This window comes from Ictidomys tridecemlineatus, chromosome 1 (assembly GCF_052094955.1).
Source record: "Ictidomys tridecemlineatus isolate mIctTri1 chromosome 1, mIctTri1.hap1, whole genome shotgun sequence".
In the NCBI taxonomy this organism is placed as follows: domain Eukaryota; kingdom Metazoa; phylum Chordata; class Mammalia; order Rodentia; family Sciuridae; genus Ictidomys; species Ictidomys tridecemlineatus.
In genome coordinates this window covers 7,509,379-7,651,515 of record NC_135477.1, presented here as the reverse complement: position 1 = coordinate 7,651,515, position 142,137 = coordinate 7,509,379, and positions in this window count along the sequence as shown.

Genomic DNA, 142,137 nt, shown 5'->3' with positions numbered 1-142,137 from the left:
TCCCTATAAATGAGACACTGGGAGTTCAGAGAGGCTCAGAACCTTGCCAAAGTCACACGGCTCCTAAATGTGAAGCCAGAATTCGATCCTGGCAGTCTGGCTCTGAAGCTGGTATTTGGCACTGAATACGACACATCTCTGTACTGGAACAGCTTCGCTTCTCCGGTGAGCCTGCCTGAGTGGCGTCTAGAATGTCCAGGAGTGGGCAGTCAGCTCCAGCTGGGCTGGTGTGCACCTCCCTGGGTATTTGGATGGCTTTGAGATGGTGTCTCTGCCGTGGAAGTAAAATATTGGGTATTTCATGGGCACATTCCCAACTCTCTGGGGCAAACAGACCTCTAAGGCCAGAGCGGCCGACATGGTCCTCACGTAGAGAAGAGAGGAGGAGGGTCTGGGAACGCTCGGTCACCTGTGTCCGGCCTGTCCCTGAGGCCTGGCTGCTCTTCTACGTCTGATGTCACCTTGGATTCCAGAGCTGACGTCTGCTCTGGGGTGGGTCAGTAAGGCCCACTGGGTCTCTGTGTGTCACTCTAATGTCCCCTGCACGGAGCTGGTTCAGCAGGAAGCTCAGGGTCCAGGTTTCCTCTAAGACGTGAGTGAGAGGTTCACCTAACAGACCATCTGGGTCGACTTCAGGCCCCCCGGCTCTTCCCCCACCTCCAGGCTGGGTAAGGCTATCAGAGTCCCGGACGCCGCCCAGTCACAGACGGAAGGTCACCACCAAAGTGAACGCAGCTCCACGGAGACCCTGACTTTGGCAAAAGAACACAAACAGAAGGGCAGGGTGAAGCCGAGCCTGGTGTCACCAGAAGGTGGGCACAGGGTCTGGTCATCTGCAGGGCCAATCAGTGGCTTCCCCACAGGGACTCAGCTGCACTGGCCAGGCACCTATGTCTCCTGACATGACTACTTTGCCCCAAAAGGGATGTTAGCCATCAATTAAAACACCTGAGCCTGCGGCAGGGACTGGGGTCCAAGCTACGTGGGGAACGCTGGGCTAGAGTTTCACTCCAGAGAACAGAAACAGAGACGGGGCGAGGCGGACAGCAGCGGCCATGGAGGGGCAGGAGCCACAGGCAGGCAGAATCCTGGGTGAGGAGAGAGAACCTCGCAGGACAGAGAGCTGCGGAGCTGCCCACCTGGTAGAGCCCAGAGTCGGGGGGTAGACTGCGCAAAACCAAAGTCAAGCTTAAAGACGTCCCGGGAGACCTTCCCTCCCCAGGCTGTGCACGTCTGCCGAGGCTGGTCGGTGCCATTGCTCTGCTCACAGTCCCCGGCCGGGCCACTCTCTTCCCTGAAGAGCTAAGCCGACAAAGAAGACGGGGTTGGCCAGGTGGTGGAGAAGCTCAATGCCTGCCCTTGGTCCTTGTAGGAAAGCAAAATGGCCAGTGCCTGTGGGGAAAAGAGGAGGCCCAGGAGGTTAAAAGTAGAACCACCCTGTGGTGGGGAAGGCTCTTCTGGATATTTGAACTGAAATCAGAAGCTTTAAGAGACATTCGCAGTTCAGAGACCTTGGCAGCCCTCTCAAAAGCCCCCAAATACGGAAACCCCGGGACGGAGGGATGGAGGGAGAGCAAGTGGCAGATACCCCAGGGGACTACCTTCTGGCCTTCAGATGGAAGCCACTCCTGACAACGTCACACTATGGGGGACCCAGGAAGCAGTCACAGAGGACAATCGGATTCCACTTGTGTGACAAGGCTGAAGTCACATCAGAGAATCACGCAGCAGAGTGGCCTGACCAGGGGCTGCAGGTCGGGGGGAATGGGGAGCTGCTGATCGGTGGCACAAAGTCTCGATTCTGCAAAGCTGACCCAGGAGTCACGCGCACACTCACACGCCAACACTTGAGTGTGCTCCACTGTACACTTAAAAATGTGTTCAAAGGACAGATCTCACGTTCCATGGCTTACAATAGCAAAATAATAATAATAATAATAATAATAATAATAATCATAATAAATGTTTTTAAAGTGCTAAACCAACAAAGAGAAGAGAGCGGGGCCTCAGGCACAGGTGTCAGCCGGGAGGCCCAAAAGGCAAGGAAAGCCCCTGGGCCTTCCACACTCGGAGCTGGCCGAGCCTGCTTTGGTGGTACAGTTCTCATCCTGAGAGTGACCACCAGGTGGACCTGCCCATCAGCCTTAATCTCTTCTAGGTAACAACCACACACACTGATGAAGCTTTAAACGATATTTTGAGGTGAAATTTCTCTAACACGAGATGAACCACTTTAATGTGAGCAATCCAGGGGCCTTCTAGAACTTTCACTGTGTCCTACAGCCACTGCCTCTGTCCAGTTCCAAGACATTTTCTTCACCCCTAAACACAGCCCTGTGCCCCTCAAGCTACTCTCCAGGCCCACTCCCCAGGGCTCGGCTCTTCCCCAGCACCTCCCTGGTTTCTGTCTCTACTGCTCGATGTACTGTGAGTGGAATCATGCCTGGCAGGACTTCTTGTGCCCGCTTCCTTCCCTGGCACCGTGTTTTCAAAGCTCCATGGGTGGCGTATGTCAGCACTACACTCCTTTTTATGACTGAGTAATATTCCGTTGTGTGTATTTATCACATTTTCTTTATTCATCTGTCAGTTGATGGATATTTGAGTTATTTCCACCTTTTGTCCATTGTAAATAGTACTGCAGTGAACACGCTCTGATGATTTTTAGAATCCCCAAAACCACCGAGACAAGCCCAGGGCCAGGTGCTGTGGGCAAGCCAGCCCGTCCTGGCAGCTTCCTAGGCAGGGTTCATGCAGGAAGAGTGCTGTGCTTCCACGGTGACAGGTTTCAATGGCAATGTGCAGGGAGAGAGTCTCTGCAGGCCTCTCTCAAACCCACCTCTTAAAAGCCCACCCTGAGGTTGCTTAAGAAATTACTTGGTAATTGAAGCAATAACTTTCAAGACCAAAATATATATTTTCCTCCTCCATAGAGCACAGTGCCCATAACTCCTGTGATGCTTTTAGCTGTTCTTGGGAATAAGCCGGCACCTCCTCTCCTTCACTCGGCTGCAGGAGGCAGGGGAAGGAAAATAGCCTCCATCCAATGGGAATCATAAACACAAAAGAAAGGAGTGCTCTTTTTATAAGTTCTCAAAATATTTAACCCCAGAAAAGTGCAAATAAAACCCGGCACCCCGCCTCCAGAGCCGGAGCCTGCCCTTCCGAGCACCCCAAGACTGGCTCCCTTGTGCAGGGTTGGATCCTGCGCCGGCCTCATTTGCATTCCAGGGGTGGGGAGAAGGTCGCTTCTTGCAGAAATGTCAGCTCTCTTAATTCTTCCCCCTTTTAAACAGATCCAAATGATTTCCCCCTGATTGGAGTAAAAAGAGTGTAAATATTTTAGCATTTCATAAAACTGGAAGCGTTGGAGGCTACTTTCGCCATCCTGGAATAACAGCGAGCATTTCCCGCACGTCCTAATCAATTAGCTTCCAGCGTGACTTTTCAGGGGAACGGAAGAAGGCTTCCACTGCAGCTGGCCACACCTGTTCTCATTCCTGCCACTTTGGATGTGGGGAACTCACCCATAAAGGGAGAAGGGGACTTCTTTGGCCTTGGGCATAATAAACTGAGTGTGTTTGTGCCAGGGACAAAGTGGTGGTGGAGGAAGTGGCTGGGCTGTGCCCTGTCGGGATCAGGGAGGGACAGAGCTTTCCCAGGCGGTGAGCATCAGGGTTGAAGAGAAAGAACAGGTTGCCGTCTCCCCTGCAGTGGAATGAGCGTTCCCAGTCAGGGTTTCCACGGCCCAAGCAGGTTGTCTAAGCAGGCACTTTGAAATGGAGTGTAATTTCACGTAGCATTAAAAGAGAGAGAGAGAGAAAAGGAAAGAGATGAAACCTTGCCAGGGCACCTTCTACTAAAGGCCATTTGGAAGAACTTGGAAAGCTTAACGAGGCCCTGAAAGGTTGCGGAGGAGAAAAAGTACCAGCATCAGCAGGAGCGGAGAGGACGGCACGTTGCTGGGCGGGGGCTTGGAGGGCCTCGCTGATCTCTGGCAGAAACCTTGGCCCCTGGGGACCCAAGCCCACCTTCCCGGGGGACACACAGACAGTGGCTCTGACGCTGGCTCTCAAAGCATGGCCAGGGCCTGAGGTTGCAAGTTGATGGACATTTGAAGACTTTGATTTTAGGCTCTTGCGAATGAGGGGCGCTGTGGGGCCCCTGGCTGGATGCCGATCTTCTTTGTGGGCACCTGATGGGAGTGCGGGGGGCGGGGGACTGGACAGGCTGCCTGGTAGGAGCTGTTGCAGGCTCGAGAGCTGGTGGGTCGAATCACCCGGTTCACCTGGCCAGGGCCACGGGGCCTCGGAAGGGCCCTCGCCTTGGGAAGGTGTGAAGGCCACCCGGATGTGGAAGCCAGTTAGAGACAGAGAGGCCCGTTGGCCTGGACAGGGAGGAGACAGAGTGTTTCGGGTTGTCCCCGCCCCATGGGGGCTGAAACTTTGCATCTGGAGGAGAGTCGGGACCCAGAACACAGGCTGAAGTCACCCTCATGCTGAGAGAGGTTTCCTCACTGGCCTGAGATGACAAATGTGGACACAGAGCCATAAATATCCTGAGTCGGGAGAAGATGGACAGGGAGAAGTCATTAGCAGTGACAAAGAGGCTCCGTCGTTGAGCATTGCTCGCCTAGAAATGATTGCTAAGGTTAAAGCTGGCGATGAGTGAGGGGAGGGGAGAGGGCTCAGAGCTGCTCCGTCCGAGAGGGCCGAGGTGGAGGTGGCCGTCCCTGTACTCACACCCCGCCAGCCCCGCCAGGAGCCGCAGGGCAGCTGGCAGAACGTTCTCGCGCTGCCCGCGGAGCAAGGTGGTCGGCTCTCACAACCAGTGGTGCTTCTGCACATCAGAAGAGGCTGACAGTTGGAAAAAATCCTGACGTTTTCTTGAGAAATACGGTCTCAATTAACCGTCTTTGTTACTGCGTAGCGTTTCCTTTTATCACAGACTTCCGCTGGCAAACCCTAGCAAACAATTGCACCACGGCAGGCCACATGACGCTCGCTCCGGCTTCTTCCATCTTGCGCTCATTTTGTCATAAAAATAAAAGAAAGCGAGGGAAGCCTTCCGCTCATCACTAGATGGAAAATTTCCCTGCCACTTCCTTGGGAAGAAAGAAAAAAAGGAGGAAATTAAGACAACGTCGGGTGATGCTTGCAACACCTGAAACACGAAAGTACCAACTGGCCGGTTTTTGAAAATTGAAAATAAAATTATGGAGAAAATGCTTTATTTGATTCTCTGTTTATGGGAAATTCATTTTATTTGACTTTTTTATTTCTAATATCAACTACGGAGCAGAGCGCAGTTTTCAAGGTGTTCCCTCCCGGTCTCATTCTTCTGAATTATTAATGCCGTGCTGTTGATGTATTGTCAGCCTTGTACATACATTCTATGAAAATGAGTTTTACAGTAGGTTGGGATTTATAACAAAGCTTGACATATGCAGCTAATTCACCTACACATTCCTGTCAGTTTTAGGTTCATAAATAATTGATACTCAGGGCTTGAAGTTCAGCTACTGTTAGTCCTTCAGCTGTTAAATTCCAGCAGCATAATGGATGAATATTTGTTTATAATTTCTGTACATGGTCCCCATGTCAGCTCCCCTGCTTCATTTGCATAGGTAGATTGAGATGTTGGAAGTGTAATGAGCGCGTGAAGATGACGAATTGTTTGCAGGGATGCCGGTGCGGTTCTGTAAATGTTTGATTAGTTCTGAATGGATTACTGTTAGATTATCTGGTTCAGAGGTTAACGTGAGCAGCTCTTTGCTCCCAGAGCTTTTGTGATCCCTTGCTGACAGGTTTTAAAATTCATACGGCGAGATCGGAGCTGCAAAAGCGAGGGGGGTGTTCTCAGCAACAGATGTGTAGTAATTAAGCATACGGTTTCCCTGTTTGGGAGAGCTGGAGGAATTTCAAATTGGCATGATTTGTTCCGTTGGAGAAACTCGAGTTCTAAAGAAAATATTCTTATTCCCCGCCCGGGTTTTGGTGGCTCAGTTTCCCAGCGACGGTCACTAGAAGAAGAACCGTACAGGGAGAGCTGGCGGGGTGGGGCGGGGGAGGGAAGAGATCCCAAGTCAAGGGAGGGTGGCTTCCGGTGACTTCCGCACTTGGAAAGCCATGAACTTGATCTTTAAACCATCGTTGAAGAAGCGTCTTTGCTAGAGATGGGCTGGTGAACATGGCCAGCCTCTAGCTCGTGCCCTCAGAAGGCAGGGTGGTCTGGAGGCCTTTGGGGGAAGGGGTTTTAGGAGTCTTGGTGAAATGACGCCTGTACAGGGCCTTCCTGCTGGCACAGGCCAGCAAGTGGTCAGAGGAGGAAAGCAGAAGCCCGAAGAGGAATCATACCTTCACACACAGCCCCCCAACACATGTGTGTGCATGTGCGTGTGCGTGTGCGTGTGCATGTGTGGGACCAAAGAAAGGAAGAGCTGGATGAGGGCCAAGAATCTGGTTCTGTTACCCTCCTCCATGAGCCTCTGGGAGGAGGACGGGCCTGGAGCCCTCTGCCAGCGAAGTCGGACATCTTTCAAGGCTGCACAGGCTGCCTGCCTGGCGCCCGCCCCGCCCGGCTCAGCCTCCTCTCACTCCCCTGCCGGCATGTTTGGACTCTCACCCTTCTGCGGCTCTGCTCTTCTCTCTCCCTCCAGCACCAAATCAGAAAATGGAGGCAACGGGCCTTAATGAAAAGATTTAGTGCTTGCAGCTAAACAGAACTGAGTTCCAGAGCTCTCTTGAACTATATTTTTCCAGTCCCGCATCCAGTTCCTCAGCTTGTCTGGCAATCATGTTAGTGATTATATGGGTAATGAAACACGTGCTCTTTTTGTCTGAGCCTCTGATTAATCTGCCTTCTCTTTAGCCTTGATTTATGGCGCTCAACTCTGGAGGTGAACGCTGGCCCATCAGTTCCGTAGCTTATTACAGACGCAGGGGCTGCTAAATGCCTCCGAGGCTTGAATTGTTTCTTGACAGCCAGGCTTCTTGCTACGTCCCCTCCAATCTGTTTTGGTTCCTGGTGTGACCTTTCATACAGTAAAATACATTAGTTGAATAGCACAGTCTCATTAAAAGAGTGAATTAACCGAAGAGTCTTTTTAACTAAATGACAGCCGAAGGACCGAGTGCTAATAGCCACGAGCAGTTGGAAACTTAACTCATGAATCAGCCCTGTTAATACTGCCTCATGCCTGAAGCACCCAGGGTACCGCACTCTGCCGGCTCTCGTAAGAAGAAAAGCTCATTACTTTCCTCCTGATGGGAGAGAAAGAGTGAGCGAGCAATAATAAAGCTTGAATTTTTCAATACTGTTAAAAATGGGGCTGACAGATTGCCGACAATAGGAGCAACGGGCCCAGACTGCGTCCGGAGCCGCTGAATTAGCAATACCATATATCATACAATCTAATTAAATCAACCCGGAGAATGAAATTAGTTTTCTGTGAGTGAAATGGCCTCTGAAAGAGCTCTATTAAATGAACTGGAGAGCATTAATTAAATAATTCACAGTGAGGGATTTTGCATTTATACAAAAATTGTGCACTTAATTGTCCATGCTGTATTACAGATCTGGCCTTATGTTAACAATGTGTCGAAAGCACACTTATTGGAGCATATCAGGAACAGTTTAACACAAACGCGGCTTGGGAAGTTTTATGGGTTGGGCCAAGGAACCTAAGAAAAAGCATCCAGGGTCACCTAGACCCCCTGTGTCACTGGCAAGGTCCTTATTTGCTGCCTGGTGAAGTTTGTTTCCACGGACTTCAGAGGGTTTCCGCGGTGCGGTGCATTGTCACGGTGTCACAGAGGATCCTGGTGCTGGGGCGGGCCGTCTCTCGAGGTGCCCTGGGCTGACCTCTGGGGGTCTTGGTTCATCTGGAACTTGGCAGCTATCTGGCGGATTCCGCTGTCTGTAGCTATTCATCTGGGAGAATCAATTCCTTTTCTATTTTTTTCTTCTCCTGAATGTAGGAGCCGGTTACATGGACGCACTCATGTAAACCCAAGCATATTGGGTGCAATGAAGGAAAAAGTGAATTTAGATACAACATGTCGGAGAAATCAGGTGCCATCCTTCTGAGAGTGGTGGATCTCAGGGGTGAGGAAGACCATTTCGTTCAAACCCTCCCCTCCCAGGGAACGCCTGAATTCCCTCCGTAGCGTTCCGTTCCCGCTTGGCACTTAGAGCCGAGGAGCTGACTGGCTCCAGCAAGCCCAGGCACCACTGGGCAGCTCTGATTCGGGGCAAATGGGCAGCACAGGCGGAGGAGTGGGTCCCTCGTTCAAATGCCAGCTCCCGTCTTACTGGCTGAGAGGTCCTGGCCCAGCGAGGGGACCGCTGGGCCCTAGTGCCTTTGCCCACTCAGATGAGAATGATGGTAATGCCCACCCCGAACGTGAGGAGGATTAATTGAATTCCTACTCGAACAGCACTCAGAAGTGCTGGGTCCCCGAATGTCAGGAGTGTCACCTGGCTGTGACTCAGCCTCTCCTCCCACACTTAATAGTGTGGGCCAACAATAGCTTGATTTTTAAAAAAGCAATTTAAAAATTCTCCTTGTCTTTATTGTTTCTTATTGATCAGAGAATGTGGTGATTGAAAAAAAAATTTTGACTTTTGTTTTAATTGGTTTTGAATTTTAGGCCTTTAAAAGTTCTAAATATTTTCTGGCTTTGGAGCCAGTTTCCTTCATGCACGTGCACATGGCAGGGCTTGTGGTGCTGGGCGCCGCCGTGAACGGGCTGGCCAGGAGTCTCTGCCTCCACGGGATTTCTATTCTCATTTTCCTTTAACATTACTAAATGTATTTCGTGGTTTTTAAAAAGTCCTTTAAATGGTGAAAATTGAAGGAAAAACAAAGAGAAAATAAGTTCTTGTAGAATGTCCGAGTCAAGAGTCATCTCTTGATAATTGGGAGGCTTGGCTCCAGAACAGCACCCTTGACCCCCTCCCCCCACCCCCCTCCCCGGCTGCTCTGTCCCTGCTAGAAAGAGGTGTAGCATTTGCATATGATCTGCACCCATCTTCCCACATATTTACAATCATCTCTAGATTACGTGTAACGTCTAAATGATGCAAATGCCATGTAAATCCCTGTCATACTGCATCATTTGAGAAATGATGACAATAAAAAATGTCGGTATGTGATTGGTACTGACTCGATTTTTTTCCTGAATACTTTCCGTCTGAGGTCGGTTGGGTTTGTGGTGGTAGAGCCTGGGGATATGGAAGGCTGACTGCACTAAAACTGAAAATCATGAGATTGCTTTGCAGATGACTAAACAAACTTGAGAATGACAAAAACATCATCTTAATTCCCCAGGACTGGTGGTCTTGGGTAGCTCCAAATGAATCAAACCAGCCAGGGACAGAGCCGGCAGTGTCTTAGAAAGCTATGCATCAGCGCACAACTTTGGGGACTGCTCTCTAAAATGACAAATCAGTTTGTCTATTTCTAAGACATTTACTTTGAAAATCCTGTTTTTGTTATGTGCTTTTATCAAACTGCTTTAGAGATACTTAGAAATAATCATAGCCTAGTGTTTCATTGAAAGAGTTGAGGTTTTCAACAGGACGGGACTGTGCTGGAGAGTTCCATTACCAGGGACTGCAAACACTGACCTTGTGAGTTCCCCTCATGTTCACAAACTCTGTGCTTCTAGATGAACTAAAATAGGATCCTCCGCTCATCAGTGTTCCCTGCTTAGGGGAAAAAAATCAACCAAAAAGAGATAGAAAGGGAAGAAACCAAGTCAGGACAGCGTGCTAGGGAGACCCTGTAAGCAGTAACGCTGTGACCTTTTTGTGACCTGTAAGGTGTTAACATGGAGAGTAGACTTATTCTGGTTATTGTATTGTGCTTCTTTGTGTCAATTCTGAGACTGAGCTACTTGGATCCCTAAAATTTATTTGGGTTTCAAGCCACATGCATTTGCCATATCAGGCAGGTGAGGAGTCAGATCTGTCCATTCACACACCCACAGGTGATTTCTGTACTCTCACACCACACTCACCTCCGTGTGCTTGGGGCTGCAGGAGCCATGGCCCCAGGGAGTTCGGAGCCTTCCATCGTAGCTGCATAAATGCATATTAAGATGAATGAAGAGATGAGTCCGTGTGGGGTAGAGGAAATAAAGTGGGTTTAGGAGGAACTCTGGAGGGGCGTTGATAATAATGACAGCGATAGCCAATGCTTACTGAGCTCTATCACCTGGGCGGGCACTTCACATGTCCTTGCTCTTTATAGTGTAGGGTGGGAGGGAGTTCAGAAGAGAAGGATGGCTTTCCATTTGGAAGCGTGGAGGCCAGCCAGGAAACCTGAGAGCCATTGATTAATTACCAACATTGGTGCATCACCATGGTAGTGCATGCCATGGTCCCTGACTTTGGCAATCAGGAACGTAAGTCTGATGACCAAGGAAGGTGAGAGCACACATGAGGCTGTCCAGAACAGGTGCCCCCTGAGTGAGGCTGTGCAGATGCCATGTGGGCCCAGAAGGAAGAAGGGGTTAGTTGCCAAGTGTTTGCTAAAGACATGGGACAGGGCTGGAGTGGGTATGCAGGACACAGGTAGACACCAAGGGACACAGGTGACATCCACAGGGCAATGGGATGGAGAGGAGGAAGGTCATCCTGGACAGGGGGCAAGGAGGTCTGACTGACGGTTGGGTGGGAATAATGAGAGCAGGATGCAGGGCGAGGGGCTTTGCGTGCCAGGCTAAGGGTTCTCCTCACATCGGGGTCATAGGGAGCCTCCTTCCTGCCACTAAGGGGAGGGGCAGGAGGACGTCTCTTAGGAAAAGTGCAGTTGTAGCCACACCCAAGATGGCCCCAGGGAGTGAGGCTGGTCAGAGGAGTGCAGGTGACCAGGTGAGAGACCAACGCACACCCTTGAGCCGTGGCCTGGAGGATATGGGGACTGTCAATGCCTTCCACCTTCCTGAAGGGACTCATTCTGATCAATAGCAGCGTTTCATTATGAGATTAGGAAAGGTCTCCGAGAACCACGGCACTCAAATCCAATCTCCAGCTCCAGGGCTTCCGCTGGTGGCCAGTGACAGAAGAGTGGGAAGAAATATGCCTTTCCCTGTCCCTGGGCATTGATTGCTTCTGTGACTCATTGGCTCTGATTCCCTTCGCCTGGAGCAGGAAGGAAGGGGAGGGCAGGCCCCAAGATTCAGGCTCCTGACTGCAGGAAGGTCCTGCCCTCGGGTCAGGTCAGGCCAGGTTAGCAGGCAGGTTTGGGGCAGCCACGGCCTGGCTCTCTTCCAGGAGCAGGGCTGAGGGTGGGTGGGGAGGGCGTGCTGAACATGGTCCAGGCTGGAGCGTCCCCCACCTCCAGGTGGCATCTGATGAGGGCCCGGTTTCTTCAGCAAGGGGTCACCTAGGGCAGGGCCAGAGTGCCATGGCCAGTTTGACCTCTTGCCTGTGACTTGCTACCATCAGCCTGCTAGTGATAGCAGTTTTCTCCATGGGGTGATGGTGGTGAGGCTTGCAGGGGCCATGAGGAGTGAGGTGGGGCAAGCTCCTGCCCTGTGTCACTCTGAGTGTACCTGTACCCGGGACCCGCAGGTCTCGTGGTCACACCTCACACATGTTGGATACAGTACTGACCCAGCCAGGAGGCCCAGGTGCAAGGAACACCTCAAATTGCCAGGGAACCTTTCCAATCTCTCAAGTCCTGGACTGGGCGTGACCCTGCCCGGTGATCAGTCACCTGGGGGCACTGAGCCAAGTCATGAGCGCCTAGGGCAGCCTTGCCAGACTCCTCACTTTGCTTTTCTGCACGCTGGGTTCTTGTTTCCCAGAACTTTGTCCCTGTGCCCTGTGAGAGGCCGTTGGAGGGCGGGGCGTCAGGCTGTCAATCCATGGCACTGTTGCCCTCGGTGCCAGCTGTTTACTCACACAGGCCGGTCTGGTGCGAGAGACCACTGTCTATCATCGGGACAACTGTGTGCAAACTTCCCCCAGAAATGGGTCACCTGTCTTCCTCTCAGGGGATCAGAGAAAACCCAAGTGCTTTACCTTTGCAGGGGTGGGAATGGGGTGGTTCAGACTCTTCCCACAATCCTGGTTTCACCTGGGCTTCAGCATTTCCCTGGACAGCCCCAGAGCCCAGATGGACATCTGTAGTCTCAATAGCTTCCCAGCATGAGGATTTCCTTGGGGTCCTGGGTGGCAAAACCGGGGCTTCCCTGGGGTTGGGGGTTATGGACTCCCCATTTGACAGATGTGGGACTGAGGTCCAGATGGGCTCCAAGGGAAGCACTTGAGACTACTCAGCAGGGCAGTGATGGGCCTGGGACTGAACCTGAGTCCTCATTCAAGGGCCCTTCCCACCGCCTGCCTGGGACTCAGCTCAGCCTGGGGTTAAGACGCTGCCAAGCGCTGGGTGCCTTGGAAGCCACGGTCAGTGCTCCGTGGGTACTGCGTAAGCATCACGGTGACACTGGGAAGAACTCATGTGCCCTTGCTTTCAGACGGCCAGCCTAGCTGAAGCCCAGAGGAAGTGAACGTGCTTGCCGAGGCAGGAGGTGCCATCAGCACGTGGACTCAAGTCCTCCTGGCGTTACAGTCTGAACGCTTGTCCCCAGAATTCACTGGTCCAAGCTAACCTCAGCGTGCTGGTGTTTGGAGACGGGGCCTTAGGGAGGAGATTTGGTGCTGAGGGTGGGCTGCTGCTGCCGTGTCCTGGGGGGTGTGGTAGACTCCATGGGAAGCCCAGTGCTCCCACAGCACTGCCTGGACAAACCGGAACCCAGGGAGACTGGGAGGCCGTGGAGAGCCTGCTCTGACAGACGCTTCCTCTGCCAGCTGACTCTGCAAATGGTGGCCCCTCCCAGAGTGGCCAAGGCCTCTGACCCTCCGAGGGCCCTTGGGTTTGCTTCCGCATCTCCTGCCTCCTTCCCATTTCCCTGCCTCCTCCTCTTTCCTGACCTTACCCTCTCGGGCTCAGTCTTCTCAGATTGGCTGAGGACCCGCCAGAAGAACAAGAATAATTCCCTCTGTCTCAAAGCCCAGTTTCCATGCACGTTGTTCTGTGGCGAAGTTCTGTTTTGAATGTCAGAATCGAAATATAATCTCCTTTCTAGAACAAATTCTCATCTTCCCGCAAGCAAATTGCTGGAGCCAATAGGCCAACCAGAGAGAGGGCCAGACCCTCGGCAAAAGCAAAGGGAAACTCACGTTGATGTTCACATTCACTAAGACGTTTACCCAGCCGCTTGTTTATTTACTTACTCAGGGACTTATTCAGTAAATCGTGTTGATTATTTAAAGACTACAACAGCACTGGCAACTCTAAAGAAGAAAATTAGAATCACTGCTCCTCTCCCAGCCACAGCACCCTGAGAACACTCTGGTGGATGGCTTTCCCTTTTCCTCAGCTCCCTGTAGAGAGCCTGGCTTTCACAGAACGGTATCGTGCTCTACATCCTGATGTAAGGCCCACCTTTTGCACGGAACCATGGGGAACTTCTGGAACTTCCTGCCCCGAGGAGACGTCACCATCCTTAATGGCTGCCGAGGGCTTCATTAAAAGAAAGCCCTCATTTGCTCAATCGGTGTTTAGGATTCGGCCCCACATCCGTGTGCTGTGCTGCTACCGCGGAGGTGTTTGGCTATTGGGGAACCCAGTTTTTCTCCTCCCCTCCTGGGTGGCCAACTCCTGGGCTGCACCAGGCCAAGGCTGGGAGCATCTTCAAGGTCTCTGACACAGTAAGGGAGGTTGAGCGGGCACAGCGAGCACCTGGAAGACAGGTACGGCTTCCTCTACCCAGATGCCCCCTCTATCTGCCCCTCAGGTTCGCTGTCTCGTAGAAGGCGCCCCAGAAACCCCACTCTCCTCTTCCCCATCAACGGCTTGCACTGGGAATTCGCCCTGTTTCTGTTTATTCTTTCACTTCCTGAAATACTGGAGATTCTGGTGCCTCTTCTAATCTTCTCACGGTGTGTTCTGTTGCTTATGATTCCTTCTCTAGAGGAGACTTTAAGTTATAAAGGTTTTTTTCCCTAAAAAAAAAAAAATTTTTTTTGGAGAATCTTTAAAGAGACAAGAGAGTTGGCCCAGGAGCATGTTGATGGATAACTAGCCACCCCAAATGTATGGCCTGAAAGGACCCAACTTCTGATGCCTCCGGACTCTGTGGCTGGCCAGCTGATGAATCTGCTTTGCAGGGTGTCGCAGGAGCCCTGGGACGGCTGGAATGCCCAAGGTGGTGGGCTACTGTGGCCAGGAGTTCAGTGTCGCTGGTTGGGTGGCTTGGCTCTCTCTGTGGCTCTCGGGGGTTCCTTGCAGCATGGTGGTTGGGCTCCGAGAAGAAAGAGGCCAAAAGACAGAGGAGAATGGTAAAGACATTTCATGACATCCCTCTGACGTCGCACAGCATCCCCCACTGATTTTTATTGAAAGTTCATGTCCAGATCCCAGGAGAGGGGAAATAGAAGCCAAGTCTGGATGGGCAGTGTTGGGGGGAATGGCCAGATCGCGAGGCAGAAGACCACCTAGGAGGGGACACGGCTGCCTTGGAGATGTAGTCTCCCTCAGCCTTCCCTGGGGGACAGAAATGCACATCCCTTCCTTATGCAAAACACTCTCCCTTCCTCCCCCAGGGTCTTATGGCCTCCCTCACCAGATCAGGCGAAGCCGGGGGCCATCTCCCTACAGAAGTCAGGTCTGCACTGATGAGGATCTGATGCGGTTCCTCCGTGCAGGTGCTGGTGGACTAGAAGACACACCACATACTCCAGGGAGACTGGGATAGGATAACTACAACACAGGGTCCTGCTCAGAAGCAGGAGGCGCAGACCCTGGGATTGCTCTTGTCCCTGTTAGTCCTTCCGTTAAACGCAAGTGAACAAGAAGGGTCATCTTTGGGTCATGGGCACTGATGTGGTAGATTTGTGCCAACATGAATTTAAGGTGCAAAAGTCATCCCACTTTCTTATATGCACTCAAATGGCTCTCCAATTACTTCTGTGTGGCTGAATCCAACAGGCAATTCCTGGTCTTCATCTTATTGTAATTTAGCAACACACAAGGCTGATAGCCACAGTCAATGGGTCAGTGAGCACCTTTCTATACAAGGAAAAAAAAAAGAAGACACATAAGAAAAAGAACTCCTGCCAGGTATCTATAAAGTAAGAACAGAGGGTTAGCGGGCTCTCCAGGCAGAAGGCTGTGAGAATTGTCTCAGCATCTTCTATAGTAGGAAAGTCCCAATGGCGAGCCTGCCATTTAATGCCAGAATAGGGTGCTCTGTGTCCACAGTACCAGTGTTCTCTATGAAACTGGAATTGAGTGCAGTAGGTGGTCCTAGATTATCTGAAATCACCTCCTTGTTCTGCAGGCAAAGAGATCCAAGGCTCCGCGAGGGCAGACACTTGGTTAAGGTGGCTTCATGGCAGACCAGGGCATTCTCTGGCCCTTCCTACAATCACCCGCTGTCCTGGATAAATGCTCCCTGGGCATCTGCTCTTCCAGATACTGCTTCAGGCACAAGTACCGTAGAGACAAACAACGTCTACTGAGTTCCAGCCTTTAACACTCCCAGAAACTACTTTGGTCCCAACCTTGTAGATGCCAGGCCTCTTGGGAGTTTTTCCCTGTAGGGACCAGCATCTTGGCAGAGGTCAGTACGTGGCTGGCTTGCACAGCTCCATGGAGGTTAGCTGTGCCCAGCAAGCGCAGGGTGGGTGGGGCACGTTCCTGCACATTGACCACGGTCTCTGTAAAGTGAACGAGGGACAATTGCCAAGTAGACCGACATCTGCTTCAGCATCTTGAGAAAGCTGAAAATAAAAATCGATGCGTGTGAAATTAGGCTGTCGAGAGAACCCCAGACCACAAGTAATTGCAATCTGGGTTCAGGCTGCTGTGACTGTCCAGGACAACCCAGACAACAGGCACCTCGAGTGTGTCTGCGTTCTCCGCTCCCTCTTGGTGACAGTTTCTGCCTTATGAAATGACCCTACTGGCCATCGCCAAGAATTTGCTTTCTTATTGCCCCCTCCCCATTCTTTGCTTAACGTAGACCCATTTATGTTCCACTGTTTTAAAGAAGGGTACATATAATCATTGTGTTTTAGAAATTGGAACAAGAAACTAACAGATGCAAGTTTAGTGAATATTGAGTTTTAAACTTGTCTGGCTGTGATTTGTGGCCATGTCACGGCAAATATTTTTCAATGTCACTGCCTTAGCCAGTGCTGTCACTAAGGCAGCCGGCTGGGGAATAGCGGGCCCAGCACTATGATCTCAATATTAATGGGAGCTGTTGAAAGTGGCCAAGGTGATAAAGTATTGTTTAGTTACTGGTGCCATACTTTGGCTGCGGGACATTATTATAAAATGCAGTCTGTTTTTGTCAGATTTCAATCATGGCTTCAATAACACGTTTAGAAACTTGGAATCTAGGAGCCCACATAACAATGACTTCTTTTTTTCTTAAACTAAAGGAGTTTAGATTGAAATCTGAAGATACGGGTAGAAATTTGGGTTTTGCTTATTTTATTTTTTTTCCTCCCAATTATTTGGTGAAGTGACATCTTTGCCCGAATCCCACACAGACAGTTAGATGAGGCTTAAAGGAGTCAAGAAATTGACAGAATGTCTTCCGCTGAGCTCTCGATGGGCAAAGGGTCTGGTAGGGTGTGCTAGGAGCAAACCCAGTGCAGGGGGCAGTCGTGAATCTCCCTCCCCCCCCCACCCCCCCACCCCCGCCTCCCTGGATCAGTCCCGGAAGAGAGAGTTATGCAAAGTGTATAATACTTTAAAAAATAATATCCTGTTTTGCAAAATTGCATTTCATTCAGGAAATAACAGGATTTCTCAGGTTGGGCACGAGCCGGGAGAGGGTGAACCATGCGTTGGTGGAGAATCTGCCCCTGTCGTTTAGAGTGCCTGGGTTTAAACTTATAATTAAAATAACCTTTAAAATTCAATTTTTATAGATGGAGGAGATAACTTGATTTGAAACCCTTCAATGCACACATTTTATGCAGCACTCACCCAAATCCAATGGTACCATAGAAAAACGGGAACATAAAACTAGATGATGAGAGTTTATATAGCTTTTAAATATCAAGCTGTCAGGCTTCCTGCCGGTAGAAATATTGTAATTGGACAAGAGTAAAGACAGAGTTTGTATTAGCATTGAGGGGTTTTGAGTGAATTCAGACCAAGCAGAATATAATGGAAACCCCCTTAAAAGAAAGACGGCAGAAAAACTCGAGGTCCAAGCCGAGTCTGACCTCCCTTTCAGAGGAGATCCGCTTGATAAAACAGACACAACCCCAATAAAACACCAACAATAGAAAAAAGTAAATAGAAATCATATTAAGCAGTGGCGATATTGCCTGAATTGAAACAAAAATTAGGTATAATAGCCTTGGCGGGTTTTAATATGGTCCCCAATCACATCACAATACAGAGCACATCATGGTGTTTCTAAATAATGTTTATCGTCTTGAAATCTCCCTGCCTCGTAGACAACTTGCATTATTTGAGGTTTGTGGGTTTTTTTTTTTAAGAACTCATAAATATTTAATGTCCAGGATGGAGGATGGGGCTGGGGGAGGGGACATGTGTGTGGGAACAGCGATGTTGCCCTGTGTGACAGCCCCTGGTGTCATCTGGAGCTGGGGTTAGCACTTGTGCAAAGCTCTGGGACAGGGCAAGATGAGTCCCACCAGGACCTGAAGCCAGACCCAGACCACCGACTGTTGCTAGGACCCTGGAGAGGGGCTCAGATGGCAGGACGGCCTGGTCCCAGTGTGCCCACCCTGGTTTGCTGCTCCTTGTCAGGGCTGGTCTCAGGTGACATTCCCCATGACAGGGGCCCTGGAGGAAAAACACTGGAAAACTAGGTCCTGTTGGCCAGCACTAAAGCTCTCCTGAATTCCAAGAGTCTGCTGGAAAATGTGGCCACAGAAAGAACAAGTCACCTCGTCCTTCCTGCCGCCTGCCAGCCGTTGAGCGGGAACCAGGTCCCATTTCTCACCGGCCCTCAGGGGTCAGGCCTACTGGCCTTAGATGCTGGTTTCTGTTGCTGGAGAGTCTTTAGGGCAGCACTGGCTGCCTCTCCTTCGGCTTCAGGAACCCATGTGTTCTTCAGGGCCAGTGTTCTCTGACGGTGGACTCTGGCCAGCTGGTGGATCTGGAAGACCCCGCAGCCATGACAGGACCAGTGGGGGCTGGGGAGTGGGGCAGCCAGACAGGCATTTCCCTGAAGCAACTGGACACAGCTGTGGGTGAGGTCCAGTGCCCCTGCACACCTACAGGCACAGGCCACCCAGGACTGTGCCAGGGGCTCACGGAGCCTGTGACCTTTGCCTGAGTTTGAATACTGGCCCTGTCACTAAGTGACCATGACTCAGTGCCCTCTTCTGTGGAATGAGTGCAGTCACCCTGTGAGGGTTCCAGCTCTTGTGTCCACGAGGGCTGGGGGCAGCACTGGGTTCCTGGCCCAAGGCCGGCTGAGGCTGTGCAGTTCGAGCCGAGGGCTGAAGCCCTTTCTCCTCCTTGTTGGGCTAGGCCTGTCCCCCAGGGTCTGAAGGAGCATCCTGGGTTGCCATATCGTGTTGAATCTAGCTGGAAAGAGCGTGGCCTGCTTTCTGTTTCCTGTCCCCTGCCTCCAGGCCCCTTCTGGGCAGATTCTCTTGGGAGGTATGCGCCTGCAGCTGAGCACCCCCCCCCCCTCCCGCTGGCCCTGCAGCTGGAAGGGGGATTCGGCAGGATTTCTGCAGGGAGGGCAAGCAGACGTGGCTGGTTCCTCTGAGAGCTCACACCCTGGAAGCCAGAGCCTTTTCAGGGATTTCGGGCAGTACGGTGTGAACGGGCAGTGTGGAGGCCCGGAGTGGGGACTCGCTGTGGCTCAGGGTCACTGACCATTGACTCCAAAAAGCTGAAGGTGTGAGCAGACACCCATCCAGGCCACCAAGGCCACAGAGAGACCAAGGTGTGGGAGCATCGGCCAAGGCCTGCTGGGTGGGGGCCCAGGGTTCTGCTGCTGTGTGTGACTCAGCCCCTGGGGAGGGGCTGGGGCCAGGAGAAGGGAGGCAGAGGGAGGGGAAGGCTGGAGAGCAAGCAGAGAGAGGGAGAAGAGGAGGGAGAGGGAGAGAGAGAGACAGAGGCTAGGAGAGACAAGGGGAGAGACAGGGAGAGGGAGAGACACAGCAAGAAGAGACAGGGAGAGAAGAGAGTTAAGGAGAGAGCGAGAGACAGGGACAGTGTCCCTGAGGGAGCAGCCACCTCCCGATACCAGGTGCAGGTGGTTAAGGGTCTACACAGGTGGCCCTAACAGCCCAGACAGCCCAGGCCCCAGCAGCCCAGGCCCCAGCAGCCCAGGCCCCAGCACTGGCTGTGACTATGGGGTGAGGGGAAGTTGTGACCTTCCCATCAGGTCACGGGTGTGACCCCCAGGGCCAAGGAAGTGAGGGGTCCACTGACCCAGTGAGGATCAAGTCTGGGGACCTGTGTGCATGGGGCACAGGGCAAGGGGTGGAGAAGGGCCCCACCTGGCCCACCCCAGCTGAGCCTCACCCTCTCCCATTGCCCCCACAGGGAGCATGCCGAGGCCCAGAGACCTCCTGTGGGAACAGAGGCCTGGCCCATCTCCAGGCTCCAGGATTCCTGGCTCCTGAGGTCACAATGACGCTGCCAGAAGCCAGGAAAGGGCCCACAGTGGCCATGTCACAGCGGCCACGTCACAGGACTTCAGAACGCCTGGCCACTCTTCAGGGTCACTATTGCCTGCCTCAGTTTCTTTCTTCCCTGTCATTCCACACCGGCCTTTGAGGTCACAGTCTGGGATCCTGAACTCTCCTTCTAGAAAATTCTCTGGTCTAATCCGCCAACAGGGGCAGAAGCCTCTGGGCCTCCCCCTGCTCTAACTTTCTGCAGCCCTGGGCCTGAAGACTTGGGCAACGAGTTTTGTGGAGAAGGAGGCCAGCGAGCCCTGGGCACTGTTGGGGAGCAGGCACTGTGTCCGTGCCCCTCAGGACTTGTCCCCCGCCTGCCAGAGGCTGTCCCTGGAGACATCACTGGCCTCCCCGAGGAGAGGGCCTGTTTGCATGAGGTCTCCGAGCTGCTGGGAGCACCAGGCTGCGAATGGGTCGGGATCTCTGACTCTGGAGTCTGTACCCGTCCCCCTTTCCACGCTAAAGCCCGGCTCCTGGGCTGTGGCCGTAGCTCAGGGGTGACTCTTTTCCTCGATATCAGTGGCCTGGATCAGTGTCACAGAGGACACTGCACCTGAGCTCTGTGGGCAGGGGCAGTGACAGAGCAGCAGTATTGCTGACCCTCCCACGGCCTCCTGTTACCCTGCAAATATCCGCAAGCCACCACATCCCAGGTGCTGTTTAGGGTGCCATGGTGGTCAGGTGCTGTGTGGCAGGTAAGCCACAGGGACCCTCAGCTGTGTGCTCGGCCGTCCCTCCTGGGTGAACACAGTGGGGATGGCCAAGCATCTCCTGCCACCTTGGCAGCCAGGGTAGGCTCCCAAGGGCAGCTACGGCTGAGGACCCCAGGGGACTGTCAGGGACTTCTGGGTCCTTACTGAGCCTAACTGCCAGAGCACCTCTACTTGACCTGCAGTCCTTCCTGCATCCCAGATGGCCCTGGAGGACGCCGGTGGCAAGATCCTTCACTCTGGCCGGCTGGCACACTGAGCAGGAGCCCAGGACGCGGGACAAGGGCCCGGGAATGAGAACCATGAGCACGGCTGTGGACCCAGGAGGGAAGGACAGGGAGCTCCCTGGCCTCACAGTTCCCCCACCACACGGAGAAGCTGGGCCCCACCCAGGGATCCCTCTCCAATAGGGGAACAGCTGGTCACTGTCACTGACACTATTAAGTCCCAGCAGCAGAGATGGGGTGTGGGGGGCAGAAGGAGGAGTAGGAGGAAAGAAGGAGGGGGAAGAAGAGGAACGGAGGAGAGAGGGAGGAAGAGGGAGAGGAGGAGTGGGATAGGCAGGTGGGAAGTGGGGGCGGAGGAGGAGGGAGGCCGCCTTTGATGCCTTCCCTGCCTGTGGGCAGAACCAGCCTGGGCTTCCTTGAGGCTCCCAGGCTGTTCTCTAATGGATTATTATTCAAGTTCTTCAAGTCCACACTTGGTGCCCATTTTGAGGATGGGCAAGCTGAGGCACAAAGTGGCAGCTCAGGCCACATGGTCAGGAGCTGAATGTGGCGCCCTTGCTCCTGGTGATGTGGGGCACTGAGGGGTCTGATCATCTGATTCATCCCGGGGCTTGATCCGTGGGGCTCACCTCTCACTTCAGACATGGGGGGGGGCGAGGACCTACCTCGGCTCCCAGAGCTGGCCACTGTCACCTTGCCAGAGGAGCCAGCAGCCACCTCCACAGACTGTGCTTTCCTGCCTGCACAGGTGAGTCCCAGGGTCTCCTAATTGCTCCCAGCTTCCCCTCCCCCTTTGGTCCCTACATCGGGACCCAGAAGTCTTCTGGGGGAGGGGGCTGCCTTTTCCAGGTGACAGGCGGGCTTGGAGTTGGACGGGGTGACCCCTAGACCTGTGTTTCAATCAGTTAGCCCTAGAAGACACAGGTGTGTGGTGACGGAGGGACCCTCCTGGCTTGCTTTCTGTCTGCAGCCGTCTGCCTGGGCTGAGTGGACAGCGCCCACACCCTCCTTCTCGCACTGCCCACTTACTGACCACACTCCTGTGCCGTGCATTTCACTGGGCGGTCATGGACATGAGCAAAACATGACCTGGCCTTTAAGCAGCTCCTGTCTCAAGAGAGCTACCGACTTGGGCATCCTATAATAGCAAGTCAAAGGTGGTGGACTGGCAAATCGGGCGCTCAGAGCGGGAGCCGTGAGAGGGAGGATATTCAGGTTGGCAGACAGGCACATAGTTATCTTTGTCTTTTGTTGGGCTAAAAGGGAGAAACAAGACAGGAAGGGAAGAAGATGCCCCAACCTGACCAAGCCGTTCATTTTAAGATGATTTAAGTTGCCAAACATGACGTAACTCAGACCTCACGTTTGGCTAATGCCTCAGTTCATTAGAACACAAAAATACACTATCAAACAGACAATCAAATTTCATGTAAAATAAGCTTCAGCATTAAAACGGTTCCTGGTGTTTTATGTGTGTGACTCGGTGGGCAGATATATTTCTTGCTACTAGAGCAAGACTGATTTGTGTGAAGGCTCCCGTCACCAAATCACTCCGAAGGTTGGGAGATAAAATGTCGCTTAGGATAATGTAATTGGCCTTAAGGTACAGGAGTTGAATTATTTTCAGTGATTTATAATCTGGAAATTAAAGACTCACTCATTTTCTAATTTAATTCCATCTTCAATGGAAAAATGTTCACTCTGATCTAAATTGGCGAGTAATGTTGCTAATTCAAATGCAGATGTAATTTCGATTCTGGTAGCAGTTTGCAGTGATTGACGGGTCTCCAAAGAATCGTTATGATCCTTATCTCCCAATCTCACAAATTCCCTGGCAGTTGTGATAATAACTTCGGCTAAGGAGAAGAGGGAAAAAATAAATTCTCCCCTACCCTGTCCGGTTGGGCCCTGCCTTTTGCAGAAAGTGAATTGTGGTCTCTTCTGCATCTATGGCCTGGGAGGATGGTTCCTTACCAGATTTGGGGGTGGTGCCCTGCAGTCTGGATTGTTTATGGGCCTTTCCTCTAAAATATGAATGAAATGGGCCTGGGATAAACTATCCCCAGCTCATCGTTAATTAGCTGGGATTTTACACCACATTTGGTGCAATTCATTGATAAGCCTCAACCACCCAGGGACAGGCAGACAATGATTAGCCATAATCATGCAGGTCTGCCCTCCCTCTCTCAGCTGTCACACAGCCAGCACAGGGTAATGTGTCTTCATCCAAGTAGACCCTAAGAAGCCGGGATGGAGAAATTATGAGGTCACTCCTGCTGGGTGAGAAATGGCGGGGTCAGAGGCATGATTGCCTGCATCATCCGTTTGCCCCGCAAGCGGCTGGGGGCTGGACCCAGCTAGAGCTTTGGTCCACTGTGCACATTAGCTCTTCTGACCTGGCCAGGTGGTGGTTCTGGCTACTCCTAAGCAGAAGGCAAAAAAAATTGATTTCTTTAGCTAAAGGCTACTGTGAGTGAAGTACGGTCCTCAGACTTTGGAAGTTGGCAGGTTCTATACAGTTTAGACAACCACAAAAAGATCTGGGATGCTGTAAATATATTCTTTCATTTCTAGGGTGGGCAGGGAGAAGGAGTGGGCTGTGTCTGGAGACAGGCTGGCCTCCCTGCCTGCACTAGCCTTCACCTCCTGCAAGCACTTTCTCTGGGTAAGGTTTTATAACAGAATTTATTGATCTGTGTCTTCTATCCAGTCTCCAGGGGCACATGGGTCATGGTTGTGCAACTTTGAGTGCATCTCAGCCAGCTTGAGAAATAAATTGATTTGGAATAGGAATAAAGCAAAAGCTTTTGCAAAGTATTTACTCCTGCCTTATTCTATTTTAAAAGTTTGGTTATTGGGGTATTAAGGTGTGTAGCAGAGACTGCTCAGGCTGAGTGGCATCTGTGTCTTATTTGGGGACACGCTGCTGGGCCACATCTTCCAGGCTCCTGTGGTTGGACGGAGGCTTATGGTCAAGTTCCTGCAGGAAGGACGTGTTCATGCCTCACTTCTGGGTCTGACTCAGGAAAACCTCTGCGTGATCCTGTGTTCTTCCTGCTCATTTAATAAAGGGAGAGGACTCTGAAGAGGCTTCCTTCTGCCTCCAAACCCCCTATGAAACTCCGCTTGATCAGGAAAGATGCTCCCGTGGAGATGTTGGGGTTTTTGTTTTAACGGCTGATGTTACCCCAGTGCAGGCTGCACCGAGCCCAGGAGTGCAGAGAATAGGTTTATTGATTCTCTCAGGCCTCCAGTTAGCCTTTGTGTATCTGTGTCTCACATGTTTCTCCCACTAACCCGGCTTAGGGTGACACCTGCACTGTCCCCAAATTAAGGAGCCGTGCTCACATTTTGTCTTAAGTCACGGTGGCACTTTACATGAGGCTTTTGTGTGGAAATGGTCATTAGTAAGCGGGCAGCAGATTGGCTCTACAAATACAGGGGCAGCTGCAGATTGCATTTGTCAGGACCCAGGGTGGCCAACAAACTTTCACTTCCAGGAAGGACATTTTTACCTGCACAGGAAGACTCGTGAAGACAGGGCACGTGGGGTGACTGTCCTCTTGCTTGTAGACTTGGCCAGTTTCAGCGCTTGTCACCTCCAGTCAATGCCTGAGGGCAGCTGGAAGGCCACCTGTCTTTCCCCGCCTGCTCCTTCACCTCCTGCTCAGCGCCTCACACATAACTGCCAGGTCGGGCATTCGCCCTCCTGTCCATCTGGCCCTAGGGAACTTACCCAGGACCATGGCTTGAACTTCGACCATGGAGGCTCTCCCGCCTGTGGTTGTGACCTGGGTCTCCTGCCTGTCTCTGGCCTTCCATGTTGGTCTTACCTGGAGGCTCTCCTGCCTCCCGTGGTCCTCCACTGTGGGTGCTCCCTGGGGGCTCCTGGCTCCTTCCCACCTCTGGGCTCTGCTCGGGCCACCCGCTCGTCTGGAAGATTGTCCCAGGCTCCTTCCGTGTCTGGACTTCCAGTCCTCTTGGAAGTCGGGGCCAGGCCTCCCTCAGTTGATCCTTGAAGCCCTTTCTTCCTGGCTCCCTCCCACCCAGAGAGAAGCCATCCTCCCTTTTCCACCGGGCTACCCTGCCACAGCCCTAGGACTTGGACCCCTTGGGTTTGTTCACCGTCTGTCTGCCTTTACCCTGAGTTCAGAGATGAGAATGGCGGTGCTCACGTCACTGCCGCGTGTTACTTTATGCATAGAGCCAGGACGCCTCACTCACACTGCACCTGGGGAAGGAGCACCCTGGCCCCTGGCTAGCGTCTGCCTTCAACTCTGGGCACCAGAGTCCTCTCGTTCTGATACCAAGTTCTGCATGTCACCTCCAGGTGTTGCTCTGAAGGGTGGTGGTGGATGGAGATGCTGCTCAGGTTGGTGGCTGTCATCTACTCGTAGCTGTGCAGGGGTCAGCATGTGGGAAGCTCTCCAGATACAGCCATCCCTTGAAGAATCTTGACTCTGAAAATTCGGAAGAAATTCCTCTATCCATTTGCTCAACTCTGCTTCTTGACAATAAAACCAATAGTCCCATTAACAGTGGCCAGTGACGAAGTCCCGACCAGGAGCCAAGTGCTGGAGTAAGAGGCAGGCCTGAGTTTTCTCATCTGACCACCGCAACCAATGCTATGCGGTAGATCCTCCACCTCCATTCTGTATACGGGGAACTGAAGCCCAGAAGGGTCAAATTCAAGGTCACATGACAATGGGCAAGGAAAGCTGGCTCCCACCAGACCCATTCCGTGTCCCCCCTCACTGCCTGGCCTGGCTCCAAGCCTGGAGACTTCCTGAGAGCAGGACAGGGTTTCTGTGTGTCCCCTGGGGAGCATGGCTCATACTGTACCTTGGTCTTTCTGGTGGAACCACCTGGCTGGGGCCTTGGAGGCACCCAGAGCTCTGAACTGTCGGTGAGGAGACTACACTGACAGAGAGCTAGTGGTCTCCAGGACATTCTCCAGAGCACTGTGACAAATCCCCTCCCAGGGATCCAGCGTGCCCAGGGTCCAGCCCTGTCAGTGGAGCTTCCTAATCGGGGCCAACCTCCCTCCAGGAATGGTCTCAGAAGACAGATGCTGCCAAAAGATGGGGTGGGGCAGGGCTGCACACTGAATGAGAACATAAAAGTTTTCCAGTTTACTTATTAGTTCAATACGTAATTGGATAGAAGGAGCAGATTTTAAAAATTTGTCTTACCATAATGACTATAATTTTTTAAAGATTGAAAATGAATCTGACTAGAAAATACCATTAAACTACCAAGTTGCTTAAAATTTAAAGGGTAATTCACATATAATGCTTTTATTTAATAGCCCAATTTACAAAACGTCTAAAATTAATGCAGATCTTTTCAGGACAAAATCAGCCGTAACTGCACCAACTAATTTTTGCTCATTTGAACTGAATTATTAATAAGAGAGAAATATACCATATGTTCCCCATAGAGCTGGATACATTTATTTCAAATAAAAGCACCGTGTTTGGTGGACTATAAGAGGTTTAAATGCTTGCAGAGAAATGGGTTACTTATATACAGATTTAATAGAGTATAAATCAAGCAGCGTAATTAAGGACACAGCTGCTTCTGAACCCAAAGCTGGCAGCTTTGGCTTTTGACATTCCTCTGTCACCTGGTGGCTCTGCAGCAGCCACTCCTCCTCATGGAGCAATACCAGCTCCTCCACGATTTTGCAGTTTGTCCTACGCCGAAAAGGAAGTCGATAGCAGGTGTAGATTAGCTTGGTCGCATCTATGCACTTCATCTATTTCTTCCCTAAAAAATGTCCAGTGAAGACCCACTGTGTGCCCAGCAGCCTCTGGATTTTTCTCTCAGTCTCTTTTCTTCCTTTCATCTTTCCTTCTCTCGCTTACCCTTCCTGCCTCCCTTTCTTCCATGCTTCCCTTCCTCTCTTTTCTTCCTCAGTTCCCTTCAATAATGCTTCATGCAGCCAACTCAGGACCTGGGAGTTCAGGTTCAGTGCAGATGAGCCGCCGGTCCATAGGGTGGGGGTGGGTCGGTGCCCGGGCTCATATGAAAGAAGAGGTGGGCTTTAGTCCTCCCCCTCGCCTCCGCCTCCTCCTTGGGGGACAGGTGGCTGCTCTCAGCTGCTCAACAGCTCCCAGCCTGCAAGGCAGCGGGCTATGGCAGCATAAGCCCCATGAGGGACTTGCGGGGCTGCTGATCCTTAGGTGTCCCCAGCTTTACCACATGTGCTATCACTTTGTATTGGGAAGATCACACTCCCTCTGGAGGTGGCCAGTGTGTGCACAGGTGTGAAGGCTGCATTAGGTGCCTGCTCGACGCCGGGGTTCTGCATGGAGATTCCTGTGCCTCTCATGCCTCTATAGCATGGTGGGCCACCCAGGACACTCCATGGGCACTGCCATTGCTTTGTGCCTCTTACAAAGCAATGCAAGAGGCATAAAGCAATGTGCCTTGCAGGAGCTTGCAGGAAGTCTAGACTTCCTGCAATCTCCCTGTGGGCAGGCACAGTGTGGGTTAGGCAGTGTCTGTCAGAGCGTCCCCCCATGTCACCTGCCTATGCCGACTTTGGAGATAACTTGACGGCAGGTGGAATTTAACTCAGGAGGGTGTGTTTGGCTTCTGGGTGCCCATGGGCAGATGCACTTGGACAGAGTGGGCCCTGAAAATCAGGTGTGTGTTGCAGCAGCCCGAGCAGCCAGTCTGGAACCCAGCGCACTCGCATGCTAAATTGCATCTCGGAGAGAGGTTTTTGTTTTAATGGAAGCAGTTATTCAACTAGCAGCCTTCAGATGGAAATAGCAGCTCTCTCTGTATAATGGGTAAGGGCACTTTAATTAATAGCACTTCTTGGGTTTTAATAACAGTGGCTTTGGTTTCTGGCCGTCTGATGAGTTGGGGAGCTATTGTCTGGGGGATGCGGGGACATGCAGACCTGCTTGAGTCAGCGCGGGCACAATGAGCAGCTCAGAGGTGTAGTAATTTGTGGGCTTTCTGAGCCTCACGCCTGGGTCTCGTTTATGTCTCAGGGCAAGCGCTGTACGGGCGGGGGCGGTGGCGGGCACCCAGCCATTGTCTCTTCTGTTGTGGTGTGAGCTGGGGAGAACTTCCAGCTGCCTGCGGAGCGGCAGTGAGGCTCTTGTGTGTGGACAGATGCTGCTTTGTCACCCCGGGGCTGCGCCCCAGTGGCCGGCTGGCCCTGCTGTGCCCTCGCGGGCTTGGGGCCTTGTGCTCAGTAGCCTCCCCACCTCCCTGATGCTCCCCGTGGACCTGTCAGATGTACCCAGGTCCTTTCTCTAAGGCTTGGCTGATCTGTGACAGCTGGGGAGAAGTAGCCATGGCTGGAGTGGCTGGGGACAGGGCTGTCCCTTAGGAAGTGCTGCTCACATGGTCCCCTGGGTTTTTGTGGAGGGCTGAGGTTATGAAGGTGAGGGACCCTCCGCGGGCCACTTCCTGGGAGCAGGCAGGCACGTAGACACGTGCTGGCATTACAGGCCCTGTGGGGAGGGTAGTTCCAAGGGCCGCAGAGCCCCCGAGGGGGTGGCCTCAGGGAGGGGCAGAGGCCAGCAGAGCAGGAGGAGCTGCAGAGATCTGCTGGCGCTCCTGGTGCCCTCCCCTGGCCTGCCGCTCTGCCTCCTGCTGTGTGTGCAGCTCCCAGTGGGCCTGGAGGGGCCTGGTTGGTGCCAGTGGACACTGATCCCATGGAGAGGGCCTCTCACCCAGCACTTCACAGCAGGGCCCCCCTCCCCAGGCCTGGGGGCCTCTGCCTCCTCCAGCAGGGAGCGCAGGGTACAGGGGTGTGGCGGTATCAGGTCCTCCTGTCCTTCCTCTCGGACAGGCCTGCCTTGGGTTCGGATCCTGTTGAGACCTTGCAGATGCGACTGGGCCCTCCTGGCCCAGCCCCCATGCTCGCCAGGCCTGAGACGCCTCAGCATCTCCCTGAGTGCAGGTGAATCCCAGGAGGGCCTGTCCCCATCGGCTCCTGGCAATGGCCTCCTGGCCTGGCAGCCCTCCCTGCTCTCCCCGGTCTCCCCCTCTCCTGGGCTGTCAGGGGGTTGAGCGATCAGGGGGTTGTGATCAGGGGGTTGAGCGAGCAGGTAACTGAAGAGCATGTGCTCGGTGGGCGGAGTGTCCCACTGGGGGTGAGGACCCAGGCCTTCTGGTGCCCACAGGGCTGCTGGAGGACCAGCTGCGCAGGCACTCTTCCCTCTCCCCGCCCTGTGCCCTCCCAGATGCAAACAGTGGAGCTGACCCAGACAACGGGAAGGAGGTGGGTGCCGATCGGCTCTCAGGTACTCGGGCTTCTCACCTCTAGACAGATCCACGGTTTAAATAATTAATTATCATCTAACTACCTGAAACAGAAGCAGGAGCCTTGGGCTCAAAGGGAGCAGATCCTTTGACCCATGAACTTTGATCTCAGCCCCAAAGGTCGGTCATCAGTCCCTCATCCTGTGGCCTGACCATGCTTAATTACCCAATTAAGCATCCTTTTATAGCCGGGTGGTTTAAGGGGCTGTGTAGGAAGAGGGCGGGATGGGGGCCCAGCCTTTGGTTACTAACACGGGAATTAAATATCTGTCTCTTCTAAAAGTCAGGGCGTGATTTATTGGAAAATTGGTGGAAACAGCCCTTGGGGGGTTGTGCTCCAAAGCTGGTTTAGAAGAGTGGCTGCCGGCGATGACTTTTTGATTTCCTCTATCCTACTGAATGTCATTAGCCCCCTTTCATGTAAAATAAATGTTTGAATCCGGCTCGAGAGGGCTTATTTATTCATCTCGTTCCCTTCCCTGCGCACCATCATTATTCCTCTGTTGACTCTCTTCTCTGGGAGAATGGAAGCTAACCCTTCCCTCAGAGGCACATCCTCGGATTCAGACAACGCGGGGCCCGACCGTGCCTGCTCCCCCAGCCCCCTGGCTCGGAAGCCGTAGGTGATGAATCTCGGTCCTGGTACATCATGTGTGACTGCAGGACGGGGGGCTGGGTGATGTTCTGTGGATGATTTGTGGCTATTTATTTGGGGAAGTGGCCCTTTCCCCCAAAGAAGCACATTATGCAGAAAGACATCCATCTGACAAGCCGGGATGAAGAAAGCCACTGTCACCATTTTCAAATGAGGAGGCCGGTCCATCATAAATCAGACCCTTATTAAAACACGCTAACTCCGTGATGCAGAGGGCTTGGATTTTATCTTCTCCTTGGCCCAACCCTTCCCTGACCTACAGTAGTGGAGAGGTTGGTAAGGAGCTGTTCATTGGCCAGGTGGCGTGGGGACTGGAACCTCGGGAGACGCAGGACGGTGTCCGCAGGATGACTGGGGGAGGTTCCTGGCCTGCAGGGTCATCCAGCTGACTTCCCTGGGGAGAAATGGGATGGCGCAGGCCTTCGAATTACCCCAGGGAACTGGGATCCCTGGACACAGAGGGTCCCCTACCCCGTGCCTCTGGGAGCCCACGACTCATTAGTTCACATTTACGAAGCGTGAAACTTTTCTCAGCGTTCATTCCCCAAAGAGCTGAAAAGTCCAAAAGCCTTGGGGGTCTTTCCTCCTGGCCAGCTGTGGTTGTGGCGGGGGTCCACTCACGGACAGCATCTGCCTCTGCAGAGAACACCACCTCCCACTGCCTGCCACTGTCCTGCGGGCGTCCTGTCTCCCGCTCCCCCCCCCAGCCCCTTCCCTCCCTCCCTCCCTCCCTCTTTCCTTCCTGCTTTCCTTCATCCCCCCGCCCTCTCCACAGCCCTTTCAGAGTTAAGAAAACTAGAGAAGTCAAGGCTCCATCCCAAGGTCACGGTGCTTGCGAGCAGCTGGGCAGCAGGGACTCTGGAACAGCTGACGACGGAGCCTGAGACCAGCTGAGTCTGCAGGATGTACCCTGTACACAGTGGGTGCTCCGTAAATGCCCAACAATTGCAATTTGGTGTTGGGTCACGCTGTCTAACACCTTTGCTTTCCCAGACAAGCAGACGCCCATCTGGTCCAGCACAGGGTCCCCAGGGTGGCGGGATCCCAGGGACTCCTGCACTTGGCTGCTGGTGCAGTGCTTAGAGCTTGCCTCTGGGTCACCCGCAGGCTCCTCCTCTATCACCTGGTGACCACAGTGAGGCCATGCTAGGACCCGAGTCTCTGGATGGTGGGAGGATGAGCTTCGAGACTGCCTGGAGCAAGCTTGGCACAGGGGTCACTGCAGGGGTCACTGTCTCTAGGGGCACCCACTGCTGCTCACCTCTCCCAGCTCTGGCTGGGGCGGGTCTTGGAAAAGTGGTGGAGGGTTTGGTGACAGTCGTGCATTCTCCCGGCCTGGTGAAACCTTTAGGAGGTGCGGCTGACGTGGAATCAGGGGCAGGGATAACTGGTGTTAGGACTGGTGTCGTCTACTGCTAGGTCACCTCCAGGTGAAGCTGGAGGGGTCACCTGTGAGTGAGATGCAGAGGCTTCCTCTCCCCCTCCACGGCGTCTGCCCTGGAACCTGGCCTCCCCACTCCCCCACCCTGCTCGGGTTCTCGGAAGACACAGGGTCATCTGACCTCCACACCCCACGCTGCCCCTCTCCTGCGTCAAACCTTCCCAGGCCACCGTTACTGCTGCAGGCACCGAGTCTTCCTGGCCCCGGCCCTTCTCTGCCACCTCTAGTCAGACTTGTCCTTGCTCTAACATATTTTGGTCACACTGGGCATCTTCTGTCCAGCGGATATCCTTGGTCTTTCCTGCCCAAGGGCCTCTGCCCAGAGCTCGGAAGAGCCTGTAGCCGGCTCTGCGTCTTTTAGCTCTTGGCTTAACAGTGACTTCCTCAGAGAAGTCATTGCTGACAACCTGATGGTGACTCTGACGGTGACTCGCACTGCTCACGCTCACTGTTTAATTGCTGCCCGTCGTTTATTACCCGCCCCCAATGCAGGCTCCTCCAGGGTGAGGTGTCTGTGCCTCTGGGCATCACACCCGGCGCAGGGAATGCAACCCCAGCTTCTGAGGGAGGTGCTTCCGCCTACAGGTTTCTGGAGACCTAATTCCAACTCTGAGGCTGTTTTCTGGATTTTTCTGGCCTAGAGTGCTGAGCAAATGCTCTCTGGATAAGCAAGTTACCAAAACCATAACGGACCAGAGTTTTGTCCTAAGGGAGAGGTAATTGGTTTGGCAGGGGCCACCCACTGTCCCTGGGGGCACGAGTTCTCCGCAGCAGAAGACCCACCCAGCCCACCAACAGCAGCCAGCCATGTAGGAGGTGAGCGCAGGGGAGGGGAGTGGGTCGCGGGAGTGTCTAAGAGAGGCCGGGAGGTGTCCAGCCTTCCTGCCAAGAGGACGTGGCAGGAAGGCACCATCTTGGAAGCAGAGTGAGTCCTCACAGACGCTGCAGCGGCTGGCAGCTTGGTCTGGGACTTCTGGCCTCCACAGCTGGGAGCAATGCATTTCTGTTGTCCAAGATATTTTATTAGGCAGCCCAATGCCGAACCATTTGGGTATTTTTCAAAACACTTTCAAATATAGTAACTTCAGCTTTGCGCACAACTTAAGCTGGATCTTATCATATTAAGGCATATATTTGATGCATTATACACTATTATGAAGATGAAGGAGGGCCATTGTTATGATTTCCCTCTGACAGATGAAAAAGCAAGGAACAGGGACATCGAGACCTTTAGCTAAAGTCACACAGCAAGACAGTAGAAGAGACTGGGCCTAGGATTGCCACTAGCCTCGCTGCCTCCACTTTCAGTCATCCCGAGTCCTGCCTGCTGCGCTCTTCACAGGAGAGAGCAACATGGGTGTGACTTTGCTCTCAAAGTGTGTTTTTCTCTTGAACGCCAGGCTGAACGGTTGGCTTCTGGCTCTCCCACCCCACCCCCAGGTCCCCAGGGGAGTGGTGCATTAATGGGAGAGGACAACCCGCCTCAGTGGAGGGCCAGGGCATGTGGTCATCATGTGTCCCACAGACTCACAGCAGTCCCGTCGGGTGCAGAGTCAGCTCCCTGTTTTTCTGGAAAGGCTGTATCCAAAGTGTCTGACCCAGGGCTTGGCATGTACTGAGTATCTGATCAATACTTAGTGAATGAATGAAGCTCAGAGAGATTAAGTCACTTCCCCAAATTACACAGCCATCAGGGGGAGTGGGTCCCTTCCAAGTCCCAGAAATGTTCCCTGCACGGTGTGGTCGCCAGCCCTCTGTGGGCTCCGTCTGCGTCAGCATCAATGCCCGGCTTGCGCAGAGTGACTGTTCCGGTGGTGCCTGTGGACGAGGGTTGCACCCGGCGCTCACTCAGCGGGGAGGGCCTCTGCAGCAGTGCCGGGCACCCTGAGCATCTACTGGAAGGGGCCATCCCAATCTCCTGGTGGGCACAGGCAGATGGGCCCTGCAGCCACACAGCCCCACAGAGCGCTGTCCTGCAGACCTGGTCAGTGACCCTCAACCAGGAAAGACGCACCTGGCTGACGGCAGCACAGCCCAGCAAGCCGAGAACTCATCCTAATGACCCAGCAGTGAGCAGCCAAGGTGCGCCCGAGCCGCCCGTCAGGCCCGAGGGACCCCCTGGAGGGCGAGCCCAGGGCCCGGAAGGTGTCCCCAGGGGAGTGTCTGAGTCAGAGAAGGCAGCGGCCGCCGAGGCCTGCCCAGCCCATGCACCGTCTGTATCCAAGGCCCCTGCAGCTTGGACAGGTGGACAGTTCCTTCTGCGTTGAAAGAAAAACAGACTGATGACCTCACAGGCCCCAGTGAAAACTGGCCAGGTTTACGGCAAGCAGGTGAGAAGAGGAACAGGACGGCGGGGGGAGTCCCTTGAGACCGAGCACCTGTGAAGCACTTTGTGACGTGGCCGCCCTTTGGTCAGATGGTCAGTTGGCCCCTCCTAAGTACGGGCACATCCCAGGGGCTGGGGCACCCACAAGCAACTCCTGCACTCGGGAGCTCGTGGAAAAGGAGGCGGAATCCATGAGCAACCGGGACCTAAGTGAAAATGTTAGCAAGGGGCCTCTGTGGGCTTCCAGATCCTTCTGTGGGGTGGGAGGCAGGGAGGGCCAAGGAGGCAGAAGGTGAAAATGTAGACTGTGTCGGGAGGGTGGGATGAGGGGGTGGCAAAGGGGGTGTGATGGGCGGGTATTGGGCCGTGAGCCTGTGGCTCCGTATTACTCTCCCCATTTTAAAGTGAACTTGAAGAGACCCAGTAACTTAGCGGCCTGCCCCACCAAGCTGAGCAGTAAGGAAGGTGGGAATTAGAACCCTGCTCCCACGCCAGGCACACTGGCCACGCCTGTAATCCCAGCGACCGGGGGAATCTGGGGCAGGAGGGTCTCAAGTTCCGGGCCAGCCCGAGCAGCTTAGGGAGGCCCCGTTTCAGAATGAAACACAAAGGACGGGGATGCAGCTCAGTGTCAAGGCCCCTGGGTTCAATCCCCCTGGTGGAAGGCTTCTGCTCCCTGGATGGGGGACTGGAGAGAACCTGTGTCCAGGGCTCTTCTGCAGCCACCCCATGCGCTCCAGGAGATACTGTGCCCTGGGTCTGGATCCTCTTGGTTTTGAAGAACTGCTGTACAACTGGAGACCCCGAGGGGGGGGGGTGTCCAGGAAAGCAGTGGTTCACTTGAACTTGACCCTGAAGATAACAGAAAGCCTTTGCAGGTCACGAACCCAGGGAAAGAGTCCTACTTGCCAAGGCTCTTTTTCAAACACTGTCTTTGAATTGTATGTTTCAATCAAAACAGTCCAGATCCGCTACTTGAGAAGTAGGATTTATATCTGCTCTCTCGAAAAGTTGCAAGAGGAAAGAACTAGAGGCAGGATTTATAGCCACACAGTGAAAGACGAGGGCCCAGGGAAGTGACCCCAGGGCTGGACTGAGCGGACGTGGACCTGGGAAGCAGGGAGGCTTGGGAGAAACCAGGCTTCCTGACAGCCCCGATACCCAGTATGTGGGGGTGCGGAGTTGGGGTGACCCCAGGTTTTGGGTGAGGCTGGTTCTGCAGGGGGAGAGGCCGTGCCTGGAGGAACCAACGGAGCCGGGCTGGGAGGGGTAAGAGAGGCAGCTCAAGGCTGGATGACTTTGGTGGGACTGAGATCTGGAGCTGGGGCAGAGAGAGGTCCGCGGAGAGCAATTGAAGCCACACTAGTGCTGCCTTAAAAGCAAAAACAAAAACAAAATAAATCCCCCAAACTAACCACCAACATAAAAGCTAAACCAGCCTGACAACCTGGCTTGACACCAGGTAGGTCTCCCGGAGCCCGCCGCTGATGTCTTTATACCTGGGCCTCGGTGAACGGAGCGGCAGCCCAGAGCCCGCCCTGCCATCCCAGCACCCTCGGCCCAATGCCAGGCGCCGAGGAGGGTACCCCAGTCTCCTTTGGATTTCCTGGGTTTTGTTGGGCCCAGTCACCACGTTAATGTTATTTAAATCTAGGGATTTGAATGGAGCGTTATTAAATGCCCTCCTCGACCACATGATACTTGGGATGGGCCACAGTGAAGGGGGATTAGCAGATAAATTGCTATTGTGATTCTAACATTATCACCAGGTTTGCTGAGGACAATAATTATGGAGCTTACAGTGTTTGGAAATATTGCCTAAATCTCCTCCCCACGTGTTGTTTGTGATGGAAAACAATTAGACAAAAGGTCCTTTTGGTAAGCAGCCTGGGATTCAGATCAGCGGATGAATGGCTTTCTCCCAGACCCGAAGCATTTGTTAGAAGTAAATTATATGTCATTTCCAATCCAAAAGGTCTGCTCGCCATGTTTATTGGGATAAATTAAATCTTCTAAGGAGGGTAAACAGAAGGCCTGATAATTATTTGCTTCTGTATAATTCAAGCTGAAAAGGGTGCTGCCAAGAGGAGGGCCCGCCAGTCCCCTGCATTGTACCCCACGGGGAAGGCACAATAGGGAAATCTAATTTCATACCGCTCTGCGCATCATATCAAGTTGGGACGCACAGCCCTGCCCTTCAAGGCTGTTTTCAAATGCTGCTTTTGAGGTGCAAATTCTAACCCAAATCGTCTCGATTTGCTATTTGAGAATCAACTTTTATCGTTTTGAGGGGCTTCCTTTTGCAGGAGGGATGCTGCTTCTCGGATCAGACAGGCTTCCTGTCTTCACCGGAGCAGGGTGGCCTCCCCTCCAGCCTCGCCTCAGCTCAGACCTGAGCCTCCTCCGTGGGCAGTGGTGGGCTCCAACAGCCTACTGATGCACCCACTCACCCATCCACGAATCTGTCAGTCCATCTGCCCACCATCCACCCCTCCCTCCCACCATCCACCCCTCCCTCCGTCCATTTGTCTGTCCCCCTTCCTCTAGCCATCCATTCACCCACTCACCCACCCATCTACCCATTCACCTGCTCACTCACCCACTTGTTCACCCACCCACCCTCATCTGTATTTCCCCTCTTGGGCCCATTGACTCACGAGGCACAAATACTCACGGGGGCCCTTGCTGGGTGCTGGCTGCCCCAGTGCCACCAACACAGCTGTTGACAAGATCAAGGTGAGTTTATTGCTGAATGTGGCAAGGAAGGGGACGTGTGCCCTGGGAGATTCTGAGTGTGGCTGTGCTGCCCAGATATGCAGCTCTGGGGTTGGCCCTCTACCTTGCCTCCGCCCTACATGCTTGCCAACACTGGTGGCAGTCCCTGAGCACCGTCACTTGGTCACTTGTGCACCACACAGGGAGGAATGGGATGGTGGGGCTGGGGGAGGCCAACAGCCAGCCTGCACTCGCCTCCCCAGCTAGCACCCTGCACTGGGAATAGCTCCCTGCCTTGATGGCGGCTTGGCGCCTGCCCCAGGATGTCATCTGCGGTGCAAGGGGCCAGGCGGGTGTTCAGGCTCAGGTTTCACTGGCTGAGCTGTGATAACATCTGGCTCTTGGGGTCCTAGGCCAGTGACCTCTTAGGCTCCCTGGTGCCTGGCAGTCTGCAGGGAAGGTTTCCTCTGCTTCTAAGCTGACAAGCACCCTTTGCTGATCTCCAGGGATGTGGGTAGCCCAGCTTCCTGCCCCTCCTTCTCCAACACTGCTCCTTCCAGAGTCCTGCAATGTCCTCTCGGAGGCTCTGCCTGGCTCAGCCTGGAAGGGAAAATTTCGCCCAGCATCACCAACCCGTGCCCTCAGCCAGGGCAAGACTGCAAGACCAACCTATGGAATACCAGGTGTTGCCACTCCAGCTTGGTGGTCCTCCTAAGCTGTCGCTGGTTGGAGCCCTCTCTAGGAGGTCACATAGCAGTGCTGCCACGTGCAGACCAGTGTCACTGCCTGACTCACTCCTGCCACCCTCTGCTCCTGCCAAGGGCCCCATATAACAGCAGGCAGACAAGTTTCAGAGGTTAGGTTCATTCCCAAGGGTGTGCCCATGAGGTGGGACTGCATGGTGGTCTTGCCCACTCCCCTGCTGACCGCCCTGAGGGCCTTAGAATCATTGTGTCAAGCCTGGGCTGGAATCCAAGCCTCTGATTCCCACGGACTCCTGAGTAGATGGCACCCCTCCTTGATCCACCAGGAGAAGCCCTCTGTGAACGCCAGGGTGGTCAGATCTGGGAAGTCGGGGCCAGCAGCTCACGTGGGAAATCTGCTGGGTCAGGTGGGGCAGGAGCCCTGCTTCCTTCCCCACATCCTCTTCCTCCTGTCCCCCAGCTCCTCTGCCCAAGCCCCGCTGCCTGCCTCTCGCTGGTCCTCTGCCTGCTGGCCTCTCCTTCCTTTGGAACTCTGTCCACTTGTGGGGGACATGGCCACCCTTTCTGGTTCTCCTTTTGCTGTCTGTTCTTTCCGCCTGGACTTCAGGGAGCTCCTGGCCTTGGGGACCCCTCTTCTCAAAATGTCCCCCAGACCCACCGATTCAGACCGGGAGAGGCCCATGCTCTGCGTGGTCCCTCTGGGAGCCACTGGTTTGTGTTCTCCTGTCTCGGTGGGGGGGGGGGGCTGGCGTTTCCCGAACCTTTCCTGAGTGATCCCACGTTTCTCTCCAGCCTGGACTTGGCCCCATGTGCCAGTGATTCTGCAAAAGGCCCAGGCTTTCTCAGGATGATGAAGGAGGGTAAAGTGGTCACGTGGTGGCCGTGGCTTCTAATCCCAGGGACTCTGGCTCTTCAGCAGGTAGGTCCTTCTCAAAATCATCCACAGGCTTGGGAGATCTGGATGCTCATCTCCTGGGTGTTGGACCAAAAGCAGCACTTCAGAAAAATGCAAGCTCAGAAATCAGCAGGGACAGGGTGCTCTTTGATTCCCACTGGGAGACAGACTTAGCAAATGAGACAGCTGTTCCTCAGCGTGCTGCCCGTGTGAAGGCGCTGACTAGGTACAAGACAGGCACCGTGGCACTTATCTGTAATCCCAGAGGCTGAGGCAGGAGGATCACAAGTTCAAGGCCAGCCTCAGCAATTTACCGAGGCTCCAAGCAACTTAGTGAGACCCTGTTTCAAAATAAAAAAATAAAAAGAGCTGGGGCTGGGGCTCAGTGGCAAAGTGCCTCTGATTTCAATCCCCACTGCCAAACAAACAAGCAAACAAAAAAAGGGCGTTGGACTAGGTACTGCTTAGTCCCGTCCTAGGCACCTGTTAAACATCTCCCAGCTGTCCTGCACTCCATACCCCTGGACCAACAGGCCTCCTCAGAAGGCCAAAGTCCCTGGGAGTCAAGCCGCCTTCCTGGCAGGCCTGCGCTGTGGCCTGCTGTGGCCACAGAATTAGGCATGGGTCAGAGCAGGGGTCACAGGGCAAAGATCAAACGTCAGCCTCTGGGGCTAGCGCCAGGCTCAGGACATAAATGATGTTATTTTCCTAAGTGGCTCATCTTCCAGTCCGGACCCCAAAGGGGAACTGTCTGGGGGCAGCAGGACACGGGTTGGAGGCTGGGTCTGGACCACAGGAAGTCTGCCATCCTGCAGGCACTGGGACCTGCTGTCACTTTCTCCAGGGGTGGGGGCACCCATGAAAGGCCCCAGAGGCAGGCTTGAGCTGAGGGCACTGTGCCTGGGGCTGTGCTTCCTGCCCCTCTATCCTGACTCCTCCTGCACCCAGGGGACAGGCCATGTGGGCATGTTTATCTATTGAAAATGAGCTGAAATTCACATCATCTAAAATCAGCCAGTTTAAAGTGAATCATTTGGTGGCCTTTAGTCCATCACCAAGCACAACCACCTCTTCCATCTAGTTCCAAAATGAAGGTCTCTTATCACCCCCCAATGAAACCTTGACCCGTGTGTTATGCCTCCCCCAGCCCAGGCTCCCCCTGGCCCTTGGCAACCACCCATCTGTCCACAGATTTGCTTACGCTGGACATTTAACAAAGGGAGTCATAGGCCTGGGTCCTTTTGTGTCTGGCCTCTGCCACTCAGCACGATGCCTCCCGGGGTCCTCTGTGTTGTGGCAGGTGTCACCTGCACTCATTTTTATGCCTGAACCGTATTCTCCTATCTGGGGAGACCACACGGTCATCATCTGTTCTTCTGTGGGAGGGCACTGGGTTGTCTCCAGGGGAAGTACTAGTTTTATGGCCATTTCACAGAGAAGGAAATTTGGAGTTTGACATTTTTCCCAAGGTCATCCCCAACCTTAGTGGCAGTACGGGCACGAGGCCCAGGCTTTGAAATCTCCATTCTCCCCTCCCACGTGTGCAGGCAGTGGGTGCTCGCTTGCCAAGGGAGGCCTGGTCCTCTGGCACTCCTGTCCTGACTCTTTGAGGCCAGAGTTTCTTGGCAGGGCTCTTTTAAAATACCACTTTTAAATGATTTTTCCGGTAGGGAAGAAGAGTCATCTCTAATGACTCTAAGAGTCTCACTGTCACAATATTTATTTATTCATTCATTCATTCATTCATTCATTTATAGAAATTAGCTGGGGGAACTGGCACACGTCTATAATCCCCGGTGCTTGGGAGACTGAGGCAGGAGGATGCCAAGCTCCAGGCCAGCCTCAGCAACCTATGAGAGACTCTGTCTCAAAATAAAATAAAAAGGACTGGGGATGCAGCTCAGTGGCAGAGCGCCTCTGGACTCAACCCCTAGTACCTAATTGAGTTATAAATTATCTGTAATAAAGTTCACCGATTCTAAGTGCACAATCTGAGAATTCTGACACCTGCCTACAGCTGTGTAGTCATCTCCACATCCTTCCACCGTTAGCTTACCCCCTCCCCAACACACACCGGTGGGCCGCACCCTGCACCTGTCCCCTGTTGTCTCTTATTTAGGGTAACACTTGGGAAACTGCCCAGGTCTCAGCTCTAGGCATTTAGACCTTTGTACGGTTCCTGATGGAACACGCCACAGCGTTCATCCATCCAGTTGATGGACACGTATGTCGTTCCCCATTTTTGAGAATCATAAAAACTACTGTGAACATTGGGGCTTTATCTGGGCCAGGAGTGGATGGCTGGGCCATGTGTGTGTGGTCATATTTCTGCCCAGAGAGGTGACTTCCTGTGACAGGCTCCCTCTGGGACCCACATGGGACTTGTTGGTGGGCACTAAAATGAAGGCTCCAGTGTGTCCTTCCTGGATGGACTGTGCTTTGCCTGTGGTTTCAGATTCAAGTGTCGGGGTGAACTCTTGGCGCTCAGAGGGGGGCCCTCAGGCCTTGCTGAAGAAGCAGTCAGTTTGGGGACAAGCTTGGATTTGAAAAGCTCTCATCTGGATATTCTGAGCCAATGGTTTGCAGTCTTCCTAAGAACCTTCCTCACAGAGCTGCCACCCAGGGACCCTTGGGTCCCTCTGGTGGCAAATGCCTGTGTTGTCCCTTGCTCTGGGGTAAGTCAGAGCTCCTGCTATTGGAGGGTTTCTGGGTGCTAGGGTGGGGGCTTCCCTGCCTGGTGGGAAGGCAGTTAGGCCCTGGCTCAGCCACCTCCGTCTACCTGCTGGTGGGTGTGAGGACCCTACTTGTTTGAAATGGAAAAGGGAAATGAGTAGGGAAATGTCCAGGCAAATGTCTGTGTGTTTGGAAACAGAGCCCTTCTCAGCCAGGCCTTTCCTGCCAGCCATTTGCATGCCCATCTGATAGCAGGAGCCCAGTCAGGCCCACAGATAACACCCATCTGGGACCTTTGAATGAAAAACAAACATTCACTTCTTTCAGCTTCTGAAGGTCATTTGCATAAAAACCTGCAGGATTTCCAAGGCTGAGGGGGTGGGGTGCAGGAGTGGGAGGTGGGAGAGGAGTTTGCATGATCCTGGGAAAGCAGAACTAAGTGGCTCAGCTTAACCCTTATTGCTTCCTTATAATTTGCAAAGATAGTAGACTGAGAAGTTGGGGTGCGGCCCTGATCCTTGTTCTGGTTCCACTTCTAATTCGCACTTGACCTCTTTGGACCTCAGTTTCTTCTGCTATAAATGAGTGAGTAGGATGCACCTCCAGCTCATTTGTTCTCTCAGGCCTTGGAGCTGCACTGAGCATGCACCGTGTGTTGGACTTTCTGCTGGGAGATGAACTACAACAGCATGCACCAGGTCCCTGCTTTCAAAGAGGGCCCAGCCTAGAGGGGACCTGGTGGCTGACACCAGCCTGTACTGTTGTAATCGTGGTCCACTTTCTGTTTTGGGTGTAGCTCTTGCTGCTCTGCCACAGCAACCTATTTTTTAAATGGACAAGTTTCTTTCTCCTCCTCTCTCCCTGCTCCTCCCTAATGTCTTTGGGGGTGATTTCAGAGGGTCTCAGAAATGACTCTCTCCCAGATTCACAAGTGAATTTCAACTCCAACAGAGGACACGTGGAATGCATGTAGCCTTGGAGTCACCTCTTTAAAAGCCCCCTGTTCCTGCTGATGGGCAGACTCACAGCCTTTGGGACAGGAGTCCCCTGGGTCTCTCCTTTGCTAGTAAAGGAAGAAAACTCCTTTTTCCTTCTTCTCAAAACCGTGTCCTTGTTATTGGCTTGGCATCCAGGACAAGGACAAGCTTTTGGTAACACTTACAGTGGCATTTAAAAAGATCAACCTGGTGTTGGAGGGTGGTCGGATGGAGGAGGAGGAGGAGGAGAAAGGTCCCAGGGGGTGGTGGGAGGGGGAGATAATACTACCTTCCTGTTCTGACCTTGGAATCTGGGAATCTCCAGCCTGCCCTCATGGGGGGGCTCTGGGTTCCAGGTGACCTGGGGTGGGTCATGCCAGGTGATGCCAGCATTCCTCTGATCCCCATGAACCCCTTTGAGAAAGTCCTAAAGAACTACATCTGAGGACCACCTTCTCCTGCCTCTGCCCTCCCTCCCTGGCCTCCACACTTGTCCCCGCTGGGCAGGAGCTGAGCTCATCTGCAGTGGGCTGGATTCACCCTAGCTCCCTCCTGGGGCTTCTGCTGCCTCTGCTCGTACCCAGCTTCTGTGTTTAAGAACAAAGTGAAATTTTATTGTCATTTGTAAGTACATAAGGAGAGAAACACATGTAATTCTGGAAGAAAATATTTAAGTTCCTTAATTTTTTTTTCTGTGCAGAAAGTCTAAAAGTAAAGAATTAAACATTGTAAGAGGTATAACCCTCCCAGCCAGGAGGCACTACCTACAGCAAAAAGAGATCAGGATCAGGCGCCCTGGCTTGGTGCCTCACCTGAGAGGCCTCTGGGATTCAGTTTTCCCATCTGTAAAACTGCAGGGCTGGGCCGGGCGGCTGTAGAAGCTCTGCCTCATGCTGCTCCTTAGTGTGGCTACCTGGAGAAAACCAGATCCAAAGAATCTGGGGAGCAGGCTGTGGCCCAGGCAGAACCCGGGGAGAGGAGGGGACTGGGATTTTTGGTGGATGAGTTAGGTTTTGGCCTCTTGGAAGGATGACATTTTGTGAGACCCTGGAAGTCCAGCTGTTTTGGTGCATGTGACCCTGCCTTCCCTAGATGCTCCTGGGGGCCTCCCCTGTGAGTGCCCATGTCCTCTGAAAGAGTCCTCCCCGTCTCCTTGGCACCGCTGGTGGCTTTATCAAGGAAACAGCGCTGGCAGCCCCGATCCAGCCGACACCTCCTCCCCCAGCCCCCTTCGCCTTTAAGAATTCTTACTGTGACTGACTGCGCTCTTCTCTTCGGGCACAATTAATTAAATCAATGGCCCTCTCATAAATTTAAAAATACATCCCCCATGTCTTTAAATCTCCGAATCCCAGCTGGGAAACTGAGAGGCGTGAAATACACAGTCATCACGTCACAGCCACGGAGATGGGGTCCTGGAGCTGTAATTCCGTGATAAATGTCTCCCAGACACACGCCCAGAGTTTGGTTATGCCCTAGAGGTGACAGGGAGGCTGGGAAGGAGAAGGGGGTGGCCACGGGGCTGCCCGGTACTGCCTTTAGTGACTGGTGTGGACCAGAAGCTCAGAAGACAACGCAGGGCAGGGTCAGAGAGTTCATCATGCAGCTGCCCCCATCCGTAGATTTGGGAGGAAATCCCAGCCAGCACTTGGGAACTGCTGGGCAGCAACACTAGGGCTGGCATTGGGCCGCTCCTCGGAGTGAGGCTAAGCATGGGCATGAGGCCCAAGACCAGGCTCCTAGAACTGGCTTTGCAAACAGGTCTGTGCTGAAGATCACACAGATACCTGGCCCGCTGAGGGTCTAAGGATGGGATGGAGCAGGAAGGATGGCCCCACCCCAACACAGCTGGGCTGGCAGGCTGGGCACCCATGCAGGCTGGCAGAGCCATGCGACCTCAGCGTGGATGCTCCTGGGAGCATCCTGGGACCTGACTCACAAGAAAGGAAAGAACTGATGGGTGGCTGGGACTTTCCCAGGTGAAAGATGAGGATGGAGGGTAGTGTTGGAAGAAGGGCCAGCGTGCCCTGCAGGGTGCAGAGGCAGGAGGCACCTGGAAGTCCCTCAGCGTGGCCCAGGTTGGAGGAGGATGGGCCACAGCAACCTGGCGGGTGCCATCCCAGGAAGCTCAGCAGAGGGGTGGGGTTGCACGACCCAGGGTGTCACAGGGCACCCCCATGCTCAGCGAGGGCCCCTTGGTGTGTTTTGAAAATTCCCTTTACCAACCTGATTTGAAACGGTGTTGAGGGTAAGGCCTTCCGTCCCCTTTGGTTTCAGTGGATTCTATTCACTTGCATTTCATTTCTTATTCAGTTATTTCTAGGTCGATACTGTTCCCGGTTCATTGAGAACTGCATCTTTGAAAGCAGTGTTTTCTGAGCTCCTAGAATTTTCACCACAGCGAGATGCTTTGCTTAGGACAAACCAGAGGAAGCCCCGTGGGTCTCCTGTCTCCCCTGCTAATAAACAGGCAGGGGCTCCTGATCTCTAGGCTGTCGAGGGGAAGATCAGCTGCACCTGGAACCGTGGGAACATACAAGCCAGGCTCCCTCTCACCACCAGCAGGCAGCCCAGAGGCTTGGTGCAGCCTCCATCATTCCCCCCGGATCCTGCAAGGGAGTACAGTTTCCACATCTCACTGGTCTCAGCTGGTGCCCAGAGAGAAAGTAGAAGGAGAATTGCACCCAGGGTCAGAGCTCCCCCGCCAACCCTGCAGATACCCCAGCAGTGGAGAGGGCTTGGGTAGGTTTAGCAACAATCACCCAGGCTGGCCCTCTGCATTGCCAGTGAAACTCAGGCTCCTGTGTGCGCACAGAGTGTGGGGGCCTAGGAGGCACCCTCTGGTTCCTGCTGTGAGGGACGCTTGGTGCAGAAAGGCCTGGTGGGAGTACTGACCGCCTCTTTTTGAGGGCCCACCCCAGGGCCCAAGTGTTCCGGAAAGCACCTGGTTATTCACAAGGACTGTTACTTTCAAACTTGTGTTTTTAACAGTAGAATTTTAAGGTCAATTTAAGAACATTAAAAGCATATCTAGCCAGGTGCAGTGGCTGGTACCCGTAATCCTAGTGACTTGGGAGACTGCGACAGAAGGGTTGTGGGTTTGAGGCCAACCTCAGCAGTTTTGTGAGGTCCTATGTAACTTGGTGAGACTATCTCAAATTTAAAAAAAAAAATAATAGTAATAAAAAGGGCTGGGGAAATAGCTCAGTGGTTAATCACCCCTGGGATCAATCTTCAGTACCAAAAAAGAAAAAAAATTCTATACTAACCAATGGGTAGGTGCCATAGGTATAAAATATGGTGTGGGCTACTGACAGGAGAAAAGGAGGCCCCACTGCTGTCCCTCTTGCTCGGCTTCCTCACGGTGCTGCTGTGTCCTTGTCCTCCCCATCCATCTCATCCAGCCCCTGGGTCTGCCTGGGTACCATGGGAAAACCACTGCTTGAAAATATTCTTGAATCTACATCTATTTTCAGCTTGTGCTTGGTTCTCAGCGCTAAGATAAACCCTGGACCTCATTACACACTGAATGAAGCAGAAGCGTTTTTCATTTTTAAAACGGTCTCCTTCAAGCTCCAAAGCCCATTTCCTAGTTTTTGCAGGAAGCCAAGTGATTTCTTTGGAAATTGCTAGTTCTAGAGGCGTGGGGTGAATCCCAGCAGGGCGGGGCCAGGCTCCATGATTGTGGTGCCCTCTGAATGTCCATTCTGTGCCTGTCCACTGCTCAGGGGTCCGTGGGGGTTCAGCTAGACATCATGGATGATGTTTTTCTTCTCCCTTTGCTCTTTCTACCCCCAAGCTGGCTAATGCCGAGGCGCACCCTCTGCTGTTCTGGACTATGCTGATCGTACAAAGCTGGGGCTGAAAGTCGCCTCCCTTAGCTTTTGTTTCTTAAAGATGACCTTCTGTCCAAGTAAACCGTGGCTCAACTTGAACCTGGTTCCTGCAGACCCTGCTCACCTGGGGTCCCTGGCAGGTGGGTGGTGAGCCATTCAGACCTCAGGGTCCCTTCTCCTGGTGTCTGCTCTGGGCGTTCCCCTGTGACGTCCACAGTCAACCCCTCACTACGAACCCCAGGGCTTCCCTTGCAGGACACCACCCCACTTGGACCCCAGCTGAGAGACCCACGTCCTGGACGGGTCCTGGCCACTGGTGCGGGCCTCTCTGTGTCCTTTGATTTTGTCTTTGGCAGAGCCCCAGGAACAGAAGTCCTTGATGGCACCTGGCCCTTTCTAGTCACCGACAAGGGAAACCTGAGAAACCATTCTCAGAAATGGAACTAAATTGTCAGTGAATCTGTCCCCATCTGGAGGAGAGAGGAAGGTTTGGGACGGCAACAAAGGCTCCTTTGATTTCCGTTAATTAACTACTTTGGACTCCAGGGGTCTGGAGGAGCTCTCGATTGACACACAAAGAACCCAGGGCACGGAGGATACCCACGCACAGGGTGTCTGCCCTGGAAAGGGCTCCGTGTATTTACCTGTAGGGCAATTCAATTAAAACCAAAGAAAGGGGTAAACCTATGAGATTAGCTCCAGGAACAATGCTGTCAATTGTGGCCCGTTCAAGCAATCCTGACTAAAGCAGATGTTAAACAAATATTTTGATGGCTCCAATCAGCCCCAGTGTGAATCCCTTATTTTATTTCTTCATTATCTCCGGGGATGGAAATTCTGAAATTCTTCACGGGTAGCCCACTTTGGTGATCGATTCAAACAACCAGATGTAGGGAACTGGGTTGGAAATCTCCCCGGGAAGGGACAGTTGACTAGGATGGAGACTCTCGGGTGGCGCTCCCTTGGGTTTTTCCGCCGCTCTGCCTTGCAAGGTGCCTTAGGCTCCTCAGCGGGGCAGGGGAGAGAGGCCAGCAGACTGGGGCTGGGGCTGCACTGCTGGGAGGACCCTGGAAGGGGGCTTGTTGGGAGAGAAGAGTGCACGAGAGTGAGAAGAAATGATTGGAAAAGGAGCTTCAGAAGGGCCGTCCCGGGCCACGCACCCGTCTCATCACCACAGATGAAGGAATGCGTGTGTCGAGAAGCATCACGTTGAGGTGGCCTCCTGCTTGTCAGCCCATGTGACCACAGTGCCCTCGAAGGCTGGACCCCCAGGACGGGGCCTCACCAGGGTGACCCAGCTTGAAGCCCATCCTGTTTCCGTGGGAGCACTCTGGAAAGGCCACCAGAAGCTAGGTCTGAAATCTGCTCTGGTGGACCAACCTCTGGGGCCAACGCCTGGGGATTGCCCTGACCACGGCTCTTGGCGGGGCTGCATTTCCTGTAGCGTTGGTCAAACCGAGGCCAGTGGTAAGATTCAAGGGGTAGAAGTGGAATCATTTAATTTGAACATTTTTAACGTCCCGTTTTTCAAATGGCCCTTGGCTTTGTACAGACACAGCGTCTGGGCCAAGTGAGAGAGTTATGACCTTTGGCCAACTTTACTGAACAAGGCAATAAAATAGAGTGGACATATATAATGCCTTTTGATTGGGGCGGAGTAAGAGCGTCATTACAGCATGAGTTACTCCATGTCATTGGCGGGGCAGGAATTACGGCCTTCTGTTGGGTCCTTGGCCCAGCCTGCGGGCCTTGGGAGGGGAAGGGGTGGCTGATGAAGAAAGAGTTGTGCTGGGGCTTTAGGGTCCTGGGGGAGGAATTCCACATCTGCTTTGATGGGTCGCTCAGCCTTTCTGGGCCTCAAACTTCTTCCTGTAGAGCTTGAAGAGCGGGTTACCTCCTCTGACTTCTTGACGTCAGGATTGCTGGGATCAGTCAGGAAGAACACGTGAATGTGCTTCTCAGACTCCAAATCTCCCCACAAATCTCTCTCATGCCACCCTACCCTGGAGGCCTAGAATATGTAACATATATATTGCATATGTTATATGGCCATATGAGGAGATAAATCTTAATATTTGTTTTAGGGGTCAATAATACAGCATTTTGTCAGCTACATAATCATTATTTACCTACAATTGCAGATTACTTGATGAGGATCGTGCCTCTTGGGTAATTGCTTTGTCATCAGGAGATGGCCACACTCTCACAGCCAACCATGTGAATTATAGCTTTTTAATCTCACAATTACAGAGTGGTGTGTGGCTACCAGAGAGGTTGAGATATAATTGCTAATTGCCAAACAGCGCACTGGGACTTTATTTATTTCCTACCATGACAGTTTAACGGCGGATGCACCGTGTCCCCTGGTTTGGGCATGCTTTGCATAGGACAAAGTTGAGAACTCACCGCAGATGGCGCCAGGGGGTAGTTTTAGATGGGGGCAATAGGATGCTTGCACTCCTGCCAGCGAGGACCCGAGGTGGCAGATAGATGACCTCTGTGTTTCCTCTTGTGTGAGGGCCTGCTTCATCCAAGGTCCCCAGTCAGGGGTCAGCACTGAGGTCACACCTTAATGAAGAGCCTTTGGATCAATACAGGAAGGGGGTCATTGACTCGCATTCTAGCCAATAAGTATCGATTCAGCCATTGTTAAGGGGAGGCCAGCACTGGAGTGGGCTCTTTGAATTTGGATCTTGGTTCTGCCATTTGCAAGTCTGGTGACCTGGACCTGCTCCCCTCCCCTCTCTGAGCTTTAGTTTCCCGCTCTGCAAAATGGGAATGATGCTAACAGACCTTCCTTGGGGCTGTCGCGAGCCGGGTTGCATAAGATGATGTGGGTAAATGCCTGACACGCTGCCGTTGTACCCCTGGTGCAACCCGGGCACTGGCCGCCTTCTGCTGGTTGCTGGTTCCCATATCAGCCTTAGGGGCAACCTCACCCATCCCAGGGGTCCTGCTTGTCTGATGTGCACTGAGTGATATTAACATGCTCCATTGGCTTCAGAGGACCCTGCCTTGGCAGGGGCTGGGATGTGGTGCTGGCAAGTCCTTTATTCCCCATGCTGCCCAGCGCCTCCTCTGGCAAGAGCTGGCTGGGCAGCTACGGGGCGAGAGGGGGCTTGGCCTGGGCCACCCTGCTGCTCCAGGGAGGCTCCCAGAAATATCTTTTTTTTTTTTAATATTTATTATTTTTTTTTAGTTTTCGGCGGACACAACATCTTTGTTTGTACGTGGTGCTGAGGATCGAACCCGGGCCACACGCCTGCCAGGTGAGCGCGCTACCGCTTGAGCCACATCCCCAGCCCAGAAATATCTTTTTGTTGTTTTAAGATTGAAGAATGGGGCATGGCTCGCGGGGTTTTGTGTGAAGGTCTTGGTTCTGCACTCGCTCTGCGTGGCACTCCCCTCGGACCCGTCATTGTCACTCTGTCCTTTGGTAAAATGCTCCTTTATTGCCAGAGTTCCGATGAACTCCAGGCTCTGGCGGGGCTGTTTTCCTCCACTTCACCCCCACGTTCACCAGCTGCCCGCCGTCCACGCCGCGGTCTTCACAGGCGTGTTTGCCAGCCCCTCAGCGAGAGCCGCACAGCAGGACCTTGACCCCAGGCTTGGACTTGACCTTCTCAGCCTCTCTTCTGGGCTTCAAGGTCCCAGTGCAGGAAGATAGCTCCTGTCTAGACTCTCCTTCCTAAAATTTTGGATCTGCCTTCCTCCTGGCCAGAGAGAATTTCCATCCCCCTAAGAGAACGTCTCAAAGTACCCCTTAGGGCAGAACAGAGGCTTCTGGATTATTCTCTTAGGAACAGTCCTGGGAAAAGCTCAAGGGAATTGTCACAGAGCTGACACTGACATTAACGTTGAGCTGCCAGGTCCTAGAACAGAGTCCCCAGAGGGCTGGGACCAAAGGAGAATGAGCTGGTTCTAGAGAAGCCATTTCCAGGTGGCAGCCCCAGGCAGGGTGTCTGCTGTGTGTGTGTGTGTGTGTGTGTGTGTGTGGGTGTGTGTGGTACCAAACAGCCAAGGTGCCTACCAGTGAGCCACATCCTCAGCGCTTTTTTATTTTATTTTATTTTGAGACAAGGTCTCACTAAGCTGCCAGGCTGGCCTTGAATGTGGGATCCTCCTGCCTCAGCCTCTCCAGTCACTGGGATCACAGGCATGGTCACTATGCTTGGTGGCTGCTGGGACCCAAGTTCATGGCTGTCAATAGAAGCTCCCTCCCCATCCTGCCCATCTATAGGGCTCGGGAACATCCACACTGGAAGCGAGAGGCTTTGGACAAGTGGAATCAGATGCATTCCCATATTTGTCCTTTTACATGAAGGCATGGTAGGTAGCGGCGGTAGCTCATCTCTCCATGACACCAAGGCCAAGTGCCAGAAAACAAACTATCAATGCAAAAAAAGGACAAAGGGTGTCAGTGCACAGTTCTGAGAGAACGAGCAGTTTCCTTTTTCTGAAGAAGAAGGTGAAAAGCTTTTTATTGCAGATAGGAGTCTTTAACTCTGTTTTCTAAAAAACCTTTGCTTTCCAGGCAAGTCAGACTCACAGCTACACCCAGTCAGACTCACAGCTACACCCAGTCAGGCTCACAGCTACACCCACAGTTCTCGGTGTCGGCCCCTGACCACCCTCTGCCCTCTGGGTCAGCGTGGCTGGGGAGGGGTGGGTAGGAAGCAGCTCTCTTGATCCCAGGCCTGCATCTCTGATTCTCACTTCCACACGACCTGGGGCCAGTTGCTGCTGTTCTCAGCCTCAGTCTGATGACCTCAGGGGCAAATCCTGATTGGTCTAAACAGATGGAGGAGCCCCTTGAGCCGGGCCAGTGGCTGTTGGGTCCGTGAGGGGGGTCCAGTGCTGACCATCGAGGCGGGGGAGGATGCCACAATCATGGCTGTGGTTCTGAATGCTCTTGTGCCCTGCAGGATTCAGGCTGAAGTCCCCAGGGTGACAACAGTAAGCAGTGGGTGGGGCCTTGAAGAGGTGGTGAGGCCGTGAAGGTCGCGCTCCAGGATGGATTGACACCCTTGTGAGAAAGGTCAGTCATCCAGTCATCCCTCTTGTCCGCCCACCTCTCTGCCTTGCAGGGAGCACTCCTGCCCTCCAGAGGACGCGGCTGCAAGCTGCCATCTTGGAAGCAGAGGGCCGCCCTCGGCAGCACCAAACGTGCCGGTGCCTGATCCTGGACCTGCTGTGGCGTCTCCAGAACTGTGAGAAAGAGATTCTCTTGTTTGTAGATTTCCCAGCCTAAGACATTTTGTGAAGCCACAGAAATAGACTAAGACGTTCACTGAAAGGGAGAAACCCTCTTCTTCCATGACAGGTCACCATGCCGTGTGTGATGGCTGGAACCCAGTGGTTTCTCCTCAACCAGCCAAGGGCAGACGTTCAAAGTCACTGACATCTCAGGGGGCTGAGTTTTGGGGGGAAAATTTCATTTGTGATATAGCACATGCCACATAAAATGCGTGATTTTAAAGCATCCCCATTCAGAGGTTGATTTATTTATCGGTATATTCACAAATATTAGGCGATCATCACTTCTATCTCATTCCAGAACATTTCCATCACCCCAAAAGGGAACCCGTGATACCACTAAGTGTTCCCTATTTCCCCCTTTCTCCAGCCCCTGGAACTCAGGAACCTGCTTCTGTCTCTAGGGTTTCACAGACTCTAGACGTTTCATATCAATGGAATTGCACAACACGTGGTCCTTTGTTTCTGGATTCTTTCACTTAGCGTACGTTTTTGTGTTTTCAGTACTGGGGATGGAATCCAGGGGCGCTCTACCACTGAGCCACACCCCCAGCCCTAGCACTAGGTTTCCAAGGTTCATCTACCCTGAAGCTCCCCAGGACCTCCTTCCTCAACACAGTGCGGAGCGTTTCATGACATGGACACGTATTACGCCCCCCCCCCATTTTCTTATCAGTACATCAGTTGATGGACAGTTGAGTCCTTCCTGCTCTTGGTCACTATGGATAACGCGCATCGTGTGTGAGTGCTTCTCTTGGGCTCATACAGCAGGTGGTTCTTTAGCTTCCAGAAATTTGGGGAATATGCCCAGTGGTTTGAGAAGCCTCTGCAGGTTGGCTGCCGAGGGTCCTGGTTCTCGCACTTCCTGGCTAGGGGCCGATGGACAGGTGGCCTCGTGCCTGGGCCTTGGCCCTTCACCTGTCAGACGGCAGTGGCTCCACAGGGATGCTGAGGAGTGAGTTCTCATGGTGGAATGCCAAGGAGCTCTGTGAGGCCCACCCAGGGCCAGGGGCCTTGGCTACTGACACCCTCTGCACCCGCCAGAGGAGCCTGACTCGCTGCTCACCATCGCCACCTGCTGGGAGTCAGCAAGCTGCCTTTGCCACCTGCATGACGCCTGCAGAGGGTCCTCGCGGGATGCACCTGGTCACCCTGAAGGGCACAGTGGCAGGGCCTTCCCCGTTCCTTCACCCTGGCAGCATTCTTGAAGACAAGCTTCTTCATTTCTGTCAGCCCCCTGTGTCAGATCTGCTCCACTGCCGTAGAGCTAACACCACATCAGGGGTCTCCTGGGCCAGACCCTCTTCTCAGAACTCACGCCCTGGAGCCCTCTGGGTGCCGTCTGGCAGCCCCTCTGGCTCAGGGTTGGCATGTTAAACATAGACCAGTCACGGCCGGATTCTCACACTGGGGCTGGAGCGCCTTTAATTCCACGCCAAGACATGGCTTCGCCGAGATATATGAGGCCAAGGGAGGGCCTTGGGGTGGGCGGCAGCCCCCCTCCCCAGCCGTGCCCCGATGTCATAATTAATGTGCTGTAATTATCACCTCGCGCTCTCCAGCCTGAGCAGAGGACCGCGTCCTGATCCCAGGGGGCACATGCATCTCAGCAGAGCTCCCGCTCCCAGGCTGCAGTTCCAGACGGCTCAGTGTCACAGAGCCCTGTGCACAGGCTGAACCCCAAGGCCGAGAGGGGTTTGATTTAGTCCCGCCGGAGCTCAGACCTGGGGAGCCTGTCTCCCCTGGCCTTTGCAGACATCTAGGTCTTAGAGACTCAATGCACATCAACAAGATGACCCCCAAATCCCTTCCCAGTTCCAGGTCCATGTCTGTGAGTCCCTGCTGGCTCTGTCTGGTGGTAGCTAAGAACCTAGTCCTGGAATGGAGATGCAGATCCTGCCTTCATGCTATTAGCTGTGTGATGGAGGGCAAATTCCTGCACCTCTCTGAGCCTCAGGGTTCTTATCTGTGAGCAACACTCCTTTATCTAGTTGCTCTGTGGACTGACAAGACAACACAAAGTGCCTTGGTCGATTCTCCAAAAAGGCCAGCAGCTGTCACGGCCTGGTCCTCCCCTCCAGCCTTGTCTTTAACGAGGCACACCTGGCCTGCCCACCCTCTTGCATCCTTTGAAACCTCCTCTCCTGGTTTACTTTGTTCTGTTCTTTCCCTAAGCAGTGCCAATCTGCTGTCCACAGGAGCTGAGTGTCCCTGACTTGTCCTTGTCCCTCACCAAGCTGGGGACCAGCCTGCTCTCCGGGTTACGCTGCCTCGCCGGGCATCTGTTCCTCCCGCTCCTCTGGCTCTGAGCAGGCCTCCTCCTTTAGCACCGATTCCTGCCTGGATCCCTGTGGGGGGCTCCCACCCACGTCCCTTCCCCAGGCTGCGGATCGTCTTGCCAACCATGGTCCTCCCAGCTTCACGCTTACTGAAAGGGCTCACAGCACCCGGCTCCTCCCCACTGCCCTTCAGCGAGTGACCCAGATGACCACCCAGCTTCAGGCCAGCCTTTGCCACAGGAGGCCACGTAGCTACTCCCGACACACTCATCCCCTCCTGCCCCTCGCCCTCGGTTCTCAGAAGGCCTGGGCTCAGAAGCAGCTCCACGTGGCTTTAGTGACCACTCCTTCCAGTCCTCCTGCCAGCCCTTTGTGACCCTGTTCCTCACCTGGCACCAAATACACCTGTCCCTGCCTCCAAGGCCATCCTGAGGTCCCAGGTGTGTCTCAGAACCCCCCAGGGATCACAGCTCACACCAGGCTGAGAAGCTCGGCCAGTCTGTTTGTTGGGGGATCTATCTATGAACCCAGCTTTTTAAAAGAGATGTTCTGTTGCCGATAGAATGTTCTGGAATGCAGGAATGGCCCATGGAGGGCCAGGACTGAGCCGCAGCCTCTAGGAGGTGTGGAGCTGATGGGAACACATGCGCCACTGAATTTCTCAAACATGGAACCACTTGAGCGTGGTCTGTGGCTGGGAGGAAGGAGTCTTAGCAGAGAGTGGCGCCCTTTGCTGATGAAGAAGAGGCTGGGCCAGAAAGAGGACAAGGGAAGCAGGAAGTAGGAAGAGTTGGCCAAAGGTCTGACCTTTGTGGGGTGAGCTGCCCTGAGCTGCCCTGAGCTCCCACAGGACCTCACGCTGCCCGCTGGTCAGCGCAAGTCTGGCTCAAGGGAAACCGATATCAGGGCTGCCAGCCTGTGGCCCGAGCTCTGGGGTTCAGTGCACGTTATTACACCCGTTTCCATGTCCAGGCCCAGCATGAAGCATCCAGCTGCGACAGCTTCCTACAAATTCCACGGTGTTCTGTTTAAGGGGAAGAAATGCATCCAGATCTTCCTACCTGCTTTCCTTGCTCTGTCAGCCACAAAATAAATTAGATGGGTCAAACGTTGTAGATTTAATCTCACTGTGAACTGAACACACAGTAGCTCTCCTTGCCATCCGAGAATCTGCGAGTGCTCGGTGACCCCCCGGTGAACCAGAGGGGCCGGGGCGGCCGGCAGGTGCAGCTGGAGCCGACTCAATGTGACATTCACCACGATTCTTTGTGCCCTTCTGAGAACTGCTGGGTAGCGTTTGGAACCGAATACTCCAGGGCTTTCCCTCACCGTCTCACAATTACCTGGGCAAAGTAGAAAAAAGGAGAAATTGAGAGAGTGAGGGGCAGGGGAGGAGGGAGGAGGGAGAGCATCGGGGAAGGGGGCAGGTTCCCCAGGGTGCTGGGGAGACCTGGAGGGCCAGCTTCAGGAGAGGGTGGCATGGCAGCCAGCCGGGAGGAAGGGGGTAGGAAGGGCATTGGGCGGAAGCAGGCTGCTTCCCGTTTCCCCGCAGCACCCACAGCTCTGTGCTAGGCCTGCTGGAGGGTGGGGAGAGGGTGCAGATGCCGGAGGCAGGGGTGGCACCAGCCCTGCAGGCAGAGGCCTGCGAGCCTGGTGGCCTGGGCATCTGTACCGGTCAGCGGCTCCCCAGGTGGACTAGCTGCAGCGATCTGGTGGCCTAGCAGGGACAGCCAGACTCGGAGCCCACCCGCTGTGGGCCCTTCCTGTGGGACGAGGCCTGGGCTGGGGACTGAGGGCTCTCTCCTTCCACCCTCGCCAGCCACCCCGCAGAGAGCAAGGGGGGGTGCCCTGCTGTAGGCGCCCCGGGCTTCAGGGGGGCTGGCATTTGGAAAGGTCGCTGGGGAAGTCAGAGTGTGGTGATGAACCAGCCCCCACCTGGGTGTAATCCTGATGGCACTGGGTCATCCCTGGGGCAGGGGACATGGGGGAGGAGGGACCCCTGCTCCACTCCCCAGCACAGACAAGGCCTGGTCTTCAGGGGCTCAGGGCCTGAGGCTACCTCAACTCTCATAGTGGGGTGGAGGCTTGGGGCTGGGAGAGGGGAACGGAGACCCGCAGGGCACACTTAGGGAGGCCGGGCCCCTGTCTCTCTGTCCTGCCGCCCGTTCCTCCATTGACTCGTCAGCAGAGTCAACAGCTGACGCCTCGTCCTGGCTGCCTCTGCAAGGCCACCGTCAGCGGAGACTTGACCGGCAGACAGACAAGGGCTGGCAGCAGGCCTTCTGCCAGTGTCTCCCAGCAGGTGACCTATGGAGTCAGGCCCCAGGCCTCGCCCACGTCACTGCAAAGACAGAGACTCCATCTGTAGAGGGCTCCCAGGAGGGCAACGAGGCAGCCAGCCACCGCCCAGCTCAGAATAGGCTCCACCGTCACACGTGTAATGCCAAGGGAAGGACAGGGAGAGGGTCCAGTCCAGGGTAAGGGCAGAGCCCTTGGGTGGGGCAGGGGGTGAGGCCAGAGTCTCCTTCACCAAAGTCTCTGAGCCTCCCTAAGTGCCAGGTGCTGTGCTGGCTGGAGGGCCCTGCGGCCAGCGAGGCTGCCCAGCCTTACAGGGCCGGCGGGGGGGGGGGGGGGTGGGGGGGTGGGGAGGGGTTTGTTGATAACCTGGGGGGATTTATGGCAAACCCGCTGGGCTACTCCCGGGCCCCTCCCAACCAGAGGCCGGCAGGGAGGCCTGGGTGGGTGGTAACAGCCACCTTATGTGGTCACTCACTCAAGGCCCATCCAGCTGCCGGCCACCAGTAGCCCCAGGGCAGTCACCTGTGGGAAGACCTTGGTCTTGGGGCCCAGCACCACCTTGAGCCATCTGAGCCAGTTTCCACCAGGGCCATGGGCAGAGCCCTCTCTGGGCACCAGCCCTGCATCAGAGTCAGTCTGAAGTTCCGGGGATCCAGGGCTGCCCTGGCAGCCATTCCCCCAGCCCCAAGGCAGCCCGAGGGCGGGCACTGGCTGGCTCTGCCACCTGGGCCCAGACCTCCAGCCTGTCAGTCTGAAATCCAGACAGGGAGGGAGGCCCGAGGCCCCCGCAGGTGTCTCTGGTCCTTGGTACCCAAAGAGCACGGTGAGGACTTGTTTCCCAGGGCCTTCTCCACCTGAGACTCCAACCTGGGAGAAAGGTGGCCACGGGTGGGTGGTCTTATTGGGACCTGAAATGTCCCCAAAGGCCCAAGTGTTGAAGGTTGGGTCCTCAGCCATGGTGCCATTGGGAGGTGGTGGAAGAAAGGCAGGTCACTGGGAGTGCATCCTGGACAAGATTGTGGGACCCCAGCCTCTTCCTCTCTCTCTTTCCTTCCTTCATCTACCACACGCTTCTGCCATGACGTACTGGGTTTCTACAAGCCTAAAGCAAGAGTCAAATGACTATGGATTGAAATCCCTGAAATATGGACCCCAAATAAACCCTCTGTCTTATAAAATCTGATTATGTCAGGCATTTTGTCCTAGTGATGTAAAGCTGACTAGCACACGAATAGAGGGGGACTTTCAGGCAAGGTACTCAATATCTCTGTCCCTCCTGCCCCAGATAGTCTTTGGCAGCTGCCAAGACACACATCTCAGACCCTCTCTGGGCAGAGGGTGAAGGCTTTGTTTCTCCTGATCACTTCTAGAATCTCCGGGATGTACTTTTGCCTGGGTTGGGTTAGGAGCTGCTGCAGCAGCCTTGCCTGCCTTACACGTCAGTCCCCCCAGGGCCTGACATGTAATAGGTGCTCAGTGAACATTTGTTGACTGAAGAATATCCTGACACCTCTTGTCCTCTTTGCTCATCAGATAGCAGGAAAGCAGAGCTTGCTCCTGGCCCAAGGTGGCAGGTTGTTCCCCAGGCCCAGGTAGAGAGCTCACCGTGTCTCACAGGCCCTGGGAGGCCATCATCGTTGTTGGTCTTGTCTTCTTGGCTCTGGCCTCTGAAGCTCTATGCCCTTTCCCCCTAGGTACTGCCTGAGCCAAGGGCAGTTGCTCTTTGAGGACCCACAACCTTCTTTGGAGGTTGACGTGACAGGGATCCCAGGGCCTCATGGCAGAGTTTCCACAGGCAGTATCTTCAGGTCACCACCGTGCCTCTGTACCTTTCTATTATTCAAGAATAGTGAACCCGTTCCTTTGTGAAGTCTGTGGTGTTCATGGCCAGAGGTAAGCCAATGAGGCTCTGGAAGACTTGCTCTGGAGGCCTGGCGATGGGGACAGGGGCTGGTGTCGGCAGCAGGAGGGGTCCTCTGGGGAGACCCTTGCAGGCCGCCGGGGGCAGAGGAAGCAGATGGAAGGCAGGTCGCAGCATGAGGGCAGGTGCACCTGTGGAGCCCCCCCGTTTCCGCTTGGGTGCAGGTTCAGGCGCGGAGAGATGTCCAGTGGCCCTCTTGGTTCAGGCACAGTGACGGGCAGGAAGCAGGCACAGGACGCATGCTGTGGGAAATGGCGATAGAGAGGATGAAACCGGGTCAGGTGCAGATCGCGGGAGGCCTTGATGTCAAGGTCAGAGGTTGGCCTCTCCTAATGCTCTTGGCTGGAGGAAGCCACCTGAGATTTCCGAAGCGGATTTGTGTTCACTTTTAGGAAAATTAATCAAAAACAGATGCTGCCTTTCTGTCCACTTAAAATCGTTTGTGGTGAAAACTTCCTTGAGGTGAATTCTTAGATCCGAGGCTCAGGAAGTCTCCTGCTTTAATGGTAAGTCCGTCCACATCTTGGCATCTAGACTATGTCGTGACCCAACACTGTTCTCCTACCACCCGGTGCAGACCTAAGGCTGGATGGCCCTGGGAGGTGTCTTCAAAGGAAGGGTGTAGACAAGGAGCAGCCAGTTTTTATTTTCTTGCTAAAAAGGAAGATTGAAAATATGGGTGGACGTTGTGGGCCATTCAGTTTCTGCCATTGCAGCTGCAGAACAGCCACAGACCACATGTCAAGGGATTGAGTGTGGCTGTTTTCCAATAAAACTTTATTTATCAAGATAGCTGGCGGTCTGGTTGGCGGACTGCTGGCGTCGGCTAAGGTGATCTGGGACCCAACCCTCTTTTCAGGCCCCCTTGCCTCGTGGCTCCCATGTGGGGCCGCCATTTTGGTGAGGAATTCTGGTCTGGCCGCCTGGATTCAGAGGAGGGGCTGAAGCTGGCTCCTCTGTCCCCAGCAGTGGGGTTAGCCCGACTCGGGGGTCTTGGCAAGCACCCTGGCCTGGGCCAAGCCCACGGGCAGCTGGAGGGTGGAAGGCAGAGCCGAAGCTGCTGAGGACACTGGCTGGGAGGGCGCTCTCCAGGGGGCCTGGGCCTCTGCCGCCCAGCACCTCCTGTCCCCACTGGGACACTTGTCAGACATTCCTCCGCTGGCCACTGTTGACATTGCTGTCACTCTCCGTGGGCGAGTCCCTGTCACTGATATGACGGACAGCTTAAAACGTGCTTAGAAATGCTGTCAGCTCTCCTTCTGAGGACAGCCTGCCAGGACCCGAAGAGGCAGGGCCGGTTGGGAGCCCAGGCCGTCCTGGATGACACGTCCTAAGTGGCAGGTAATCCCTCCCTTAATCTCCTGGCTGCCCTGCGAGGCTTATGGTAACCGATACCCCTGTGAATGGCATGGAGTCCGATTGAGTTACCTGGGGAGGCCGGCTCCTTCCTGCTCCTCTCCTAATGGAATGTGTTCAGATAAAGGCACCTTGAAGTTGGCCAGGGTCTCCCGAGATGCCGCTCTGAAGGGAGAATTTGATTTCCCCCAGGCCGGGCCCAAAACGACTTTTTTATTTTCCCTGAAGCCTTTCACCATAGCTCCCCCATGAGGGGCACTGCACACCTGTCTACAATTATGGCCTGGGGGTGGGCTGGGGAGAGCCCTTGGGGCTTAACTGCTTCCTCTTATGGCCTTGGCCCCCGATTCCAGGGTCAGAGCCACCCTGACTCTTGGGGAATTTCACTCTCCAAATTCTTCCTTTCCCACCATGATTAAGGCCTGTTCTACAGCCTGCATGGACCCAGAGTCTTCATGAATCCATTGGGACTGGAAGGGTGAGTGATTTGATTTGGTCATTTGTAAACTGGTCCTAGGTCCTGGTCCCTCTCACCGGGAACCTGGAAGACAGCCTTGTGGAGCAGAAACCTGGCTGCTAGCCTCTGAATTGCAGACTTACCCTGTGGGTGACCTTGACCACATCTCTGTCCTGGGCCTCTTTGTAAAATGGCTGGGTTAAAAGCTCCTTCGGGCCAGGCACGGTGACAGACACCCGTAATTCCAGCTGTTCGGGAGGCTGAGGCAGAAGGATCACAAACTCAAGGTCATCTTCCAACTTAGTGAGACCTTGCCCCAGAATAAAATAAAAAGGGTTGGAGACGGAGCTGAGTGGTAGGATTACCCTGAGTTCAAACTCCAGAATAAAATAAAATAAATCGCTCAGGTTCAGGGTCGCCAGGTTTAGCAGGTTAGTGTAAGTATGTCCTATGCCACATTTGGGGCACACTCACCCTAAACAATGATCTGTGGTTTATTTGAAATTCAAATGTTAGGGGGTACATCTTACCTGCCGACCTCCTTGTGTGGCTTCTGAATCCTCACTTTGGGATGCCTATTTCGGTTTCCATGTTGGTGAGCAGTGGTCGCCACAGCAGCAGATGTGAAATGCCCAGGTGATTCCGTGGTCATTCTCCCTGATTTGCACTCAGGCCCAAGCCCAGGTCTGTTGAAACACTGGTCATGGCAGCAGCTCCCGGGCCTAATGGAGTCCCTGGCACCCATGTTGGGTGGAGATTGGTTGAAGGGATGGATGAAGGGTCTCCAGCTCAACCTACATCCCACAGCACCTTTCAGCCTTCCTTGGACCTTCGTGTGGTGTAGGCTCCGGCTAATAGGACTGCCCCGCAGCGCCCCATCCTTTCCAGGACACTCTGCCTGTGTTCATGGTGACTCCTCCTCCAGCTCCGCACGTCTGTCACGGTGCAGCATTGAGCCACCTGGCCCGGGGTTGATTCTCCTTGTCCCACGGTGTGTCTTTGGGTACTTTCTTTAACTCTCTGTGCCTCATTTTCTCATCTGTCAGCTGAAGGCAACGGTGGAACCTACTCAGGCTTTTGTGAAGGACGTGCACAGTGTTATTTAGAATAAGGATTCTTATCCTACTCCATCAGCAGACCCTATCCACAGCCCCACAGGTCCCCTCCTCCATAAAGACCTCCAGGATTCCCTTTTCCCTACCCCACAGGGGAAGGCAGTCCCCCGCCAAGGGGTTTGGGATAAAAACAAGAGTGGTCATCTCTCTCCTTTGTGATCTGCCCTGCATTATGTGGAGGAAGGACCAGCTGTCCCCACTTGGGAATTCACTCCTTGCCTGGATTCAGAGGCCCAAGACCCCTCTGAGTGAGTGAAATAAAGTCACGCTCACACACAGATGCCATCAGAAAGAACATCAGGGTGGTATTGTGACCCTGGGGGCATTTTTATCTATAGTTCTCACCAAACATCTGCAGGACCAGTGAAGGTAGAAAGTAGGTACCCACCCAAGCATGAAGGACATTGTTGGTGGGATAGAAAGGGCAGGGGGTCAAAGTTCAGCGGATGCACTTTTCAGTCTGTCCTTTCGGACTAAGGACAGCCAGAACCTTCCATTTCCCTGCACATGAAAGGGGCTCAGGGATGCTGCCTCTTAGCAATGGGTGGACAAAGACCCTCCCGGTAGAGAAAGAGCCATACCTGCAAAGTGCTCCACACCAGGGACACTCTACCAACACCTGTGGTCAGCTCGCCAGGCCGCCGGAGGCCTGGTCACTGAGCTCTGGGCCTGGGGCTACCGGTTCCACAATGGCTCCTGTTTGTGACTGAGCCCAGTCAAAAAGCTGGACATGCAGCCCAGAGCCCTGAGTCCATTGTCCAGAGGGAAGGGGACATGTGAAGCCCTGTCCAACTCCCTGCCGCAAAGAAAATGTCTGCCCAGGGGGACAATGGCGAGCGTTGCCGTCCTAAAGTCCCAGGTGTAGACTGGGAGGGCCGGGAGTGGAGGAGGTGGCCTCGGTCCCTCCCCACCGCCCTTCTCCCATGGCTCGGGGGCTGATAGATGGCGTACACATTCCCTACACCACCAGCTTCTCACCTCAAGAATAAAGGTCATTGTGAGCTTCCGCGGTTTGAGCTAGTAAAGATTTTTATAAAAACTCACTGTCTTGATTTGTGTTCAAGTACTTTAAAGTTCACATATTTCTTGCTTGAACTTTGCGGGCTGCAGTCATTTCATCCGCAATCAGCCTGGATTGGTTCTGCTTATTCAGAGCCCATCAATTACAGAGACCCGACCGCAGCACCCGCCCGCGCCCGTTCGCAGGCTCTGCCTCAGGCTAGCCGATTTATCTGACATTTAATAAGGAGTTTTAGATTTTGCAGCTTATCAGAAGAGCAAGGCTCGAGTGCGGAGAATCCCAAATAAGTGGGCTGCTCGGGGATCCCTTCCCTCCAGCCCACTCCTGGCGGCAGGTCCTTCTCCTGCCCTGGGCTTGGGTTGTGCCTTCTGTCTTTTCCCCAAAGTGTTTAACAGCTGGTGTCTTGAAATCATTCCAATGTTGAGAGACCAACGGGAGCAAGCCGAATCCAGCTTTGTCAGAGAGGAGCGCTGGACTTGCAAACCGGGATTGGGGAGCTCAGTGACTGTGGGTGTGGAGAGGACGAGGTCCCTGCCCCAGTGGCCACACTGGGTGGCGGAAGAGCAGGCGCAGACATGAACACAAGCCCAGAGGCACCCACGGCACATTATGGGAACGCTGGGGCTGGGGAGGCATTAATCTCCTCCTTGGTCTGCACCTTTTAGCTGTGGCTCACACAATGCGTGCACATTCTCCCTCTTTCTTCCACTTATTCATTTTTGCTGGGGTTGAATCCAGGGTCTCGTGCGCGTTAGGCTAGTGCACCCCGGCCGAGCTACAGCCTCAGCCCTCCATTTTGTACCTTTGACTACATAAGAGACTCTGGTGTTTTAGTAACTGGACTTACAATTGCTTTTTAACATGAAGACTCAGTGGATCTCGCCCCTCCTGTAGTAGGCTCCCTTCTCCTGGGCATATTGTATGTTTTACCTGCCCGGCTTGGGCTTCGCAAAGGCTCCTTATTGATAGAAATTTCCTTAAATGTAAGAACGCTGGTTGGTTGAACTGGTCGCGTAGGGTGTCTTGGGAGAAGAGGAGAATTCCTTGCTTTCACCACCTAGTTCCTAGGATTTCCCCCAGGGATTTCCACCCTCATTTTAGACATTTGGACTTATGAGTTCATAGGTGTCCCAACAGCACCCTGTGGTGGGCCCTCAGCAGTGCCAGTGGCTCCTTCCTCCTTCCGAATCTCTCAACTAGAGATCCCTCCAGTGTGGCTGACACCACCTTCTCCTTCTCTGAGGACAGTAGAGTGTCTGCGAGGCCGATTCTCGCATTGTCTCCTGGGAAGATCCTGCTCAGCCCCCTCCCCGAGGTTCTGTGAGTGGTGCCCAGATGGGGCCTGGGGCAGTGCTGGCCGGGGAAGCCCAGGTGCCGCCGCTGCAGGGTGAAGTGTGGGACGGACCTCCGCCTGCGATGGCTCCACAGCTCATCCCACGCCAGGCTGGGGCAGACCCCGAACGGACCTCTCCAGCAGGTCTGTGGGTCCAGCCGCGGCCCACACAGCTGCTTGGACGCAGATGCTCCAAACCCACCCTGTCCTCACCTGGGTTCCCCAGCTGAGTGAACATCATGGTGACAGTCACTTCCTCTTCTTTAGTAGTTCAACCAACTGCTACAGCCTGAGATCCCACCTCAAAACAAACCAACAAACAAAAATCCTCCAACGCATCTGTTTCCCTCCCACCTGGGCGCCGATCCCCTGGAACAGGCCCTGGCCACCTCACGTGGTCTGGCCACCTCACGTGGCGCCCCCGCCCCAGTTCTTGCGTGGCTTCATCGATCCTCTATACCAGTCACTGAGGGATTCTGTCTCCTAAATGGCCAATCCGATGTTGCCATTTGTCAACTCAAAAGCTCCGAGGTGCTCCCCACGGCAGCTTGGAGGAAGCCGTTCCTCTCCTGGTGCTCGGGGCCCGTGCGGCCTGTCCATCTTCTGGATTCCCCTCTCCTGCCCTGGGCTTCTCCTCCCCTTCCTGATCCAGCACCCTGGCACCTTCAGTGACCGACTTCTGCCTGCGTTGGCACCTCCAGCCCCTGCCCAGCAGCACAAGAGCTTCACCCCTGGTTTATCTGCAGAGGTAACCTCCTTACGCATCTCGGCTCCTCTGGGCCCATGCAGCCCGTCCTGCCCTCCAGGCAGCACTGCCGCCTGTATTAAAACCGCCTGCTCAGGGGGCTCTTTCCACGGGACCACTGCACCAGGGCATGGCCCGCCGACTCCGGCACGTAGGTCAAATCCTATGAAAAGAAGCTGCAGGAGTTTTTGTGAGACATGGCTGATTTTTTTTTTTTAGATTTTTTTTTAAGTTGTCAATGGGCCTTTATTATTACTTATTTATGACCGGTGCTGAGGATCGAACCCAGTGCTTCACAGATGCTAGGCAAGCGCTCTACCCCTGAGCCACAACCCCAGCCCTACATTGCTGATTTTTGGTGGACCACCATTTTAATCTACAAAAGTGACCATTTTATCTGACTCAATCTCACACCTTCATTCATAAATATTTGTCCAGCAAGGACGTAAGCTCGCTCTTGGTTTGCATTAGAATGTCTTTGCTTCTCAGTGAGGGAAAAACCCTTCTAAATGGTGTAGAATTTCGACTGTCAATTTCAGCTGGTTGCATGAGACTCGTGAAGTGGGTATTAAAGACCCAAACTGGATTATTTTAAGATCAGAGTGCAACATCACGAAGGAAAAGCCCCATTCCCTGGCTGAAAGCTGCACAACTGCCCACCTGCGCCACACCTGCGTCACACCTGCACCACACCTGCGCCACACCTGCGTCACACCTGCGCCACACCTGCGCCACACCTGCGCCACACCTGCGCCACACCTGCGCCACACCTGCGTCACACCTGCACAGCCTTGAAGAGGCACCTGAAAAGGCTGGTGGGGTGGAATCCTCAAAGAGGACTTGGCTGCTTTCATGGAATTTATAGTAAGGATTAAACATTTAGGTGATGATTTTTTCACAGTTATGTCTGTTTGCAGACTGTTTTCCTCTGGTGAAAATACGATTTGTAAATATGACTTTAGAAACAGACTTTTTATTTTCATGGTCAACATTGCCGATGGCCACATCAGTCTCCAGCAGACGCCTGTGACTTCTGAAGATCACTGTTAATGGCCGAGTTCCAGTTGCCTTTCATGCCCTGTTCTGTCTGCAGAGTGTGGATCCTTGGGAGCATTTTCCTGTGAGATGGTAGTTAGCAAGAGGCTGCCATCTATAGACCCTTGACCCAATTACACACTGCGGTAGCCGGAAACTGCAGCAGCACCCGGGCTCTGAAGGGTTTGAGCGTCCGGGGCTAGATTTTTTTCCTTGACCTGTGTTTATTCTGCACAGGAGCTTGAAGTGCTGACTGTGAGACAGACTCAAGGGTCTTCTTTTAGGATCTTCTCTAGACTGTAGGTAAGGTCTAGTTCCCCAACTTACAGATGGAGAAACCGAGGACTTGGCACCCAGTGTTTCCCAGGACCTCACGGCACAGCTGGGACATTCACCCAGGCTAAATGATTATCCCATTCCCACTCATATTCACCCCATCTTCTTCCTCCCCCTCCTCTTCCTCCTCCTCCTCCTCCTCTGTATGTGGTTCTGGGATTGAATCCGGGGCCTCACTCATGCTAGGCGAGGCTTGCTGGGTCGCCCAGCAGGCCTCGAGCTTTCCATCCTCCTGCCTCAGCCTCCTGAGTAGCTGGGAGGACAGGTGTGCACCACCACACCTAGATACTGCCTACCTCCTTGATTCTGGGAAACCAGGCTCTTGGCAGAGATGTGGAGCGGTAGGGGGTGCAGAGGGGGACAGAGGGGCAGAGGGGGACAGAGGGGCACAGAGGGGTGCAGGGTCAAGAAATCACGCCCAGTCCGAGGCTGAGGCTGCCAAGTCAGATGCTCCCGCCAATGCCGGGGACAGGCTTGCCATTTCAGAACACACCCAGCTGGTCCTTTAGGCAAGAAGAGTGGTAAAGACCATAAAGTGGTAAAGACCACAGCAGTGCCTGTCCAGCAGGCTGTGGAGGGGACACGGACGCAGAGCCACGACTGTCCACATGGAACGCCTCTGTGTCTAGCGACAGAGTGAAAGAGCAGCAAAGCTGTCAGCTGCTAAGGAAGGAGACAGGACCCCTGGTGCAGAGACAAACGGGTTTGGCTGTCCTCAAGCTTAAACCCGCGGCTTCTCCCAGACGGCTGCTCACCTGAACCACACATGGCGTGCTGTGCTCTACACGGCCCTCATCTCCCTGCCTGAAAGCCGCTCTGAGATGACCCTCTCTGAGGTGGAGGACACCGAGCACACAGGCTGGGGGTCCCAGGTGCCATGCAGGATTGGCTGTCGCTGTTTCCGGACAGCCCGTCATGTCTGCTCTGCTCTGGGACCCTCCAGGGTCGGGCCAGGTGGGTGCTCTGCGGTGCGCACAGAATCAGGCGCAGACGTCTCGGCGTCTTGCTGCAGGTGAGCACTGCTGTGGGCTGGCTGCCTCTCTCACCCTATCTGAGTGGACTTTGTCCTGCGTGGTGCAGAGCCCACCTGGCACCTGCGGTTCTGACCTCAGGCCCCACCTGCCCTCCCTGCCGGGTCCCACCTAACCCTCGGCTCTTTCTCCCACCGCTCCCGGCCTCACCAGGTGTGGTGCCCACGTGGTGAGCTGAATCGTGGCTCCAGCCACTCTGCCCCCCACAGTCGTCCTGGCACTATTGTTCCCTCTGCCCAGACCCCGTCCCTCTGCCCGGACACCCTCACCCTGGCCTTGCAGGCTCACCGCCCTGCTCCTCCCTGGTGACCAGGGACACCTCCCGGCCTTCCTGGGTGACATGGGCTGCCTCTCCATCTGCAGACTCCTACCACTGGGCTCCCATCCTGTGACTGTGGTCTCAGATAGGACAGGGACTGTGTGCTTCAGCTTTCGTTCCCGAGATGGAGCTGGGAGCTGCCTGCCTCGGTTGCTCGTGAGTATTCAGGGACAGAGTGAATGAACGGGTGGCAGGCACACAGCCCAGAGGCCTGGCCGAGCAGAGACCAGGCCAGGACAGAGCATCCTGTGTCTCAGGACTTCTGACAGCTTCGGGCAGGATCTATCCACTTTTCTGTAAGGGCCAGAGGTAAAGTATTTGAGGTTTGTGGGCAGAGTGTCCCAACTCCTCAAGTCTGTTGATGTGGTACAAAAGTGGCAGTGGCCAATGGAAACAGATGCTGTTTCAACAAAACTTTATTTAAAATCCAAGCAGAAAGATTCAGCCCAAAGTCTGCTGCTGTTTGCTGGTCTTTGGCTCAAGTTTGGAACGAGCCTCCAAATGAGCCACTGATTGTCGCTGTGCTGCACTTCCCCACGGGCCGCAGCTCTGTGGCTTGCTGGGCTCCAGGGCGGGGCACGTGGGCATCTCGTGCTTTGGCTTATGCGCTCCTCCTCCTCCTCGGCTGTCATGGGAAAGGCCTGTAAGCTTCTTCCAGGCCTCCAGACAGCTCCTGGGTCCTGCTGCCCAGGTCATTCTGAGAATGACCCATCCCCACCAGAGCTGGGGGAGATGTGCCAGGAAGTGGGGGTCTGGCTCTCTGGGGCTCCCTGCGCCCTGCTCCTCTCTCCTCCAACCCCAGCCCTGCGTTCCTCTCTAGATCAAGAACTCGGTGACGACCCCGGCAGGTCCCTGTCCAGCCACCTCAGGATGCGTCACAGACCTCCGCCAACTTGGGACGTTTTGTCATGCCCTCTGTTTGGGGCTCAGCTCGCCTCTGCTGTACTGGGCAAGGTCAGGGTTGGCTGGAACCTGGGGACCCGAGTCGCCCAGGCTGACCCCCCGTCCGACGCCCAGGCGGGAAGTCCGAGGCAGAGGTGGAGCAGCCCGTGTCCCCTGGGTGTCTCTCTCCACTCTGTTGATCACTCCTGCCACGCTCTCCTCCTGGAGGCAGCCACTGAGTCCCGGTCAGGCTCCAGGGAGGCGACAGGGGCTCCGGGTCCTGATGGGAAGCAGGCAGGATCAGGTCTAGAATCGGCCACGTTCCCCTTCCTGGGTCCTGCTGCCTGTCACCGGGCCACTTAAATTGTCTGCAGTCTTTTCAAAACTTCTGCCAAGTCAGTGTCGCTGGGCCTGTTTCACAGAGGAGGAGACTGAGGTTCAGAGAGGAAGGCAGGGGGTCCACATAACCCTGAAGTCCCGAGCCAGCTCTGTTGGGCTTGCAGCGTCCTCTCTGCAGCCCGCGGCTTCTTGTTTATGCTTCTGCATTCCCACTGTCCTTAGGTCTTAGGTGTCTGTCCGTCCATTCTCTCACGGGGACATGCAGCACTTTCTTGTGGACCCTGCAGGTTGGGGACTCGGGCCTGGCTCCCTTCTCAGCGGGCTCCACTGTGGCTCAAGGTGGCCGCACGGTGCTGGGAAGGGATGCGTCCGTTCACTAACTCCGCGTGACAGTGACGGGCGGGCGGCGATCAGGGCTGGTGTTCCGCCCACTCTCAACACCCCGTGACCCTGGTGCGGAGCTTTACTCTCAGGGAGTCCTTGTCCACGGGGAAATCTGAGAAGCCGGCTGAATGGCCTGGTGCAGGAGCCGCCGCGGCCTCCCCAGCTCCTTTCTCCAGAGCAAATTGGTCAAATCAAGACACAAAATGCCATTGTTGGAGGAGGACGTGGCTCGAGTAGGGCTCCTCGGTAGCCCTGCAGGCAGGGCGCTGTGCTTCTCCACGGTCCTCACAGCTCACAGGTAACTCCTGGATAGAGGCCGGGTGTCCATTCTCAGCTTTAGTATGCTTGACACCCCCTAAAAGTATTTTTCCCCTGATTTTTAAATTATTATAGTCTTAAGGATAAGAAGTGTTTAAAGTGAGTAAATTTCTGGGAATTTTTACTTCATAGGCCTCCAGAGATCCCAGGACACTGAATGATGAGTCTTCTCATTTTACAAACTGACGCTCAGAGAGGGGAAGTGACTTGGCAAAGATCACACAGCTCTTTGAGGGCCTTGCTGCCTAAACCAGGGGGTTTTGTGCTTGGGCCTTTGGAGGCTCGTTGCTCTCAACTTCTGAATCAGCGCTTTTTTATCAGCCTGATGCAGTGGGTCAACGGCAGCTCTGAATGCTGTCTGGACTCTTCCGGTACTTTCTGGGAAATCCAAAGGTGCTGGTAGGGATTCCTCACGCTGGCCTGGTCATGGTGCCATGCTGTGCTCTGCGTTTCGTGCTGTCACTGGGTGACATTCGCCGTGTAGTTGACGAAGTGGCTCTAGCCCCGGGCCTGGGACACCGTTTTGGTCTCCCCCCTCCTGTCACAGCTACAGGTCAGTATCTGGACCCCTGGCTGCATAGACCAGTTTGGCACGGCCGCCTGGCGGAAGGAGGCCTCCCCGGCCGCCTGTCCCATTCTCCTGTCCCCATTTTGGAAGCCAACACCCTCCGCGGCCCTCGGAGGCCTTCCTGACCTGCGCTGGGCAGGAGGCACATGACCCGATGCCCCTGGGTCTTCACAGAGCCATTCCATTTCCCTGGCCACGTGTTTCAGTGATGACGGTGACGAGGAAATGCAGACGGCAGTGCTCCGCCTCGGGACCCCGACAGCTCAGGGACACTCCTGGCGACTTTCTCACGCCCCCACCCAGCCGTTCGCAAAGCCTGATCATCACAGATGGTCCTGGTCTGCACTGGGGGTCCCCAGGATGTGTTTCTTAGTTGTAGTTGGACACAACACCTTTATTTTATTGATTTATTTTTATGTGGTGCTGAGGATGGAACCCAGCGCCTCACACGAGCTAGGCCAGCGCCCGGCCACTGAGCCCCCGCCCCCGCCCCCGCCCCTGCCCCTGGGGGGTCATTTTGAAGGGCAGTCCCCTGGTCTCACTTGGCCTACCCCGTCAGACCCTGGGACTGGAGCCTGGAGTCTGCTCTTCAGCTCCCAGGTGATTGTCAAGCCCTGGAGCTCGAGTCTGGGCACCTGGGGAAGTTGGGAGGTCGGGTCATCTGCCCCTTGGCCTAGGCCAGCCTGGCACAGCCACGTGCCCTGGAGGTCATGCCCCTGAACTTGACCCTCTGGAATCTCCTCCCCCTGGTCCTCTAGCAGCACACCTGCTCTCGCCTGCGCAGAGCCAACACCACAGGAGACCCCTCCCTTGTCCCCAGTCGTCTCCCCTTGGCTGAGACCACGTCGGTGTCTCTGCTCCCTGGGCTGCTCCTGTCACAGCACCTGCAGGCGGCCCCCCTCACCTGCCTGCTGCTCAGGTGACCGCATCAATGTCCTCTGGAAAGGAAGCTCGTCTGTGGCCGCAGCCCGAAGAGGCTGAGGGTCAGGCCATCCTGCCCTCCCTCTGCCCTCTCCCAGTGTCGCCAGCCCACCTGGACCACGTGTCCCCAGCCCACCTGGACCACGTGTCCCTGAGGCCTTCGCCGCCCCACCCCAGCCGCAGGCTTTTTCCTTCTCTGCTTCTCCCAGCCCTTCCCTGTCTGGCTTTGGGTCCAGGAAGTTGAGGACTGTTGGGGCACAAAGCCCTCGGGGAGCAGCCCGCCCGCCCTCCCGGCCCCCCAGCTCTTTCCACTCCCCTGCGAGGAGTTGGTGGCCGAGGTGGCTGAGTCGCCTCTCCTGGCGCGGCCCGCAGCAGGCCCGATCCGCGTGCGCCTGTTGGGTTTAGTGCCGGAGCACCAGACATTTCTCAGGGCATTAACTTTATGGCGCCAGCCCCTCTAAACGGGTCGAATGGCAGCCCGCCTCTGTTTTATGGAAACCGGTCGCTGCACAGGAGGAGCTGGCTGTTTGAAAGCGAGTTAAACGTGGTGCATCGTCACGTCTTTTGATGCTAACGGCCTTCCAAGGACGCGCAGCTGGGTGTCCCTGTGGGCCCCCGGGACTAGGTCCTCCTGGGACCCGGCTGCGGCCCTTCCCCTCTGCAGCCTGTTTCCACCCGGAGCTGCAAACACTTGTGTTCCTGTCCGTCTGTGAACGCGGGGACTGGTCAACTCTGAGCCCTCATGCGTTTGTGTGTTGATTAGAGGAGCTAACTTCGTCCTCAGTCTGAGTTCAGATTCAGCGCAGCATCTTTCTCTTAAGCCCCTCACACACCCCAGACAGACAACCCACACGGCAAATGGTCTTAAAAATCATTCACCTCTTCGGTGAATCTGTGTCAGTGCCACCGCCTGTCACCTGACGCTCACTCTGGGCCACTTGGGCTACAGGAGGACGTGATGGGCCACCTCGATTGCCCCAGAGGCACCAGACCCCGACATCGAAGAAGGCCACTCAGGCCGGTCAGACCTTGCGGGTCGGGCCACCAGCCAGCTGTGGCAGGCTGAGAGGGCACGAGTCCTTCCCAAGGTGACTCCGACTTGGCCCTGGCCAGCGGCTAGGCAGGCTGCGAGCTTTCCCATTGTTATTTGTTTGAAGCTAGTTCACCACCCGGGTGCTGAGGTGGAACGGAGGTCTCCCAGCCCAGGCACCCTCCCTCCCACCCCCAAGGGAGTTGCTCAGGACAGTGACCGCCCTACTCTGTGGCTGTAGCTAATGGGGATCCCTATGCAGGACACCCAAAGGCTAGGTGCAAGCTGGGGACACAGAAGTCCCCAATTGAGACAGAGGCTCGAGATGGGGACAGGTGGAGGCAAGAGGCTGGCCCGGGGCAGACATGCCACTCAGCACAGAGCTGCAGGGTGGTGGGGAGGCCGGGAGCAGCCTTCAGGGCCTCCCGAGGCCAGGGTGGCACCCCCGGGCTTTGAGACAGACCCTCACCCTGGCGTGGCATGAGGTGAGCAAATCTGCACATGGAGGAAGACAGATCTTCCCTCCGTGGTAAAAAGCAGGGAGCCCAGAGAAAAGAGGAGACTGGGGTGATGTGCAGGGAGGTCAGAGCTGGGGAGCAGGGAGGGCAGGAGGGCAGTGCCAGCAGGCAGCCCTGTTCTGGAGGTGAGTGGAGCAGGGCCAGGAAAGCACAAGGCTGGGTCACGTGGTGTCAAAAGACCTGGAGCTCCCAGGAGGCCTTGACCGTGGGGGAGGGCCTAAAGAAAGGGCTGGAATAAAGATGGCCTCAGCGGCCTGAAGCAGGCGCTCCCGTCCCCTGGCCTCAGAGGAGGACACCCCTTGAAGTCACACCTCATCACCTCTTGTGCGCGAGGCCTGATGCAGTTTCCTGGGCGAGCCTGGGAGGCCGCGCTCACCTTGTTGGGGTTCTCTGGGGGGGCTCTGCAGGGGTAGGTGGGAAGATCCTGGGGCTGTGGCTCGATCCAGCCGGGGTATGGGCTTCCCACGTCACCCACGGTGGTCACCAGGCTCCGGGGCTCGCCTCACCTGGGCGGGTGGGCATCTACGAGGACAGGCCGGGTCTCCAGAGCCAGCTCTGCCCGGGGCTGCTGCAGGCCCAGGTGCCTAACCGAGCAGGAGCTGAGGTGGGGGTGTCCGGGGTTCCCTGACGGCCCTGGGAAACCCGTGGGATCCTAGCTGACTCAGAAGCTCTCGTGGCCCGGCTCTGGCCCTGTGAAGGCAGCAGATGATGGTTCTGCCCAGAGATCACATGGTGGGGGGCCGATCAAAAGGAACTCCTTGCACCTTGGGAAACTTGGCCTGCGGATTCTTCTTCCAACTTCTGAAGTCCCTCCACCCAGGCCTCAGCCGGCAGATGCCCGCCAGGACTCAGAGAAGCCGCTGCCCCCGGAGCTTCTGATGAAGGGCCCAGCCAGGAATTCATAAAGTATTGATTGAGCTGCCAAAGGCACCCTCCCTCCCTCCCTGCGTTAGAATTGATGCAAAGTTTCCGAGACAAGCCTGCGATTGCGGCTGTCACCAAACAATGCCATATTTCTTTTCTTCTCTTAAATTCTAGGGATCATTCCCTGCAAGAGGGCAATTTGTCTGTCAGGCAGGCAAAACAGGGGCCGCCCCCCGCCCTCATTAAGCTGACAGCGCGGTTATTAGCCGAAAACGAAGCCAGCCCGCCATGAGGGTAGCCACTGTTTTGTGGCGAGCGCCAGGGAGATATCTGCAGTAATTAATTTGATAAATATATTAATTATGAATTGAGTTGACAGTACGATCAGATTGCCAGCCTTGCAGACAGCCTCTCGTGATAAGTAGCTCTGTGATGAAGTGGTTGGGTTTCAAGCCTGTCATCCTGCGGGCAGCCGCTTATCACCCGCCGGCCCATTCACTCTGTAATTTCCTGCGTATTGTAATTAAATGGTAGCTTTCTGATTGGAAGTGACTCCTCAAACTTAATCTCTTTCTCTCCGAGTAGGTGGGGGAGGGGGACAAAAAAGCCCTTTGTTTCAGGACATTTTTTATGTGAAGACGCAGGGCTGCTCCCCCCACTCCTTTAAATGAGCCGATCCGGAGCCGAAGGGCAAGGAGAGGAGGCCGAGGGACGCAGGACAGGGGCCTCCATGTCCCCCGCGGCTGCCTCCGTCTCTGGCCCTTGGGCGGATGACCCCTGCTCACTCCTCCAAGGGCCCGTCTCTGGGCCAGAGAAAGAAAGGGTTAGTCAAAATGACCACGTCAGTCCCCCCCAGGCCAGGGGCTCTAGGACCCCGTGGCTCTGGGCCCCTGGCCCCCAGGTCTGGGGAGGGGGGAGGCCGGGAAGGGAGGCTGGCAGCGTCAGCTGTTTTTCTCCAGGACAGGTCATTCGGGGAGTCCCTCGCCAGCACTTTTTTTCCCCTTTTGATGAAATTAATTATGAACACTGCCCGGGGTCATTTGACTCCGGAGATACATGTCAAGATAAAATATTTCAGAAACACTTATATTTAATAATTTAATACGGTGGTTCACATTTGGGTGCAACAAAGGGAATTATTGGTAATTGCAAATTTTAAAGAGGCAGGACGAAGCCCAGAAACGTCGGGGACCCTGGGACTGAATCAGGAAGGTCACCAGAGGGTTTGGCTCAGCAAGGCCCAAGACCTGGCTTGAGGACGAGGAGACTTGTCCTTGGTGTTCCTGGCAAAGAAGTTAACTCCTGAAATCGGAGGTGGCAATGCCCAGTGCCCAGCCTGGACATGGAGAGTGAGTGAATTCTTCCTCCCAGAAGAGAGTTTCTGCCCCCGAATCACAGAGAGTCTGGGATTTGAGACTCAGAGCCCCAGGCTGCCCCAGGCCCTATGGCTCAGGGGCAAGATCCCAGATAAACTGGCCCTCCTCAGCCAGTGGCCCTAGGTCATGGAGCTCCTAGAAGGAACAGCAGCTTTGCATCAGAGAGGGCCAAATTCCAAAGCCAGCTGTCACTTGTCTGATGTGCCTCAGTCTGACATGTGTAAAATGGGCTTGTAAACTATCGACCTCAGACTGCATGAGAATCAAATGCGATCGTGCAGGTCAGGTGCTTTCCAGAGCAGTTTAATACAGCCGTTAGGAGCCTTCACTCTTGCTGATGACACGCTCTCTGAAGGTAGATGATTCAGTCATCCACATTTTGCACAAGAGGGACTGAGGCACAGAGAAGTTAAGCAATTTGCCTAAGGTTCCCAGCGAGTTAGGGGAAGACCTAGGATTTGAACCCAAGGATCTTGGCTCTGGATGCTGGGCTGTCTCTGTGAGAGTTGACATCAGCATGTGCTGGGGGGTCCCTGAATCAAATCCACACTCCATCTTCCCTATGGGGGGACACCACACCTGCCAGTTCCCCTTTAGACAGAGGCTGTCACTGTTTCCTTTGCGGTGTCTGCAGGGACGGGTGACAGCCCTGTGCTGCCCATCAGAGGTCTTGCTCTTCTGGCTTTGGCTCTTGTCTTGAGTCAGAGTGGAAGGGGCAGTGGCCTGCCGATCGGGAGGCACACAATCCAGGTGACTTTGGCCAGGTCACGTCCCTTCTCCGAGGCTTGATTTTGCCCTAAGACTCCTCAGAATCTGAGGGTCTCGATTTCCACTTCCCCCTAAGCCCTTGGTAGTAAGGCACGTAGATGCATTCTGGTGGAGAACTGGCCTCCCGACATTTCCCATCATCCCTTGAGGTTAGAGTGGGGTCCTAGGACTTGCTCTTACCAGTGGGCTGCAGAAACCACCGGTGACACTTCCAGGCTCGGGCAGTTAAGGGCCCGTGTGTCCCCTGGCCCTCCATCCCTCAGGGAGCCAAGACAAGCTGCAGGTGGGAGGGGGCAGCCTCAGCCTCCTGGTGCCCGAGATTAAGAAGTGAAACACCTGAAGTCTGGGGGTTTCTGTTCCCTGCTGGGCCTGAGCTTCTTGACTGCCGTATACTGTGTGTCCCCAACATAACCTCTGTCCGTTCTCCAGGCAGCTAAGTTCGTTCTGGCCACTGGGCCTTTACACCAGCCATTTCCAGGATGCCCACTGAGATTCACACCCTTCAGCCCTGGTCTCCCTTCTGTTCGGTCACCTCTGAAGACCTGGGCAGAGTTTCATGCTCTTCCCTCGATCATGCCTAGGGGAACATTCCTGCTTCTCGTCCATGCACGACCCTGTCACCCGTCCTCATGGGCCTGCTTCCCTGGTCATCTGTGAGGTCCTCGAGGGCAGAGCCCTGTCCACCTCTCTCTATCCCCCGGGGCCTTGCCCAGCCCTGGGTGATCCCCAAGGGCTCAGCCGTGCTTCCTGCCTGAATGGAGGAGCCTGTCAACAGGCACTGGGCACCTCTGTCCCTCTGACCCTCAGCCTGCCTGCCTCCCTGTCCTACACTCATGGCCATGCTGGGGCCAGTGGCTAGGCTTCCTCAGGAGTGTGCCCAAATAAACTAGGCCCAACAAGGACCCAGGCGAGCTGCACTGGCCTGCTCCTCGGCCACCTGGCCCTGTGGCCCTGAGGGAATCAGGCCTCAGAGCCCGCTGCTTCTCTGAGTCTAAAAGGTAGCAAAGGCTCTCGCCCCGGGACAGCTCCCACGGATGGCCCCTGGGGAGGGGGTCTCTCGTGACAGGGAGGAGCAGGCTGGGTGCAGTCTTCCCTGGTGAGGTGGGCAGCTCCTTCTCTTGTGGGGTGGGGGGCCTTTGCCCCTGCCCTATAACCGGAAGTGGCCCTGCTCCCGTGGACAGCACTCCCGGGAGGCCTGTGGCCACAGAACATCGCTGGAGCCTGAACCCGCCTTCCTGGGAAACCCAGGGTCTTCCTGGACACCCATGGCCCCACGATGCGCGGGGGTCAGGCGCCTGGCATTGGAGGGCGGGGGCCTGTGTGCAGGAGTCGGGAGCCCTGTGTTGGGCTTCCCACCCACTGGGTGCCAATCCACTGGGATCCGCCAGCACCTGCACACAAAAGCCCCCAAAGTGCCACAGCTGCTTGCCTCTCACCGGAGGGAGCTGACCCCGGATCAGGCACAGTTCCAACAGGAAGTGAGGAAGGGATGGCGGGAGGCAGCCGGTTTCTACTCTGATTCAGGAACAAATGTGCGTTTCTCTCTTTCCCGAAGCTCCAGACGCTGTCCTTTTCTTTAACTTTTCAAAGCAAACTGAAGAGCCTCAGTTGGGACCCGAGGTGAGTATTTCCCTTTGTCGGATCATCCTCGGATCTATATTCTAACATGTTTCCATTATATTTCAAAGAGCAGACGGGATTGCTCTTGGGGGAAGCAAAAGTAAGACAAAGACAGGGAACATTCTCCCGTCCGCCCTCCACTCCCGACGTCCTCCTCGGAGCCGGAGCCGGCGGCTGTCGCCGGTTAAGTCCTGCGCGGGGGACCGCAGGCTCCTTTATTTTATACCAGAAGTGACTGGTAAGTGGACGCAAATTGATTTTGGAGAGGATGGTAAGTGATAATCCTCCCCAGTTTCCCAGCAAAGAAAATACACCTATTCGAGGGAATTTTCAATTTGGGTTTGAACTTGCTGATACCTTTTTAGAGCCCAAGTGGAGACTATGGTGCTTTTGTGTGCCTGCCGCCGTCTTTGCTTAATGCCGAGGAGGAGGAATGATAAATATGCAGACGCTTTGATGTTCCTCCGAGGGGCTGAGGAGCAGGCAGTTGACACTGTGGTTTTCATCCCTCGGCAGGGATCGAACGGATGCTTGAGAATAAATGGCACCTGTGGAGAGAGTGGCTGTCCCTGATTATGTCCCCGAGCCAGCCTTCCCCACTGGCTGGAGGGCGCGGGGCTGGAGCTCTCCTGGCGGGGGGATGTGGGGCGGTGCGTGGGGGGAGGCAGGGGCTCTCTCTGTTTCACTCCGACTGTGGGGAGCCTCCCTGAGGAGCCGGGAGATGGAGGCTAATCTGCAGGCCGCCAGAGAACGGAGGAAGCACTTCAGAGATGAATGCGGCGGCTGCACTTGGCTCGGCCACCTTCCGGGGCCTCGGTTTCCCCAGCTGTACAACACACAGGCCTGGCCTGCGACCCCCAACGTGCTCTTTATGCTATTGACTGAGAATACGAAGTGGCAGGACTGTCCTTGTGTTGGGGTGGATCCCTTGGAGGCACCTGTCTCAGCCCCTGCCCCTCCAAGTGCGGTGCGGTGGGTAGGGGCCCACGGTGGGGGTGGACAACCAAGGTATCCCTGGAGAGCTGACCACCGCACCCTCCGAAACTGGCTGCACTGTGACCTTCGGGGGCCCTGGACACTGCTGCCTTCCCTGACCTTCCCTCCATAGAACAGTATTTAAAGTTTGTTTTGTCAACTGTGTGGATCTAAAAACGGGGGCAGTCCTGGCGGGTCACTGCTACACCCATTACCCTTGGAGGCAGTTTTTCTTCTGATTTTAAGGGAAATGAAAGTGAAAATGTTTGTGTGGGCCCTGGTAAAGCTCGGCGGGCTCTGTGCTCACTGCCTGCCAGCCTCCTTCTGGGTTTGCAGAGCCAACGGGCAGAACTGCCCCGTACTGGCCAGAGGGACAGCAGCAACTGGAGCTCTGTGAGGCTGAGTTGTGTCACATGAACTTGGCTGAGAGGGCAGGTGGGGGCCATGCTGACCTCAGGGCCCAGCCCAGCTCTGGGCAGCTGGTGCACTGGGACGAGGATGTGCCTTGGGGTCAGTCTTCTGGGCTCTCTTCTCCCTCACCTGCCTCCTCTTGGCCTCAGTTTTTCAATCTGTAAATGGAGACAGATGTCACCCTGACCACAGGTCTCCTGAGCTGTGCCGCCCGTGGTCAGGGGGAGCGATTGTTGCAATGTCACACTTGAGGTGACCACAGGATCCCTATTTTCCAGGGAGCCGCAGCATCCGTGAGGCCCTGTGAATGCCTTCCCTGTTGGTCGACCCCAGGTCCAATTCTTGCTTTGGGAAGTAGCTGTCCTACGGGGCCGACACCAGGATGGGATGGGGTATTTTTGCTTTCCTTTCTCCAGCAGATTTTCCGGACAAATCATCTGGAAAGGTCTGTGCGGGGAGCAGAAGCTCTGGGCCCTTGCAGAATTCTTCCCATTAGTTCACTGGCAACAAACTTTTCCCAAGTTGGCCGATCGTAGCCCTGAAGTCACCATGTGCCACTCAGCTCCGAGCCAAACTAGTGGGACTTCTGAAGGTTCCTGTAATTTCGTGTTGAAACAATACCTTAAATTAATATTTTCTTTAGTTCAAAAGGCTGCTATGCCTTTGGCCAAGTGTTCCTGCTGCAGGGTACCGAGGAGTGACCCTGGCCAGGAGGGCCCGCGATGTGGGGACAAAAGCCCCCTCCACACATCAGTAATGGAAAAATACCTCACCCGGCGGCATTCGTCCACCAAAAATGTTTTACACGGGTTGAGTGCAAAAATCAATTCTGAATGCAGTAAATCACAGCCCGGAAATTACACGTGTCCAGTCAAAAAACGGAGGGGAAAGAGCAGAGGGGAGGACAGTGGCGTCTCCACAGCAGTGGGGCCCTGCAGCCCACGCCCAGCTCCCCGGCCAGAGGTGGGCTCCAGCGCCGGGTGCAGCTGCCCCACCCGCCCACAGCCCCAGAATTGGTGGAGGAAGAGAACAGTGTGGAGGCCAGGGCAGAGTGGAGGCCAGGCAGGGAGATGAGGTAGATCTGTCCCAGGCAGAGAGCCTGCACACCTCGTCCGGGCCAGAGCCTGCTTGGCCTGGCTGCCTCTGGCTCCTCCCTTGGCTCAAGGCCAACCCTGGGCAGGTAGACTGTCCACCCCCCCTAGCCCCGAGCCCTTCTTATCAGGGCACCAGCGTTCAGTGAGATTCATTCCAGAATACAGGTGTGGTGGCCACCGGTGACTTCCACCAGACGTAGATGCGTGGCCTCCACACCCCCCCAAGCCAACTTGCCTTCCCAGTGACTCGTGGGACCCCCCCATGCTTGCCAAGGAGCAGCCACCCCACTTTGCCGACCCAGGTCAGAGGTGGGCTCAGGGCGCTGCTGGGGTCCGGCTTGCAGGGCTCCTTGGCTCTGGCTCAGGCCCCTGCCCCAGCTGCAGCAGATGCCAGGCCTCAAGGTTTGGGTGCACTGTTCTTTCACATCACCCAACCCACCTTCAGAGCGGTGGCTCCAGCCAGGGCCACCCAGCAGTGCGGTCCCTCCTGGCGGAAACAGAGGCGGAGCCCGGCCTCCTGCCTGCCCCAAGGTCTCCTGACTCTGCAGCCAGAAGGAAGCCCGCAGGGCCTCCCTGTGGACCGCTCAGCACACAGAGTGGGAGACCGAGGCCTGAAGCAGGGCAGGGACTGTCCAGGGTCACAGGATGGTGCAGGTCGAGGGTCAGAGCCCCAGCTGGCCTCCCCGGGGTTTATCCCTCCCCAGGGTAGGTAGGGTAGACATGTTGGGACAACTGTGAGCTCGCCTCCTGCTGGGGGTTTGGGGATGCCACCCGCAGCCACCAGCATGCCATGTCACGCCTTGCTCTTTCCAGCCAGTGAAATTCACAGGAAAGGGCTGGAGCTTTCCATCAGCTCCCACTTTCTTGGAAGTGGACACCCCTTTCTGTTCTGTGCTCACCCCAATGTTAACTGGATTCCAGTGAGAGGTAAATAGATCTTAACCTGCTTCCCAGCCTGGGGTCTCTGAGGCTCCCATCTGAATCTCAGCTGGCCGCAGTGTCTGACTCATTTGGGGGAAGGGACTTGCAGAGCAGAAGATCCGTCAAGCATCTCTGCTCACAGCACAGACGTTGCACTCCCTGGCCGGGCCCAGCTTAGAGCCGCCCCTGTGGCCTGACACCAGGGACTGGCAGTTAAATAAGTTAGGGTCTCAGAGTTTGCAACTTTCTGTGTGGCAGGTATTTTCATCTCAGGTTAATTATTCATTTACTTGTTCAATCAATATTTATACGTGCCATTATGTGCTGGGCTAGATCTCAGGGATGGACCAGTGATCACAGTGATAATTCCCCTGCTTTCCTGGAGCCTGTGGTCAGGGTTCTCTAGAGGAACAGAATCAAGAGGAAATATAACTATAAAAGGGGACTTACTAGGTGGGCTTACGTAAAGCTGGACAGTCCATAGTGGCCATCTGCAGGCTCAAGAGCTGGAAGAACCAGTAGCTGCACAGTCCAAGAGGATGAAGCCTCAGAAAAAGAGGGATCAGTGGTGATACCCCAGTTGGAGACTGAAGGCTTCTGAAAATTCCCTGAAGAATCACTGGCAGAGTCCACTTGGAAGAGTGCAGAAGTGAGAGTCTGATATCCTCAGAGGACCTGCAGCAGGAATCAAGAACCCGTTCAAGAAGGGTCGAGCTTGCATCTGCTGCTGCTTCCTTGATCTTCCAACTTTTATTCCATCCAAGCCACCATCCTATTGGACAATGCTGCCCATGCTTAGGGAGGATCTCCACTTCAGTTGGCTATCCCACATGCCAATCATTGCTAGACACTCCCACATTGACACACCCAGAGGCCTCTTAATCATTGGCATCTCTTAATCCAATCAAGTTGACAATTCAATTGAACCATTACAGTCCCCTTGCTCCTCCCCACACCAAACAAGCACCCTAGGGACCTGGCAAGCTGTTGTCCTCCAGGCTTCACACAGGCTGACTCGCTTTGCCTGGGCCACCCTCTCCCCGCCCCCCAACTTCCTTAACAGGCTAACTCCAACTCATCCCATCCTGCATTCCGTCCTGGCCGCCTGGCAGAAGCAGGCTCCCCTGTCCTCAGTGGTTACTGATGGAGAAGCTCTGCATTTAAAGATCCTTCACTCATACACTGCCTCCCCTGCCACCTCTGACACCCAGGGCTGTCTTGAGCCGTCTTTGCGTCCTAAGGCTCAGGCTCCACACAAAGCAGAGTCTCCTCTTTATTGTTCAGATGAATGCCCTCCTGCTGCATGCCCACAAGTCTTAACCCCGACCTGCTTCTGCCCTGGTGTGAGACTACATTCAAATTCAATGGGAAAAAGACACAGTGCTCTATTTCAAAGGAAAATGTGTGTGTATGTGGGGAAGCCAGAGAAGGGTGTGTGTGGGGTAGGGGAGGGTTGAAAAGGAAAGAGAATCAGAGCTTGTGTCCACACCAGAGGGTCACTTTCTCCAGGTCCTGTGCATCCTGAGCACGGCAGTGTCACAGGTGCAGAAGGATATCAGGGCCTGTGGGTCGGCGGAGTCAAAGCCACCCGGGGAGATGGCAGTTCTTTCACTTGCCAGAAACTCAGAACTTCACTGAGATGAGCAACACCTTCTCCCCCTGGCACCTGCTAGAGCCCTCCCCATGGCTCACTGTGCCCAGATCTGGAGGAGCTTGAAACCCTTAATTGACTAAATGAGCAAGTGACTGATTAAGGAATAAAATTAAGCTGAAACAGTTGACAAAGTAAAATTACAACTCTGTCAGTTAGTCATATCCGAAGATTAATAAATTAACCAGAGATTAATAAATTAACACCTGCTGAGCCCCCAGGATTTCAGCAGTATGGTCAGGCCTGAGGAGCCACCAGGCAGGTTGTGGAACTTCCCCAAATACCCAAAGCCAAGCTCACCCCTGCTCATTCACTTCACTAATCTTGCTGAGGGTCTAGGGTGACCAGGTGCTTTGTGCACCCGTGGGATACATCAGAGGAAAACATGCACAAAATCCAAGTCTCCTGCAGCTCCCATTCCAGCCGGGCACAATAGGCCATGCACTCGACAATCAAATAACATGTGAGAAGGTGATAAAAGTAATGGGGAGACATGGACACAAGTAAGGGGCTGGCAACACGTGGCAGTGGTGTTTAAATAGTATGATTTAGATGGAGTGGACGGAGTTGAGCACACTGAAGCAAGAGTGAAGATTTGTGACGGAAGTGGGAGGATCTGCTATCTTGTGGGTAGGTCATGAACACTGAGGGAGCCTGGGTGGGGGGCTGGGGTGAAGCAAGTGCTCTGCAAGCAGCAGCTGCTCCGAAAATTGTTGTTGTCACTGTCAGTGTCACCATTTCTGACAGCATGGTCATCCCAGTGACACCACCATTGACCTTGTTATTATTGTCTTCAATGACATCATCATCATCATCACCGTCATCTCCATGGTCACCATCATCATCATCATCACCAACATTATTCTTCATCTGTGTACTTCCATCCATAAGGATTTCTTCTCCTCCTACTTTTGTTTTCCCCTGGGAAGTGCTGGAGGCAAAGCACACATCCTTCATTGCCACAGGCAACATCTCCCGGGAAGAGTTTTCTGGGACTTCCAGTCCAGGACATTTCTGCTACTTCAGGATGGGGGCAATTGTTGAGAACCATGGACAGTCAGTTTCTATCCTACTAACAAGTTGACAAGTTAGTGTGCCACGGTTTTATGGATGCTGGAAGAAAATCAAGGCTCCTGGGTCAGAGAGAGAGGACAATTTGTAGCTCAGAACAACAGCAGTAGCCACAGTATCAGCCCTGACTCGAGTAACCTGAGCCCACTTTCCTAGAGGGCCATGTAACAGGGGCAGGGGAGTCCTGCTCAGGTGAGGAGGCGCGTTAGAATAGAAGAGCACCGAGCTTAGGGAAACCGGAGCTTTTATAACGGGCAGTAAACACACTGAACTCCGCCCTAGAGGCGGACATGGTCTTATTATACTGCTCAGCTCCCCTTGGCTCTGGACGCTGAGACTCTCTTTATCCTCCAAGGCTGTTTTCAGTACAAACATCTTGAGAAGATGGTCTGGCCTAGAGGCAACTGGGGCCTTTGCTCTCCAGATCTAACTGCAGGAACATAAGAGACCTAGGGATGATTCTCCACCCACAGAGACTAAGGGATCAGATATCAAGAAGTCCTGTGCAGAGTCATTATTAGTTAGGCATTTATTCATCTCTTGGGAATTGTTAGGTGGGTGAGAATCTGGCCTATTACTTAGGGACCTAATTTTCTGCCCTGCCGGGGAGTCAGGGTAGGTCCTGGCTCTGCTTGTAGTCTTGGCTTTGACCTGCAGGGCAGCTACTTTTCTAGTGGTGTCATGTTGGATAATTTGCTCAGCCTCTTTCCTTATTCTTAAAATAGGAATAGCAATGGTGTTTACTTTAGGTTACTGGGAAGTTAAATGAGCCGATGACTCAGCAATGCTCAGCTTGGTGCCTGGCACACAGCAAGGGCTCGACCTGCAGTAAAGGTGGTAGGATTAATGGCTGTCCACCCGGAAAAGCAGGGGTTTTAGGAAACCAGCTGGAGATCAGCGGCCCAGTCAGCTGATAAAGTGTGACCTGGCCCTCTGATACCAGATGTAGGAGGTAGATCTTTCATCCATTTAATGGCTTTTAGGGATTTGGGTTTGAGCTGTTTCAGAATTCAATGTGCCAGGACTTGTTTACACCTGTCTTCAGAAATTGTGTTATAGTTAAAGCCAAAATAAGGATTCTTATTGCTTCTAATAATCTCTTTTGAAATCTCAAAGTTGAATCCAGGATATTAGTTTGTCCATAGATCCTGCATCAATGCACATGCTACTAAAGATTAAGTATGTCACATAGAGCCCAGGAGAGACATGTGTTTTCATAAACCATACAGCTCAGAATCCCAAGAAGTTAGAGATTCTATTTGTGAGGAGACACTCAACTTAATACACAGAACATCTCCTGTGTGTCCACTGTATGCCAGGCAGTGAGTTGACCCAACTGGTGCTTGACATGGGCCTTCCCTGAAGAGGCTATCGGCATGGTGGACTCGATTCAAATGGAATGCAGAGTGTAACTGCCATGGACAGGTTTAGTAAGATATGTCGGAGGCTGGGAGAGAATGAGAATACCAGAAGGAAATTATTGCTATAACAAAATACTGAGATTGGGTAACTTATAAAGAACGAAAGTTTATTTAACTCACAGTCACAGAGGCTGGAAAGTCCAAGGGCATAGTGCTGGCCTCTGCTTGGGATCTGGTCAGGGCTTTCTTGCTGCATCATAACATGGTGGAGGGCATCACACAGTGAGACAGGGCAAATGTGCCAGCTCAGGTCTCTCTTCCTCTTCTTATCAAGATAACAATGGCATCATGGGACACTCCACCCTCACGGCCTCCTCTAATTCTACCTACCTCTCAAAGGCCCCACTCCAAATACTATTAACATACGAATTTGGGATTAAGTTTCCAATACATGAACTTTTGAGGGACACATTCAAACCATAACAGAGACCATGTATGGCATTTTGAAGGAGGAAGGTTTGGGCAGGGCCTGGAAGAGCCAAGTCTCAGATTTGTTCTGGATTCCAGTCCTGACTCTACCTCCGTGACCTTGAACAAACCACTGAAACCTGAACTTTTCTGGGGCCTTTTACTCACTTATAAAAAGAGGATGTAAAACTGTCGTGTAGAACCTCGTAAAGATCAGAGCAAGCGATAAGATCAAGAAAAGCCATTTAATAAAACCGTGGGCCGGAGACTTAGAAGAGGTCTCGGGGAGCAGGCGATCGGTACTGGGGGTACTCTGCAACAGTACCCGTGGGGTATGGGGGATGCAGGACTGGACACTGGTACAGTAGCAACACGGCGCTCAGCTCATGGCTGGGGTGGTCCCTGAGAGTCATTCTCAGCTGAAGCAAAGGAGCTGAACTTTGCACCCTATCAGCCAGTCACTGGGTGGGGGCTGTCCCTGGGGAGGAAATGTAGCTGTGGGCAAGGCGCCTCCTTGGCAGAGGGCAGTCCAGCAGGTCCAGCGGGAGGACTCCTGGCAGCTGGGGAAGAGCCCTTGGTCCTGAAGGAGGGTTATGACCACACACGGGGTCCACTGTAGTACCTGGAACCGGAGGGCGCGGGGACTCAGGACAACGTCCTTCCTTTCAGCTGTCCTCCCATTGCTCTGAGGCCGGCCATGGGCTGGAATTCAGAAGGAAGCACCTTCACCATCACAAACAGGAGGCCGCGTTCTGCTCCAGAGACTTGGCTCCGGGCTGGCTCGGGCCTGGTTCTGCTTCGCCGAGTGCGGCCAGCCCACCAGTGCCCGAGGACCCTCGGCCCTCCTCCTCCTGCCCAAATGTGCTCTGACACTTTATTTTCCTGAAAGGAGCAAACACAGTAGAGTATTTAATAAACAGCCAAGCGCTACTTCTTAAAGAGAACTGGAGGACTCCTAGAAAGCCCTAGAAATCACTTTATCTCCATCTCAGCCCATTTGCCTGGCCCGGGGGGTGGGCTGTCGGCCTCAGGCAGGAGGGGAGGGTGGACAGCTGGGGGAAACCCGGGCCAGCTGGGCAGTTCCAGGCTGCCCGGCTCTCCTGAGCTCTGCCGGCTCCATGGCCCAAGGCTTCTGGACAATTCTCCCTCTGAGTACCTACTGAGGGGGCTCAGGGGACCCCAGGCTGCAGGCCAGTGCCCAGGGATGCCACCTTCAAGAAACGTGACTGGCCTGGAGCATAAAGAGAGGTCCGGTAAGAGCTACGTAAAGGCTCCGGTCTTCCTGGAGACACTCAGTGTCTGGCACCACACCAGGCAAGAGGACCAAGAGGACCTTGTTTATTTTTTTGATTTTCTTACATCAGTCTTTTTTTCCTACATTTTTTGTTGGCACATTGGGGTTGTACATCATGATGGGGTTTGTTGTGATGTATCTGTACGTGCATGTGATGACGATCTATTTTGGCCACTGTCCCTCCCCGGCATCCCCCCACCCCCGCCACCCACTCCTTGGGGCCTCTCCTGTATCGACCCATCTCCCTTGGATGTTCATGAGATCCCACCCACTTCCTTTTGTGTTCACTGTTTTCAACACTGTCCCAAAGTTCTCAGAAAGCTCCTTCACCTGAGATTTATTACTCGGATACACTGAGGTGTGAGTGTGTGGTGTAGACCTATTCATAATTGACGGGAAGCAATGCCCCTGTATAGATCAGAACACTCGGGTTGGCGAATCAGTCCTTTCTCTCTCTTTCTCTCTCTCTCTCTCTCTCTCTCTCTCTCTCTCTCTCTCTCTCTCTCTCTCTTTAAATATTTGTTTCAATTAGTTAGACATGAAAGTAGAATGCATTTTGACACATCGTACGGAAATGGAGTACAACGTCCCATTCTTCTGGTTGTACACGAAGTAGGGTCACACCAGTTGTGTAATCATATAAGCACATAAGGTAGTAATGTCCAATCCATTCCATGTCCTCCTACCCTCATTCCCCCTCCCTCCCCTCATTCCTCTCTAATTCAAAGTACCTCTAATTCTTCTCTAGTCCTGCCCACCCCTTGTTATGAATTAGCATCCACATATTAGAGAAATTACTTGGCCTTTGGGTTTTTTTTGGTGATTGGCTTATTTTACTTCGAATGATATTTTCCAGCTCCATCCATTTACTGCCATAATTTCATTCTTTTTAAGGCTGTGTAATTTTCCATTTTGTAATATTCCACATTTTATCGATCCATTCATCTGTGGAAGGACACCTAGGTTGGTTCCATAGTTTGGCTATGGTGAATTGAGCTGCTATAAACATGGATGTGGCTGTGTCACTGTGGCATGCTGATTTTAATTCCTTGAGGTATAAACTGAGGAGTGGGATAACTGGGTCAAAATGTTGTCCCATTCCAAGTTTTCTGCGGACTCTCCATACTGCTTTCCATAATGGTTACACCAATTTGCAGCTCCACCAGCCATGTATGAGTGTGCCAATAAAGGGTTTTTAAAAATGAAAATGGAGCCACAGCCATCTGATTTTACGGGTGCCAAAGTCTAAGGCATTTTGGGTTCACGCTCAGCCTGAGTGAAGGTGTTGGGCAGAGTGTCTCCTTCCCAGAGCCACTGGATGAATATCTAGCAACTTGAGGGGAGGTAGAATGTGAGGAGTTCTTTGATGGGGAACTAATGCTGGCCCTTCCCCGTGAGGAATTAAACTCCCCTCTGAACAATTTTTGGTGGCTCTTCACTGGAATTCTCTGGCGAGTCAATAATATTTCTAAAATAAAGACATTTCCTCATTAGAACCTCCCCTTGTTCTCAAATGCAGATCCCCAATAACTGCCCGTCTAACTGTGGATGGACCTTGCTGGACCCCTTCTCAGGCTAGTACCACAACCCTCTTGGTTCTGGGCTCTAGAAAAGTGCTCACAGTACCTGTGCACCTGGCCTCAGGAGCACACCTGCAGGGTTCGGATGGTGGGGAGCTCGGGAACCAGACAGGGGCCCGTAACGGGGAGTGTGTTAAATAAGTTATGGCAAATATCCCCTGAGGTTAGGCTCCCGTGGAAAGGACGTTACAAAGGTGTATCCCACGGCATGGAAACCGTCCTCGTCCTCGGGGCGGGCCACCAAATAGCACCTGCGGTGTGATCCACTCCTTCGAGGCTGTGGCTGCGACACCCTGCAGGAAGGCCCGCCCCCCAGCACCACGGCTTGGCTCCCAACGGCAAGATCACTGGGAGGTCCGCCTCCTTCGCTCCCTTTCTGGTCTAGTCTTCCTGGGGTACACGTACCGCTCTCACACCATGAAGAAGGTGGCGGCCTTCCCTCTGAGACCCTAACCCCAACCCCAACCCCAACCCTGACCACGAGGAGCCCCCGCTCCTCCTCAGACCTGCCCCCCAGGCCTCGCTTATCTGCAGGTGGGGGGCCGCGGGACCGTCTCTGCCTTCCAGAGTGGGGCCAGGGGAGCGCTTGCCCCTTCCGGTGGTCCCCAGACTTGGGCCCTGCAGGAACACTCACGACCCTTGGCAGCCCAGGGCGGGCAGGGAGGGCCGGTGGCTTTGCCCGTCCGCGTGGCTGCGGCCCTCCCGGGGTTCTGAGCGCCTGCCTGGGCTGGCGGGTCCTGTGGGTTCCCAGCTCTCGACATCCACCCGGACCTGGGTACGGAGCGCGGGTTACCTCCCCAAGGTGCACATGCGCCTCTGCTCCAGGGCACAGAGCGGGCGGCGCTGCGAGGGCGGGAGGCGATGACAGGGCGGCTATCTGCAGATCTGCCTGGCTAAGGTTGCCTGGTTTGCAATTAGATGCGCCCGGGGCTGGGATCGCTTCCCTCAGCAGGTTATCATTTGGACAGGATCAGCGGCTTCCAGGCTGGGCCGGCTCTGCGCGCTCGGCGCTCCGCTCTCCGTCCCCACCTGCTCCTGCTGCACAGCCCTGGCGTAGGTGCACAGAAAAACTGGCTCGTCCAGCGGACGAGCAAACTGGGCTGCCCAGTGGTCTTCTCCTGGGGACACACTCCCCACCCCTGAGTCCAGGTCCCCTCCCTTCCCGCCGCACGTCACAGAGTGTGATTATACACCTCTCTGTATGATTATTGGTCAGTTTCCCCTCTAACCTGTAAGACTCCGTACATGTTCATGTCCCCAACTTAGCACAGGCAATGGTGCGCGTAGTGGGCTCTCCATAGTGAGATGGATGACCGTGTGCATGCGTGGATGGTAAGAATGCCATCCACGTTACTGATGGCCGCTGTCTTCTAAGCCAAAGACTGGACCACCCTCCTGGGCATGTGTCCAGGTCCCAAAAACCGTGAGCTGTGTGACTGTGGGCAAGTTGCCTGACTGTTCTGAGATGGTTCTGCCCTCTGTTCCATGTGGATGCCATAGCACTTTTATCGAGGGCTGCGGTGAAGATTAAATGAGATGCTGCCTGACCCAGAGGAGGCACACGGTGAATAACAGTGTCCTCATTGTTCTGTCCCTTTGAGCCTCTTCCAGCCAGAGCTGGAGGTCACCTTGGTTATAAAACCCTTTGAAGTCCTTGTGGATCCGGGCCTCTCTACCTGCCCACGTGTCCCTTTGTCCTGTGTCCTCAGTGTCTGGGTTTGGGGGGCAGAAGAGGAGGAAACTGGCACCCTTTGCTCTGGGGACTCTGCATCTTCGGGGGAGGGGGCAGTTTGCTGGGTGCCACCTGGAACCTCATCCGAGACAGCTGTGGAGGCCCTGCCCTGAACCAGGATCAGTGCAGCCGCCATCCCGGATCTGGCCCGCTAACAACCTGGTGTGTGTAAGAGTCTGCCTCTGACTCCTGGATCCCGGTGGGGCTCCGGGGGCAGAGCACTTGCCACATGGTCACGCAGCTGCTGAGTGGCAGAGGCAGGGCTTCCCACAGGCCAGGCAGTTCCAACGCCTTCCTCTAGCGGCCCTGTCCCCGGCGCTGCATTCCCACGTCCAGCTCACCGGGCGCTCGTTTTAAACAGCGTTCGATGGCGTGGAGGAAGTCTTTGCACAGGCGACATTCAATCACCAAGTTCCAGACCCAGGTCCCACTGAAGTGTCATGAGTCAGAGGTGAACGCGCCAGGCTCCCGGCCGGTGGACTCGCAGCTGACCCGAGAGGCCTTATGTTTAGGCCAAGTGTTCTCCAGCCTCCAGGTCCCTGAAGGCTGGAGCCTTATTTCTGTTTTCTGTTTTTGTTCGAAAGGATCAGCCATTTGAAACGTCAATCGGGAAGCTCACAGGGCGTCTGTGGCAGGACTTGGTCAACTGTGGGAGCGGGGTGCTCTGACGGACGAACGCAGAGCCTCCTGGTTTTATGAAACCTAAGTTCTTGGTACTTTTTCAGGATCTGAGCTTGGGAAGAAATCAGCCATCTTTCAGAACCTTGGGGGAAAAAGTTGACTACAAAATCTATACAAGTTCTTTAACTTCTTCCTTTAGTCGGTTCAGCTTGGCTAACTGAAGGGGTGCTATTTTTAATCACTTTGGTAGGAAGATCAGCCTGCCTGGCAGAACAGAAAAGAGTTGTCTCTCTTTAAGTGCTGCTTAAAGGGAGTCCTCTCCCCCGTCTTACATGGTGGGGGATGGATCTGCAGCCTTTTATTTAGTCCTCCGAGTGATAGTTAGGCAGTCTCAGTCTATTCAAGCTGCTGTAACAGTTCTAGAGACTGGAAGTCCAAGGTCAGGGCGCCAGCAAATTCCAAGTCACGTGAGCACGCTTCCTGGTCCCTTGTAACTGTTGCTGTGGACTCACATGGCAGCAGGGACGGGGCAGTCCTGGGGGGCTTCCTGTGATACGGGCCCTCATCACATTGAGGCCTGACCCTCACAGCCTCGTCACCTCCTGCTGAGGTTTTAATATGGTCAGTCTCCCCCAAAACTTGTGTCAAGGCTTGGTCCCCAGTGTGGCAGTGTGGCACTGGGGCCCAGTGGGAGGTGTTGGGTTCCTGGGGACAGAGCCCTCACAAATGAGCTAACACCTTCCTCCAAGAGGGAGTGGTCTCTCCTGGCTGCGGAGCGGGCTCTTGTCACAGGAGGTCATCCCTCCAGTTTGGAGTTTTGTACAGGCTCCTACTTGCCTTTCCTCTTCTTTCTGCCGGGAGTTGAGGCAGCAGAAGGCCCTCACCAGACAAAACTACCTGATCTTGGACTTTTCAGCCTCCAGAACTATGAGCCAAAATCAACCTCCTTTCTTTGTAAATTACCTAGCCTCAAGTATTCTGTTAAAACCACACAAAACAAACTAAGATAACTCCCAATGACCCTGCCTCCTAATAACACCACTTTGGGATTAGATTTCAACATATGAATTTGGCAAGAGGTGGAGGGGGAAGACACAAATATTCAGGCCATAGCCCAGGTCTACTTGTTTTGTCTTACACCTGAAGATGCTTTGGATCCGAGAAATGAGTAAGATAACTGGTTTCACTGGGGGATGGGAAGAGGGAAAGCGGAACTTCCATGAACCTACCTGTTGGATGTAGGGATCCTTGACTGGCAAGGTCTGTTCCTTTTATAACTAGGAAAGGAGAGGCTAGGGGAGGGGTATGTGCTGGTTCCCTCTAGTCTCCATTTCCTCCAGGCAGAATGTCCCAGCATCCCTTGCCCATGAGGTCGTGCAACTAAATCTGACCAGTAAAATCCAGAATTTCTAGGAAGCCTCCTTCCAAGGCAGAGGCTGTGGCCTGTCCGGGTTTTTGACCTGCCTCCGTCCTGCTGCCTGAAACTCCCAGCTCCAACCACCTATGACCAGAAGCACTGGGCCCCTCACGGGAGTGCAGCAGGAGAGCTGGAGGAGCGTGGACCTCAGCAGGCGTGGCTAACTGCCCTGGACATAGCCCTGGACTCCCACCTCTGGACTTCCTTTATGTGGAAGAAATGAGCTTCCATCTGGCTCTTCTGGGTTTTTCTGTTCCATGTACTTGAACTTGAACAGAGTTGACGAGGGACCTTGACGTCCAGCAGACCTTGACCAAGGGGTGAGGTTTGGGACAGCAGCCTGCGGTTCTGCACCAGTGACCTTGAGAACCTGTTGAACCAGTCACCACCTGAAATGGCAAGGTCTTCTTTAGCTGAATGCTGTCGATTTTTTTTCCCTTTGAAGAATTCAAAGAAAAGACAAATTCAAAGAAAAGACCTAAGAAGTGTGCTCCAGCAGGAAGCTAAGCACGAGGCCCTCCCTCGGCCTCAGGCACCCTGTGCTGCCCAGCTCCCTCCAGTTTCCTGCTCCTCACCATCATCACCTCCCGGGATCCCCTCTCATCCTCAGGAATTCTGCCCAAGTGGCAGTGAGCAGGTGGTCACTATTTGGAGGGGCAAATATTAATGTGAAACCTATATATTCTACACCCCTACCTAAATTTCAGAAGATTAAAGCATTAAATGGTTAATACGACCACAAAAAGAAACTAGAATTGCAATAAACACATCAAAATTTTTATGAGAAGAGGTATTTCCAAATTTCAATTTCATGAGAAAAAAAAATGAAGGAAAAGATTGAGAAATTTAACTACCAAAAAAAAAAATGCAAAATTTCTAATTGGACAAACGAAATCAAACCAAAATTGCATAAGAAAAAGATTCGCCCAAAGTGACAAATGGTTGTTAGAGTTAATATATCATAAAGTCATTCAAATTGATGAGCAATCACCATGATCTTAACTGACCACTGGAAAGGAAAGAAAATTGCCCTTAATGAATAGAATCTACTTTGAAAAAGTTTTCCACCAAAACAGTCACATAAATAAAAACCAAAAACATCAAAGAGATACATTTTAACATGGCAAGTTAACATTTATAAAATGAGCATTCTATGCTTAGCGAGGGCACAGAAAAATAGAAAATCTCACACTGGTATAAACTGTCCCAGCCTTTTTTCCTGGAAAGCAATTTAGCAATATCTAAAACATTCATATCCATTAAATGAGTAGTTCCACTTTGGGGAATGTATCCCAGGAAAGTAATACAGAATGCAAAAGAAAAGCGTTATGGTCAGAGATGTGCACCTCTGTGCTGTTTATCAGAGAAAACAGAAAGGACGCCACGGAAATTTCCCCTTCCCGGGGAATAGCTTAAAACTCCTGTGGAACGAGGTGGGATATAACTGTAAATTAGAAATTTAAAAGGCACACATTCAGACCAGAAGCTACCGGGTAGTTTTTTGTTATAAATCTTTTGCAGAGATTTCCTTAAAATGCTTTTTGGAGGCATTCACGACATACAGTAAACCACACATGCTTCAAACGTGCAGTTGATAAGGTGTAAGGAACATGTTCACAATCAAGATATCAAACACACGGATTATCCTCCAAACTCTTCTCCCGTCCCACTCCTTCCCTACCTCCCTTATGCCCGGGAAGGCAAGGGTCAGCTTTCTGTCACTGAAATTCATTGTCTAGAATTTTATTTGGAATGATACACCACGGGTCCTTATTTGTGTGGTTTCTGGCTTATTTGACCAGTATAATTATTTCAAGAATCATCTACATTGTTGTGTGTCTCACCAGTTTGACCCTTTTAATTACCGACAAGTGTACCATTGTACCGGTGTACCCCGATTTGCTGATGCTTTCATATGTTGATGAACATTTGGATTGTTTCCACTTTTGAGCATTCCAAATAAAGGCACCATGAGTATTGAAGCTCAAGCCTTTGTAAGGTCATAGGCTTACATTTCCCTTGGGTGGATACCTGGGAGTGGAATGCATGGGTCGTATGGAAGGTAAGCGTTCAACTTTTTTTGTTTTTAAATATTTTTTTTAGTTGTTGATGGACTTTATTTTTTCTTTATTTTTATGTGGTGCCGAGAATCGAATCCAGTGCCTCATGCATGCTAGGCGAGCACACTACCACTGAGCCACAATCCCAGCCCAATGTGTTCAACTTTTAAAGAGACTAAAACTCTTCCCTATGTGGCTGTACTGCTCTACCTCCCCACCAGGGGGAGGTGGCTCTTTAGTAATTGTTATGGTCAGTGTTATCAAATTCAGGCCTTCTAATAGGTGAGTAGTGATATTACATTGTTATTTTTTTAATTTGCATCAACCTAATGACTGAAGAAGCATCTTTTTAACATGCTTAATTGCCATCAATATATATTCTTGGATTTTTTAAAAATTATTTTTTAGTTTTTTTAGGTGGATACAATATCTTTCTTTTTATTTTTATGTGGTGCTGAGGATCAAACCCAGTGCCTCATGCATGCTAGGTGAGCGCTGAACCACTGAGCCACAACCTCAGCCCACATTCTTGGATTTTTAAAAACATTTTGCAAATATTTTAAATTGAGGCATACTCTTATTATAGAAGTTTTATGCATAATGGATACGACTCCATCATGAGATGCATGTTTTGCAAATAGGATCTTTAAGACAGCAGCTTATCATCTCAGTGTCTTTCAGAGTAGACATTCTTACTGTGAATGTAGTCCAGTGTTCTATTTTTTGCTTTTATAGGTCGTGCATATTGCGTTGTATCTAAGACATTTGTCTAACCCAAGGTCACAAAGATTTTCTATGCTTTCTTCTAGAATTTCTATGGTTTCAGTTTTTACCTTTACTATTTCATGTGTGCGTGCTATAGGCAAATGATATTTTCAGTTTTCTATGGTATCACCTGAGTTAAATGTGGTAGAGATCCAGATCAAAGGTCATGTTTATACGGATCCCATCGCTCCAGCCTCTCATTTAAAAGACTACTGTTTTTTCCCCCTCAATCAATTGGCTTTGCATCTCTTTTGAAAATCAATTGCCCCTATTTGTGTGGGTCTATCTCTGGGTTCTCTATTGGTTCACTGATTTGCTTGTCTATCTTGACCAACACCAGACTGTTTCAGTTACTAATTATTCAGAATAGGCCTTGAAGTCAGGCAATGCAAATGCTCCAACTTTGTCCTCTTTCAAATTTGTTCGGCTTTTGCATTTCATATGAATTTGAGGAGTCTCAATTTCTACAATAACATTCTACAGGGATTTTGATTATATTGAATCAATACGTCCATTTGGGCATAGACATGAAATCTTCTGATCCATGATCTCAGCACAGCTTTCAATTTAGGTTTCCTTCAATTTCACTCAGCAGTGTTTTTAGTGTACAAGTCTTGCCATAGTTTATCAGATTTATCTCTAAATATTTCATGTTTTTGTGCCATAGGCAAATGATATTTTCAATTTTCAATTGTGTGTTGGGAGCATATAGAAATGCAATTGGCTTTTGTAATTCGATCTGGAATCCTATAACCTTGCTAAACTCACTTACAGGTTCTAGCAGCATTTTTATAAATTCTATCTGAGTTTTGATGAAGACTATCACGTCTTCCGTGAATAGACAGTTTTACTTCTGTATTTTCATCCCAGCCATTTCTTTTCTTTCCTCATTATCTTGACTAGAACATTCCAGAAGGTGTTAAATGGAAGTGGCAGAGTGGTCAACCAGGGCTTGTTCCCAGTCTCAGGAAAAGCGCGCGATCTTTTGCCAACACCTGTGATGTTAGTTGTAGGTTTTGGGGGGCAGGTACCCTCAAAATGCTGATAAAAATTCGTTTCCATTCCTGGTTTGCAAAATGTTTTTTAACCTGGAACAGATTTTTGATTTTGTCACTTGCTTTTGCTGTATGTAGTGAGATGACCACGGAATGCTAAAGCAACCTTGAATTCCTTGGATAAGCCGCAATTATTTATGTTTTATATTTGCAGTATTCTTTTTTATATATAATTATGTTTGATTTGCCAAGGATGTGCGTCTAGGGATGCTCATCTCTGTTCTCTTTCCCCGTCAGGTTCTTGAGTGGTTTTAGTATCAAAGTAATGTTTCCCTTATGAAATGACTTGGAGTGTGCTCTCCCTCCTCACGTTGCTGGAACAGAAGATGCAGAATTGGCACAGAGTCTTCCTTAATTTTTTTGTAGCATTTACCAGTGATCCTGGTATTTTCTTTGTGGGAAGGATTTTAGCTAAATATTCAACTTCTTTCATGTGTATAAGACAATCCAAGGTATCCCCCACTTTTTTTTTCTTGAGCAAGGTGCAGAGTTTCTGTCTGTAAGGACCTTTTCCACCTCACACAAGCTGTTGAATTTATAGTTCCTAAGTTTCTCATAATGTTTCCTGATTATCATTTTAATATCTGCAGCACATGTACTGATATTACCTAATTTGTCTCAAATATTTCTAATTTTGTCTTTTTTTTTTCCTGGTTCATCTGGATTGGGGTTTATCATTTTATTGACCTTTTAAAAGAACCAGCTTTGGGTTCATGAATTTTGTGCATGGGGTTTTATTTTCATTTTCATTGGTTTTTGATTTTATCTTTATTACCCACCCCATACACACCCTTCTGCTTGCTGAGTTTAGTTTTCTCTTTCCTGTTTCTTAATGTGGAAGCTGAAGTCAATGGTTTGAGACCTTTATTCTTACCTAAGGTAGACATTTTAATGCTATAAAATTTCCTCTATGTGTTGCTTTGGCTACATCCCACAAATTATGGTATGTTCTGTTTCCATATATAAGAAAAATTTTTAATTTTCTTTTAAAATAGTTTATGTGACCCAAAGGCCACTTAAAAGTGTGGTTTGTAGTTTTCCAGCATCGGGGGATTTTCTGTCATTGATTTCTAACATAATGCTATTGTGACCAGACAACATACTTTATAATATGAATCTTTTAACATTTATTGGCACTTTTTCATCACTCAGAATAAATGTTCTGTGTGAACTGGAAAAAATGTATTTTACTGTTGTTGTGTAGAATATTTTCATTAATGTAAATTAGATAAAGCTGGTTGATAGTCCTGCTCAAGTGCTCTGTATCTTTAATGATTTCCTGTCGAAATTCTGTCAATTATGGAGCAGTTAAGAAAGGTATTAGCATCCCTAATAGAGTTATGGATTTGCCCATTTTTTCTTGTACTTCTACCAGTTTTAGGTTCATTTGTTTTCAAATTTTGCTATTAGGTGAAAAACTAATTAGAACTACTATGTCTTTTTGACTAATTCATCCCTTTGTCATTATGAAAAAGTCTGTAGCCCTGGAATTATTATTTATTCTGAATCCACTTTGATACTAAACTAGCCACTGCAGAATTGAAAAGAAATTAGTGTTAGGATAGTGTATCCTTTCTACCCTTTTACTTTTAACTGATTTCTGCTTTTTTAAAAATGGGTTTCTTGTAAGAAGCATCTAGTTGGGTATCAGTTTTTCATCCAAACAATCAATATTTGCTTTTTACTTGGGGGGATTCAGACCATTGTAAGTTAATGTGATTATCAATGATATTGGATTTATATCTACTATTTTGCCTTCTGTTTATTTTCTCCACCTGTTCTTTGTTGAGAGCCACAATCAAGTCAGGATGGCGCCTGGCATTTTGCCAGAAGGAGTGGTTGAGGGGTAGCGCTAGCAAGCCATTAGGATGATGATGGTTAAGTTAAGCTGTGTATAATTATTGGGATAATGGCTGATTGCTGTAACTGGATGGTGCTGGATTAGGGCAGGCTGTGTATTAGTTGTGTATATGGACCTTTGCTGTCGGGCAATAGGGCGGCTCCTGCTACTTCGGGTGCCCGCTACTTTTGAGTTCTCGCGGAGTTCCCGGTTGAGTTCTCTTGGAGTTCTCGTGGGTTCTGGAATAAAATTTGTTCCTATTTTGAACCTACAAGTGGCTCGTGACCTCCTGGTTATTTGTGCCCAGCTAGACTGAGGCAGTTCTTCATCCCTTGATCCTGTTTTTCTGCCTTATTTTGGATGAACTATTTTGTGATGATTTTGTTGAGACTTCCCTTTTGACTCATGAGCTCTGACTTTGAGTTGGGTCATTTCTGGGAGTGATTCAGGGTTTGTGGTCTACATCTTCAGTGTGTCATAGTCTGCTTTCAAGTGATAGTGTACCACTTCATGTATGTGACAAGGACTTTACAACATTGCATTTTTATTTCTCTCTCTTAGGTCTTTAGGCTGTCATGTCATACATTTTATAAAGCCCAGAGTACATTGTAATCATTTTTGCTTTACACACTTGGTTATCTTTTAAAAATTCTTAAATAATAAGAAAAGAAATATGTATGCTTACCAGCAAAGCCTCATTTCTAGTACTCTTTATTCCTTTGCAAAGCTCCATGTCTCCTCCTTCAGTTTAAATGTTTTTGTTTTTGTTTAGTTGAAATCAATTTTTTAACTTTTGCTTGTATTCAAAGGTCCATTTTGTCTTAACCTTGAAAAATGTGTTTGTCGGGTCAATAACTCTAGGTGGTCCGCTTTTCCGTCAGTTATTTAAAGATGCTTCCTAGGGCCGCCCTAATACTGCAGGCGGGTGACATGCCCAACAGGAAGCCCCTGGGGATGGTGCTGGCAGCTCTCCTGGGCCTGCAGACAGCCACTGCTGCTGTGTGCCCACATGGCCTCTCCTCTGCAGGGACACCCCGGTGCCTCTTCCTCCTTCTGCAGGGACAGCTGTCCTGTCGGGTTAGGGCTCCGCCACATTTAACTCTGCGTACGTAGCTCTTTAAAAGCTTGGCCTCTAATGGAGTCCCATGGGGGTTAGGGTTTCAGCACATGAACTTTGAGGGGACACCATTCTGTCCTTAAGAGAAGACACTAGCCCTGGAGCGGTGGTTCTCCACCCCCAGGGTCAGCTGGAGAACTGCTGGACCCCCGAGGTTCTGGCTCAGCACCTCTCGAGCGGGGCTTGGGGTTTTCCTGATAGATTCCCAGATGATGTTCCTGCTGCGGGGATGGTGTCTTGCAAACCGCTGGGTTAGACCTTGAACATGATCGTGAGCTGTCTGCAGGTTGAGAGAGAGGGAACATCCAACTTCAAAGTGTGCTTTCAGGGGGTTTGACCAAGGGCCACATTTTGCAAATTGGCTTTGTCAAAATTCCACACTTTCTAAAACTAAGAAGGGAGCGCACAATAGGCCTTTGAAAGCCTCAGGAATCCCATAAATAGGCAAAACCCCATGAGCACAACCAGCCTACCTGGTCTTTAGTGCTTACGCGTTTTCCGAAGCTCCACCAGAATCCCAGGCTGGAGGACCTACCGAGTGGAGGCCACCACTTCCTGCTGGTGCCAGCTGGTACCTTTATGGACACTATTTAGGCAGCTCGAAATCCTCGGTCCTAACACTCGATTATTCTCCACAATTTTTATGCTGTTTGTCCTGAAATTTAAGGCTTTTCGTGATCGGTTTCACAGGACAAGGATACTATCTTCTCTTAACCGGATCATTTTTTTTTTTTTTACCTATGTGACAATGTATGCCAGATAAAGAAATCATTTCTTTCAGACCTTTAATCTCCTCCGACAGCGAAAGTAGTATTTGCTGAAATGGAAGTACACCTTGGCAGAAACGCGATGCTAATCCTCTTAGTTTTAATGGTTTGGAAATGGTGGGCGTAAGAAGGTAAACATTGCAGTTGATTAACAGGAAGGAAGTCAATTGTCCATGTAGCCACTGCTCGCTGCCGTACTGTACAATGGCGCTTTCTCTCTATAAACCCCCGAGCAAGGTCTCTCTCCATTTTAATGTTCTTACTTGAAAAGTGATCTCCTAGCATGGAGCAGCTCCCAAGTGTTTGATTCCATTACCCCAAAAAGCAAGCGGTACACATTTCAAATCGACGTCAAACAAATCCCACCGATAACCAGTGTCACATCAATGGCTTATCAGGTCTTTTTTTTATTGAAAATAGTCAGATATAATGAGGTGCTTCACATTTAAAAGTCTTAAATCTTTGAAGCTCCAGGCCTAGATGGTTTTGATATGGGCTTATTAAACTTGCACTAGGAGAGAAAGCGGGAGTGGGTGGGTGGATGTGAGCCAGAGAAAGAAAACCCGGAGCCGGAGAGGAGGGAGCGTTGGTGGGCAGCAGGCTTAACCCCGTGGTGGCCACGGTGGAAGGGCGGGGCTCGCTGACTGCGGTTCCTGCTGGTTTCCCCAGGGAGGACTTAAGGGCCACATGGGCCTTTGAGCTTCCAGTGTCCGCCGCCTCCTAGAATCGTCCTTGACATTTTTGCACAGTCTCCTTTGCACGGTGACAAGCACAGAGCTGGGAGACTTTCGGTAACTCTGGATCCACTTCCACTGAGCATTGGGTGAAGAAGCCATCAGACCCGCTTCCCACTGCCCTGTGACAAAGAGAGGCCTCCGCAGCAGCCAAGGTGCTGCCCAGCACAGAGCAGGGAGGCCTGGCCTTGGTCTGTGGGACTCTGCTCACGCTTCTGCCAAGTCAGGACCGGCCCTGTTTTACAGCTGAGGAGCGGGGTCTCTCGGGGGTGGAAAAGTGTCCTGGTTTGGAATCCATCAGCGACTCTCCAAGCGTCACTGCCACCCGGGACTCGGGCTCCGCCCAGACCCACTGAATCGCAATCACCAGGGGTGGAGCGCAGCAGTGGGCACTTGGCCATCTCTCCGGGGGACGCCGAGGCGCACACGGATGGCCCTCTGCGGCAGGGGCTTCAGCAGGCCAGAAGCACTGTGTTCAACAGAGGGACAAGGACAGGCCCTGGAACTGCAGGAGCAAGACAGGACTCAGGTCTTCGGTGGTCAAGGGCGGCGAGGTCAAGGGTCCCATCCTGCTGGGCGGGCGGTGATTGTGAGGCAGGAGGTCACCCTGTGCAGGATGGAGGACCCCGAGGACCTGCCCCACGGCGAGTCCCTCTTTCTCCCAGGGTCTTCCAGCAGGAGACGCTCACGCTGAGGATGATTCTGCCACGCACGGATCCACGGGCCCTGGAGAGACCCCGCCATGGAGCGCCCCTCCAGGTGACTCACACAGTCTGCGTGGCCACGGGGTCAGACTGCACTGAGCTGCAGAGGGGCTCTGAGGAAGCCGGCCCACCAGCCGCTGCTCCTGTTCACTCCCTCCACGGCCAGCGCTCCCCGAGTGCGCTGCCCGGCTGTCCCTCTGTCCCTCGTCTCCTCCGCCCCCTAGCTTGCCCGCAGGGGTGAGCCACCCAGGAATCCAGACAGCATGACACCAAGCCCAGACCAAAGCCTGTGCTCTCACAGGAAGAGGACAGGACCAGTGGGCGAGAGTGCTCCGTCCGTCCGTCCCTCCCTGCTGTGACAGCGCCCCCTTCCTGTAACGGCTCTCCCTGTGCCCAGCCCTGCCGTGAGGATCAGGAAAGCTGATGGGGTGCAGGCACGCGGGTGGGATTCAGGCTCGGGCAGAGCCAGGAGGCCGGCCTCGGGCCTCTAGCTGAGAGCTGGGAGTTACCAGGAGGAAAAGCCCATCTCCGCTTCAGGTGAAGGACGCGGTGGCTTTGCCCTCGCAGGTGGCCAGCCAGTCCCGGTGGTCCTAGGGCTTTCGTGCCTTTAGCAATTGAAGTCCCAGGAACACAGCATGATTGGCGCCCCTGGCCAAAGCCCGACTCGATTCTTGATGGTCTGGGTCCAACCTCTCAGGGACTTGATTCTGACACCTGTAAAGTGGAGGTGGCGGCAGTAACGATGATGATAATAAAACCGCAGGCCCTGGCACGTGCAAATCACTGCCTCCCTGCCCCAGCCTCTCCCTGCCCCGGCCTCCCTGCCCCAGCCTCCTGGACTCCCCAGGCCCGGGCTTGTCTGGACCCGCATGGAGCCTGGCCTGCAAGGACCATGTGACCGAAGCTCCTTGAGGGAGGCCATATCTTTTGTGCTTTGTGTCCCTGGGGCCCAGCAAGTGGGTGAGTCACAATGCCGGTGACGACCTCGGCCGCCAGGACAGCACCAAGGAAGGTCTCCTGGGTTTTCCAAGAGCTGAGAGCAGCAGCCGCACCTGGTGGGGGCTTGTTCCCCACTCCTCCCGACCCGTGGACAAAGGCACTAGAGCTTCCCGCCCTCTACCGCGCGAAGAGGTCACAGCTGCAAGGTTGGGAGCCAAACCCAGGAGCACTGCCCCCAGGACCTCGAGGACCCCCTGGGGCACAGGTTTCAGGGAGTCCTTGGGTCCGGAGAAGACCCTGGTGTCCAGCGGTCTCCCTGCACCGTTGTCAGTCAGAACTCCGTCTCTGATGGCCGTGGCCGCTCCCCAGCCTGAGGACCCGGGGGACACTTGTGCGGGCAGGGATGGCCACCGCAGGCCCGGGTCCCTGATTCCACCGCGCACCGGGAGGGCCGTGAGCCCGTCTCACACCTGATCAATGGTCGTGCCACTGGCTGGGTGTTCCCAAGGGACAGCTGTACGACTTCATGGTAGGTGGGGCCATCACGGGGTAGCGGGAGGTCATCCACAGGGAGGCTCCCGCGTGGAGGGGTCAGCTCCGGGTGGAGTCCTCTTCAGTTCTGGGTTGGAAACGGAAACACCCACAGGACAAGCCTGTGACTCCTGGTGGCACCAACCCGCGCTCCAGTCTGGGTCTTCCCACCAGCCTCGCCATCAGCATGTGGACGCCGTGACCAGGACCACCCCCACGACACGCTCATGGCGAGGGTCTGGTCTCCCCTGCAGCCAGGTGCTGTCACTGGAGTCCTGGCCACCCAGCGTCTCCCTGTTGAGAGCGGGTGGCCCCGGGCAGCCGCCTGGTGGCCCTCCCTGGGCAGGTGGCCCGGGGGCAGTGGGAAAGGACTGGACCCAAGTGAGGACCACATCCTGGCGTGGCCCCTGGCTGTGTGGCACCAGGCAAGTGGCTTCAGCTCTCTGAGCCGCACTGTCCTGTCTCTGACATGGGGCTACGGCTCTCTTCCCACTAGAGGACCAGGTGGCACCTTAGTACAGGGTGCAGGCTTCGTGCTGAGACCTGTGCGTCTGCCCCGGCTGCCTGCGTGCGAGGCACGGACCCAGCACAGTTAAAACAAGCAGCTGCAAGCCTTCCATTTCTGAGAGCGAGGAACACTGTGTGTGAAAGGCACCTGGGTGGGGTGGGACGCAGGCGGGCGGGGCTGGGCCAGGCCTGGTCTGAGGAGAGAGATTTGAGTGGAGACTGGACAGAGTTGAGGAGGGAGCCTTGCTGTGCAGAGGGGACAGCAGGGGCAAAGGTCCTGTGGTGGAAAGGAGCATTGAGGAGGCCTCCTGCCTGGAGCCCAGAGAGCGGGGGAGAGAGGGAGCCGTGAGGTTGGGGAAGTGGCCAGGGCCGCGGGGCAGGTCACCGTGGGGACTGTGGGTGGCACTGTAGGATGGGGGTTTGGGAAGCCACCGCAGGCTTGGAGCAGGAGACTGAGTTGAGCTGGTCTGGGTTTTTCAGGTCAGGGAGGTAACCCAGGGCGAAGGCAGAAAGAGGCCGTAGGAAGGCCCCGCCCAGAGGCTCCTGACCCACGGGCTCCCGGAGGCCAGCGGGGCCCACGCTTCCTTTGCCTCTGCTGCGCTTGGTGACGGCCAGCGGCCCTTTCTGAGGCGGCTCCGAGCACCCAGCCTGGTGCCCACTGTGTGCCCACTCTGTGCTGGAGTGCCCAGCCCGGTGCCCACTGTGTGCCCTCTCTGTGCTGGAGTGCCCAGCCCGGTGCCCACTGTGTGCCCACTCTGTGCTGGAGTGCCCAGCCTGGTGCCCACTGTGTGCCCACTCTGTGCTGGAGTGCCCAGCCTGGTGCCCACTGTGTGCCCTCTCTGTGCTGGAGTGCCCAGCCCTGTGCCCACTGTGTGCCCACTCTGTCCTGGAGTGCCCAGCCCTGTGCCCACTGTGTGCCCACTCTGTTCTGGAGTGCCCAGCTTGGTGCCCACTGTGTGCCCACTCTGTGCTGGAGTGCCCAGCCCGGTGCCCACTGTGTGCCCACTCTGTGCTGGAGTGCCCAGCCAGGTGCCCACTGTGTGCCCACTCTGTGCTGGAGTGCCCAGCTTGGTGCCCACTGTGTGCCCACTCTGTTCTGGAGTGCCCAGCCCGGTGCCCACTGTGTGCCCACTCTGTGCTGGAGTGCCCAGCCCTGTGCCCACTGTGTGCCCACTCTGTGCTGGAGTGCCCAGCCCGGTGCCCACTGTGTGCCCACTCTGTGCTGGAGTGCCCAGCCCGGTGCCCACTGTGTGCCCACTCTGTGCTGGAGTGCCCAGCCCTGTGCCCACTCTGTGCTGGAGTCCCCTGCAGCTCTAACCCGTGGGTGACACCAGGCTCCTGTCTCCAGGGGAGGCTCAGAGAGGCTCAGAGCCTTGTCCACATCACACAGTCTCCAAGTGGTGACCGAGCCTGGGTCCCAGGGCCCCCTGACCCCCACTCGTGCTGCAATCCTGATTCCCACATCCAAACCCGGGGAGCCCTGGGCTGCAGGTGCCTGTGTCCCCAGCAAGGCAGAGCCACAGGCCAGGGCCGAGAGCCGTCCTCAGGCTGCGACCTTCTGTCCCTGCCCCCCACGTCTGCTGCTTCGTCCGTCTGCGCTTGGGGGTTAGTGGTCACATGGCACACCCCGTGACACACCCACCCCACCAACACTTAACGCTGGGCACAGGGGTGGAATCGTGGCACTTGCTACTGACCACATTCCAGCGTCATTTCCACCGTCTTCCTCCTCAGCATCCTCCCCATTACTTTATGCCCACCATCTGCTGAGCAGCCGCTTCCTATGCAGGGAACTCGACCTATATTACATGCTCGGTTTGCTCAACCACATTGTGAGACAGCTATTATTTCCTCATATTTTATAGATGATGAAACAGATTCAGAGAGGTTAATTAATTTGCCTGAGGTCACACAGACAGGAAGTGGCAGTACCAGGATTCAGAACCATGCCTGTCCATTCATGCAAAGGGGATACTCCTGTGAAAAATGACTTCAGAGAACACATGGAACCCCAATGCCATCCCCCAGCCCCAAGTTTCCTCCTGGCTTTGGGTCTTGGGAATTGATTCAGAGAGTCGGGAGGATAGGGCAAGTGCTGACTGCTGCGCTATTAAAACGTTTCCTTTGAAAATGTGCTGCTCGCTCTGCAGAGAGGAGCTCGCGGGAGCCCGCTTCTTCCCAGGGCGCCGGTCTGATTCGCAGTCTGGGCATGAGCCGGGAAGGTTCCCCTTGACTGCCCCGGAGTTAGAGAGGCTGAGCCTGGGTCTGGTAACCTAATGTGCACAATAAAAATTTTTATTAAAAAAGGAAGAAGAAGGTGAGGAGCCGGCAATTGGCCATGGAAGGGCATTATTTTTTATTGGAATTAGAATTCCTTTATTTAAAAAACACATAAACCCTCAATTTTCCTCCTATCACTTGGCTTAGCCGCCCGTGGAAAGTCTCTGAGGGCGATTTCCATATTGGCAGGGAACGGCCCCGGGTCGCTGGCTCTTCCCGAGCTCCCTGTCGGGGGCTCCAGCGGCAGCCTCAGCGCACTTTGGAGCCCGTGAGCCTCCAGAGGGGGCCTCGGGGCTGCACCCAGGCCTGAGCCCCAGGGATCTCCCGAGCGTCCTCCATTCTTACCCGCGTGTCCGGAGGTTTGCCGAGACCCCGGCGCTGTCCTGGGCACAGGAAACGCATCGCACACTTGGGTCTCGCCAGAGCCACGGAGCCGGGAGCGGTGGCCTCGGGGTGCAGATCTGTGGGGCTTGAGCTTCCGCCCGCGGCACCACGAGCCTCTGCCCGATACCAAGCAAGGATTTCAAATGACACGGACGAAACCCCGGGGACTCGCGGACTTGGCCAAGGGCAACCTCTCGTGCCTCTGAAGTCGATCTGAGTGAGAGGCCACGGCCAGTCAAAACAGTGACCAGAGCACCTGGCCTTTGTCCAAGGCTCGCCTCAGGCCAGGCGTGCCTCACTGTCTTCTCCTGTCGGCCCTTGTCCAGCGGTGGAACCCTCCCCCTGCATAGCCTCCTGGCTGCGCTCCCCCACGAGTCCCCTCATTCCCCAAGTCAGGGTGCCCTGGAATCCCCTCTTCTTCCAACTTGGGAGGGACGTCCACTTCCAGTTCAAGGACTGGCTATGGAGCCACCGTCTCCACCTGCTGTGGCCCACCTGGTCGGTGGCTTGTCCTGTTCCAGTGTCCACTGATGGCCCAGTGCAGTGCTGGCCAGGACTGGTGTCGGGGACCCAGAGACCTTTGCAGAAACGCACCTCGTGTGAGCTGCTGGATCCTGGGGTGCAGAGGGAGGAGGAAGAGCTGGGGAAGGGCAGGGAGGGAGGCTGGGGGTGCTGGGCCCGGCTCGTGTGGCCTCGGTGTGCGTCCTGCGTGCTGTCAGCCTCTGGGGGCTTAGGAGCGGGTGAGGTGGTGACCCAGGCCTGAGTGGGTTTCTGGGTGCCCAAAGACACAGCTGACAAGCCTCCCCTGCCAGGGGCTTCTTTGACAGAGGAGGAAAAAGGGCCAAGGGCTGTTTTGTCTCTGTGACGGAGAAGATTTATAGCTCTTAGGAGCAAGAACACAGCCGGCTCATCCGGGACGGCGGAAACGCGGGGTGCATCCTAACCTCAGCCCAGTCCCTTGAACACCCAGCATTCCCTTGTGCACTGGAACATGGCAAGGCCCCCGGGGCGCGGCCCCCTCTGCTCGGCCACCCTGCCTCTCTGTCAGGGGAGGACATGCATGGAGCCCCAGCTTCCCACTCTCGGGGACCAAAGGGAGATGAGCTTCTCAGACGCATTCCAAGAGCCGTCACCCACAATGGGAATTCCTGCTCCGTGTCCAGGGCCTGGGCTGTGCAAGGGTCTACCCTGCCCTCAGCACCCCCGCTGGGCAGTGTGTCCAGTGTCTGAGTGTCTCGGCTTGCTGAGGGCCGAGCACAGGCCACCCTGGAAAGACCAGGTACCCACGTCCCACAGGGTGACGGGGCTCCGCTGTGGTGTGGTCCAGCTGCTGTGGGCAGCTCCGCCTCCCTGTTGGTGTGTCCTGTCCAACCCAGTGTCAGACCCACTCTCACAGAGTAGCCGTCCTGACCACCGGGCTCTCTGTGGGAGTCTGGACCCGGTGGTCACCCAGAGGAGGAGGGCAGGGAGCTGAGTCCTGCCCTGGGCGGCCCGTCTCAGTCTTTTGTCCTGCAACAAGAGAGCCGACGCTGGGTGGTGTGTAAAGGACAGAGGGGCATTTGGCCGACGATGCTGGTGGCTGGAGGGCCCAAACATCCTGGTGCCGACACCTGGTGAGGGACCTGGTGAGGGACGCTGGCTGCGCCATAGAGGACAAGAAAGCCAAAAGGAACCCGCCGTGACAGAAGAGGCCGAGGGGTGGGGTGGCCTCCCTACAGACCATCTCCTTCCCATGGGACCCCCCACTCCAAACACCAGCCTTAGTCCCTCAGGAGGGCGGGGTCCCCGTCACCCGGCCACTCTCCAGAGGCCCCACCTCTTCAGTTCTGCACCGCCTCTCCACCACCCACTGGGGACCAAGCTTCCGCCGGAGAGCCCTCGAGGGACACACCAGGCCCAGCCCACCAAGCCCAGGGGACCTCCAGGCTCCCTTCTCGTCTTGTGTTCACCGAGGCCACCCACATGCTCCCAACGTTTGCCCCAAGTTGCCACCAGGATTCCTAAAGGGAACAGGATTGGGGCCATGCCTCCCTCACGGGGTCTCCTCGGGACCAGGCTGGGCTTCGGGCCGGCTCTGACAGGCACCAGACTGGAAGCAGGAGGTGGGGGATAAGTGCTGCCGCGGGGTAGAAAGGGGGTTCTCCCGCTGGACGGCGGCTCAGGGTGGCCGTGTGACCTCCAGCCTGGGAAGCCCTGGGAACCAGGCCCCTGCTGCATCGTCCCTGGGGATGGCGCAGAAGCCACAGGGTGCTTAGGCTTTAGTGACCCTGGGCATCTGGGGAGCTGGGCTGGAGCCGGGAGTGGACGGAGGTGGAGTCGGGGGCCTGCCGGTGCCAATCTGGGGCCTGGAAGGACAGGACCTGGTCAGCTCCCTGCCGGGCTCTCTCCCGCCCCCTGGTGCCTCCTCCCCACGGCGCTCACACACTGCCACCTGCAGGTGCCCAGAGTCCCCACTAGAACAACCACCCGGACTCTGCCACCCAGAAAGGGCCAAACCAAACCAAAGCCACTTGAGCCCCAGCACGGTGTTTGGCGTCTCCAGGGGGATGTTGTGAAGAGGAGGCAGAACAGGAAGCTGGGGCCCTCCTTCCCCGTCAGCACTGTGCTGGGCTCACCCGCCCGGCCCCGGGGTCACAGGAGGTGGGGGAGCCAGCCGGGCCTCAGGTTGAGGGCGGGAAGATGCTCCCACGCGCTGTGACCCTAAATAGCGCTGCCAAAGCCACCTGTGTTCTCAGGAAATGTCACCTGCACTTTTAGCCACCAGAGGTAAACAGCCATCGATTCTTACCCTGCCCTGAAAAATTAGCTGCAGGTTTTATGGGATGAGCAGAGCTAGAAAGTTAAGGCTGCCTGGTCCTGTCCTACGTGTCACTGCTGATGTGATAAGAACAGGGCAGGGCACAGCCAGGTGACATTTATATGCCACTTGTAGTTTTCTCCTGGGACCTCAGCTGTCTGCCAGAGCCTGGACAGGGCTCCCATCTCCCCAGGACAGGGTCTTTCCACCCCCATTTCACAGGGGAGGAAGTTGGGTTCAGAGAGGCTGGGGATCTGTCCCAGGCTCAAGTGGCCAGAACAGCGGGGGCCCGAACCCAGGTGGGAACCGTTCCCCAGGGTGGGGTGGTGGCCCCCCATCCCCCTCTCCTTGGGGATGGGTCCTGGCCTCGTGCTGGGGCTGCAGCAGGTCTTTTCAAGGTTTTTCAGAGCGAAGACCCCAGAGATGCCCGAGGTGGGCACAGAGACCAGTCAGAGTGGCCTCACCATGAGCTTCACATGTCCACTCACTCGCAGTCCCCCCGAGCGGGGCTCTGTGATACTTCCCGTGAGTGGTGAAGGAGGCCCTGGCCTCAGGGGACCCGGTGGCTCCACGGGCTGTAGGTGGACCTGGGCCAGCAAGGCCACGCAGCAGCGCAGGCTGCCCGGGGGTCGAGGCGCGTTGACGGAGCTCTGTGAGCTCGCACCGTCTTCCCAGATGACAGAGCAGAGACCCTGACCCGCCCCGTGCTGCACGATCAGTTAGGCCATGGCCTCACTGGACACCCAGGGCAGTGGTGAAGCCTGGGCTTGCCAAGAAACGTCCCCACTGCAGTGGACGGGGAGGAAACGGGGCCGCAGCAGAGGGAGCCAGAATTCCCATCAGGACCCCAGCTCACAGGGCCCACCCCAGGGTCAGTTGGATCAGGCGAGATGAGCCGCACACTGGAGGAAGGGAGCGGGAGGCTGCAGCCTTGGGGAGGCTGAGCTGGGCTGCAGGCGTGAGGACCTCTGAGTGCAGGTAGGAGTGCCACCTGTCCATCCTGGTGGGGTGTGAGAGGTGAGGGACCCGCTGGGTCCATCCAAGTCTCCCCTCTCCACCCATTAGTGGTCACTGGAGATGCTTCCAGACCCCCGGCCCAACTGTTTCTCCATTCTCAGTGCAGACATGTGCCTTTTCTGTGGACGTCTGCCCAGGGACAGGCAGGGACGCACCAAGCCCAGGCTGGGTTCAGTGCTGCTGGGTTCAGTGCTGACCAAGAGCGGCCAGGTGTCTTCGGTGGGGAAAGGCTGCCCCCTGGTGTTGTCAAAGGGCACTGCACATGATGAGGACCTGGGATGACTTACAGACAGGGATGACTAAGGGTGACCCAGCACTTTGAAATCATCTCCCTGTAGGGATGAGGAAACGGGGGCCCAGGGGAAACCCAGGGCCCCAAGTCAGGTCAGTTCTTGGACATGAGGTAGTGTTTGCAGGAGGAAAGTAAAGAGGAAAACTTTCACCTGCTGAATTGAACACAGCCTCCAGGGAGTGAATGACCATGAGCGAGCCCTTGAGTGAGCTCCCACGACAGGCACAGCCCGGGTCCCGTCTCCTCCCAGCTCTGCCTCCAGTGGTGTCACACTGGTAGCTGAAATCAGTTATGTTGGAAGCGTTTACAGGTGGAAAGCAGCAATGCAGCCAGGACCACCCTCTGGAGATCTGGGTCTCACACTGCAGCCCAGGGACTGTCTTAAATCCTTGGAGCTAGGGGCTGTTGGAAATCACATAACCTCACGGAGCCTCCGTTTCTGTGTCTGTGACATAGAGTGGACCTGCTCAGCATGCACCCCGTGCCAGGAACCATCTTAGGTACAGGAGACAATACGGCCCCAACAAGGGAGAAGTTCCGTGTTGGTGGAGTGTGCGGTAGGAGGGAACCTGCCAAGGTGACAAAGCCAAGCGGAAAGGGAGTGGTGGTGAGGAAGTGTGGGACGGGGAGGGGCCGAGGCCCTGAGCAGGAACCCGGAGGAGTGCAGGCCAGGGCTTAGAGGGGGCCGCTCTGGAGGGGACTTGGCCCAGCAGAGGGAAGAGCAGGACGGAGGCTGCAGCGGGCAGTGCAGAGGCTCTGCATGGAGCCGGCGGTTCCTAGATAAGGCTGCGGAGGGGGTGGAGAGGAGGTCCCAGGGGCGGTGGAGGGGCGCTCCAGGCCCAGCATTTCTGCCTCAAGTGGGGAGCCCAGGGAGGCCGGTGGAGGGAGTGGTCAGGGCCGAGGTGCCATTCCACAGGCTGTCCCTGGGGGCTGGGGGTGAGCCAACAGCGGACAGCTTCCTGGCCTTTCTAAGGGGGGCTTTAGGGTGAAGGGGCACCGTATCCTCCTGTGCCTCTCCAGGCAGGCAGCCCACCCCCAGCTGTCACCATTCCATGAACCCTGGGCCACTAGTCCCCACCTGTGCCACGTCCCCCATTTATTAACAAGGATCCCAGCCTCAGGGAGGCCTGGGCCTGCTGGGGACACAGCCAGTTGGTAGGACCTCCGTCCCCCAGTGCCGCCGTCTGGCTGGGCACAAAATCACGAGCCACTCACACCTGGTAGATTCAAACATCAACTCTTTGTTCTTGAACTGTCACCGGCCCTCTACACACAGGTTCTGGGCAAAATCCACGCGTCCACTGGGCTCTGCATCCCAAGTACTCTCTCAATCCCGCGGAACTCAAGGAGCAGGCGCGCCTGAGGCAGCAGGATACACCTTAAACCTGGAACCGCCCTAAACCCAATGAGCGTCCTAAACCCTGATCGGCCCTAGATCTGGATCCGCCCTGGTCCTTGAGCAAGGTCACCTTACACGCAGTGTCACTGCAAATGACCTGGGTCATGCCACGCGTCATTCTTACTTAGCAATGGCTCTCAGCACCCCAGGTCCCAGGCCAGTGGGGTGGCCCTACAGGTTGTGGCCCAGGGGGCCTGGCTCCCCACCCCACTGGGCCCCGGCTTCCTCCCCTCCCTGCTGCTCCAGGGACTGGGCCTCCCTCTGGACCCCTCTCACCAGCGTGTGGCTCTCCCTGGGGCCTCCCAGCCTCCCCAGTTTCCAACAGGATGAGGAATTAGGAGACCCCCCAGGAGCCCGTGGCCCCCTGTTTGGCCTCTGTCATGGGCTGTACCTGGGCCTCCGTCCCCCAGGCCTGAGGGGCTCTGGGAGTTGTCATGACGACACCCCCATTGCCAGCACCCTGCCTAGAGGTGACGGGTGTCATCGCCACCCAGGACGGGCCTCGAAATGCCCGGGGTGCCGTGAAAACAGAAATGCAGAAGCCCTTTTTAAAATTTAAGGATTATTAATGAATTATTGAAAAATTTAATAAGAATTTCCAAAGTTGAGTATTAAACCAGGCGCCGGCGTCCTTCCAAGATCGACGGCAGCGGGTGGGGCCCGTGCGTCTGCCCTGAGCTCATTCCAAACAGAAGAACCAAGAAACGGGGCAGAGAGAGGAGGCCACGGCCCAGGTTCATGCAGTCAGGAGGCCGAGGAGCTGGGTTCCACCCTGGGTCAGGCCCATCTGATGGTGAACTTCCTGTGTCAGCTGGGCACCCAGACGCTGGTCATGCGTGACTCTGGGCGTGCCTGGGAGGAGCTCTTGAAGGAGAGGACATTCACAGAGGGAGGCTTCGTAAAGCCGTGGGCCTCCCTCCCCCTTTGGGCCTCACCCGATCAGTGGGGACCTGAAGAGGGACAAGCCCCAGGGACACTCCCGCCCTTCAAGTGGCTCCATATCCGTTCCTAAGCTGTCCCCTCTGCTTCTGTCCCTCTCCCTCCCTTCCTTCCCTTCTTAAAAAGTGTCCTACGTTATTTAAGACACTAAAGGTTTAAAAACAGGTGCAAAAGGTAATTATGAGTCGTGCAGCTTAAGAATGACCCATGGCACTTGTGTGAAGGCCACCTGTGTCCCCACCCCAGCCTCCTTTCTACCTCTCACGCCACCAGCCTCCTCATCCAAACTCAACTACGTGCTGCCTGATCCTGTACATCTCTGCAGCTTAAGTGACATTGAATGTTGCTCCGTGTGGCTTAAACTGTGTTCATGGGCAGGGTCGTGCGCAGTGTGAACCATATGCTTCCTTCGAGGGCCGGGCTGCTCGGTCGATATCGTCCCCGGGGTGGACCTGGCTGCCACATGGAGCTGTGGCTCCCCCGTTTTCACCGCTCCCCACATTCCGCCGTGTTGGGGAGCGTCTGCTGTGTGCTACTGCACAGGGGACCGTGAGCTTGTGTCTCCGTCCCTCGCCCCAGGGTGGCAGCAAAACCACAGCCAGCCATCCCAGAGGGACGGAGCTTCAAGAGGGGCCCAGCAGCACCTCAGCTGCCTCTGCCCTTCAGAGAGGTGCCCCGAAGGTCCACAGCAGGGACCTGCCCTCCACTCCCACAGGACACAGAGGAAGCCCCAACCGAGCTTGGCCCCTTCCCTCTTTTTCCCCCCAGTCCTCCTGCGAAGTTCACTCCGGGCTTCTCTCCGCTGCTGAGACTCGGACGGGCTGCGTGGGACTGTTTTCAGAATCTGTTTTGGCCATCGGCCACTGTTGACCTGGGCCCGTGTCATTTACTCTGCACGGAGTGAGAAAGGATTTTACCGTCAAACACCGACACCTGAATTCTATCAGTTTCCCCGTTTGAGTTCCGTGCCACCCACGTCCCCTGGGCTGGAGCACCTGGGAGGGAGCCTGCACAGCCGCCCTCCTCCCTGGCCGGTGCTGCTCCCAGCTGCCCGCCGAGAACACGCTGCTTGATCCGTGTCCAGGGGTGTCCTTCAGCAGGCGGTGTGAGCCGTGAAATCAGTCACACAAATGACCCACCACATATAAAAAAGCCACCGATACATCAACAGGCCTTTAAACCAAGCAGCAGTTAAAATAACTACTAGTGGCCCAGGAGCAGGGGGCGGCCCAGCCCGGGGCCCCGGAGGAGGCGAGGCTGGCCCTGGGCTCCTGATTTATGCTCCCACTTCATTCTCTATTCAAGGCAGGGAACATCCCGAGCAGCAGATGAGCCAAGACGTGAAAAAGATCGCCATAACACGCTGAAAGGCAGGGTGCCCAGCTGTGGGGGGAGGGTATTTATGTCCCTAAAGAGACCATTCCAGTGACACTGGTTCATGTGTCTTCCTGGGCATGGAAGGCGAGAGGTGAAGCAGGATGCGCTGCCTTGCTTCTCTGGCACACGCGGGAGCATCTGTCCTCTGCCCGTCAGAGGGCTCCTTGTCCAGGAAGAGAGACCCCTCCAGAGGCCGTCTGTAGGAATCCTGCAGTGGCCTGAAGATCTGGATCCAGTCCCTGCTCTGCCTTCAAGTCATTTGTCCCCCGAGCCTCCGTTTCCCCACATGTGCAGTGGAGTCGGGGATCTCGTCACGAGATGGGGTCGGTCCTGTTCTGAAAACAGTCAAAGTGCCCAGGGAGTGGGGTGACGGTCCCCCAGGATTGAGCACAGGTTCCTCCTGTGCCCTGCCTTCTCCTCTTGCCAACCTGAGCGCCTTTGGGGAGGACCTTGGGGGGACTGGAAGCAGCATCCTAGGGCCTCTGGCCGGGGCTAGACCACCAGTGCTCCTGGCCCAGTGAGGGCTTGGTTCTGGAGCCTTCTCCGCTGGCCTCAAGGGCTCTCTGGGGACATTGCAGCAGCAGTGAGTGGAATTGTGTTCCGTTCCAAGACTAGCTCAGGTCTCAATCCCCACCTGGGACTACGACCTTGCAGGTACAGTCAGGTTGAGACGGGGTTGTACCGGAGTAGGGTGGGCCTGGGGGACCTAGCCCAACGAGCGGCCTTATAAGAGAATGGACAGAGACACAGACCACAGGAAGGGAGGTGGGAACTGGAGGGACACTTCTGCAAGCCGGGGAGCTGACGCAGCCAGGAGAGAATGGAGCCAGGCTCCTGTCCAGGGCCTCGGGGAGCTTGGCCCTGCCCACCTGGAGTCCAAACTGTCTTCTGGTAAAGCTGACCCAGGCCCCCTGCACGAGGTACCATGCCTAAGCACAGGTGTGTTTTACACACGGGGGCGGGGTGGGGGGACCGTGGGATCTCTGTGGAACGTGCCCGTAGGTCAGTGTACGTAGGTTCAGATCTTGGAGAGATGGTCACATGGCCCTGGGGAGGCTGCCCACCACTTACCTGGGTACCCAGGCCCTGGGGCCACAATGTCACAGGCACTTAAAGGCCTCTTGCTTGTGATACCCCCCAGGAGCAGGGCTGTCCAAGGGGGTGGACTCCGAGGATCAGGCAGGAGAGTGCCAGGAACCCGGCAGCTTTGCTGATCTCTGATCTCCCCTGAAGAGGAGCTGTAGGCCTCAGTGTGCCCACAAGGTGGCATCTTACAGAGAGGACCTGAGGCCAGCACCCTGGGGATCCCTGGGCCACAGGACCAGCTTCCTGGACCTGGTCTTTCTTCCCTGGCCCCTTCCCAGGATTCCTGACTTGCCAACACTCCACCTGGAAGCCGTCCTGAGCAGGCTGAGCAGAGGCTGCGGACAGGTCCTCCCGGGAGGCCTCACAGTGCCGGAACTTCTGACTCTGGGGGCAGGGCCACCTCAGATTGGCCTCCCAGCACCCAAGGGAGCCCCAAGCTGCCAGATCCCTGCTCTGAGAAGCAGGCTCCAGGCCTCTCAGACTCTGGTGCTTGTGGGCGTCTGGGGAGCTGGCTTTGATTTAGGGGTCTGGAAGACACCCGAGTCACAACGTGTCTAACAGGCTCCAGGAAGAGCTCGTGCCACTGGTCAAGGAACATGTACCTTCCCGGAACCTCGTGGGCCTCGGGGACCTCGGGTGGGAGTGACTGATACTCCAGGCGAGATGGCTGCACTGGCCCAGGGGAGAGCGTAGCTGGCTCTCCTCGCTCTCCTCTTCTGATTTGCCCCTCCAGGACACAGGTGAAGGGTGCAGTACAAAGTCAGGGCCTGGCAGTCACACCAACCCCTCCAGAGAGCCATCCCAGGCAGCAAAGACCCAGAGCGGAACCCCCAATGTCCCTCTGCTGCTCTGTTCCCCTCCCACAGCCACGGCAAACCCCCGTCCACTGGCTTGGGCAGGACAGGCTTCTGGGCAACCCTATGGCAGCCCCCATGGACTTGGGCTTCACTGCCCAAGGACAGGTGAGTCCTCCCTGGGGTCTGCTGTATTTTTGTGTGTGTTTGTGAGAAAAAGGAAAAAAAGAATTTTCATTGCTTTGCTAGCAAAGGAGAAACACGGGGGACCCCTGTTCCAGAGACTGTGATTCCGCCCTTTGGCAGGAACAGGGAGCTTTCAAAGAGGTGACTCAAAGGCTACATTCCACATGTTCTTTCTTGGAGTCATGATTCACTTGTGAATCTGGGAGAGAGTCATTTCTGAGATCTCTGGTACCATCCCCAAAGTCTGGATTACTTCATTCCTCTGGTGGGTGTGTGCTCAAGAACAGACAAATCTACCTAAAATGGGGAAGAAAGGTAATCCTGTTTCCTCTGAGGTTATGGAGGGGAGAGATTAGGGAAGAACAGGGAGAGAGGAAGAGAAAGAAACATGTCTATTTAAGAGAGAAGTTGCAGGGCGGGAGGTATAGCTCAGTTGGTAGAGTGCTTGCCTTTCATGCACAAGGCCCTGGTTTTAATCCCCAGCATCACGGAAAACCAGAAGAAGTTGCAGTGGCGGAGCAGCAAGGGCTGTGTTCAAAGCCTAGAGTGGACTGCTGTGACACGTCCCCACTGTCCATTGCTACATTCCAGTTCTGTGGAAAAACGGGTGATGACATCTCCAAGCTGCTTCCTGTTGAAAGAGGACACAGTTGGGGAGAGTAACCCGAAGCCCTTGCTCTCTATCAGGCATGGACAGTTAAAGGCATCAGAGCAGTCCAGCGGTCCACAGTGGCGGACGGCAGTGACAGGACAAGGCATACCTAGGGCAGGGATTGTATTAAGACAACAATAAACAAGACAGCAAAGCATTTTTTTTTAAACAATTAGCACAAAAGCAATTCGTGTTTCAGCCAGTCTCTGAAAACCATGAAGTCAGTAACTCATAATCATATCAGTAAAGAACAGATCAAGTTTATCCAGGTTAGGAAGATTTGTGGGTCTATGAGATCGAGCTCAGATGTGGCTCTAGGGTTCTTGTGATCATTTTTATTGGGCACTCTCATACAAGAACCCTTCCTTTATAGTCTCCAGCTTACTTTTGATAGGGCTGACACAAGTGTACCTCTTAAGTTACACTTATAAAAACATTGTTTTTCCTTTTAAATGTCCGTGTAGGACTGTGCTTTTAGGCTATACTCTCCCGCCAGGTGTTTAAGACCAAGTTGGTCAAAACCAGCTTTGCTCCTATCTACTTTTAACAGTCAGCTGAGATTCCTCAGAGATCACTCTTGGCAATATGCATGAGGCCCCTTGGCTCCTTTACCTTTCCTCTACCAGTGGTGCCATCTGCCAGGATGGGTCAGAGTCCTGCTGCCCATATGTGACTTCTCTTGGAAGCGTCAGGGACCTTGCCCTCTCTAGGGACCTTCCTTTTTGAAGAATGTGCATTGCTTGGCTTCCTGTTCTCTAGAGTCCTCTCAATCTCCCTGATCAGCAGTTAGCGACTCCCCAGAGATGCAGGGCTGAGAGAAGGGTCCCATTATTCTCTAGGTCCTGGCTGGGTTCATTGTATTTTGCCCTAATTTTGCAGTGGACTTGGGGCCCAAATCTCAGCTGTAATACGTTGTTTCCATACCTCCTCTGGCCTCTTTACTGCCCAAATATCCCTTAGGAACCTAGCAGGGAGGAGAGTAGTTGGTCCTCGGAGCTGATCCTGGGTTTCCGGCCGGGGCTCTGTTTGAATAACGCTCCAGGTCATCACCGCTTCCTGAGGGTGGCATGTCAGTCCATGTGTGCAGGAGGAGCATCGCCCAGGGCAGGTGCTGGGCGCTGTGGCAGCTGAGGCCTGGTGGATGACTTGGAAAGTGGGAGGGGGCTAGAAAACATGTCCAGGTGGTGTTGAGGCTGGACAAGGACCTGGAGACTTTAGCCCTTCTCATCTGAGATGCTGCTCCAAACCAGCTGGACTCTTTATCCACAGGCTTCCCAGCTGCTACCATGCAGGCCCTGGTGGGCAGCTGCATTGACCTTCAGCTCTTTAGGAATTATATCTTCTCCTTTGGTTATTTTTTACTTTCACTGAAACTTAATTCAGTTTTGTTTGAAAACACAGAACAAGGGAAGTGGGAAAGCGGAACAGAAGGTTAGAGATGGAGAAGTGCGGGGTGTCCACTGGAACCACAATGTGATACAGTCCAGCCTCACAGGCGGCTTCCTTACTGGGCCAGCTCGGGCAGGTTACCTCCCCTCTCTGGTCTGCAGTTCCCCTTCTGGCCCCGAACCAGGCATAGCAACAGACTCTTCTCCATGATTGTGGGGAGCAGCAGGGAGTGGCCCAGAGCGGAGGCTCGTGTGTTTGTCCTGAGAATCTTCCCGCAGGTTCTTTGCCAAGTGGATCAAAGGCAGGGATGTTGACGAAAATAACCCAGCGAACCTCCGTGACAGTGGCTCTGCTTGCTGCTCAGAGGCGGGCTGTCTTGTCTCAGTGGGCAGGAACCCTCAAGGGAAGGTAGAAACTGAATCCAAGAGGAGAGGTGAGGTGTCGTCCCGGAGGCACGGGGAGATGATGTGCTTTAGCTCAAGAGCCCCCACCCCCGCAGGGCCCTGTAGCAATGCATCCTGCCACGGGGCCCTGCGCCCAGCCTCTACCTCACCATCTCACTGGGCAGCGACCCACCTGGGGGAACTCATCATCACCTCCGTTTTACAGAAGGGAATGGAAGCCAGCACCAGGTACAGAAGGGCCTCCCAAGGCCCTCAGTCCTCATCTGGAGGAAGTGGCAGCACCACCTCTCAGGAAGCCGTGTGCCCCCCCTGGAGGTCCCCACCTCGGCCACACACTCCACCTAACCTTCCCCCTCCAGTGAGGCAGGAATGTGGAAGGAAGCCCAGGTGACGTCTCCGAGCCCATCCCGGTACTCGTCCCTGTCCTTGGTTGCTCAGTGACTGCATCGTTTATGGGCAGGAGTGGAGACCGGGCTTCAAGGTGGACCCCAGGTTCTACCTGTCCTGGCTCCCTCTGTTTGGTGGCAGGAGACCCCTTTCCTGTGCACGAGGCCATCTGGAAGCACTCCTGACCTTCCGGGCCGGTGCCTCCACCCTGCCCCGACTCCTGACCTGCCCCTCCAGCTGGCTGTTGAGTTTTGTGTTCATCTATTTATTCTGAAATGCACAGGGCATGCTGGGCAATCGTCCTGCCACTGAGCTGCACCCAGTCCGTCTTCTCCAGGTGACGTTGATGGCCTGGAGGGAAGACCACACTTCTAACAGGAGTCAGGTTTTCAAGTGATTGACAGGAGTCAGCGCAACCTGGCAGTCACCTGGGGGCCTTTAAAAACTACAGATTCCTGGCCCCACGCAGACAAGTGAAGCCGTGGCCTTCTAAGGTGGCGCCTGGGGATGGGTATTTTGTAAAATGCTCCTTAGGGGAGACTCTACGTGCCACCAAAGTCGAGAACTGCTATTCCAGATGCAGACCTGGCTCCCTGTGCCCATCTGTGGCCAGGCGGGTAGTGGGCTGACTTCAGTGAGGGCCAAGATTCTACGTGACTGATCCTGCCTACTCCCTCTGCCTCTCCTTCCCAGGCACAAGGAGAGTCTGCATCCCAAAGATGTAAGCTGCCCTTTATGGAAGCTTTTCTCCCCAAGGAGCTCTTCACCAGAGTTTCGCCCTAGGACCACTGGGCACTTGGTGCCCGCACACGGCTGCCCTTGCTTTCCACGGGGTTCCCGTCTTCGTGTGTTGGCTTCGTTGCCCAGACCCTGCAGAACTCAGGAAGGCGCGGTTGGAAGCCGGGTATGAATCATGGTTTGTCTGAACCATCACAAGGCAGGGAGGTTGCTTTTCTGGGTGAAATTCCCGGGGGAGGAAGTCCAGCTCACACTGCAGCCCTGCCGCAGCGCACAGCCTGGGTTCAAACGCAGCTGCCTGGAGATGGGCGGAACCTGCCAGCCCCCAACAACTTGTGTTCCCCCTTTTCATCTGTTTTCCTGAGGAGCTCCTCCCTGAGTCTCTTTGCTGTGTCTCACGATAAATAAGACACTTTCAGGCTTTTCCCTATTAGGAATCAGACCATCAGATCTTCCAAGAAACATTTTTCTGTGTCTTTTGCTTTCTTTGTTTCTTGGTACTCCTTTTCTACTTTCACTTCCAGCAGGCCCACCCCTCTGTCAGTTCCCCACTCCCCCCCCCTCGCAGGCTGAGGCAGAAATGCACCCTCTGCTCCCCCCAGGGGGAAGCTGGAGCGGATCTCTGGGCTGTTGGTGGGGGTGAAACAGGAGGTCAATCTCCCCAAACCTCCTCACCGCCCCCCGCCCCCCACTCTCCAGCCTCCACCAGGCTGTAAAGAAGAGGCCAGCTCTGAGCCGGCTCCCTGCCACGCTGTCCTGTCACTGGAAAGCCATACAGACCACAGAGCAGGCCACGGAACAGGGCCCTGCCTTGGTCCCTTGTTGCATGGCTGAGCAGGAGGCCATCAGCCACGGAGATCACTGTCCATGTTTGAAGCTGTTGAGGGAGAATGTCCTGCCCTGAATGTGGTCTCATGGATGACAAGGAGGGAATGGAAAGGGAAACTAGTGGGCCGTACAGTGGCCACCACCATGTCCAGTGGGCCATGGGTCACTTCAGGGATGATAATGATGCTGACCCTGTGCATGGCGGGGCAGACAGGGCAAGACCTCCCAGATCCATAACCACCCTCCAGTCGTGAGAAAATATCAAGCCCACGTAGAAGGACAGTCACCAAACAGCCGACTGGTGTTCTTCCAAACCATGGAGGCTAAGAAAAACAAGGAAAGAGCCGAGCGTGACACATGGCAGACAAGAAGGGGACAGAGACCCTTCGAGTCCTGGGCCGGGTCCTGGAACAGAAGAGGACCTTAGTGGGGAAGCTGGAGAAATCCCAATAAGGTCTGCGGCTCGGGGGTCCTCCAGGGTTAACGTGGGCTTTGGTGATGGTCCCGAGTGGGACGTTAATGGCAGGAAGCCAGCGGAGGGCACGCGGACCCCTCTGTGCTGTCTGTGAATCTCACTCTGTTCCAGAATTAAAAGTTTCTTCAAAAGTCTTGAGGGAAAGCAAGCAGGTGAGGAATGGCCTCTCTCCTCTCCGCCTCTCTTTCAAACACTGTCTGATCTACGAGGTGGAACATGAGGGAGGGAGCTGGACGGCGGCTGCAGGAAATTTACTGCCAGAAAACAGCTCTGCTGAGCTCTCAGCGCTGTGATTTATGTCCCGGGACCCGGACCCCACCATCGATCCCCACTCTGAGCCCCCAGGGCTGGCGCAGGGTCCTCTGGGCAAAATCGATGCCTGGAGGTGACTCGGTGCATTTTACTCCATCACAGAATCCAGATTTATGTTCCTGGCAAGAAGATCCCAGGGCAATGGAGCCCAGCCAGGACCGGAGGCCGGGTCCAGGTCCAGACCCGCCGTTCACGTCTGTGTGATCTAGGGACATTTGCTTCTCCTCTCTGGACCTTCATTTTGGGAAATGGTCTCTAAAGTCACTCCCAGCTCCTACCATCAGGTTCTTTGATTGCAGACAATAGAAAGTGGCCCGGAGTAGAGAACCTTGAGCATGAGAGGCCTTTACTAGATGGAACCTACCGGAAGGCTGGCGGCTCAGAAGGGGCACCCTCCGAATTAATCAGGGCAGAGTTATTTCCGGGGCCAACCTGGCTCTGTGTCTCACGGCGCAGACCCAGCAGTCAGGGTCGTGGGGTGCTCTCCTCTGCGCGGTCCCTCGGCCACCCATCTTCTGTCCTGTGGGCGTCTTCTGTCCTGGGGCTCCACCCTGCTCTGGGTCCTTGGACTCCCCTCTGCTCAGGAACTGGGCGCAGAGCCTGCATCTGGGCGATTCGTGGTGAGCCATTTCTTGAAATGCCCATCCCAACTCCACCTCACTGGCCAGACCCAAGTGGAGGGAGCCTGGGGAACAATCTGAGCCTGCTCTCAGGAAGCAGTGGAGCGGGGACCCTGGACAGACCAGGCATCCCTGCAGGGCCACACAGACTGCTCAGGAATGGGGGCAGTCCGACCTCCTCCATGGTGAGCTCCCGACCCAGCACATTCCCCCCTCATCTCTGCGGCAGGGTCGAGTCTGGGCAGGGAGTCCTGCTGGCCAGCTTGGGAGTCCACCCTTTGACTTGGGGAAGACCATGCCTCTACCCTGATGATTCCCAAGTGGCACACACACTCTGGGGAGGGGCAGGTGGCATTGGGAGACCAAAAGACCCAAATGTACATGAAAACAGTCAGTCTGCTTTATGAGTGAGCCATGAGCTTGACTATTTCCAAAGGCCTTTGCAAGAGCTGCCTAAGTTTGCATTTTATATCTATTTATTTTTAATTTTCATCTCAAAAACTTTTTTGAGGGATCTCACTAAGTTGCTTAGGGCTTTGCTCAGTTGCTGAGGCTGGCCTCGAACTTGCAATCCTCCTGCCTCAGCCTTCTGAACTGCTGGGAACGTTGGTATTTTAAAGTCAGTTCGTTTAGGGGAGAGGCTTGATTCAAAGATGAGCCCCTGGTAGCAATCCAGAGAGGGCAGAGAGGAGAGAATGCTCTAAACCTGACACTGAGCAGAGGTGAGGGCGAGGAGAGGCAGGGCTGAGGGCTGGGAGGCGGGGAGAGGAACCGAGCCCACAGCAGACTGTCCTCTGGGGCATTCACGGGAGCCAACCTAATTTTCAAACTTTGAAAGTTGGAGGAAAGTTCCTGCGTGCCCCACGCATCTTCACCCTCCCACCAGCCTCCGAAGCGTCCAGGGCCACAGCGGAAGAGAGGGGCAGCCAGAGACCCTGGGAGTCCTGGAGGACCCCACTCAAACAGAGAGACAGGACCACGGTAGGAAAGGGCTTGAGGAGAAGAGGGCAGACGCGGAGGACGAAGACCAGAAACCACACTGGTCTCTGCCTTCCCAGTGCCTCCCTTCTGGCCCTGCCTCCCGTCCTATCTTGGGTGCCACCTGCAGTGGCTAAGTCACAGAGTCACTGACCCAGAGCCCTGGAGTTGGCCTTGAACTCTCCTTCCTGGATCCTCACCCGGCCTCCGCCCCGTCCTGTCGACTCTGCATCCTGGTACCTTCCTCAGCCACCGAGAACTCCCCGTCTGACCTGTCACTTCCTGTCAAAGTCTCCTTCGTTTCTCGGTGTCCCCCAGTGATGGCTTCCAGGTTCTGCTCCACCTCCCTGGCCCAGCAGCCTCACCTGGCCACTTGCTCTCCCTGGAGCAGGCCGTCCACCGCTCCCCGAGGTGCCCATGAAGACTGCTGTCCTCCCTGGGCCTCACGCTCTAAACACAGACGCACTGTAGACACGTGCACTTGCGACCTGTGTCTATGTATGCTGGGCGTGTGTGTGTGTGTGTGTGTGTGTGTGTGTGTGTGTGTGAGATGTGGCGTCTCTACGTGGATCAGCTCCATGTGACACTCCCTCCCCCTCCCTAACCTGCTCTCAACCAGAAGCACCTTGAACTCCTCCTGCCAGGACACAGGCCCCGTCTCCACTGTCCTGGTGTCTGTCTTTCCCCGGGAGCTGTAACCTCCTGGAGGCAGAGGAGGCAGGGCATCTTGTCCTCGTAAGGAGCAGCCTGCCCCCTCCCCTTCCTGGGCTCACCCCCAGGGCAGAGGACCTTCCTGTCCTCCTCCTGGGGACAGCCCCACCCTAACCCCATTTACAGAGGAGGAAACTGGGATCATGGGGCTCAATCCATTGTTCAAGTTCGCACAAGGCGGTGGAGCGTGCGTTTCAGTTTTAATCTGCGTGACCCTCTGTGTTTTCTATTCTTGGTGTCCTGGAGAGGCTGAAGAAAAAAGTGTAGATACCAAAACCCAGGGACCGCTCAGGTCCGATCTGTGTTGGTGAAGCTGTCTGTGGTGGGGTGGTGTGCGGCACGCCACCCCGGGTCAGTCGGCAGTGTGTGTCCTGCCTTCAGAGCCCCTGGGGTGACCTCAGCCCTGTCATGTCACTGAGTGCAGAACACAGGGTGCAGGTCTGGCTGCAGACAGGACCTGATCCAGGACCCACAGGGCCACCACTGTGTGGGTGTGGGCGCAGCCCCTCTGCCCCCAGGCCCCCTGACCTTGCCTGGTCGTACTGAGAGTCAGAGGCCAGGGTTCTAGCTGCCTCTGGTCCTGGAACCCTGCAGTCCACCTGGGGTCTCTGCTGACTGCAAGATGGCCACTGGGGGGAGCCCTTGGGCCATCGATCACAGATGGCACCTGGTTGAGGGGCCCTGCAGGGAGCAAGGAAGCAAGTTGGAGGCAGCTGAAGAAATCAGTCTCAGTATTCGTTGCTTTTTGGTTTTCTCGTGCCCCACGGCAGTTGGGAACTTGTTGTCATCCTTCCAACCTGTTGTGGCTCCCAGCAGAGTCACAAGTCCTTGAGCTGGGAAGGACTCATCAGCTCATCTTCCCTCAGGTGGGGGACCAACTGGGTCCCTTCCCCAGGGCTCCTGTCCTGGAGGTGTCACCTGGCCACAACCATCTGTCTAAGGATGGGGAGGAGACAGCTGCAGGCTTTGATTTCCTCAGTGCAGAAAAGGACCAGTCCGCCGTGGGAGGGGGTCTGTGTGAGGGATATTTGCCTCGTCCCTCCTCTGTGTGGCAAGCTCCAACTTCAGCCCTGCACCTTGAGATGACAGCTGCAGCCGTCTCAGTGCCACTCCCCAGCGCTGACGCAGCACATACCAAGTGCCAGGTGCCATCCCTCTGCCCGAGGCGTGCCAGCTCCACCCTCACAAAAATTCTGGGTAGATCCTATTCTCATCCTCACTTTACAGGTGAGGAAACCGAGGCACGCAGGGTGTGTTCTGTTACTAGATGAAACGCCTGGAGTTGGGTAACGTATAAGGAGAAGAGGTTCATAGCTGGGGTGTGGAGGCTGAAGGGCATGGCCTCTGTCGGTTGGCTCAGCCCTTGGTGAGAACCTCCTGCTGGGAGCGCATGCAGGAAGGGTCACACAGCCAGACAGAAAGCCAGAGAGAGACTTGGGTCCTGCAGCCACACAGAGCTGTGTTAACCCCTTCCCAGGGCACGCCCCCAGTGACCTAATAATCTCCCCCTGGGCTCCACCTCTTAAAGGTCCCACCACCTCTTGGTATAACCACAGCGGAGACGGCACCTCCAACACATGAACCCTCGAGGGACACACTTGAATCATATGTGAACCATAGCAGAGTTTAAGTGATTTGCCCAAAGTCACATGACTCGTAAGTCACATGGGGATTGGAGCTCGGAGGCCTGGTTTTCAGTGCTGCCGCTTTGAACATTCCTTGACTTCTTCACATTTACCTGTTTTGCAAATCAGCCAAATGGAGAGCATGCACAGCAGCTTGGAGTCTCCATGTTTATAAACCTTCCTTTGTCTCTAAAGTGTAAAGACAGCACACTCTCCTGTCTGCAGGGTTCGTCCTTACATTACTTTCTTATTTTGCTGAACAGGAAACAGAACATATTATGAAGATGCCACAGAAAGTGCAGCTCACGGGCGGGGGACCAGATATTTCTTCGTTAGGCGTTACATCAAGAAGTCCAGAAAGTGAAGGAAAAGTGCATTTACCTTCAAAGGCTTGCCCTAGAGCTTCTGCCAGATTCTGGGCCAGTGCGCAGAAGACGGGAAGTTGGCGTCTTTGCAGGAAACCGGCCACCAGAGGGCGGCCCGTGCCTCCCGGAGGCCTGTCGGGTCTGGACTCCCAGCCGGGTGTTTCCAGAGCAGGCTCTTTGCAACACCGCCAGGAGGTGTGGCTCCAGGGACAAGGATTGTATTTTTATCTGCTGCTCATTTTTAGCAATCTGGCCGACGTTTCTCTGGCACACAAAGGAAGTGGCTGCCTCCTGCGAGGCATGAGTCACTCTGCTTGAGAGAGGTGGCCTGTCGCGGTGGACCCACGCCCCAAAGAGCTGTCAACAGCCCTGTGCCCCCAGAGGGGTTTATTTCTGTCCCTCTGCCAGGTGTGGCTGTGAGTTTGCCTCTGGCAGGGCCCATGCCGTTCCTGCCCTTCAGCATGACAGCAGAGCTGGGAGGTCCTGACTCCACAGGCCCCCCACGCCCCAGCCAGGCAGCGCTTCGGGGAGGCCTGAGTCAGCAGCGCACCTGAACGTCCTGAGGAGCCGGCAGGGGAAGAAGGGAGGTGCCCCCTGCACACATCCCAGGTGAAGGGGCCCGGCCCTACAATTGGAGGTGGGAGGCTCTGGGGGCTTTGTGGGCACACCCCAGGCAGCCTCTCTTCTGTCTCGTGCAATGTACAGCCCCTTGGTCCCCTCCAGAATCTGTCCCCTGGAGGAAGGGGTCTCTTTCAGCCCATCTCCCACAGTGCCCCACTCCTTCTGAGGCCCAGGCCTGTGACTCAGGTCCCACTCAGGACCAAAGCGCAGCCAGGGAGGGGTGGCATCGGCAGGGGTGGGCAGGGGTGTGATTTCCATGAGCTCGCTGCTCCCTGGGCTTTGTGTCCCCTGCTGGAAGACCCCTTCCTCACGAAGCCTGCATGGACTCCCTGGCTGTGCCCCTGACGGCCGGACAGATCACAGCTGACAAGACCCTTCACCAAAGCTCATCTCAATCCTCTGTGTCCCCAGGGCATGGACCAAACTCAGGAGGGACACCCAGGAATAGAGCTGAATGAGGCAATTAGGGCTGTGTGCCCCGTACCCCACGGCCACTGCACGTGTGCAAACACACACACACACACACACACACACACACACACACACACACACGCTCTGCTATGCGTGTCTTCTCCCCATACCTAGGCTCATGCCACACGTCTCCTTCCTCTGCGCACTCCCTTGTTTGAACTTCTGGGGCAGCTCCCAGCCCATCCCTGCCTTCAGCATTGGCCCAGCAAACCAGTCCCAAGGTGGGGGCTGCACTGCCTTTCTTTTCTTCTTTTCTCCCTCTTTCTTCTTCCTTTTCTTTCCCTCTCTCTTTCTCTTTCTCTTTCTGGTACTGGGGATTAAAACCAGGTGCACTTTACCACGGAACTACATCCCCAGCCCTTTTCACTTTGTATTTATTGTGAGACAGGATCTTGCCAAGTTGACTGAGGCCGGCCTCAAACTTGCAATCCTCCTGCTTCAGCCCCCTGAGTTGCTGGGATTACAGGCATGTATCACCACACCTAGCTCCAAGGGGACTTTCTAATTATGCTCCTGGGAAAACCCCTGGTGGCTCCTGCCCCCTGGAGGAGTGGGGTCTCTTGCAGCCCATCTCCCACAATGCCTCACTCTTCCTGCCTTGCTCACACCTGCAGACTGAATCCCACCCTCACCTCACCTCCACCCTCACCTCACCTCCACCTTCACCTCCACAGCCGACCACAAGGGACTCCGCTATCATGCCTTGGCAGCTCCAGCTCATCCAGCAATGTCACCTCCTCTCCGAAGGCCCCTGGATTCCTCAGGGCCAGATGCAGGCTGAGGGTCTGCCCACATGGGAGGCAGCTGCCGTGTCCTGGGACTCCTGAGGCTCCTGACAGGGATGGACAGGCTGCTTTCCTCCCACATGAGGTTTGGAAATGAACCCTCAAGATTCCTAGGCACCCTCCTTCCCACTGCAGAGAAACCACAGAGCTGGCCTCGTTATCCACCCAGAAAGAGACAGAGACCCTGAGTCCCAGACTCAGACGCCTGCAGGGTGGTAACGTCAGACAGGAGCAGAAGTTTGCAGGCTACGAGGAGGGGCTGGGCCTCGTGAGTGCACAAGGGGCAACTTAGTCCTGAATGACCATTATCTAGCCCATGAGCTGCTCACAGGCGCATGCTCTGCTGACACTGGACAGCAGCACACCTCGGCTTGCACGGGACGGCTACCACGGCAGGTGTAGGGAGTTTCCACCTCCACTAAAACCTTGGATCAGCTGCTGCTAAAAGCCTGTTGCTGACCACAGTGTGGTTATATGACAGGATCACCCGAGGAGCCAGGGCAGAGATGAGGAAGCCCAGAGAAGTCGAGGGACTGCCTAGGCCCCATAGCAGCCAGTGCCAGGGCCAAATTCCCTGTCACCTGCCCCGTGCCCTTGCCCTAATTCCTGCTGCAGTGAGTTACAGGGGCGTCCATGAAGCGCCTGCGTCAGAGGTCCCGAGGCCGTCCTGCTCCTGGGAGTCCAGCCACAGCGGGGTTCAGCACCCACCAGGGGCAGACCAGACTGCTGTCCCCTGGGAGCTGCGAGCACTGGGAGCCGGAAACAGCTGCCCAACTCATGCACTGGCTTGAACCGGGAGTCTCTGGTAAAGGGATTTGGGAAGTTTTGCGCCTGTTTCAATACCCCAGTAGATCTCCCCACTTAAAAGAAACACATGGTGGAATTCCTTTGTAGGGCAAGTGCGTGTCCTGATTTATTGTTTGTCAGTTTGGTTTTGGGTGCCTTGATTTGTGGAATTTATTGCACAATGAACTCAGAAGAATCACCTCTGTCTACTCTGTTTGTTTGTCTTGGGGTTTTTTTGGGACATTTTGTGCAGAAGTTTCTAATTTTTATGTGGGGAATTTGTCAACCTTATCCCGGATGATTTCTTCCAGAGCCTGAAAATTTAGAAAAGAAAAATAAAATAATTTCCTCAAAGAAGTCATAAAAACCTAATTTTGCTTTTAACTCTTGAGCTTTTGGAAATTGTGTTTGAGAAGTGACTCTTGCTTCTCTGTTTCCATCAGATTGTTACCTCGACGGCCTGGGTAGTCCTTTACCATTAGCTATTTTATGTGGTTTTCTTCTCTCCTTCCTTTCCACTCCCCTCCCAGAGGCAACGTGCACATCCTCTGGCCAGTTGCTCACACAGTCACACACACACATACATGTAAGTGCATACGTGCTAGCTTGTGTGTGTGTAAAGGTAGGCTTATGTTATGTGCACACCGCCCAGGACAGAGGCAGACCTGTGGAATGTTCCACCCGCCGGCCTCTGAACTATTGAGTTTTCTAGTCTAGAGTTTTGGTTTAGAGGTGAGATGTCTCCCCAAAACTCAAGTATGAGACAATGTGAAGAAATTTAGAGGGGAAATGATTGGGTTATAAAGGTTGAACCTAATGGGTGCATGAACCCCTGACAGGGATCAATCTGTGGTAGAGTAGGCAGGGAGGGCAGGCAGGGTGTGGCTGCAGGAGTGGGGTCCCTGGGGCAGGCTTTGGGGTTTATATCTTGTCCTGGAGAGGAGAGCTCTCTTTCTCTGCTCCCTGATTGTCATGTCCTGAGCCGTTTTCCTCCACCACACACTTCCGCCATGATGTGCCTCCTCACCTCCTGCCCAGGAATGGGGCTGGCTCTCTATGGACCGAGAGCTCTGAAATGCTAAGCCCCCAAATACACTTTTCCTCCTCTAAAATTGTTCTCATCAGGTCTTTTACGGCAGCAGGCTAGAGCACCTGGGTAGGAGAACAAGCCCTGCTAGGTGTGTGAGCCCCTGTGCCCTGGATCCCGTGGGTGGCTCCTTCCCAGGCCTCGGGCTTTCCTCCTCAGACACAGGCACTTGCTGAACACGCCTGAGCCTTTTGGGGTGTCTGCAGCTCTCTCTGCTGCTCCCTCCCCCCTGCAGGCGTGGCAGCCTGTGAACCCACGCCCTCAGCACCACGTCCACAGGAGTCTCTAGGCTCTGCCTGGGTCTCGCCCGCGGTGCCAAGGCCGGATTCCTCCCCAGGCGGCACGCTGATGGGATTTGGGGGCTGATTTCATTTGCTTTCTATTCCCAGAAATCACTGCCTTATTTTTCCCTCGATGTACAATGTCTTAAAAACCAGTGTCTTGAAACTGCTTCCCATGTCGTGACTATTTTTAGTTCTTTTATATTGCAATGTAGAAGCAGAGCCTGTCACTCCATCTTCTGGCTAGAAGCAGAAGCTTCACCGTGAGAGAATTAAATTGGTCGCAGAGACATAGATGGCAAATCTCCAGATATTTGGAAATTGGACAACACACTTTTAAATAACCTGTGAGTCAAAGAAGCAATAAGGAAAGTTATAAAACAATTCAAATTGATTAAAAATGAAGATGTTGTACACCAAAACCTGTGGGATGAAGTTGACATTGTGATTTAAGAAAATTTATTGTTTTAAATATTTGTATAAGATAATTTTAAAAGTCTAAAATAAATTATTTGAGGTGCTGCCGAAAGATATTGCAAAAAAAGAGAAAATTTAAATGTTTAAATTGAATAAGGACATTAGACTTTCTATTTTTTCAAAATAAATTTGATAGTTTGTGTCTTTTAAAAATTGGCCCATTCATCCATGTTACTGAGGTGCCCTAAAGTTGCTCAGACTGACCCTTATTATCCTTGTCACTTGTGGGATCTAAAGTGATGGCTGGTCTCACATTCCTGATATTGCAATGCGTGTCCTCACTTTTATCTCATCAGTTTGACTAGATGTTGGTCAATTTTATTGATCCTTAAAAAAAAAACAGCTTTTGGATTTCACTGATTGTTTTTTAATACTTTGTCTTATCTGTTTCTATTTTATTGATTTCCACCCTTTATTATTTTTTCTTCTGCTATTTAAGGTTTAATTTTCTCTTTTTTTTGCAAGGTTTGGTTTGGAAGACCAATCTATGTAATTCATCCTGTTACCAATAAAAATAAAACCATATGATCATCTTAGTTCAAAAATACATTTGATAAACTTTAATATTCATGACAAAAACTCTTTATAAGTAGGAATAGAAAGGAAACTTCTTAATTTTAAGTATATAAAAAAACCTACAGATAACATTGCACTTAATTATTAAAGTTTAAATGTTTCCCCACTAACGTTAGGAATGTACTGGGAATTGAACCCAGGGACACTTTACTACTGAACCACAGTCCCAGCTCTCTTTTATTCTCCATTTTGAGGCAGGGTTGCACTAAGTTGCTTAGGGCCTGCCTGAGTTGCTGTGTCTGGCTTTGGACTTGTGACCCTCCTGCTCCAGACTCCCGAGTCACTGTGACCACAGGGAGCCACCACAGTGCCTGTCAAGGACATCTACCATAAACGCTTTTATTGAAACTTGTGCTGGAGGTCAGAGTGCATCAGCCTAAGCAAATGAAAGAAAAGACAGAATGGAACGAGAAAGTAAAGTGATCTTTATTTACAGACAACATAGCTGTCGATGTAGAGAATACTAAAGAGTGATTTTTCAAAAAGCTATTAATAGGGCTGGGGATGTGACTCAAGCGGTAGCGCGCTCGCCTGGCATGCGTGTGGCTCAGGTTTGATCCTCAGCACCACATACCAACAAAGAAGTTGTGTGTGCCGAAAACTAAAAAAAAAAAAAAAAAATTAAAAAAATTCTCTCTCTCCTCTTTCTCTCTCTCTTAAAAAAATTAAAAAAGCTATTAATAATAAGTGAACCGAGCAAGATCACGGGATACAAAATTCATATACAGAATTAATAGTTTTCCCTCTCTACTAGCCTAAAATAATTGGAGATTGGAATTAAAAGCTTAATGTAGTACCAAATTTAAAGTTGTACCCTTTAAATTTGGTATCACATCATTTAAAGTAGTACCAAAATTATGAAATATTTAAGGATAAATATAACAGAAGATGTGCCACACTCACATACTGGAAAATACAAAACTGTGAAGCGTGATATTAGAGAAGATCTCAATAAACACAGGGATATACCATGTTCATGAATAAGAAAATTGATTATTCCTAATATATCAACTCTCTCAAATTGGCCTATAGGTTGAAGTCGACTAATCAAAATATTAGCAGGGTCTTTTGTAGATACCAACAAAATAATATAAAATTCATACAAAAATACAAAGGGTGTAGAGTAGTCAAAACAATTTCCAAAGAGAACAAAATCCATACTCACACGAAGCAAACTCAAGACTGACTACAGAGCTTCAACCGTCAGACACCATGAGTTGTGGGGTAAAGATGGAAATATTGATGAAAGGAAGAGAATGGAGTCTGGAAACTCACTCATGTGCAGTCCATGGGTTTTGGAAAAGGCTCTGAGGCAGCTTGATGTGCAGCCATTGGACGCCTGGAGACCCACAAGGGGAAAAATCTTCAGTTTCCCTCCACACAGAGGAAGCATTAACTCAAATACTGAGCCTGAATCCAAGTGTCATGAGCCTAAATCCAAGAACTGAAACTAGTGCTTCCAGAAGGAAAAAGGGGAATATCTTACTCCCCTTTCCTAAATAGGACACAGAAACCCAACTGTGACGAGGAAGCCTTGATATATTAACTCCACCAAAAATCGCAAATTTCTGCTGTTCGAAAGATAATGTTAAGAAAAAAAACCAAAAAAGATGGTTGATGGTGTAGGAGGAAATGTTTTGAAACAAAGTTCAGATAAAAATTTTTGCAATCAGAAAGCGAGTAAAACTCATAACCTGTATTAAGAAAATAAACAGCTCGATTTAAAAAATGGTCCAAATACTTTAACAGATACTTAGCCTGAAAAGTCCTACAGATGGCAAACAAGCAAATAAAAGGATGTTCTACACTAAAATGTCAATTAAAATTAAAGTGAAATACTACTACACAAACACAAAAAGATAGCTAAGATTAAAGAGACTAACAACACCGAGTCTTAGCAAAGATGTGGAGCAATTGGTCCTCTAATGCCCAGTTCATGATACAGTCACTACAGAAAGCTGCTTGACAGTTTCTTGGAAAACTAAGCTTGCATGTAATAAATGACTCAGCCACTTTACTCTCTACTCAAGGAAAATGAAAACATGTGCCACACAAATATCCACACACCAACATTGATATCAGCTTTATTCATAATATTTCAAGCCAAAAAAACAACCCACAGGCTATCAACTGGTGAAGAAATGGACAAATTGTATAGCCACACAATGGAACAGTACTCGGTCATAAAAAAGAATGATTTGCTGATATTTGCAACTACATAAGTGAATCTCATAAAGCATTATGCCAATTTTGAAAAAGCCAGACACAAAACAACATGCCTTGCATGATTCTGTATAGATGGAACACTTTGAAAGGAAATGATACCAACAGAAATCAGACCAATGGCTGCTGGGGCCTGGTAAGTAGCCAGAGATCACCTTCAAAGAGGCATCTGAGTGCCTTTCCGTTTCTCTTGTGATTGTGGTGGTCCCATGAGTGTGACCATGCCTTAAACCCATTGCAGTGTCCTCTCTCCACGGCCTGGGCCTGCTGCACTTGTGGGGCTCCACTGGAGGGAGGTCACAGGAGGACCGACTCCCCCTCTGCTGTCTGTGGGACAGATGGGGCTCACCCTTCACAAGTGCCGCACCTCTGCAGAAGCAGCACCTGATTTCTGAGCAGTTAGAGGCCACCACGGTCCCCTTCCAGGACAGCCAGAGGCTGGCTGGGCAGAGCTGGGGTGGTAATGGACTCAGAGGACCAGGATGAGGTGGTGCATGTCCCTGGGGGCAGGACAGTGGAGGCTGAGCACCCGCAGGGCCCAGTGACATTGGGTTAGTACAGGAGCCACACCTGTGTCCAGAGGCTGGGGGCCTGGGCAGGCTCGCTGGGGCCACTCCCCTGAACCTGGGGAAACAGCTTCTTCCCCAGGAAACGGGAGTCCTGGAATCCTCGTGGCCCGCCTCAGGGCCATGGCGGGGGGCAGAGCTTTCTACTTGGGGAGCGATGCTGATTTTCCCTTCCTCATAGGTTTGTGAAGAACAGAAGGAAAAGTTGCTTTCAAGAAACTCACTCAGAGGCGCAGATATAAATACGAAAATATTTGTAGGCACATATTGAGGGAGAAGCCGGTGGGGCTGGCTGCCAGCTCCCAGGCACTTTCCTGTTCTAGAAATGGTCCCCACTCGCAGGGACGGTTCCCGGGGCATTCTGGGACATGTGCCGTTGCACTCAGAGCCATGGCTGATTGGCCCATGTCTAGACGTGTGACCCAAGCCAGACCCATCAGATTCCCTGGCCATGCAGGGTGAAACTGCTGTCCTGAGACACCATGTCTTCCAGGACATCTTTGGAATAAGTCCTGGACGAGGCCAAGGTCACTTTACCAAGGCTCCCCAGAACCGCCCTGGGTCTTACGCGGGTCAGGAGCTCAGAGCCAGGTTTCTGCTCTCTGAGCGTCACCAGTAGCCTTCCAATAGATCCCAAAGATGCCCCAGTGGCCAGTTCTGACCACCCCGTTGGCCAGATGGTGCCACGGCTGCCTGCTGGTGGGAGAGTGTGGCTCCGCTGCTTGTGCAGACACTCGGTGTGGCTGTGAGTCTCGCAAAAAGCCAGGAAAGGAGGTCCCCAAATAGAACTTGGGCTCAGGTGACATCCTCAGAACAAGGACCTGCTGCACCCTCATATTATGTAACAGACGTCTCAAAGACTCCTCGCCATATGGACCTGTTCTCCCCGAAGTCAGCTTAGGGCAGCGAATCCCGAACCACTCTCTTTCCTTCTGCCCAGGGACCTCCAGAGGTCAAGTTAGCAAGACGGCCCCCATTTCACCTGTGCCCTCAACAGGTGGCACGGTCCCTTGGCTGTGCTCAGTGGCCTTTCTCCCTGGGGAGGGCCTCCCTGGTTCCTGGGAGCGGAGGGAACACCTTGCCCGCGCAGCTGAGGGCGAGGAGACTCCCCCTCCCTCCCCATCTCCACCGACGGCCGCCCTCTGGAGCTCTCCGCCCTGGAGCCACCTGCTTCCCGGCCCTGGGCCACCTTCCTCTAGTGCCCGATCAGAAGGTTCATTTCAACACTGGCTGCTTGCATGGCCAGGGCCGGGTGAGTGCATCACCAAGACTGTCACCTGTCACCAAGTGAATTGCTCTGGGCCTCCCTAGATCTGTGGCGATGATGTGGCCGGGACTTTGCCCTATAAATCAGAAGTGGGGTCTCTGCACCACAGCATCCTGGACAGTTGGCGGCTCTTCTCCAGAGCACACCCAACTCCATGAAGCTTGGGATGGGAAAGTTCTTAAAGATGCCCTTCATCCCCCACAGGAGTCTGGTGGTGATTCCACTCTTGGTGAAGGGCCGTCTGGGGCGGTGTGGAGGAAATGAGGGGCACTGGGCACCTTGGATGGCCTTGCCTTTCTCAGATAAATTTAAAGCTGCAGACTCTGTTCCACAGGGGTTTGGGGCAAGTTTGGGATTACATGTTCTAAGCTGTCGATGGGCCAAACAAGTGGCTAGAACGTGAAGACTGGCATCAACCAGAGGCTGGCACGAGTGTTTCTGTGTGCATGTGGGGTGTGTGTGTGTGTGGGTGTGTGTGTGTGTGCATTCTGTGCCACACAGTGGCTTGTCCATCCCAGGATGGTCCCTCTGGCTGTCACAGTTCTGGAGACAGCCTCAGCCACCTCATCTCAGTTAACAAAAGGCCCCCATTCTCACCCCACATCTCCAGGGGAAGAGGGGTGTCTCTTTCTTGGGTTGGCCAATGGCCACTCCCTGTCTCAGTGCTGCTGATGCAGCCACCTTCTTGCCACTGGAGGGATGGGATGTGCTGCTTACTCCACCCCTCCCAACCCAGGACTCCCCCAAGCCCCCTCTGGGGACTGAGAGTGGAACATGGCGGGGGAAGATGAGGAGACCTTCCCCAGCCACTGCCCTGTCTTCTACACCAGCTCACGTGTGCCGCCCTGACCCACACCAGCACACTGGTGGGCAGGAGCAGGACAGGCCACTTCCTAACTCACTACCCGCTCCCACACAGTGTTGCTTTGGATGCTCAGAAAAACCCTCCATTGTCCCTGATTTACAGAGGTAGGGGGTGAGCCTGAGACAGGAGGGTACTGACCCAAGGGCACATGGGAGGGGACAGGTGGGAGCCTGTCCCTGTCCCTGAATGGGAGCCCCTTCCCAGGCCTCCAGACCCTTGCCCTCCCCTCTCTGGGGGCCCCCTCTGCTCCCTGAACCCCGTGACTGCCTGCCCCCTCTGCAGGGCCTTCCCCCAGCATTGATCTTCGTGCGACATGAGGGTTCTATTGCTCTGCAGAGGCAGCCCACAGCTCCCCGGCCAGGAAGCAAGATCCAGCCAGGTCCGGGCTGGGAGGGCAGAAGAGTCAGGCCAGGTTCCCAGCACCGGGAACCCAGAGGACCCTTTCCCAAGGCTGGGCAGCTCTTCTGTGCTCCATGCCCGGCTCTTCCAGGAGCAGCCTGTCAGAATAAATTGTATATTATGGATTCTGGGGGGCTGGGGGACCAGCTGTTACCAAAATGCCTGAGCTAATTTTAAGTCAGTTCATTATGCATGATTAATTCCCAAAACCCTGAGAGAGAAGCGAGCCTGCTCCCCAGCACATGCTGGGCCACGCTGGGAGTGTCAGCAGAGCCACCCCCCTTCCGGCATCAGCGTCATTGTTTTAACGACAATTTTCATCCCAAGACAGTCTTCAATCTACATAGGACTCAGAAAGTGGTAGAGTACCACACACCTAAGCCCCCTCCCCATCCTCCACCGGCAGGGACATTTCTCACACTCAACGACCCGGTGCCATTGAGCAAAGTCCTTACTTTGTCCAAGTTCCCCCACTTTTAAGCTAAGGTCATTCCTTTTTCTCAGGGGTCCACCCAGCGTCCCACACCACCTTTCTTGTCCTGTCTCCTTGGGTGCCTTGGCTGTGATAATTTCTCTGGCTTTCCTTGTTCTCAATGGTCTTGACGGTTCGGAGGAGGTGGGTCAGGTGCTTTGCCGACTGTCCCTCTGTGGGAATTTGCCTGATGCTTTCTCATGAGAAGACTGGCGTCATGGGCTTGGGGAGAGGACCACAAAGGTCCAGTGTCACTCTATCTCCTTATCATCACGGATGCCAATCATCAGGCTCAGCTGGGCTTGTCAGATCTCCACTGTGACAATTTATCTCCACCCTCTTTCCTACTGTCTTCTTCTTCTTCTAGAAAGTCACTGTGTAAGTAGCCCACACTGAAGGATTGGGAAGCCACAGTCCACCTTTTGAGAGTGGATATCTACATAAATACCTGCTGTCCTCTGCGTAGACACTGTTTCCATTTATTGACTCAATCACCTACATGTACCAGTATGGACTCACGGGTATTTATTTTATGCTTTGGATTATATTCCAGTACTACTAACTTATTTATTTATTTATTTATTGCCAGATTAGGAGCTCTTTCAGTTGGTTCTTGTGCCCTCTGATGATTCTGAGGTGACCGTGTGTGCACGCGTGTGTCTAGTGCTCCTTTACTGCCCTGGAACAAGATGCTCCAGGTGCACGTGGTCCACCTCCTCACGGTCCTGGAGTCGCTCATTTCTCCAGGAGGGCTGTGCTCTTCCATCCAGAATGGCATTGGGAACCGAGGTCTGGGCTCGGGCGCGTGCATCATGGTGGCACATTCTTGGTTCTAGGGCGTTCGGGCTGACCGAGCACTGGGACCTGCGTGTCCTCACTAACCCATGCGTGTGCACATGTGCAAGAAGAGTTCTCTGTTTATCTACTCACCTGTGGCTTTACTAAACTACACCTGGACTCAGGTCGAGCCTCCAATTTCATCTGTTGCTGCAAGGATCATTCCAGCCTTCTCCCCTTGCTCATCCATTACCTTCCATCCAACCAGAAATGACTTCATGGCGCAATTTCAGGACACCTGTGCAGTGGCTTCTAAACTCCTGTGGGAAGCAGCTTTATCAACTAGAGTGCAGCGTTAGGTACCGTTCCTTTGTCCCTTGTCACCGGCAATGCCTGCCGCTCCTGTTGCTGGCCATCACGGGTATTGTCAGCGTGTGGGTTTCTTTTTCCCCTGGCCACCGTAGCATTTTGGTATTTTTCTGTTATTTTAATCAGAAGAACCTGGGCGACATTTAGGCTTTGTGCATGGTATTCCTGACCCAGCCTCGTCATGTGTTCAGACCAGAGTGCCAAGGAGGGCAAGGGGGACATGGCCTGAGCCGAGTCTCCCACTTGTGACGAGCTGATCTGGGGACCCTGCTGCCTCCCTCATTTCTTGCATGTTTACCTTGGTGGGTTTCCTCAGTGCTCCGTTATGTCTTTCAGGGTGACAGGGGTCTTTTTTGAACACCTCCTTGTGCCTAGTCCTGTGTAGAGAGCAGAAATGTGAAGATTAATGGCATCATCCTGACAGAGGGGACAGGGATGAGGACACATACAATCCCCTGGGATTGGTGCTACTGCTCTGCGATGGCACTGGGAGGATGAATGACTGGGGACAGACACAGAGGGGTTGGATCTACCTTCTGAGACCGGCCAACCAAATAACCCTGAAATCCTGGTCACTTAAAATGTAGCCAGTGGACCAGCTGCAGCAGCGTCACCTGGGGCCTTGTGAGATTGCAGTCCCAGGTCCTGCCCAGACCCACTGGATCACGTGGACAAGAGGTGACCGAAGTTGGACAAGCCACGACAGACTCAACCGGCCAGTCTGGTGGCTAAGGAGATGGACACGTCCAGTGCCCCTGTTCCCCATTCGTGTCACTGGAGGAATGACACCCCTACCACAAATGCCAGAGTTGAAACAATGTCAGTTCCATCCCGCTGCTTCCTGAGCCCAGACCTCGATGGTCCATCAGGGAACACCAAGCTCTTCCCAGGGGACACCTGTTCTTTCCAGGAGGGCAGCCTCCCAACTCCTGCAGCCTCTGACTCCTGTCACCCAGCTTCCCCACTGTCTGTCACTGCTGGAAGCTGAGTGGCACTGCGTCCCTGGGAAGGACGGGGCCTGAGAGCCGCTGAGCTCTGCTGCCCGGCTCAGGCCCTGGGGGCTCCCTCTAGGCGCAGCTTCTCCAGCTGCGGGGTCTTTCTGCCGGGGGCTCCATTGGAAAAGCTGCTCTCTGTAGAGGCTGAAATCACGCTGTCCCATTGGAAGGTCAGGCTACTTGGAGAATTTCTTCTTAGTGTCTCTGCTTCCCCAGGGGATAGAACCCTGCCCACCCACACCCAACACAGCTGACATGTCTCTTTTGGCTCCCAATTGGTGGGTCAAAGGCTTAGGGAAACCTGACTTTGCCATCCTTTTCCCACCACACCCCTAAGTCCTGGGTCTCCTCCAAGGAAGGCTCAGCTTGGTGACTTCCCGTCAGCAGCCAACTTTTGCACCCACTTAAAGCGACCCCCCCCCCCTTGACACGTCTTTCTTAAACAGAAGCCAGCTCCGTTCTGCCCCCTTCCTTTACATGGAAATTCTTTCCCTTCTCCTTCCATTCTCCTTGCAACTTCCTGCAACCCCACCCTTCCCACTCGGGCTTTAATCATGCACTTGGAGGGACCTCCCTCCCTCCCACCTGCCCAGGACCCTGGACTCAGGAGTCCAGGATTAATACAGCTCCTTTATTTTGCAGATAACCAGTGAGGCTCAGCCAGGCAGACTCAGAGCCACGCCACATCTCACCAAGACCCAGGGCTCGGCAGAGACCACCAGAATCGCACAGATATTCTACTACCTCTCTCTCTCTCTCTCTCTCTCTCTCTCTCTCTCTCTCTCTCTCTCTCTCCACCTCTCTCCTGTAGTAAATGATCACTCTGCCATCCATCTGTTCAGATTCCCTGGCCAGGACCTTGCTGTCACCCACATTGGAGGCCGAGTGGTGAGCAGGCAGCCGTGCTCACTGGCCTTCAGGGACTGAGAGGGTCCAGGAGCCCATAGGTGATAGGGCCCCACTGGAGCTTGGAGGGAGGGAAGCTTTCTTTAGGTGTCTCTTTCATCCCCCGCTGGCAGCCTTCACACCTTTCCTGGTGTCAAGGTCAGATGTGAAGATACTCCTATCCTGGAAACCTGGAATTTCAGGTGCCCACTCTGCACTGGAGAGCCGGAAGAAAGGAAGCTCAGTGTCCCTCTACCAACAAGGATGGGCTTGCAGAAGGCGACGTGGAAGGATCACAAATTCCAGGATAGCCTGGGCAGCTTCACATGACCCTGTCTTAAATAAAAGAATTACAAAGGCTGGGAATGGGATTCAGTGGTAGAGCACTTGCCTAGCCTGTGGGAGGCCCTGGGTTCCATCCCCAGTACCCACAAAGAAACAAATGCCCAAGTGGCTCTGAAGAAGGCCTTGGGAAGCCACTGTGTGAGACCTGTTAAAAACATCATGCTTCCCTGTCGGTTCTTTCAGTAGGTTTGAAATGGAATCTATCCATGCCATTTCTATTAAAAACTCTGGGGATTTCTGAGATGCAGCGCATTGGAAAACTGCTCTGATTGGCCACCTTGACACTAGGAGAACATGCAAGGGATGATCAGCCAGTGGGAAATCAGGCTAATCTGACCACATCTCAGCCCCCCAGCAGGTGGGCCTGGGGAGCTGTGTGGCCCTGGCTTCTGCCATTAGTGCCCCTCGCTCTCCTGAAACCCCGGCTGGGTTTCTGCTTCCATGGAGTTCTAGCTCCTGGGCCTTTGGAGTTAATACACACAAAGTGCTTCTGGGAATAGCCACAGCCCAAAGGCAATTTTTATATCACTATGCTGCTAAAAGCACTTGCTACTGAGAATTAGCTAATGTGAGACTGATGGTTGGGAAATCTTTACAGAAAAGTGCAAGTACCGGGACTTGGGGAGCTACCGGCTTTTTGCATTTCCTTCTTTCCTTTTTTAAAAATTCTTTTTCTTCTCTCCCCTCCCTTCCCGTCCCCTCTCCTTCCTTCCTTCCTTCCACTTGCATATCCAGGGAACATTTTAATTTTGGAAAGAAATGCTATGTGAGCCGCAGTCTCTGATGTGTGAGAGTATGGGGTGTGGGAAGGGAGGATCAGCAGGGAATTAGCTTTGTGGAGGCTTCTGGAAAACCGGAGAGCAGAGATGAGGTCCTCCAGACACTGGACACAGATTCACCCAGACACCAGGGGCAGCAAGCCTCAGCCCAGGAAGGGCCTCGGGCAAGGCAAGGGTGGGGATGGAGAGGTTTGGCAACCCATAATGCCCTTCAGTCCCGAATCCTTGTGTCACCCAATGCGCCCCTCTTGGCTGAGACTTTCAAGACGTGTGACAGGTAAATCTGCAGCTGACGTGTGTGTGTGTGTGTGTGTGTGTGTGTGTGTGTGTGTGTGTGTGTGTGTCTGGTGCTGGGGATTGAACCCAGGGCCTTGTGCATGCGAGGCAAGCACTTTACCAACTGAGGTATATCCCGGGCCCCTGAATGCTTTGTTTGAAAAAGTTTTAGTCAGTTTTCTTGCTGCTGGGACCAAAAGACCTGGCAAGAACAAATTTTGAGGAGGAAAAGTTCACTTGGGGCTCATGGTTTCAGAGATCTTGGTCCAGAGATGGCCAACCCTATTTCTCAAGGCCCAAGGTGAGGCAGAACATCCTGGTGGGAAAGTGTGGAGGAGGAAAACAGCTCAGGACATGACCAGGAAGAAGAGAAAGAGAAAGTGCACCACTCAACAGGACAAAATATATACCCCACAGGCTCGCCCCAGGGACCTACCTGCTGCAACCACACCCCAGCTGTCTACAGTTACCACCCAGTGCTAATCCCTACCGGTGGATTAATTAGGTTAAGGCTCTCATCACCCAATCATGTCACCTCTAAACTTTCCGACATTGTCTCACGCGTGAGCTTTTGGGGACACCTCACATCTAAACCATAACAAATGGGGAGAGTCAGGAATATAGAAGGACATTGAACGTCCCTTTCTCTTAGCTCTCGGGACTGGTTGGCAGCTGGTAGGTTAATCAAAGGAGGTACTGGAGAGCAGCTGCCATTGGGGTGGTGTCAGGCAGGCAGCCCAGGAAGAGAGCCCTCTCCAGGAGCCTGAGCAGAGCGGTCTCTGACCCTGGCCCCTCTACTCACTGGTGCTCGCTGTCGGAACTAAACAGTTTACAAAACCTGAGGAAACAAGAGCGCCAAGAGAAAAAGAATTGTTTCCATGAAAACTAAGTTTGGTTCTTCGGCAAGGCTCGTTCTGTAAATAGAAGTCACTAAAAATAATCGCAGTTGAATTAGGTGTAGGCGAGATAACTTTGAAAATTTAGAGAATTGTGTACAGTAGAAATACCTGCCTTTTCTTAAGTTCTTGCTTATTTTAAAGAAACCAAAATTGGAAATTATAGACAACATGTTGAGGGGGGTGGGGTTACATAAAAAATAGAGACTGGAAATTCCAAATGAAGGACTCATTCTCAAAGTAAAGCTCTTGGCACTTCATGAAATTATGGGTGAATGAATGACAATGGCTTTAAGTTGGAATGAAAGGTTTAATGTCTTGTTTTATGATTAAGGGGAATCATGAATATCACGAGGGATCATCTATGGCCCACAAAGTGCTTCAAGTCTTTCCTGCAGCGACGGGAACCACATGGGGGTCTTACAGAAGCAGTGAAGCGAGTCTGGCTTCTCAGATCATTTCAACTGTGCTGGGGACATGGGACACAGGGAGGGGATGGGGGTGTGGAGCATCACAAAGAGATCAGCAGACACTCTCTGATCTGGGTGGGTGGAAGGGTCTTGGGTAGAGAAGGGACAGAATGGAGAGCTCTCTGGGAGGTAGCACCATAGACTGAGATGACTGCCCCAGGGGTTTGTGGTCTGGTAATGGGAAGGACGGAGGTGCCCGTTCATGTTAGGGTCAATTCCAACAACAATTCAATCCAGAAACAAAAGGGACTTAAAGAAGACAGGAGTTGGCACATGGTCTGTACTAGGTCTCAAGTAAATTTCCCCTTCTCACCACCTTTCCAACTCCAGGTGGCCTTTAGAGTCACCCCAACCAACCTGATCCCCAAATGGAGCTGTACCCCACTCTGTCTAGAGCACTTTACATTACAGCTGACTGCCATGATGAGTTATTTTTCCTCACCTTTCCTTTCCGCTAAACCGTGATGCCCCTGATGACAGAGCAGCATCTCCTTCCAACTCACCTTTAACCCACAACCCAGCACCAAGCCCGTGCTGATGCTCGCCACGTGTGCCATTAGCAGAGTCACCTCCCTAGTGAGCATCTAATTATGTCTGCTTTTCCTTCATCCCAGGACCCTGCCACCGGTGTCTCTGCTGATAGGGATCTTTCTTCAAGAAGTTAGTTCTACCTTTTCTACCTGCAGAAAGAATGGGATGCAATGTCTGTCCACCACGGACAGCAACAACAGCACTTTGGACACAGGGTCAGCTTGCAGTGATCAGGAGGAAAAGCACATTTATCGGAATCCAAGGTTATTGCAATTTAGCAATGAACTTATACCTGAGGTTCCTAAGTCCAGTGTTAAAGAGGAACTTACTTAAGCTACATACAATGTGGTTTTTCTTGAAATCATGTTTACAAGATAGTGCTCTAGGACATGCATGAGGAGAGGAGAAAAAGGGGCTTGGGGTCTTACTCCCTGATTACTTTAAACACCCGGTGGAGTTCTTTTTTATTAGAAAACATCCTGGGGCTTAGCGTCAAGAAGGCATCCTGCCTCTGTAAGTGGGGGGCTTGGGGACCCCATTGCCTTGCACTGTCTGAGGCCTCTCGGATGCTCTGCAGAGCCCTAGCTTGGGGGGATTCCTGCTAAACATAGACAGAAAGGCTACCGTGTGGGAGGAACACACCTGCTTTAGGCAAACAGTCTGCAAGGACCGTTACAGGTGGATCTTTACCCAGAGACACAGGCTGTGGGTGGCCTGTAGGGAAGAACATGAAATCCAATCCCTCTCTCATGATGTACATCAAAATAAACTCCAGCGAGGACCCCAGAGCACATGTCTGCAGGCTAATTGCTCCCCACCTACAGGAAGGTGAACTGATGCCTGGTATACATGGGCCGATGAATTATTTTTCTTTTATTCTCTATATTTATCTATTTATGCATTTTATTTTAAGGTGTCATTTACATACAACAGCATTCCCCCATTCGTGTTCATTTCTGCCAGTGTTGACAGTCATATCACAGTCAGGAGAGGGAGCATCCCGTCAGCCCCCAGTCTCCTGTGTCCCTGGAGCCAACCCTTCCCCATCTCTGACCCTGGCAATCACCAGTCGGCTTCCTGTGGTGTTTTTCATTGCTGTGAAAAATACCTGAAATAAATCAACTGGTCTGGGCTCAGGGTTTCAGACGTTTCAGCCCCTGGTTCCTTGGCCCTGGCACTTGGGTCTGAGGTGAGGCTGAACGTCATGGCGGGGACATCATGGTGGAGCCGCGCTGCTCACACCAGGGGGGCCAGGGAGTGAAAAAGAGGGAGAGAGAGGGGCCAGGGGTCCAACACTCCCTTCAAGGGCCCACTCTCCCTGCTTCTCACCAGGTCTCACCTTCTAAAGGTTCCATCACCTCCCCGTAGTGCCACCGGCTTGGACCAACCCGTAAAGCATGAGCCTTTGGACATTTAAGATCCCTCTGTTTTGCTTGGCTGGAACGTCCCACCAAGGGCACCGTGCAGTAGGTAGACTTTGGAGTCTGCTCCTTGGCTCCTGTAACACTCAGGAGATGGGTCCGTGTTGTTGCCTGTAGCGGGGGCTCGCATCTCCACGGTGGAGCGTTTCCAGAGCGTGGGGGACACACATTCCCTGTTTGTCCACTCACTGGGGGAAGAACACGTTTTCAGTTTTTGGTGATCACTAAGACAACGGTCAGCTTTAGTGCGAAGGTCTTTGTGTGAGTGCAAGTTTTCGAGTTACCTGGGTAAACACCTGCCTAGGAGTGAGAATGCCGAGTCACAGGAGGTGAGGCTTCACTGCACGAGGAAGGACCACACCGTTTCCCAGGGCGCAGGACAGTCGGGGGAGAAGAGGGCAGCGGGACTCTTGCTGTTCCTGTGGCGCAGCTCTCCCTCTCTCCCTCCGGATCTTTGGGATCCACATCTGGTGCCATCAGTGGAGAGGACACCCATGAGTTCCAAGTCCCCTGCTTCTGTGGCCCTGGAGCTTCTGCTGTCTCCCTTTGGGCCACTCGGAGCCCTTAGCAATGGTTGGAATGTTAGCTGGCTCTACTGGCCTGCAGCGTCTGCCCCGTGACA